Source organism: Phodopus roborovskii, unplaced genomic scaffold (genome assembly GCF_943737965.1).
Source record: "Phodopus roborovskii unplaced genomic scaffold, PHOROB, whole genome shotgun sequence".
Lineage (NCBI taxonomy): Eukaryota > Metazoa > Chordata > Mammalia > Rodentia > Cricetidae > Phodopus > Phodopus roborovskii.
Window position 1 is genome coordinate 48,003,096 of NW_026126407.1, and position 137,180 is coordinate 48,140,275.

General features: G+C 50.0%; 9 protein-coding genes across 15 annotated transcripts; 5 read left to right on the plus strand and 4 right to left on the minus strand.

Annotated features, from left to right (window-relative positions):
- Positions 1 to 6,409: 6,409 nt before the first annotated feature.
- On the plus strand, positions 6,410 to 8,565 carry Metrn (meteorin, glial cell differentiation regulator). Its single transcript, XM_051181085.1, has 4 exons — positions 6,410 to 6,610; positions 6,834 to 7,234; positions 8,045 to 8,104; positions 8,186 to 8,565. The coding sequence occupies exons 1-4, from the start codon at positions 6,513 to 6,515 to the stop codon at positions 8,500 to 8,502; spliced, it is 876 nt and encodes a 291-aa protein (XP_051037042.1). The 5' UTR covers positions 6,410 to 6,512; the 3' UTR covers positions 8,503 to 8,565.
- A 2,381-nt stretch (positions 8,566 to 10,946) lies between these two features.
- Positions 10,947 to 12,801, plus strand: Antkmt (adenine nucleotide translocase lysine methyltransferase). 2 transcript variants are annotated; one of them, XM_051181088.1, is made up of 5 exons: positions 10,948 to 11,267; positions 11,654 to 11,758; positions 11,841 to 11,981; positions 12,336 to 12,386; positions 12,534 to 12,801. In XM_051181088.1, exons 1-5 carry the CDS (start codon positions 11,106 to 11,108, stop codon positions 12,762 to 12,764), a joined length of 690 nt encoding a protein of 229 aa, XP_051037045.1. In that variant the 5' UTR covers positions 10,948 to 11,105; the 3' UTR covers positions 12,765 to 12,801. The 2 variants fall into 2 exon arrangements, with proteins under 2 accessions (XP_051037047.1, XP_051037045.1); XM_051181090.1 differs by lacking the exon at positions 12,336 to 12,386 and having other exon boundaries at positions 10,947 to 11,267.
- On the minus strand, positions 12,797 to 16,415 carry Ccdc78 (coiled-coil domain containing 78). 2 transcript variants are annotated; one of them, XM_051181086.1, is made up of 13 exons: positions 16,264 to 16,415; positions 15,938 to 16,054; positions 15,769 to 15,855; positions 15,445 to 15,561; positions 15,073 to 15,161; positions 14,882 to 14,960; positions 14,666 to 14,791; positions 14,230 to 14,405; positions 14,022 to 14,103; positions 13,791 to 13,870; positions 13,285 to 13,351; positions 13,116 to 13,216; positions 12,797 to 13,022 (listed from the first exon to the last, which is right to left on the minus strand). In XM_051181086.1, the coding sequence occupies exons 1-13, from the start codon at positions 16,321 to 16,323 to the stop codon at positions 12,911 to 12,913; spliced, it is 1,293 nt and encodes a 430-aa protein (XP_051037043.1). In that variant the 5' UTR covers positions 16,324 to 16,415; the 3' UTR covers positions 12,797 to 12,910. The 2 variants fall into 2 exon arrangements, with proteins under 2 accessions (XP_051037043.1, XP_051037044.1); XM_051181087.1 differs by lacking the exons at positions 14,882 to 14,960; positions 15,073 to 15,161.
- Positions 16,416 to 17,111: 696 nt separating this feature from the next.
- On the plus strand, positions 17,112 to 19,829 carry Haghl (hydroxyacylglutathione hydrolase like). Of its 2 annotated transcripts, XM_051181093.1 has the most exons (8): positions 17,112 to 17,543; positions 17,827 to 17,891; positions 17,972 to 18,089; positions 18,174 to 18,282; positions 18,365 to 18,468; positions 18,662 to 18,763; positions 18,994 to 19,073; positions 19,400 to 19,829. In XM_051181093.1, exons 1-8 carry the CDS (start codon positions 17,439 to 17,441, stop codon positions 19,566 to 19,568), a joined length of 852 nt encoding a protein of 283 aa, XP_051037050.1. In that variant the 5' UTR covers positions 17,112 to 17,438; the 3' UTR covers positions 19,569 to 19,829. The 2 variants fall into 2 exon arrangements, with proteins under 2 accessions (XP_051037050.1, XP_051037049.1); XM_051181092.1 differs by having other exon boundaries at positions 17,972 to 18,282.
- A 25-nt stretch (positions 19,830 to 19,854) lies between these two features.
- On the minus strand, positions 19,855 to 29,178 carry Ciao3 (cytosolic iron-sulfur assembly component 3). Its single transcript, XM_051181091.1, has 11 exons — positions 29,020 to 29,178; positions 27,814 to 27,909; positions 26,329 to 26,472; positions 25,933 to 26,065; positions 23,859 to 23,993; positions 23,372 to 23,490; positions 22,501 to 22,630; positions 21,966 to 22,038; positions 21,555 to 21,692; positions 21,066 to 21,223; positions 19,855 to 20,891 (listed from the first exon to the last, which is right to left on the minus strand). Exons 1-11 carry the CDS (start codon positions 29,083 to 29,085, stop codon positions 20,653 to 20,655), a joined length of 1,431 nt encoding a protein of 476 aa, XP_051037048.1. The 5' UTR covers positions 29,086 to 29,178; the 3' UTR covers positions 19,855 to 20,652.
- A 23,160-nt stretch (positions 29,179 to 52,338) lies between these two features.
- Msln (mesothelin) lies at positions 52,339 to 57,681 on the plus strand. The gene is made up of 16 exons (XM_051181094.1): positions 52,339 to 52,477; positions 52,830 to 52,873; positions 53,223 to 53,275; positions 53,600 to 53,720; positions 54,278 to 54,363; positions 54,542 to 54,671; positions 54,764 to 54,957; positions 55,137 to 55,227; positions 55,302 to 55,401; positions 55,659 to 55,837; positions 55,936 to 56,091; positions 56,173 to 56,315; positions 56,395 to 56,522; positions 56,816 to 56,910; positions 57,264 to 57,450; positions 57,522 to 57,681. Exons 1-16 carry the CDS (start codon positions 52,390 to 52,392, stop codon positions 57,608 to 57,610), a joined length of 1,884 nt encoding a protein of 627 aa, XP_051037051.1. The 5' UTR covers positions 52,339 to 52,389; the 3' UTR covers positions 57,611 to 57,681.
- Positions 57,682 to 58,244: 563 nt separating this feature from the next.
- Positions 58,245 to 68,965, minus strand: LOC127218746 (mesothelin-like protein). The gene is made up of 15 exons (XM_051179732.1): positions 68,920 to 68,965; positions 67,971 to 68,091; positions 66,876 to 66,996; positions 63,492 to 63,577; positions 63,214 to 63,340; positions 62,946 to 63,136; positions 62,499 to 62,589; positions 62,163 to 62,304; positions 61,663 to 61,850; positions 61,436 to 61,591; positions 61,234 to 61,361; positions 60,109 to 60,239; positions 59,866 to 59,960; positions 59,278 to 59,527; positions 58,245 to 58,687 (listed from the first exon to the last, which is right to left on the minus strand). The coding sequence occupies exons 1-15, from the start codon at positions 68,963 to 68,965 to the stop codon at positions 58,488 to 58,490; spliced, it is 2,073 nt and encodes a 690-aa protein (XP_051035689.1). The 3' UTR covers positions 58,245 to 58,487.
- Positions 68,966 to 73,918: 4,953 nt separating this feature from the next.
- Rpusd1 (RNA pseudouridine synthase domain containing 1) lies at positions 73,919 to 77,462 on the minus strand. 2 transcript variants are annotated; one of them, XM_051181095.1, is made up of 6 exons: positions 77,323 to 77,462; positions 76,745 to 76,933; positions 76,490 to 76,613; positions 76,247 to 76,349; positions 76,003 to 76,104; positions 73,919 to 75,004 (listed from the first exon to the last, which is right to left on the minus strand). In XM_051181095.1, exons 2-6 carry the CDS (start codon positions 76,924 to 76,926, stop codon positions 74,595 to 74,597), a joined length of 921 nt encoding a protein of 306 aa, XP_051037052.1. In that variant the 5' UTR covers positions 76,927 to 76,933; positions 77,323 to 77,462; the 3' UTR covers positions 73,919 to 74,594. The 2 variants fall into 2 exon arrangements, with proteins under 2 accessions (XP_051037052.1, XP_051037053.1); XM_051181096.1 differs by having other exon boundaries at positions 76,745 to 76,955; positions 77,323 to 77,444.
- Positions 77,463 to 77,583: 121 nt separating this feature from the next.
- Positions 77,584 to 85,972, plus strand: Chtf18 (chromosome transmission fidelity factor 18). 3 transcript variants are annotated; one of them, XM_051181098.1, is made up of 22 exons: positions 77,584 to 77,918; positions 78,050 to 78,232; positions 78,317 to 78,464; positions 78,614 to 78,782; positions 79,175 to 79,267; positions 79,357 to 79,409; positions 79,532 to 79,670; positions 80,284 to 80,493; positions 80,917 to 81,014; positions 81,236 to 81,359; positions 81,452 to 81,600; positions 81,702 to 81,795; positions 82,100 to 82,198; positions 82,271 to 82,401; positions 82,785 to 82,932; positions 83,737 to 83,961; positions 84,044 to 84,193; positions 84,291 to 84,421; positions 85,011 to 85,155; positions 85,241 to 85,372; positions 85,594 to 85,651; positions 85,733 to 85,972. In XM_051181098.1, exons 1-22 carry the CDS (start codon positions 77,828 to 77,830, stop codon positions 85,867 to 85,869), a joined length of 2,907 nt encoding a protein of 968 aa, XP_051037055.1. In that variant the 5' UTR covers positions 77,584 to 77,827; the 3' UTR covers positions 85,870 to 85,972. The 3 variants fall into 3 exon arrangements, with proteins under 3 accessions (XP_051037055.1, XP_051037056.1, XP_051037057.1); XM_051181099.1 differs by having other exon boundaries at positions 78,050 to 78,133; XM_051181100.1 differs by lacking the exon at positions 77,584 to 77,918 and having other exon boundaries at positions 78,094 to 78,204.
- The last annotated feature ends 51,208 nt before the right edge of the window (positions 85,973 to 137,180 follow it).

Consider the following 137,180-nt stretch of genomic DNA (forward strand, 5'->3'; position numbering starts at 1 on the left):
ACCTTTCACCTGGAGCACTCTTAGTGGGAGCACTCATTACCTGGAACACTTCTCACTTGGAGCACCCCTCTCTGGAGACATCCCTCTTTTAAAACTACTCCCATCATCATCACCCTTACCTTGATGTCAGAGCACAGAGGCCTGTCTCCTGCCCAGGACACTGGGGTCCAACTCTATAGGAACGGGGATTCTGCAGACCTGGGGCTGCTGGCACATTTGGCTTAGAGAGCTGAGGGAGCATCAGGGAACCACTCCCTGAGCCTAGAGTGATGACTGCACATGTTTCCCAAATCTTATCACAGGAGCTCCTCAGGCATGTCCTTGTGAAGCTCTAGTGTGGAGAGGGAGACACATGGCTGGGTCTCATTCTTCCCCAAACTCCTTCTGGGAAATGTGACTGGGTTCTAAGAAAGAGTGCCCTGAATACTTCAGTACTTTATTGGTGGTGAGCAACCCCCTCAAGGACAGAGTGAGTCATATTGGGTGTAGATAGGTACTTTGTGGCCCTGAGCCTCTCTACCCTCTTTTCCTACCTCTCCCTCCTTTACTTACTGTGTCTTTCTTTTTCCATTCTCCTTCCTTTCCCCACCGATATCTCCTGTTTCTCCACCCTGTCCCTGCCCAGAGCCAGAGGCTCAAGAACACTGAGGAGAAGCAGGTGGGGCAGCTGTCACCTAACTGTCCAGATGACAAGGTAAGGGCACCAAGGTTCCCTGGTGGCCTCTGCTCTGGCCTGGCCCGCCCCCTGTCAAGGCTGAGGATGACTCAGGGCCCAGCTGTCACCTCAGCAGCATGAGTCGTCGCCTAGTGATGGCGGTCTCCCAGCAACAGTCGTCTCCTAGCAATGGGATATTTTCCCCTGGCCCTGGCTGGAGCCAGTGGCTATTTATAGCTCAGCTTCAAATCAATCAGCAGCTGCATTTTGAACTCCTCAGGAGATGCAAGGTGCTGCAGGGTGGGCTTCTCAGCAAATGAAAACAAAACAAAACACAGAGATAGAAACCTTAATGCCGACCCCTTGAAGTGCTGGGCTGAAGATGGGTGCCCCAGCTCCCCATGAGAATGCTTGGGAGCTGGCAGCTATGATTATGTCCTGGATGAGGTCTCTGTGTTCAAGGGGCTGATGGGCAAATCACCCTGAAGCTGCTAATGTCCAGCTGGGTATGATGACTAAAGTCAGTGATCACAGTGTGTGCCACTGGTGCACTTTACTGGGTTCCCTGATATCCCCTGCCCATCAGTTGTAGGAACTGTCTCCCATGTTCACACCCAGCAGCCCCACCCATGCTCAGTCCTGGCTGTAATGGTCCTGGTGCCACAGGTCTAGCTAGGGACAAAGAAGGGTCTCTGGTCAGCTACATTAGTGCCCATCTGGCTTCAAGTGAAATTTGAGATCTGTGAAGAGGGGGGTGGTCTTGGGCAGGCAGGAGACTTGTCCCCTTTTTTAGTTTTTCTCACAAGATCAGGAAGTAACCTAAATTCACCCACTGCCAGTAAGTCTAGGGAACTGGCCCTGCCATTTTTTCCGTTTATATTTTGTGGTTGTGTTTGTTCAAAGCTCTATGGTCCTGGGACCATCGTGTCAACTCTCCTACATGTATCTCTTCCCCCAAATTGCCTTGTTAGATGGCCTGCTAATTGTGAGTCAGCTCCTATTTGCTGTCAACTCTCCTGCTGCATGCTGGGGCTATCTATCCTCCGCTCTCAGGGCCCGGCACACTATGGGTATGGCATCAATGTCCTAAATCTGCAAAGGCCAGTGTTACAGGGGACAGCCATGACTGGAGGTGGGCAGCCTGAGCAGTAACACTGGAAATAACACCCGAGGCTTCCCTTGGCTGCTACCCACTGCATCCTATGAAGTGCAGTACAACGCCCTGGGGAAGCCAGGGCAGGAAACAGGTGTCAGGATGGTTTCCAGCTTGAACAACCCCTGTGATGGCTAATTTTGGTTGTCAACACACTTGGGAAGAGAGAAACTCAATTGAGGAATTTCTTCCATCAGATTGGCCTGTGGGCATGTCTTTGAGGCATTTCCCTACCCCAGAGCACCTCTCTCTCTCTCTCTCCCTCTCTCTCTCTCTGTCTATCTATGTCATATTATGTATGTAACAATAATAATAAAAGAAAAAGAGGCTTGTTTTTTTTCTTAAGACAGGGTTTCTTGCTGGAGATATGGATCAGAGATATAGAGCACTGGCTGCTCTTCCAGAGGTCCTGAGTTCAATTCCCTGGGAACCACATGGTGGTTATTATAGCATCTATAATGAGATCTGATGTCCTTCCTCCTCTAGCCCACAGGGAGAACACTGTATATACAATAAACAAACAAAAAAATAAATAAATCTTTAAAAAAAGATGGGGTTTCTCTGTGTAGCCTTGGTTGTCCTGGAACTCATTCTGTAGATCAGGTTGGCCGCAGACTCAGAGATTAGCCTGAATTGGCATTTTCTTATCTCTTTTTTAAAATAGGATTTATTTATTTATTATGTTTACAACATTCTGCCTCCATGAATTCCTGCATGCCAGAAGAGGGCACCAAATTTCATTATAGATGGCTGTGAGCCACCATGTGGTTGCTGGGAATTGAACTCAAGACCTTTGAAAGAGCAGTCAGTGCTCTTAACCCCAGATTGGCATTTTCTTAATTGCTAGTTGATGTAGGAGGACTCAGCTATAGGAGGGGCTATTCTTGGGTAGGTGGACAAGCCAGAGAGAGCAGGCCAATAAGCGGCATTCCTCAATGGTCTCTACTTCAGTTTCTACTCTGGTTTCTTTCAATAATGGACCGTGATATGGAAGTATAAGCCAAATAAACTTTGTACTCCCAAAATTTGTTTTGATCAGTATTTTACCATGACAACAGAAAGTAACTAGAAAACCCTCTTTGAGTCAAAGGTCTTGAGATGCTGTGGCTGTTGGCTAAAGCCAGGCAAACTATCAGTTTGGAGCAATCATTGTGATCTCTAGCTTTCTAGAGGAGGCCACAAGCTTCCACGCACCATTTCACAACTTCTTGAAGTATACCTATGTTTTATTTGAGTGCCTTTTGTGGTTTTTGTTTTGACTTGTGTGGGATTAATGACCCATTCCTTAAGGTAAGGGCACTAAATTTTGAGACACCCAAGGAAACCTCCAACCAGAACATAAATAGTTAAGAGTTACCTGAGTTTTGGGGTGTCCTCATTTATCCATTTGCTTCTTTTCCTCTGGGTTTCTATCTATAAACACCTGTACCAGGTATGCTGGATCCTGAGGCTACTCATGACTCTCTGGGACCTATGCCCACGGGCAGCAGAGTTCTGACAGCTAATGATGTTCAAATGTCCTTTCCCTGACAGTTGTGGAAGAGGCATCTGTTCTGCTCTTCTCCCAGGGTGATAGAATCATTGTTATGCTGTTTAAAGATGAAGATGGGGATGGAGAAGTCTGCTATAAAGATTCAGGTCAGATGAGAACTTTTTTCAGACCAGGTTACCCCTTGGAGTCCCTCTATTGCTAGGACTGAAGCCATTTCTTCTGGAGAAGGCTAGGGTAGGGAGTCAACTCCTTGAAACTGGCCCACTCATGCCCCATATCACCATTAGAGGGCGCCTGCAGACTACTGTCTGCCTCAGAGGCCTGGGCTGAGGAGACTGCCAAAGAATAACCAAAGTGCCCTGCAACTTCTTAGGCGGGGACAGCTGTGGTTGACCCCTGGATATCCAGGGTTGACCCAGGTGTTCTATGTCCTTCTGTGAAATAACTTGGCATCTGCTATGATTTCGTCATGTTGTGTGATGTCTTTTAATTGAAAATATTTTATTTATGATTTATTTTTTAAACTTTTAAATGTGTGTGTGTGTGTGTGTGTGTGTGTGTGTGTGTGTATTCATGTGTTCATGCATGTGAGTGTATGTGCCTGTGGAGATAAATTTGTCTAATCTCCTGAAGCTGGAGTTACATGCTGTTGTAGTCCTCTTGATGTGGATTCTGGGAACACATGTTCAGGTCCTCTGCAAGTGAAATATTGTGTTCTTAACTGCCAAGTCATCTCTCCAGCCCATTTTATTTTATTATTATTTGTTTGCTTGCTTTCATGAGACAGAGTTTCTCTGTACCTTTGCAACCTGTCCTGGAACTCTCTTTGTAGGTAAGGCTGTCTTCAAACTAACAGAGATCCATCTGCCTCTGCCTCCCAAGTGCTGGGATTAAAGGTGTGTGCCACCCCCCCCAGCTTATTTGTTGTTTATTGAGACAATGTTTTTATGTAGTACTGGCTGTCTTGGAGCTCTCTAAGTAGACCAGGCTGGCCCCGAACTCATAGAGATTCTCCTGAGGTAAGCAGATCTCTGTTAGTTGGAGGCCAGCCTAGTCTACACACTGAGTTCCAGGATAGCCAGGGCTCTTACAGAAACCCTATCTGTAATAAATAAGTAATAAATAGCTAGGCATGGTGACGTATGCTTTTAATTCCAGTACTCAGGAGGCAGAAGTAGGCGGATCTCTGCAGTTCAAGGTCAGCCTGGTCTACGAAAGAGTTCCAGAACAGTTGGGGCTGTTACACAGAGTAAGCCATTTACATAAAAGTCTTGCAAGGTAGGGATTTAAAAAAAAAAGTTGAATTCAGGGGCTGGAGAAAGGGCTCAGAGGTTACAAGCATTGTCTGCTCTTCCAGATGTCCTGAATTCCATTTCTAGCAACCACATGGTATTTCATAACCATCTGTAATAAGATCTCATGCCCTCTTCTGGCCTGCAGGCATAGTACAGGCAGAACACTGTATACATAATAAGTAAATCTTTTTAAAAAGTATTTGATTTCCTTACCGTAACCATACTTTTATAGTATTAGATAGAAAAGATTCATATTTAATTTTTCTTACAGTGAGACACACCACACTTTATCAAGAAGGCTGTGGTCATTTTAACAAATTTTGACTATTACAATACCTTGTTTTGAACTCTTTGTTTAGGGAAAGAAGCCAGTTGAACCTCCTATTGGTCTGAGAGGGCCTTGGATTCCAGGACAGGGTCATCAGTGTTTCCAAGTTCTTCTTCTGTAAGCTGGCAGCAGGACTAACTGCTCTTGCCAGTGACATCACTGGATCTCATTTGTTCCTGAGTCCAGGTCCAGGCCAAATGAAGGGTTTCAAAAGGAACCAGGAGGACAATGGATACAGAAGTAGAGTCGTGGGGTTGGAGATGCTCAGGGACTTCCTAAAGCCTCCCTCTGACTTCAGTCTCCTTTACCCTTCCTTCAGGTCAAAAAAGCTCTTTTTCAGGGTTTCAAATTGACTCTAGCATGCTTGTTTGTTTCCATTGTGAGGGGGCTTGGTTTTTCGAGACAGGATTTCTCTGTGTAGCTTTGGAGCCTGTCCTGGAACTTGCTTTGTAGACCAGACTGGCCTGGAACTCATAGAGATTCACCTGCCTCTGCCTCCCAAGTGCTGGGATTAAAGGACTGTGCCATCACCACCCTGCTTGTTTTTTTCTTTTAAGAGGGTCTCATGTAGTCCAGACTGGCCTTGAACTCACTCTGTAGCCAAGGATGACCTTGAACATCTGCTCTCCTTTCTCTACCTCCTAAGTGCTGGGATTATAGGCATAACCCATTACAATCAGTTCAACATTATTTAGAAGATCAAACCCAGAGCTTCATGCCTGAGTGGTAGGCACTGAATAACCTAGCCACATTCCCCATACCCCCTGGGCTATCTTTGAAATTCTGTTTTAGTTGATCTTGTAGGACTTGCACTGTGGCATCGGCAAGTACTTTGTGGCTTTGTTTCCAGTCTGTGGATCCGCAGGCAGGTATCCATAGTGTCTCGTTTTTCATATTCATTTAACACTCACAAAGTGTGCAGGTGGGTTTGAAAAAGCATAGTGCAGAAAGAGATCCACTCTGCCCATGCTGCTCCTTGCATAGCTAGCCAGTGCACTTCTTCCCCAAATCCAAGGCTTGGTTTAGCATCATGACCCTAGGCTTATCAGGACCCTCTGTATCCTCCCTTATGGGACGCAGGGACACAGGGGTTCTAATCCCTCTTCTGTAGAGTACCAGCAACAGGGTACCAGAGTTCAGATGTTGGCTGCAGACTCCACTCCCTCTCTCAGGAAGCGACAGTCCTACTGCCTACTGAGGTCCATTGATTGAAGGCCAAGTAAAGTGAGCAGCCTTCCAGATTCCGAAAGTGGACAGAGATCCCCCACCCATCCACCAAAGGTTCCAGGGTACTGGAGATCGCCAGATGGGGAGACAAGAACGCTACATACTCCCTGGACCGCGCTCCCGCCTTCAACCCGCCCCGCCCCCAAAAGGGCGCTGCAATTGGTGGAAAGTTCTGGGGCTTGTGGCGATTGGTCCGAGAGCAAAGGCCCCGCCCCCATAGTATCGGAGCTCAGAGAGAGCTGTGCCGGGGGGCCGCCGGTTGTGGGGGACGCGCCGGGCCGGGCGGCCGCGCCGCGGGCTGCTACCGCTGCGGCCCGGACCTCCCGGGGCAGCAGCCCGAGGCCCCGGCGCGTCCCCGAGCCATGTCGGTAGCCGCGCTTCTCTGCGCGCTGTGCTGTGGCCTCTTGGCCACTTCTGCTCGTGCCGGCTACTCCAAGGACCGCTGCAGCTGGAGGGGCAGGTACGGTCCCTAGGAGGGACTATGGGGAGGGCTTTTTTTTTTTTTTTTTTTTTTTTTTTAATTTTGTGTTGGGGGTCCTCCCTCCCACTGGAAACTGAGGAAGCACAGACCTCAGTGTCCTGTTCCACAGAGTGGACGCAGGTGTTGGTAGCTCCGGGAAAGGGGGGTGAACCGGCTAGGGGAACAAGGGCCACCCGTCTGAGACCCACCGTCCTGTCCCCAGCGGCTTGACCCAGGAGCCCGGCAGCGTGGGGCAGCTGACCCTGGATTGTACTGAGGGCGCTATCGAGTGGCTATATCCAGCCGGGGCGCTTCGCCTGACCCTGGGCAGCCCCGATCCGGGCACGCAGCCCAGTATCGTCTGTCTGCGCCCCGCGCGGCCCTTCGCTGGTGCCCAGGTCTTCGCTGAACGGATGGGCGGCAACCTGGAGTTGCTACTGGCCGAGGGCCCAGACTTGGCTGGGGGCCGCTGCATACGATGGGGTCCCCGCGAGCGCCGGGCCCTTTTCCTGCAGGCCACACCACATCGCGACATCAGCCGCAGAGTTGCTACCTTCCGTTTTGAGCTGCACGAGGACCAGCGTGCAGAAATACCTCCCCAGGCCCAAGGTCTTGGTGTAGATGGTGAGTGACTAGACTGGCTGAGGAGGAGGTTGGTGTCAGGAAGTGGCTCTCTAACCAGGCCTAAACACCCCATTGCACAGAGGGTCCATCCATAGCTTGCCAGAGACCACTCTGTTGGAGGAGAGTGGCTTCCAGGTCATAGAGAGTGGGTTGGGAGTGCTCCTTCCTTTCCCTCTTCAGGGTTTTAGGGAAAGATCAGGAGGGCGCAAAAGCAGGAGAGGCCAGCCTTGTGCCTCTGGTTTTGAAGGGTTGGGGGAAGGGGTGGGTTGGGGCAGAATCAAAGCCTATGGCCAAAGCTGTCCAGGGCTCCCTGGCCCGGTGGTGACCTCCCTCCCCTCCCCCAGCCCAGCCAACAAAAGTCCAGTGTGCCTCTTCGTCACCATGGAGACGCCTGCCCTGCCTCCCTGCAGGGCACCAGGCCCAGTGCTTTGCTCTTCTGGAACTTGCAGCCTGACCCTGCAGGGGCTGGCTCTCTGACTGTTCTGCCCTAGCTGGGGACCCCAGAACCAGAGTCCACCAGAATGTCCTACCACCCTAGCTGGGCCTGTGAGGCAGCTCTGAGAGGTCTCAGAATGTTCTTCAGCGTTGGTGTGAGTTTATGAGCTGGTGTGCAAGAATGTGTATGAGGCAGTGAGGTATCCATCAGTAGGTATGTGCCAAGAGATGCACCATGGCTGCTAGTGTCTTCAAATTGTATGATTGCTGGGAGAAGGGTTTAACCACACCTCTGGGACCCTTTCCTGCTGGGAGGGGCCGTGGGCTTGTGCTGAGAGAGCACAGGCTTGGCTGATGATCTGCCTTGCATGCTAGGTGCCTGCAGGCCCTGTAGTGATGCTGAGCTCCTTCTGGCTGCATGTACCAGTGACTTTGGTGAGTATTCTGTCGTGGGAGAGTTTAGGGTCTGCCCTGCATTCCCACATGCCCACTACTGGTCATCATGTCTCTTTGCAGTGATCCATGGGACCATCCATGGGGTCGCCCACAACATGGAGCTGCAAGAATCAGTCATCACTGTGGTGGCCACCCGTGTCATCCGCCAGACACTGCCACTGTTCCATGAAGAGGGCTCAGAGGGCCAGGGCCAGGCCTCCATTCGTACCCCATTGCGCTGTGGTGTGCGCCCTGGCCCGGGCTCCTTCCTTTTCATGGGATGGAGCCGATTTGGTGAAGCCTGGCTGGGCTGTGCTCCCCGCTTCCAAGAGTTCAGCCGTGTCTATACAGCTGCCCTAACAGCCCACCTCAACCCATGTGAGGTGGCACTGGACTGAGAGCCCTGGGAGCAAGCCCCCGCCGGACCTTCTCCTGGGAGTGGGATACTGGGGAGGGGTGGTAGGAGGGTGGGTGGGAAGGGTGTGGCTCAGACTGCACGCTGGTACCCACAGTGAGGTGATAGGATACTAAATTTCCTGGATCACACCCAGCTCTGCCCTGCCTCACTCTTTTCCTGCTGCACTCCTAACCCTTCTTAGCCTGCCCGCCTGCCCCGCTGACCCAGCTGACTGGTGAGCCCCTATCTTCCTCTAACTCCAGGAGCGCTGAAACTCTCAAGACTTGGGCTGATTGAGGTCCTTTAGGTGGCCTGGGGGGCAAGCGGATGGACACCACTTCCAACTCTGAACTAGGTCTATTGGGGGTGTGCTGTAGCCTGGCAGTGTGCCATTCCCTTCCATACAGTCATCCTTGGCCTGGTCCCGCCCTTGGGGAAGAATGGGCCCCTCTGTCCGGAGGCCCCTGCGACGTGCTGAGCATCCAGACATGGCAAAGCGCCTGCAGGGTGTGGGGTCTCCACTGCAGGATCCTGCTTGTTCGTTTCCGGCGGGAGAAGTGCACAATGAGGTCTCTAAGGACTGTTTCCCGCCACTGGCCCTATTGTTGCCATCCCTGCCTTCCTCCTGGGCCTCTTTATTTCATAAAGGGCTAGTGAGACCCTGGACAGACAAAGCCAGTGGCCTGAAAGCCCATAAGTGAGGTGTGCACTAGTTTCTCAGGCCCCAACCTAGCACATTCCTGCCACTTCTCCCTCATGGCTTCTGAGAAACGGCTTCAGCTCCAGTGCTGGGTGGAGTGGGAGTGGAGTTCCAGAAATGGCTTTCTATCCTTGCATGCCCTCCCTTTAAGGCTTTCTTTCATCCACGATCATCCCAGTGGACTATTCATTCCTTGGTAAGAAGCAGGCGGGAGCGGGACATGGCTGGGCAGGGACCAGACATATGGTTCTTGGCTGCAGACTTTGCCAATGAAGGTACCACACCCTACATAGGCCCTGGATGGCTACCTCAGAATGTTTATAGGCAGATAGTTTAAATAACACCTGAGCATATTCTGGGGTTGGGCAAAGAGCATGCTTCTTTCACTCAGACTGTCTGTTGATGGAGTGGGAGGAGAGATGAGGGTCAGAGGTCACTCCTGAAGAGCAGGCAACACCATTTTCTTCCACCATCTATCTGCTTCTGAGCTGGCTCCATGCTACTTATTCTCATTTCCCAGAATTCCATGAAGTGTTAATAGGGGAAGACCGGGCCAATGGCCTCATGTTTGCTCTAGGGAAAGCGATGAAGGCCCCAAAGTGGAAGCAAAGCAGCAAAGGGTCTGAGCAGGCGGGCTGAAACTGCAGGAACTAGCCTGAGAAAACCTGTGTGGAGACCTCCAAGTAGTGCTTTGTGTGGGTGCCAGTGTCAGGAAAAGTTGCCAGGGCTTTCTGGGTGCTCTAGGCCTTCAAATACTGTCAGGAGCAGCAGATAAGAATAGCTGTGCCCAAGCAACCCTGTCTAGAATTCTGCGTGGGAGGGCCCTGTTACAGTTCTCCTGGTGACCAGATTCTGAGCTAGGTGCAGCAGAGCCTCTCTCCACAGAATACACATATTCCTGCTGCCTCAGGACACCCCTCCTTCAGACTGTTTTGGAGGGACACATTCTGCACCTGGGAGACAGGGTTGTGGTCTTGGGCATGCTTTATTTGGGAGTCATTACCATCTCTGCTAGAGATAGCTGAGGAAGATCAGGCCAGGACTGTGCAGACAAGGAGGACCTGACGTTCACTGCCATTTAGCTTTAATGTGCATGGTCAGGATCCAGCAGATTGACTCAAGGCTTTATCTGTTTTCATGCTGGGCCTTAGTAGGAGTCACTCAACCCTTTATTTTTGAAGGAAGGAGACCTTCCGGGCTCCCTAGCTGTCTTTCACCCCAAGCTGGGCCAGCTGCCAGCACCCAGCCACTCACATCCGGCCCCCTCCCTCCCCACTCACTAGAGAGCCAACATCTGTCTGTATCTGCCCGCCCTTCTCCTTCGACCCCAGAACACGCTCTATTTCCCTTCTAATTGTCGTCGCTGTCGGAGGGACTAGAAGGACGTCCTCCGTGGGTTGCGTCTGGGTGTTTGGTAGGCTTCAGGAAGTCTTGGTCAGCAGTATCCACATGAGGATGACTTCCAGTTATAGTGGCCCCTGTTTTAACCCGGGTCTGCGGGACAGGAGCAGTGTGGCCTTAGGGAGACCTAGAGCTGAGATTCCATATAGTTGTCTGCAGGATGGACCCAGAAACTGGCCTCTGCAGATCTTAGACCAAAGACCTACAAGGGGCAAACCCTGTAAGGCTGGCCTAAAGCCTGTGTCATTGGGATCCAATACGGAACCCACGGGAGGGGCCGAGGCCGACTGGGAGGAGAAAAATGAGTGACGGACTGGCCCCACGGGCCCGTTCCACTTCCGGCATCTCATCGCCACCTCTCCTAGACTGTCGCTGCCACGGCTGGGGTAGGCGCTGGGCAGAGAGAGTACGGCTCAGGCTGGCGGTACCCGGAAGGGCAGTCGCCTCCAGTTCCCGGCTGGGGATCTTGAAAAGGACGGCTCTGAACTGCGAGTCTCTCAACCATGGATCATGACGACCCGGCCGAGGCGTTGACTGCTCTGCGCGAGAGGCGGCCAGGCTTACTGGAGATATTGCAAGCGGCGGCAGGCTCGGGGTTGGCTGCCTACACCGTGTGGGCACTGCTTCTGCAACCCGGCTTCCGCCGCGTGCCTCTGAGGCTGCAGGTGCGACGTGGGGCCTTAGAAGGAGCAGGACCAAAATTGGTTCTAGACGCAGATCAGTGGGTGGGATCAAGGTTACAGCAGGTAGGCTCGTAAAGATGGGCGGGACCAATTACAGGTGCAGGATCTAATCAGGGGACCAGATGTACGGAGAGGTGAAACAAATACGTTGCAGGGGCTAGGTCTACTGTCATGACCAAGGGAATATAAATGAAGCTAGGATTGAATTACTGAAGGGGTGCGGGCAGTGGTGTGTGTGGAGGGTGGGTGGGGCTGCCACTGGGTGTGGCAGATATCTAAGGAAGGAAAGCTAGTAGGCACACAACAGCCTCCAACTGGTGCTTTGGTCTGTGGGACTCTAGCCTGAGCCCACCAAATTCTTTATTCAGGTGCCCTACGTTGGCGCGAGTGCCCAGCAGGTTGAGCACGTGCTGTCGTTGCTGCGAGGCCGCCCTGGAAAAATGGTGGATCTAGGCTCTGGTGATGGCAGGATCGTAAGGCCTGTGTGTCTATTCGTTGTCCCTCCCACGGTGACCCCTACCCTACATCCAGGTCCCACACTCTTGGCTTTCATAGGTGCTGGCGGCCCACCAATGTGGTCTCCGTCCAGCTGTGGGTTATGAGCTGAACCCGTGGCTTGTGGGACTTGCACGGCTGCATGCCTGGAGGGCTGGTTGTTCCGGGAGTGTCTGCTACCATCGAAAGGATCTCTGGAAGGTAACCCATCAAACTTCATTTTCTTTCTCTTTCTTTAACTTTTTTTTTGGGGGGGGCGAGACTTGGTCTCTAGTCACTGTGTAGCCTAATAACGTTGAACTACTGCCTCTACCTCATGAGTGCTAGGATTACAGGCATGTGCCATCAGACCTAGTTTATGCAGAACTGAAGATCAAACCCAGGACTTTGTGTATGCTAGGCAAGCACTCTACTGACTGAATCCCACCTCCAGCTCCTGATAACTTTATCTCCCAGGTTTCATGCTGTGAGTGCTACCTCACTGATACCTGGGTGGGCTGGAAGCTAGAACTCAGTGACCCTGTGGCTTCCAGCCTTTATCTTTGTTTCCCACAGGTGAGCCTCAGAGACTGTCACAATGTGTCTGTGTTCCTGGCCCCCAGTGTGGTAGGTCTTGAGTCTGCTGTCCTGCTGGGAGGTCAGGGCCACACTCTTGGCTGTTCTGAGGCCAGGAATAGGTTCTGGGCCTAGCTGGATGGGGCAGCTTTTTCTTACCTGCTGCTGTGCCCTCCTCCCTTGTGTTCTTTCCTACAGCTCCCACTGCTGGAGGGCAAGCTGCAAGAAGAGCTACCTGCAGGGGCCCGTGTGGTGTCTGGACGTTTCCCCCTTCCCACCTGGCAGCCTGTAGCTGTGCTGGGTGAGGGCCTGGACAGAGTCTGGGCCTATGATATCCATGGTACTGGTCCAGCTGTGTCTTCTTGTGGGGTGCCCATCAAGGCCATCCCAGAGTCCACCTCTACCTCCATTCCCAGGACTCTTGTTTGACTGGCTGAGTGATATAATAAAGACTCTGTGGGTTCAATTCTGATTCTTGTTTATTCCAGGAATTGCTCCATGGGATGGGGTGTGCAGTGGGTTCCATGTTGGCTATGAAGAGGTTTGGTGTGTGCTGTCTCTGGGAGATAAGCTAGCTAATGACTCCGGGTCCTTGGGCGCCGGGGCCTAGTAGAAGCCGTAGTTTCTATTCCCTGTGGATCTCCTGTATTCACCAACTTCCTCAGTCTCTGGATTTCCTGCTTGTATCTGATTGGGATGATCAGAAAAATACCTGTCTGGCCATGGGTTCTTTCCCTTCTACCTAGATTAGAGCCCTGGGATTAGATTCCTTGGGCCTACCTGCCCAAGTGCTGATCCACATACTCTTGTAGCTCAGAGAGCTGCTGCTCTGCCATGGTGGCCCGGACCATCAGCTGTGCTCGCTCTCGTTCTAGTTCTGCCTGGTGGGGGTATGGGCCATGAGCCAGGGCAGTATGTAGGGAGGCCCCCCCCATTCCTTGTCCACTACCTGGGTGTCCTGGGAGAAGTCCTGTAGCTTCTGCTGGATTTGGGCCCAGGATGCAGTATCCAGGGCCCTGTGAGGGGAGGAGGGCAGGAGGGACAATGTCTAAGGCAGACATAATATCTGCTGTGTGATTTTAGGACAGCGTAGCACTGCCTGGGGCCCTCTGGCCCGCTCAGTGACCCCTGGTCTACTAGGTGTCTTCTTCCCCAATCCCTTGGAGGTGCTGCCTCAAGAGCCTGCCTGCTATACAGCAGGTGTAGAGGCCCAAAGCTGGGGCTGGCCACACCACCAGACTGTCAGCTCCCACCAAATCCAAGTTTCACCTATCAGATGCTTAACAAAGCAGCCATCCATTTTTTCCTATGGTTACCAGTGTCCCCCATACAAACTGAAATAGAGCAGGGATAGGAGAACTCCAGCCAATAGCAAGGGATGCCAGAATAAAAGAAAGCTGTGCAGCTTTCTGCCTGACTCCTAGCCTTCCCCTACATAAACAAGAGGGCACTTACAGAGGCTGTGACTGGCCCTCCTTGGAAGTGTCACCAGGTGCCTTTTCTGGGTACAGTAGCAGTGTCCTATGTTGGCCATACTGTAAAAGGACATAGTGGGTTCCCTTGATTGAATGAGGCCAACCGCTCAACGGCTCGGAACTTGGGATGAGGCTTAGGGTGAGTGCTAGGGCTCTGGGTTTCAAGGCAGTTTCAGGCAGCAGGGATGAGGCACTTGGACCCCAGAATTACCTCATCCTCCCTTCGGTGGCTGAGTTCGGTGGCCCACTGCATGGGTAATGGTTCCAGGTTGATGGCTGTTGCAAAAGTAGCCCTGGGAATAGTACCATGTGCCCTGTTGGTTTCTATTTGTGCCTAGGACTGTTCCTGCAGCATGCTAAGCCACAGTGCAGGTCATGTGCCACCCCAACCCAGGTGCCTAGGTCAGGGTGGAGCCCACCTGCATGTGGTTAGCAGCAACTCCTGCCTCCGGCTCAGATCGGCCAGGCGCTTGCGGTAGGTCCGGGCAGCTTGGGCCAATTGTTGCTCTCTGCTTCGGTGTGTGGTCCGAATGTCCTGCAAAGCAGCCTCCAGGAATGCTTGAAGGGCTGCTTGATCTGTGCTATTAGCAGTCTCCTGGAGGAGGTGGGATAGGATAGAGCTAGGGTTGGGGCTGGCTTTGGACTAGGTTAGGCAGCCAAGCTGGAGGAGCTAGGCTTGAGTTGGGCAGGGTAGCACCGATTGAGCCCAACCTCACCTCCTACCCCAGCAGGTTGTGCAGCAGACCTGGAGCCACAAAGTTTCCCCATAACTGTCTAGCATGCCCAGGCCAGACTTGCACCCCTCAAGACTCAGAGGCCACGTCTGACCACCACAGAACCTAACATAGTGCTCACCACTGTCTCTTTGGCATAACGCTGCAGCCGGACAGCATACTCCTCATTCAACTTCTTCAGCTGCAACTGCAGCTGAGCATTTTCAGCTTCTGCATTCTGGAGCTGTCCCTGACAGGTAGACAGCACCTGGGAGTGCACGAGGAGGAGCTCTTGTTCTGTTTGTAGCCCTACCCCCTTTGCTAGATCTTGAGGCTCCCAGGGTGGCTAAGCCCTCACCATGGCTTGGGCAGCCAGTCGCTGACCAGCTACCCTGGCTTCCTCTTGGGCTCCCTGCAACTGCCGGCCTAGGACTGCCCTGTGAACACAGTACAGGTTTAACTAGGCCAGGGTTAGGTACTCCCTCATCCCCTGAAGAAGGATCTTTCTGGGCACTGGGCTCTGCTGGTTCTAGGTGAGGTGAAACTCACACTTGAGTCTCCAGTGCCTGCTGCCTGACTCTGTGATGCTCCAGGACCCATTTCAGATCTTCCTGAAGCTTCTGCTGGCCTCCCAGTGGCTGCAGGGTGAGCAAAAGCTGGCTAAGTGAGAGACACTCTGGAATTCCCGCAGCCCTGTGCTAGGTGGCTGTGCACTCACAATGCTCATACTCACAGCCTTAGAGTCTGTCTTGCTTGAGCTGCACCTTCATGGTCAGAAGGGAAGCAAGGGGAGGGGAGGGGAGGGAGTAGGCGACACCCATTTCACTGCCCCTGTGGAGGTGCCCAGCCTGGCTCTCTAAGTGCTCATGGTAACCTGGCGTCTATGGCAGGTGACATTCAGGCTTGGGCTTCTCCACTAACCTCTTGTGGTGGCACCTGGTGGTGCCCTGGATTGGCTGCAGGTTGGACTCTATGTCCCCGGCAGTCACCATTTCCATGCAGCTCTAGGTCTAGCACCCGACTTTCCAGTCGAAGAACCTGTGGACATCAAGGGTGAGCATGGCTGTCTGCTGGACCGCCTGAAGCAAGTAGCACATATATAGGGGCCAGGAAAAAGCCTTCAGACACAAAGTACATGCTTACTCCAAGGCACATGAACCCCTTAATGGCACTTGTTCTGGGTATGCACTCTGCTCCTGAATGCACTCAGGCAGGCTGACACACGTAACTTGCTTGGCTACTCACTTCCCTCTTCAACTCAAAGACCTCAGCTTCATGCTGTTCACGAAGGCGATGGGTTGCAATCTGAAGATCAACTAGCTCCTTGGAAATCTGTGGGTAACCAGGGTGAGAGATGCTGCCAATGGCTTCATTAGCTCTCCGCTCCTACTGCAACCCACAGCCCCTCATCCACCTGCAACTGCTGCTTCTCATTCAGTACTGGATCTGTTTTATACTCTGTCTCCAAGCTGGTAGCCCAGGCTGGGTGTCCAGAAACTCTTGGCAGCCAGTCCTCAGCCCCTGGAACAACCTAGGAAGGCACCACCACCACCCCACATTTAGGTGGATCTCCAGCCTGGCCTCTGGACCCCACTCTTATAGAGACACTCCAGTCCTCTTGAACAAGGTCGGCTCCTTCTCTGGGCAGGAACAGACACAGGATCCAGGGACTTCATCCCTTCTGATCTATGAAGGAAAGGAAGGACCCCAAGACAACATCAATGTCCTAGAAAGACTCACGTTCTCTGTGACTTGAAGTGGGGCCCCTGGCCTGGGGCCTGGGGCTGCCACATACTCCATAGGGGAGAGGAACTCTAGCCCAGGACTTGTCTGATGGAGGCTTGCTTCCTGACTGTTGCTGTGAGTGTTGCCAGTGTTGCCAAGGCATCTGTTGATCTTAGAAACTACCTATCCTGCCTACAAGGAAGGGCAATGCTGTTCAGTGCTTACAAAGAGAGGAGAGTGCTTCACTCCTTCCACATTCCATTCCTTCATGGGCCCCATCTGGGAAATACAGACAGGCACCCCGTTTATTTCAGACTAGCTGGATCCAGGAGTCCATGACAACGCCAAACCTGTACTTGTAGTTGTGGGCACTATTTTTCTTTATATGGGATGTCCTATGCTGCGCCCCACCCCCACCCGTAGGGATTTGTAACTCTAAACTCTTTTATATCTTCCTGTGTCAGCCAAACTCACAGCAGCAGGTGAACAAGCGGGACAAACCCCACCGCCCTCTATCTGAGATAAGAGGGCATCATCAGGTGTAGTGGGCAGTGAACCTCGATGGCAAGCTCAGTCTGAGCACCAGGAAGGTTAACTTGAGGAGGTGCCAGTGCCTGATCCTGAGTTGGAGCATGCTCACTCCGCCACACTGCGCCCTATCCGTGCGTGCGTGTATTCCCTTTTGCGCAGGCGCAATTCCTGCGGTTTCGTGTCCCGTTTCAGCAACACTCAGGATCGCGCCTGGGGAGTGGGGGAGCGTTGTGGGCAGCGTCTACACTCTGTCAGGGACACTACACTGGCGGCTCATGTGTGAATGAGGAGGACAGCAAGGAACGAGGTTAATCCAGGCCTTGGGGACTCTAGCTGAGAGAGGAGGGGCCTGTGGAGGAAGGCGGGGCCCACTGGAATCATGGGGCGGGGCTAGAAGAAAGCCGCAATGCTGTGTAGCTTTTGAGGGAAGGTGAAGCAGGGACAAGGGGCGGGGTCTAAAGTGGGCAGGGTCTGGTCCCTGAGTCTTGCTTGGATTTTGGAACTGAAGCGGTCCACTGAGAAGCTCCCGGGCAGCAGACTAACTTTGTACCCCCAGTGTGTGTGTGTGGCTGACCTGCCTCGTGCAGCTCAGGAGAAGAGATTCACTAGACTGGGGTACCTCTTTTAGAGAAGGTGCGTACTGGCTGAGGTCTGCAACTATGAAGGTCAAAGTCATCCCGGTACTTGAAGACAACTACATGTACCTGATCATTGAAGAGCATACACGGGAGGCAGTGGCTGTGGACGTGTCTGTGCCCAAGAGGGTGAGGACGGACAAAAGATGTCATCAAGGGACTCCCTACCTCTCTGGCTGGAGCAGACCCGAACTTCTATATTTTTACTGCATTTGATGTATTATCTTTGGGTTCCCCTGAAGTTATAGCTACCTTTGGTGTTCATGGTGCCTTAGTACTTGTAATTATCTGTCTGATGTCTCACCTAACCCTTGTTGCCCTGAGTTCTGAGCCTACCTGGAGAACTAAGCTCTGAACCTAGTGCTCCAGTATGGGATGGGTGGCCCACAGCACTACAACTCTTTCCTTTCAGTTGCTGGAGATTGCAGGCCGGGAGGGGGTGTCTCTGACCACGGTGCTGACCACCCATCACCACTGGTAAGGAGGGTGTGCACCAAGGCCTAAGGCAGACTCCTCCACTAGCACCCTGGCTTGACCAGGCTCCTGCACTTCCACAGGGACCACACACGTGGAAATGCAGAGCTGGTGCACCTGCGGCCGGGACTGGCAGTCATGGGAGCTGATGAGCGCATCTCCGCAATAACTCGCAGACTGGCACATGGGGAGGAGCTTCGGGTGAGCATGTACCCAGAGGAGTGGGGAGGGTCCTGGCCTGGGCCTGCCCACCAGCCCTCACAGATCCAATGCCTCACATCGCAGTTTGGGGCCATCCACGTGCGATGCCTCTTGACGCCGGGCCACACCACTGGCCACATGAGCTACTTCCTGTGGGAGGATGAATGCCTGGACCCACCAGCCCTCTTCTCTGGTACCTTGCAATCTGGACTCATCCACTTATGCAATTCTACTGTGCCCTCCCTACCCCCTTTCTGACCCTCTTTCCTCTCTAGGGGATGCTCTGACAGTGGCAGGCTGTGGCTGGCATCTGGAGGACACTGCCCAGCAAATGTACCAGAGCTTGGCCAAGATCCTGGGTACCCTGCCACCTCAGACGGTGAGAGAACCTTCTGTGGGGTCCACATGGTTGGTACTGGACTTCTTGCTGGTACAACCTGTGCTTCTGTACCTGTCCTCCTTTGGTAAAAGTGGTGTGGACCAGGGTGGGTTGGATGCTAGGTTAGGGATGAGGGCCTGCCCCTTCCTTGGCCTGGGGCAATGTGTGTTCACTGAGTTCCCTCTTCTTGCAGAAGGTGTTCTGTGGTCATGAGCATACACTGAGCAATCTTGAGTTTGCGCAGAAAGTGGATCCCTGCAACAACCATGTGCAAGCTAAGCTGTCCTGGGCCCAGGTACATCCATTTCTGGCTCCGCAGCAGGGGTGGGGGCAAAAGCAGCCTTCCTTAAGTTTGGAGGAAGTGCAGCAAGGGAGTCAGTCACTGGGGAGCCAGAGTGAAGCTTCTGCTGGCTACAGCTGGCTAGGCCAGGTTTTGCCCTGCTGCAGACTTTCTGTCACCTACCTTAACCTCCTTGTGGCTGTCTGTGGAGCCCAGTTGTGATCAGGGGCCTGTGTTTTTTGCAGAAGAGGGATGATGATGATGTACCTACTGTGCCTTCTACACTGGGCGAGGAGTTCTTGTACAACCCTTTCTTGAGGGTGACGTAAGTATGGCTGTGTCCTGGGCCTTCCTGTGGTGGGGCCTGAGCCATACCAGTGGGTGGGGCAGCCTCAAGAGGCTGTGTGCACTGCCAGCTGGAGTCTCCCCATGGAGCAGTCTCAGGATTAGCCTGGCATCCTTGGGGCCTCTTTGGCAGTCATTTGGGTAGTTAGGAGGGTATCTAGGGACTATTTATTGAGCTGAATGTCCCTGGCACCAGAGAAGGGCATTTGTTAAGGGCCCTCCTCCTTCCATCCACTGCCCCGATGGGCCCCACCCCCATGGGCAGCTGGCCAGCCCCACAATTCCCCAGCATACTCTTCCCTGTAGAGAGGATGCGGTTCGTGAGTTCACAGGCCAGGTGGCACCTGCCCAGGCCCTGGAGGTACTCTGCAGGGAGCGAGCGCGCTTCCAGCTTGCTTTGGAGCCATCGCAGCCCCAGGTCGGGGCACTCCTGGCCTTGCAGTGGGGGCTTCTGAGTACACCCCAGAAAAAATGAGCCACGTGAGGAGCCTGCTTATTTCTACAACCCTTCTCCTGACTGGAACTGACTTCAGTTCAGTTCCAGCCTGAACTTCAGGCTTACTGGAACCCTGGCCTCCAGAACATTCTTCTGAGGCCCTGCCACCCTGCTTGGAAGAACCAGCAAATGGTGCTCTCCTTGTCTCTGCTGCTCGTGGTGCCTCACAAGCAGAATCTCCGAAGAAGCTCTTGTGGGTTCTGAGACATACATGTCCTGGGGACTGAGAAGGTCGAATAAAACGTGCCAGACACACAGCAGCTGCTTCCAGAGGTGCAGACCTGTTTATTAGTGATGAGGCTGGGTGAGAGACAAGCTTGGTGACATTCAGCTATGGACTTCTCACAGCCACACAGGCTCGGTGCTGACAGACTGCCCAGACAGCAAGGCCCTAGCAAGCAGCCAGTTTTTAGAGGATCAGGTGCCTCACTAGGTTCAGTTTTGATAACTGCCCTATACATTGTAGCTTCAGGGGTTAGCCACAGAAATGAAACTGCTCATACTCAGGCTACTACACCCAGAGGGCTGGGCAGGGAAGATGCCCATGGCCCTAGACCAGTAGAAGAGATTCTGGAACCTTGTGCCAGGCCTTAGTGGCACATACCTTTAATCCCAGCACTCGGGAGGCAGAGGCAGGGGGATCTCTGAGTTGGAGTCCAGCCTGGTCTATAGAGCTAGTTCCAGAACAGGCTCCAAAGCAATACAGAGAAACCCTGTCTCAAAAAAACAAAACAAAACAATACAAAAAAAGATTCTAGAACCTCACTGGACCTTTAGCCTCCTTGGCTACCTAGATCCTGCCTGCACTTCCACCCTGCAGAGCTCAGTGTGGAATCTGGAGGTGCACAGGCCACAGGCAACATTACCAACCAGAGGCACTGCCAAAGACCCATGTGCAGCTAGTGCCCACTTTAGCACAGAATCCAATACACCCTTGTAGCTATCCTTGGATTTTGAAGGTCTTTGGTGTGTTCTCTGTGTGGGCTCTGTTGCTGATACACACATGGTCTTCCTAGGAGTTGTGGTGCTGGCCCCCGGGGCTCTCACGGACTCTCAAGGCCTCCTACCACCTGATGCTGAGGCCTGAGTTGGTCTTCTCCACGGCGTGGTATTGTGTATGTAGTAGTCGGCTGGCCTGCTCAGAGCCCTCACCTTGCAGCCAATGCTGGTACAGCTCCTGGACCCCAGGTGCATCTTCGGGTGCCTCACTCCTTACCATGCTGTATAGTCTTTCCACTTGCTGGAGGAGCTCCCTGCCTTGCACATCTGGAGCCTTGAGCTGGCCCCCTCCATTCAAGCAGCCTGTAGCAGAGCACAGGGCATGGTGGTGGGAAGTCAGGGTTTAGCCCTCTGAACCCCGGTATGGGGTATGTGTGGAGAGGGGACATGTGTCGTGTTGTCCCCGCCCCCCCTCCCGTCTAACCCCTAACACTTTCCACTGTTGGCAGGCTGCTGTACTATGCTAGGAGGAACTACCTGAAGGGCAGGCCATGACTTCCACATAATGGTAGGGACAGCGGCCTCGCTTCAGCTTCTGCACAAGGTTCTGGATGTTGCGGAAACCATAGGCCACAGCAAAGCGCAACAGCACCTGGCCTTCCCTCTCCAATGTCACCTCCTGGAAGTCCTTGTTCCTGAAAGTGTAGGAGTAGGCTTGTGAAACTCCACATTGCCATGCAAACCTGCCCCTGCCCAGGTGCAGAAGCATTCTGGGGTTCAGCACACTATCATCCGCTCTGTCCTTTTCTGATTGCAGGCAGGGGAGGGGGTGATGGGGGGGCACTGCTTGCATCCACAGGCCTAGGTTACCCTAACCCTAACCCTGCTAGTCCTTGTATATATTGCCCTGCTAAGACTGAGGAGAGTACTCTGACCTGTTTGCTCATGCTTCATGCTCGTAAGAGGAGACCCAAGGGCTCCAGGGGTCTTTCCACCCAAGTTCCCGTCAGTGCCTGCTCCACTAACCTCATGGGTTGGTAGGTAACTTCAGCCACATGGATTCCAAAGAGCTCTTGGGCTGCGTGCCGGAACACATGCTCCAGGTAGCCTCCTGAGCCTCCACCCCGATGGCTGGTGGGCTCCTCAGCAGACACACTACTGGTTCTGGGAGAGGGGTGGGTCAGTGCAGCCGAGGTCTCTTGTAGTCAGACCTTAAGAACTGTTCTTATGATGGCCCTGGGAAGCTCAGATGGCTTCTAGAGCAGGCTCTGCTTTGACACTGTAACTCAGCCACTCTTGGGCCCCAGCCAGGCTGTGGGGAGGTCTGAAGTCAGCCAGAAGGCAGCCTGGGTAGAAAGGAGGGGACAAGACACTGCCCCACCCCACAGGCAGCATCTGATCCCAAATAAAGGTTCTCAGTCCACACCACCAACTCACAATCGATCCAGGGGCATAGGCTCCAGCTCCAAGAGTGAGATTCCTTCTTCCTCCAGCAGCCTAAAGACTTCTCCTACAGAGGACACAGCACATGCTCTACTTGGTTTCAGAATGCTGAGCTGTGTCCCCAGAGGAACACTCACTCCCATTCATGGTGGGATGGTTGAGTCCAGCCAGCCTCTGCAGACCCACTGGAAGGCATTCCTGCCTGGAGCATTGTAAAGGCAGGACCACTCTGCCAGTCCAGGGGCAGGCTGTTTAGCCTTCCAGACAGTTTATTTCCGTGATTCTTAAGTAGCACAGGCTACTCTACTCAGAAGTGGGATGAAAATATAAGCCACAGGGACTAGACTTGAGACCTTGTCTGCCTTCAAGACTCATTTTTAAATCAGCAAGAATACAACACTGGGGCTCCATCGGTCACAGGACCCCGGGAGGCACTGTGGGAAGGCCCGGCTGCCTGCTGGGCTCTAGTGCTTCGCTCTAGGAGAGCCCTGCAGACAGTAGAGGGTAGAGTTATGCATGGTGCCTGCACCTGTTGTAAGGACACAGTCCACGTCACGGGTCTGGTACTTGTGGTTGAAGAAATCAGGTCTGGACGCTTCCAGCTTTTTGTCGTAGCAGGGCATCACTGTCACATGGTAGATCTTGTCTGGAGTCAGATGCTACAGAGAGAGTATAGAAAGCTCCAGTTCTATCTAAGCAAGCTCAGAAGTGGCCTCACTAAAATGTGAGGTAGAGTGACTGCCAGGCATGACTCGAGCAGCTACTCACACCCCCTGGCCATCATAGGACCACGGTCACACATTACCTCTCCTGTTTCTGTCCCTAACAGCCAGTGGCAGCAGAGGAGGTGAGCTCTCACTGCCTTTGAAAGAAAGAACAGGTCACAGTGGGAAAAGCACACTCAAGGGAAGTGTGGCCATGCACATGTAGAGGGAATGCAAATGATTGATGCCAGTGCTTGTGGTTTCAGGTACAATGGAAGGCAGCTCCCTTCCTCATCCTCCATCAGGTTGGGTCCAGTGGGTCACTGGGAATGACCTCAGGTGAGATCTGAATTGTTCACCCAGCAGCCCGTGGACTGTGCTTCTAGCTCTTGGTCTCCTGCTAACTAAATGTGGAGTGTAACCACCTCCAGATGTGAGAAGTGCCTTTATATCAGAACTGGGCCCCCTGGTACCTGACAACAGCCCAGGTAGTAACAGGCTAGCTGGGCAAGAATGATACTGGTGCCAAGCTTACTTCACTGGCAGCTGCCATTAGGTTCCAGTCACCCAGACACCTCCAGAAGGTGACATGGTCACAGGCAAGGGATCAGTGGCCAGCCAGTGGGCCATCTCTTACTCCTGTGTCACAGCTAACCACTCCTCATTATGTTGTCTGGGGATGCTCAGTCCTCTTACCTGTTGCTGGGCAAAGAAGTCTTTGACCAGGGAGCCCATAACCTGCTGTGGGGACCGGACTGTGCTGATGTAGGGGAGGATGAAACTGCCATGTGTCTTCTCAGCATAGCAGATCCAGCCTGAGCCAAAGAGAACGAAGAGATCTGGGGTGTGCATAGGGCAGGCCTGGGGGCAGTTCACAAACAGCTGTTCTCCTCTTGGCAGTGACATGACATTCTGGAGGTGGGCCGAGTCATACAAGAGATTACTGTGGCATTAAAACACTCCTCTTGTCATCACTGTCACAAGGAAGGCTGGCATCTAGGTGATCTCCAATGGGAACTGGTGACTACAGGTGATGTCTTAGACCTTATGCACCTCCTAGGTACATTTCTATCCTTCTTTCAAGATACGCCCCCACCCCCGTCATTCCCATGTTTCTTGTCAAGACGTCAGGATACCATCAAATCCTAACTTCAATTAAACAGCTATTCAGCCACGGACATACCTGGGCAGGCAGAAGCCAGCATGGGCAAAGCCTCTCCGGAGTTGCCTTGCCCTCGGAATCGCTGCACAAACTCTTTCTGGCTTTCCAAAAGGCTGAAGTTCCTTGCGAAGGCAGTATCGAAGACAAAGTGTACCCCTAGAAGGTGAAGGAAGGTGAGCATGTGCCTTACCCTTACCATGGCAAAAACCAGCATCTGAACATCTCTGCCCTGAGTAGAGCAGCACTATGGACCATGGGCCAAGAGCAAGGCTCTGCCCTAGTGGTACCACAGCATGCTGTTTCTATGGGGACTCTAGGAATCTCTGTTTTACCAGGTACAGCACCTGCTCTGTAGATGCCCGAGAGCTGTCCAGTGGCCCCACCATTAACCCCCTATAGTGAATTCCTAAAGAATGTACTCTCCTTGGCACCATCCTAAATGTGTTTAAGTCTTTCGTGCCAGTAGGGTTTGGCCCCTGGATGCTTTGACCTCCTCCAGTCCAACCTGTGGCGCAGATAGAGATCTCTGCCTTATTCAATGGCCTCCTCCTGATGGTTGCATCTTGGGGCCACACTGCTGTACCCCTGCATGGACTCTGCAGATGTGGCTTCTCAGCTACAGCAAACTGTTGTAGACTTCAGTCTGCCTGCCCTCAGCCAGGAGTGCTCCTGCAGGACTGCAGTGGAAGACTGTGCTCCTGGCTCTTCAGTCCTCCCTAGGACTGGGAACTGTCCTGAGGCGATGTGGGACTGAGTGTTCTTCTCGTCTTAGAACTACCTGCCCTCATGCTGGCTTTTCTTAGGACCCTGGGGACTGAGGATGGCTCCTACCATCATAGCAAGGGACAGGCCTCATGATACACATGTGTCACACAAGAGCCTGCCTATTAGTAGGTGTCTCCTGCGAGACTCCTGGTCATGCTGGACAGTAAGTTGCCAGGTCATCTAACAGACAGGAGCAGAATTCTGTGGAGGTGGAACGAGTGTCCATGCCCAGTCCCTCCACTTCCCCATGATGGGCTGTTGCTCACTCTGGTACTGGGACCCCAACTTAGCAGGGAGCTTTCAAAACACCCATACCCCAACTCCTGGCACAGAGGTCAGCCAAAGCTAACCCAAGGCAGAACACAACAGATATGACAATATGCCTGAAAAACGTAACTAGAGCCAGTGAGATGGTTCAGCAAGGAGAGGTCCTTGCTGTCAAGTCTGACGACCTGAGCTCAATGCCTGCTGCCCAGGCAGTAGAAGGAGAGAACCAAGTGCTGAAAATGGTCCTGTGTCCCACACACATTCACGCACCCAAAATAAATATGCAAATAACATGCAAAAATAGTGGGGCTGGAGAGATGGTTCAGTGGTTAAGAACACTAGCTGATCCTCCAGAGGTCCTGAGTTCAATTCCCAGCACCCACATGGTGGCTCACAACCATCTGTAATGAGGGCTGGTGCCCTCTTCTGGCCTGCAGGGGCACATGCAGACAGAACACTGTGTACCTAATAAATGAATCTTTAAAAAAACCCCAACAACAACAAAAAACAAAAACAAAACAACAACAACAAAACCAAATAGTAACTGGAGCTGGGTACAGTAGCACATATATGTAATCCAAGTACTATGGAAGCTGAGGCAGGAGGATTGTATGTTTGAGGTCAGCCTGAACTACATAGTGAAGTCAGGGCAAGCCAGGGCTACAAAGTGAGACCCTGTCTCAAAAACTAAACACCAAAAACCTAAACCAAAGCCCCCGAACCAAAGATGGCATGTGCATGTAATCCCAGCACTTGGTAGGGGACCAGGTCCAGATTAGTGTCATCTGAGACCTAGTTTCCAACAACCAAACACTAACAACAGAACCCAAAAGACTCAACTATAAACACTGAGGGAATGGTGAATAGTCAATGAAGGTACAAGTCAGAACTCAGGTGGCTTCTCTCTTAAGGTCCTGATCTCAACCATCTGATCAAAACTTCAAGCTCAAGTCAAAATAGGAAGAGTGCCCCTATGTTCAGTTCACTGTGAGTGACATGTGCTTTGGGGGTGGGAAGAGTCCTGATACCAGCCACCCTCCCTCACCCAAGGTTCTGCACCTACCTATTTTTTTGAAGAAGGAAGTTAATTTCCTGGCAGTGTCTGAGGAATCCAGCTGAAACCTGGCAGCCAGTGATGCTCTGGACTGGGGCGAGATGGAAATGACCACCAGCTGCTGCTGACCGGGTGCTGCTACCTGAAATGCAAAAGTCTCTGGCTGTGCAGGCTTTGTATAGAAGGCTGGAGGTCAGCCTCTGTCTTCAGATGCCATCAGTCACATGGCAGTCGGCCATGTTGACACTAAGCACCCAACCCAAAGCCCCAGACCTAACACTTAGTGTCAGAGAACACAGGGAAGAAGCCTAAAGATGCAGGAGTCACTGGAAGTCAGATGGGCGGACCAGGTTAGTTTCCCCTGAGGAAGTATGCTGTAGGCTACCGGGGATCCCCACTGCTTACCTTATTAGCATCTAGAACCTTCTTCAGCTCCTCATGACTCTGCTGGGTGATGAGAACAGTCTCTGCTGAAGTGACACAGCCACTGCATGCCAGGCAGTCATTCAGGGAGACCTTGGCCTTCTCCAGCTTCTGGGTTCTTCCATCCTGCAGGGGAGCAGAGTCTGGGGCAGAGGGTCTTGTGGGAGATGGGCAGGGCATCCATTCCATGTAGCTTTGTTTGTTTGTTGTTTGGTTTTTAGAGACAGGGTTTTTCTGTCTCTGGTTGTCCCGGAACCCACTCTATACATCAGACTGGCCTCCAAATCACAGAGATCCACTTGCCTCTGCCTCCTGAGTGCTGGGAATAAAGGACCACCTGGGTCCAAGTAGCCTTTTGACTTCCACGCACACCAGCAACAGCCAGCATGAGAGCCAACTGGGGGTTTATTTGCTACCCACTCTTCATTTTTATTTACTTTTCTTTCTTCATGACAGGAGACTGAACCCCTGAATCCCTTAACCCTCCTACAGATGCAGGAACGGTCTGAACTAGGGCCAGGTGAGCTACAGGGGTCAAAACTGACTGAACGATTAAGGCTAGAGGGTTAGAAGTCCTTTGAACTGCTTTACTCCACACCAAGAGACCCAAGGCCCACAGGCCTGGGCTGCAGCAGCACCATGACGATGAAGCCACTATGGTGATGGGCACCCTCCTCTGTCCCTCCATCCATGGGATCCCTCGCTGAGAACCAGAACCTCCTGGTGTACTGGAGGAAGACAGCTGGCCTTCTCTGTCATTGCTTGATCCTGCTGCTCTTCACTGTTCACGGGATCTGCACACCCATTCCCTGAACCTAAGCAAGGTCCCGCCCCTACTCAGTGTTCCACGGCTGGGCATCACTTTTCAGTACAGTGGTGCATGGGATCTTTATTATGTTTACAGTGTTCTGTCTGCATGTGTGCCTGCAGGCCAGAAGAGGGCACCAGATCTCATTACAGAAGGTTGTGAGCCACCATGTGGTTGCTGAGAATTGAACTCAGGATATCTGGAAGAGCAGCCAGTGCTCTTAACAACTGAGCCATCTCTCTTGATACATGGGATTTTGAAGTCACGCCTTAGAATACAAAGAGCATCTTAGGATTCATTTTCACTTAAAGAAGATGGAGGGGTTTGAGGGTTCAAAACCAGGAAATCTTATGCTATTAGAAGTAGGGGCAAAGGTGGTGGGAAGGATCCCCCATCTCTGGAAAAGGGCCCCATGCAGAACAGGACAGGCTGGCTGCTCAACCTGGGCACCCCCACTCACCTTCCCAACTCCCCAGTCAGTGACCGTGACAGTGAGAAGGGACTGGTGAGATGCAGGGAGTTTCGGGGGGGGGGGGGACGCATCTGTGACTGGATGAGGCAGAGGATGCGTGTTTTAGATCTGCACCCCAGCACCCATCCCCACTTGCCACCAACCACCAGCCCCTAGTGGGGATGAGGGGAGACCTCTGGCTTCTTACTGGGTTCACTTGGAGATAACTCCCATCGTCTTCGATGTGGATCTTGGCTATGCCACTTCCTGGCTTCTTATCCACCTTCATAGGCTTGATACAATTCTACACCAGGAAGAGACCCCAAAACAGGCTCTATTAGGGGAAGGTAACTGGAGAATGCTGGGCCTCAGGGATAGCTGGCTGCTGGCAACGGGGTGAAGCACACCACCAGGGCCTGTTCTACCATGCTGAGCTCTGGTTGCCACTCTTTTCCGTACAAGATGAGGATGTCACCAAGGCCACTCACTCTCTGTGTCCAGATCAGCATGAAGACTGGTGCTAACAACATGCAAGTTAATGTCTGCTGAAACCCCGACAAGCCCGTCCTTCCTAAGTGCAGACAACAGCACAGCACCAGAGGCCACGTGTCAAGAAGCCATGGCCAGACTAGAATGCTTTCCTTGGGAACTCTGGAGGTCACCTCTAAACCCACTGCCACAGATGGAATGTCATGTCTCTCCCCTGCCCCTTAACATCTCCTGTTATTGCCTCCAGAACCTTGGTGGCTTCTAGGAGATGGCCTTCCAGATGTTCAGTCCCAGGCAAGATGCCCCAGTTCATCCTGCCTGACTGGCAGCTCAACCTCTCTTCTATGGATCATGGGATCTGGCTACAGAACTACTAGCTCTGGGGACAAAGGAAAATCCAGGCAAGGGCACCCGCTGTTGTTTTTAGGTGTGGCTGTCTGGAGTCCCTTGTATCTTCCTCAAGGTAAGGTCAAGAACATTAGCTATCATTGTGGCCCAAGTGGACATCTCACCCGTCCCTTCAACATGGCCCCTCCATTGAGATGAACAAACTGGCTCTGAGGGGCGGGATGGGATGTCTCACAAATGTGTGGAGGCTGTGCAGCCCCAATCATGTCTCTGCATCACCAGTTGGGTGACACTAATAGGAACCCCCAGTTTTTGTAACATTAAGCCTTCATGTCACCCCTAAATACTCCCATAGCTTCTGGAAATCCCTCCTGGACATCCTGGGGTCAGTAGCTAGCTGCCCAGCCCTCCCTGGCCTCAGTTGTCTGTGTTGGTAAGAATGGAACCAGACTGATTGAGGCCCTGGGCCCTGGGTCGGGTCCTGTGCTCAGGAAAAAACACCGTTGGCAGAGGTTTCCCGCTGCACACAGCCAGGCCCGGCCCCTCTTCCTGCGCGACTTGCCCTTGGCCGGCCCACCTGAGACGGCCCGATGAAGTCATCCAAGTCGGTCAGCTGTAGAACCCCACTGAAGGGCGACGCCATGACAGCCTCACTGCCGCTGAGCGTCGCACGGAGATGTCGCAAAATGGCACCAAATGATAGGACTGTTCCGCCACTCTGCCGGAAAACGCAAATTCCGGCGCATGCTCATTTCTCCCCACGGGCAAGCTTTGGAAAGAGCGAGTGCCCTCTGCTGGTCGTCTTGAGCGCTCAAAGTACAAAGTTGCACCGCGCTCAGTTTTCCGTGCCTCCCTTGGGTTGTGGTGGTGTGTGGGGGTTGTGTAGACAAAGAAAGCAAAGATTGAAACTCTAGAGTCAGAATGTCCCCCGCATCACGTAGGGGTGGAGATCGGGGTTTCACGTAGCAAGGACCCAGATACAGTCAGTGCCTGCATCAGGAGAACATGTTATTTGCAGTAGAACACAAAATTAACTTTGGTTCACTGGAATGCTTTGGAACGGGCTTACCTAAAATGATCGACACGTGCTGTTGTGGAGAGAACATTAACAGAAGCAGGTTTTTGGACAGGACCAGGGCCAGAGAATAGTTTCTGTTGGGGGGCGGGGGCGTAGTTCTAACGTTGGAAAGAGAGTGATGTAACCTCTCCTTGTCCTCAAACCTTTAAAAACAGTGGAGGGATGACAAAAAATGAGCATTATCCAAGGCCCACAGCATATATACATAGGAATAGTCTGGGACATTACAAAGATCGAGTCCTGACATTCATCTTAAGGTTGATGACCCTGAAGACATTACAGTCAGTGGATGTGGATGAAGCTAGTTACAAAAGACCACATGTGTGACATCAGTCAGCAGAGTATCCAGAACAGGCAAGCCCACAGACTGAAAGCCGACCTCAGGTGTTGGGGAGAAAGGGTCTGACCAGGGTGGTGAAAGCCTTTAGAAACTGATGCTACACATTGTGGTGTCTTTTTTGTTTTTGTTTTTTTTTTTTTTTTTTTTTTTTTTTTTTTGTGACAGGATTTCTCTGTATAAAAGTCCTGGCTATCCTAGATGGAACCCACTCAAATTCACAAAAATCCATCTGCTTCTGCCTCTACCTTCCAAGTGCTGAGGCTAAAGCATGTGATACCACACCTGGCCTTGTGGTATCATTAATACCACCAGAATGACTATTAGAATGGTTACGATCAGGCTGAGGAGATGACAGTTGATAAAGTGCTTGCTGTGCAGACATGAGGAACAGTGTCATGTGCCTGCAATCCCAGCACTGAGAAGGTAGAAATGGGAACTCCTGGTGTTTGCTGGCCAGCCAGTAAGTAAAGGCTCTTGCTAGAAAGTCTGATAACCTGGGTTCAATCCCCAGGAGCCCTAAGGTGGAAACAGAACCAGCACTGACCACCACAGGCACAACATAGCATGAATATACCCATAACATACATGTACATACACAAATAAATGCAATTTTACAAAAGAAAACAGAAACCAATGTATTAGAGCCAATTAAATCCTACACTTTTGGCTTTGTTTCCTCCCCCAAACAGAGACTGTCACTGAGTAGTCCAGCCTGGCTTCAAACTCTTGATCCTCCTACTTAGCTTTCTGAACACTGTGGTTATAGGTGAATGCCACCACTCATAGTGAATTGTAACATTTAATTGGGGGCAATAGTGCAGCATGTGAGTTCCTATCTTAATAAGGCTATTAAAGACAGGGTAGAGCTATAGCCAGGTATAGTGACTTATGCCTATAATCCTGTCACTTAGGAACTGGAGACAGGAGGATTGCTTCAAGTTTTAAAAAATTATTTATGAGACAGGAGGTGGTGGCACACACCGTTAATCTCTGAGTCCAAAGCCAGCCTGGTCTACAGATTGATTTCCAGGACAGCCAGAGCTAAACAGAGAGACCCTGTCTTGAAAAACAAATAAAACAAAATCTTTATTTACGGGGCAAGAGAGATGGATGAACTGGGCTGGGTTCTCATCACCCACATGGCAGCTCACAACTATCTGTAACTCCAGTTCTTGGGGGGAGTCAATGGCCTCTTCTGACCTTTGTGTACACTAGGTATACACATGGTTCACATACATACATAAAGGCAAAATAGTCATGGACATAAAATAAAAATAAATGAATCTTAGAAAAAGTATCACTGTAAGCATGCTAACATATGTGTGTGTGCGTGTGCGTGCGTGGGCACGCATGTGTGCCCATGCCTGTGTGCGGACAGGTGTTTGCCATTATGAAGAATGTGAGCGTGTGGATGTCAAAGAGCAACTTTGTAACATTGCTTCTCTTCTTCCCACTTCAAGTGGCTTCCAGGAATTGAACTGTAGTTGTCAAACTGACAACCTGCTGAGCCATCTTGCCAGCCCAATTGCCACAAGTTTGAGGTCAGCTTGTGTGATGTAGTTAGTGTACACAGGCTAGCTAGGACACACTTTAAGACCCTTAAGCAAATAAACAAACAACGAAATGGTGGAAATTGAAGACTCAGTGACCCCAGCTTCTGGAGTGACCTTGAATCCAGGACATTCAGTCTCAAGCCATATGTCTGACACCTACAAGAGACCGACAGAGTAAGCTGAGGAGTTTTGTTTTATTTCAGTATCTCAGGACAAGAACTCAGCTTCCTGCATGTTGGACAAGTGATCTTATCAAGCTTCGGGGCTAGTTTCTGGTTCATAAAATAGGACTACAGTTTCTGATTCTCTCTCTCTCTCTCTCTCTCTCTCTCTCTCTCTCTCTCTCTCTCTCACACACACACACACACACACACACGGAGAGGTTATTCTTCTGTTGGGGACATGTCATCCCCTCAGACGTCTTTCGTTAACTCATTTCCCTGTGGGCACTAGCTCTGTGCAGATGTCAGGCCTCTGGGTCCCCAAGCTCCTATTTTGCAAATTGTTTCATCATCACCATTAGATGGTATTTACCATGTGCTTCCCCTGTGCAGGTCCCTAAGCTAGACTCTGGGAACTGTAAGGTTTACAGACGTCAGGGAGGGGAAAGGAGGACACAAGGGCCAGCCAGGAACACTGGAAGAAACCAGCTGGGCCTCAGCTGCTGTGACACTGTGCTCCAGTGTGGCGTTCCTTTTCTTGGACATCCCTGGCTGCCCTGGGTACTCTTTAGTCCACAGGTACCAACTTGCCACCAGTTGGGGGAGCAGCCCCTTCCTGCTGCCCATGTGGTTTGCACTGAGGCCTGCCCATAGCCCTGTCTCTTCCCGTGACTGTGCCAGTTTCACCATTTGTGAGGACATGCCATGTGCTAGTACCCCAAGGCTGTTGGGACAGATGGCCACAACTGGGTGCTTAGTAATGGAAATTTATTTTCAGCTCTACGGGTGAAAAGTTTGACATTCCAGGCTCTGCAGTGCTTCATACCCTCCTCAGACAACGGGGTCGATATTTTCCTGCCTCACCCTCTTCCAGGGGTTCCAGATGGTCTGAGACTGTGAGCACACAGTTCCAGGCTTTTTTTTTCACATGATCACTTCTACATGTCTCTGAACTTCTCTTGTTACTAGACTTAGGGTCCAACTCAATCAAAGATCAGCTCGAGACCTTTGATGTCACCATACCTCGTGGGAACAGAGGGGTGGACCAGTTAGTTTTCCTCAACTTGACACGAACCAGAGTTACTTGGAAGAGAGCTCCCCATTGAAGGGTTGCCTCCATCAGATTGGCCTGTGGGTATATCTGTGGGTTATTTTCTTTATTAATGATTGATGTGGGAGGGCCCAGCCAACTGTGGGCAGTTCCACTCCTGGGCAGTTGGTCCCTGGTTGTATAAAAAATTAGGCAGCCTTGGAAAGAGAGCCAGTCAGCAGGGTTCTTCCGTAGTCCCTGCTCCAGTTTTCACCTCCAGGCTTCTGCTTTGTGCCTCTTATTCTGACTCCCTAGGCGATGGATTCTAACTTGTAAGATGTAATAACCCCTTTCTCCCAAGTTGCTTTTGGTCATGGTGGTTTTTTGCTTGTTTGGTTTGGTGTATTTGGTTTCTTTGTGAACAGCCTTAGCTGTCCTGGAATCAGCTCTGTAGATCAGGCTGGCCTCAAACTCACAGCACCCTCCTGAGAGCTAGGGTTAAAGGTGTACACTACCATTGCCTGGCAGGTCATGGTGTTTTATCATAGCTACATAAAAGCTAGCTAGTACCAATGGGAAGGGAGAGAGAGCCTAGAGCTGGCCAGTGTCAGTGTGATTGGCTCTGTAATGTGAGTATAAAAGGATCCTGAAGTGGGGGGGCGGGGCTGGCTGACACACCCACAGGTAATCTTAGCACTCTGGTGGCTGAGAAAGATTTAGTCTCAAAAAGGGGGGGGGTTAGATAATAGCTCAGTTGACAGCGCTTGTCCACCTGGCACAAAATCTGGGTTCAGTCCCTAGTGCTGCCTAAACCAGACGTGGTGGTGTGCAGCTGTCACCTTAGCACTTGGGAGGTGGAAGCAGGGAGGTTAGAAGTTCAAGGATATGCTCAGCTACACAGCACAGTTGAGGCCAGGCAGGACTATAGAGACCCTGCCTCAAAATAAGTAAGTAAATGAAGGGAATGTGGGCAGGACGCTGCCGGGAAGGAGGCAGGAAGAATGGGTGGAGGGAGGAATGTCTGATTTCAGCTTTCGCATGCTGTGTTTGAAGATACTTTGCTTAAAAAAAAAAAAAAAAAAAAATCAGAAGGGAGAAGTGGGGTCCCGCTCTTCGAGCGGCACTTGCCTGTGGTCTCCCAAGCCCAAATGATACAAGTGCTGCTGCCACCCTGAGGCCTGCAGGCGTGGGAGGAGGCCAATGCCCAGGGAGCCTCTAGATTCTCCCTCCCACCTGTCACAAGTGCCGTCCAGCTAACGAGTTCAGGTCCCGAGAGCCGCTAGACAAGCTGGGGGGAGGGGCGGACAGACAACCCACCTGTGTCAAATGCTGGACTGGAGGCTTCCTGCACCTGGTCAGACCAGTCCAAGTTCAGGGCAGGTGGCGTGGCCTCGACAGTCCTGTGCCCGGGTACCCTCACCTGCTCACCCTCCACATGCTCTGTGAGCTGGCACTCACTATTTTGGTTCATTAGTGTGTGTGGTTGATATAGTCTTGAATATGCTTTTAAGTCCATGTGTAAAGGCCTGGCTCCATGGTGTAAGAGGCATCTTTAGGGACTGTTGTCCAGTCTGTAGGGGTTGGGTATGTGGTTTCTCTTGAGAGCCCCTGTTGCTGCTTCCCAGATGTTATGAGGTGCATGGCCACCATGTGATCACACACACAGTAGGCCTGAAGGTAATAGAGCTAAATGATGGTGGACTGAAATCTTCAATACTCAACATTTTTCTTTCTTTCCTTCCTTTCTTCCTCCCTCCTTCCCTCCTTCCCTCCTTCCCTCCTTCCCTCCTTCCCTCCTTCCCTCCTTCCCTCCTTCCCTCCTTCCCTCCTTCCCTCCTTCCCTCCTTCCCTCCTTCCCTCCTTCCCTCCCTCCCTCCCTCCCTCCCTCCCTCCTTCCCTCCTTCCCTCCTTCCCTCCTTCCCTCCCTCCTTCCCTCCTTCCCTCCTTCCCTCTCTCCCTTCCTCCCTTCTTTTCTTTGAGACAAGATTTTGTATAGCTCAGCTTCAAACTTGCTGTAGCTGAGGCTAGCCTTGAACTTGTGACACTACTACCTTTACCTCTGAGTACTGAGATTACAGACACCCAGTTTATACAGTCCTAGGGACTGAACGAGGGGTTCCATGCATCTAACAGCCTTTCTTTTTCTCTACCTCTTAAGTGTATGTGTGTGTGTGAGAGGGCGGGGGGAGAGTCCTTGGAGGCCAGAAGATGGACTTTGATACTCTGGAGCTGGAGTACAGACAGTTACAGTTGTGAACAGCCTGATGTGGGTGCTGGGAACTGAACTCAGATCCTCTGGAAGAGCAGCCCACTCCTTTAACCACTGAGCCATCTCTTTAGTCCATCTCTCTTTTTTCTTTTCCTCTTTGTCTTCTCCTCCTCCTCCCTCTTCCTCTTCTTCATGACTATTTCAGGATTTTGTTACAATGACAAAACTGATTGTTACAGTGGCCAGCTGAGAACTCCTTACCATTCATTAAGTTGTGGGTGAATCAGCCTAGGTCCCTGATGGTTATGGGGTCACCACTCTTGTGTGGGTGGATGTAAGGCCAACTTGTTTCATCCTATCCCTTCCTTATGACTTGAAGTGTAGGAACTTCCCCATGGGAAAGGCCCCACTGGGGTGCTGGGCTATTTGCAAAGGGTGGGCTCCCCATCACAAGTGGCATCTCTCTCAATATAGAGATACAGTAGCCATTTGTAGGAAGATTTTGCAGTGGTGCTGGTGACATTGAGCCTGGACCCCCATTGGCTTGTATTAAACATTGAAACACTACCTACCTCATTAAAGCCCAGTGTGAAGTAAGACTCAAGATAGAGGCTGAACCGACCAGTTTTATTTGTTGAAGGCAACTACTGTTGGGCAATGAGCACATCATTAGTGGCATAATCAACACATGGTTTTGTCCTTCTGGGGCCACTACATCTTGTCAACAGGTGAGATCCCAGCAACAGGCCCAGGGGGAGCCTGCACAGGCAACAATTAGTAGCTAATGAGAGGCCTGAGTGGCTGTTCAACCAGAGAAGTGGTCTGAATGGAACACTACTTGGGCTGTCACTGTGGTTTGTGTACCCTGACCCCAAGCCTCCTTCCAGTGGCGGTGTCTGGTTAGGGACAATGGTAGCTGGGGCCAATGGATTATTCATGCATAAACTTCTTTTTGTTACTTTTACATTTATTTTTTTCTATTTAAAAATGTCTGTTTATGCTGGGTGTTGGTGGCACACTTAATCCCAGCACTCGGGAGGCACCACTCTGTGAGTTTGAGCCCAGCCTGGTCTACAGAGCAAGTTCCAGGACAGGCTACACAACAATACAGAGAAAAAAAAAGTCTGTTTACTTGTTTTCTTATTATTTATTTATTTTTACACGTGAGCAAAGATGTGGATGTCAGAAGCTGATTTTTGGGAGTTGGTTCTCTCTCCATCATGTTGAGTTCCAAGGATTAAACTCAGGCCATTGGGCAGAGCACTGAGCATCTCACTGGCTCATATTATTTATTTTAACCAAGTATTTTCTTTATTTTATTCTATCTTTTTGATTGAAAATAGATTTTTTTCATACACTATATTCTGATTATGGTTTCCTCTCTCCCTCCTCTTCCCAGTTCCTCTCCAACTTCCCTCCAGTTTGGATCCTTTCTGTCTCTCATTAGAGAACAGTCATCTAGCTGGGTGGTGGTGGCCCACACCTTTAATCCCAGCACCAGAAGGCAGAGGCAGGCAAATCTCTGTGAGTTCAAGGCCAGCCTGGTCTATAAGAGCGAGCTTGAAGACAGGCAGGACTACACAAAAAAACCCAGTTTCACAAAACAAAAACAAAAACACACTCACATGCCCCCCAATAAAACAAAAACAAAGGAATCAGAATAAACCACAAACAAACAAAAAAGAGTCAAAGAAAAAGCACAAGAAACACATATAGACACATGCATTTGTACACACAGAAATTCCATAAAAACACAAATTCAGAAGCTATAATATATATGCAAAGGACCTTAAGGTAAGAAAAATAAAAGCCCAATTTAACACTATGAGACAAAGAACCTCCAAAGATGAGGTTGGGTTTTTGTGTCTGCCATCTACTGCTGGACATAGGGCCTACTCTTAAGGGTGGCTTGTTTCCCAGTGAGATTCCCTTGGAGAAAACTAATTTTTTTATTTGAAAGTGGCAATCAATTGGAGCTAGCTTCTGAGTTAGGGATGGGGTCCACTTCTTTCAGCTCTAAAAGCCACCTGGTGCAGATCTGTGGGAGCTCTGTGACTTTAAAAATGACCTTCACTCATTTATTTATTTTGTGTGTGTGTGTGTGTGTGTGTGTGTGTGTGTGTGTGTAACACCGGCATGCCACAGTACATGCAGAGACTTCAGAGGACTAGGTATGGGAGTCTGATCTCACCCTTCACAATTCAGATCCTGGAGACTAAACTCATTTTATAAACTTGGCAGCAAGCCTTAACCTGCCAAACCATTTCATTGGCTCTTATTTAGTAAATGGTTAGTGTGTGTGTGTGTGTGCGCGTGTGCGCATGCACGCGTGTTCCCATGTGGCAGACAGAGCGTAACTTGTACTCTCTCCTTCTCTTGTGTGACTTCCAGAGTTAAACTCATGATGTCAGGCTTGACTATCTCACTGGTTCACTGTTTTGTTTTTGAGACAGGACCTCATGCAGCCCAGGTTGTCCTAGAACTCTGTAGCCCAAGCTGACCTTGGACTCATGGCAATCTTCCTGTCTCAGCTTCCTGAGTGCTGGGGTTACAGGCACATACCACTACATCCAGGCCTCCTGGGGTTCTTAAGCAGGGCTCACATTAGGTCCACATCTTGAGCAGGGCACAGGAGCGCATGAATGGTGCCTTTCCTGCATGATGCTCTATATGATGCTGTGGGACCGGATGAGGTAGCTGGGGGTGTGTGCAGCTCATCCATCCTACTGCAAAACTTCTGGGAAAGAGTGCTTGGGCTCCTCTTATCATCATGTCTTCTACTCATTCTAAGAAGGCATTGTGGGGCACTGGGAGGGGTACAGGAGCACCTCAGTTACTTATAGAATATGATGCATCACAGACCTGTGGAGAGTTGCCATGACCTTTCCTTCAGACAATGTACAGAAGGCAGGAGGCCCTGTGAAGGTTTCAGTCACCCTGCCAGCCCCACCTACTACCATGTGGCTCATCCTGCTTCCTCTGTCCCTGAGGGGATGTGGCCTAATACCTGAGCACTGTTGAGAGTATGTAGCAGTAGGCTTTGAGGGCACAAGCAGGTCACAGGAGGGCTCCATACTGTCCCCTCACCTGCCTAATCACATCTGGACACCCTGTGATCTTGCCTGGATTGTTACTAGGTAGCATGAGCCCTTCATTCACCACTTAACTCTCAAGGTTCTCCTTGCTGGGGCTCAAGGTCTCAATCATCTGAACTTCAGTGTTATCAGGGCAGGATGGGAAAGTGGAGGGAGGGGGTAATGGGAGCCCCACTCTTCTCGTTAATTAAGACAGCCCACCTTGGTCCACATCGCTACTCTTGGGCCCTGAGAGTATTGAAGAGGCAAGACAATGGAAGTCATATTCAGTATATAATAACCAGATGGGAAGAATTCCCTGCAACCACCAAAGTCAACATAGCAATTCATCCTTGAAAGAAGGGTTGGCCACCATGGGGCTGGCACTGTTCCAGGAACTCCTCAGTAGAAAAGAAGACTCCTGAGTGTTTCTCAGCCCAGAGACCACCTGACCACTATAGGCCAGTAGGACATTCCTGTCATTTTTTGGGGGGACGATATTGAGATACCAAATCAGAAATCCAAGCTCAGAATATGTTCTGCTGCTACACGCCTGTTGCTGTCTGAAGTCTCCCATGAGCCTCTGTAGGATCTTCAGATTAGCTCAGATGCATCCAAACCAGCAAAGCAGAGGCGTCGACTTGTCTACATCCTCAGATGGACATAGAAATTGCCTGTTGAGGAAGAGGTCTGACCATGTGAAAAACCAAAGAGCAAAATAAATGACCTCAAACTCAAACTCAAACTCCGTGCCTGTGGGCAGAGCTTATGGATCCCCAACCAGAGGGTAAAAGTCAACAATACCCCACTGTGAGCAGGAGCTGGGAAGCTGCATCGTGTGCCCCTTCTATGCGTCAAAACATCCCACCATTCTTTGCACTTGTATGTGCAATTATTATTATCTTTTGGTTTTTAGAGACAGGGTTTCTTTGTGTGACCTTGGCTGTCTTGGAATTTACTCTGTAGACCAGGCTAGCCTTGAACTCACAGAGATCTGCCTGCCTCTGCCTTCTGATTAAAGGCCCGTGTCACATCCCCCCCCCTAACCCCCCCTGCTGCATATATGCAGATTTTTATGTGAAGTTCTGTGTCTAGCAAGGCAAAGCCCTGGCATTAAATCCACCAGCTGCTGAGTCTTCTGAGAAGTGCTACCTGGTGCCTTTGGCTCTGTGGCAGCTCTTGCTCTGGTCCTGTCACACACTGGGCTTTTAACCCATTCAGATGGTAAGAACATCTTTCTCCTATTTGGCAGTTCCCACCATTGTCAATTTGTCCATCAGAATAACCACACTGGTGAGATTTCAACACATTTCTGCTGGGGGATTTCTGTTCTTTCTCCATTCCTACTCTCCTTTTAATTCCCGAGCTTTATCATACACACCTTACAGTCCCACACCTGCACTGTGCTAAGGTTTGAACCTGGAACTTTGCACATCCTAGGCATGAGTTCTCCCAATAAGACACCTGCTTTCAATGCAGTTTTGTTTTGCTTATAATGTGAGCCAATGCCTTGCTTTATTTTTCTTTTCATAGTTCATCAGATTCTACAATACCATTTGCCCAATAAGACTAACTATCCCTCCACAGCTTTGAAGAGCCCCCTTTCTCCTAGATGCTATTTCCACATGATCTCTCTCTCTCTCTCTCTCTCTCTCTCTCTCTCTCTCTCTCTCTCTCTCTCTCTCTGTGTGTGTGTGTGTGTGTGTGTGTGTGTGGTGTGTAATGTTTATAGTCCCATCATCTGTTGCTGACTTAGCCACTATGGCTTTGCCTTTTAATATCTGGTAGCTTGTGTCTTCTTTTTAGAACATGAATATTGTTTATTTATTTAGTGTGTGTGTGTGTGTGTATGTGTGTGTGTGTGCACTAGTGTAATTGCACATGCCAGGGGAGGCCAGAGATGGTGTTGGATCTCTGGCAGAATTTCAGTTGGTGCTAGGAACTGAACTCAGGTCCTCTGGAAGAGCAGTAAATGCTCTTAACCAACAAGCTCCAGGCATGCTTTTTATTGTGGTAAAAAAATATATTTAGCATAAAACCAACTGTTTTGAGCATTTTTTGGTGTACTGTTTGGTTGTCTTAAGTACTTTCATTATGTCACATGACCATCCCATCATCCATTTCCAGAAAATTGTCATTATTCCACACAGAAACTCTGGACCCAAGAAACAACACACATCATTGTTCTCCAGCCTCTAGTGACTTCTGTTTTTGTTGTCTCTGGATTTTCCATTTTATTTAACTAGGATCAGGTGATATTTGTGCTTCTGTGACTGTGACTTTCTCTGAGCACAATGTTTCTAAAGCCATCTATACTGTAACAGGTATAAGAATGTCTGTGGTCCTCAGGGCTCAATAATGGCCTTTTGTATGCTGCAGTTTGTTTACCGGTAGTGATGGGCACTCACATTGTTTCCAGATTCATTGAGATGTAATTCATATGCTGCACAATTCACTCTTTCAGAGTGCTCAATTCAGTGTCAGTAATTATGTTGATACTTTCAAATAAGCATATCTCTCTGTCATCTATATTTAGCTGTTTTTCATTTGCTTGCTTGGGACAGGGAGTCACTGTGTAGCGCTGCTAGCTTGAACATCACTATGTAACTCAGACTGTGCTTAAACTCACAAAGATTCTCCTGCCTCTACCTCCAAAGTACCGGGATTAAAGGGTGCACCACCACACTCAGCTACCTTCTCCCTCTTCTTGAGGTTGCACCTTACACCACTAATATCAGACTATCCTTTTCCCTTTTGAGATAGGATCTCATGTAGCCCAGGCTGGTATTGAACTTGCTATGTAGTTTAGGCTAGCCTTGAACTGATCCTCTTGTCCCTACCTCCCATTTTTAGATTACAGGTGTACACCACCATGATCAACTATTTTTAAAACTCTTATTACTTTATTTCTTGTGTGTGGGTGGGGTGAGTGGGTGTTGGGGGCATAGATGGAGTATGTGTGGAGGTCAGAGGACAGCTTTTAGGAGTAGGTTCTCTCCTTCCACCAAGTGATTAAGGGGTTAATCTCAGGTTGTCAGATGCAGTGGCAAGTGCCTTAACCACCCAGTTATCTCAATGGCCCTAATTTTTTGTTGTTGTTTTGTTTTTTGAGACAGGGTTTCTCTGTGTAGCCCTAGCTATCCTGAAACTCCCTCTGTAGACCAGGCTGGTGTTGACCTCAGAGATCCACTTGCCTCTGCCTTCCAAGTGCTGGGATTAAAGGCATGCACCTCCACTTACCCAGCCTAATTTTTTATTAAAAATATTTTTTAAAGCCAGGTGTGGTGGTGTACATCTTTAACTGAGAGGCAGAGGCAACTGGATCTCTATGAGTTCAAGGCTATAGCAAGTTTCAGGCCACAGCTAAAATAAATAAATAAATAACCTATTTCCTCCAGTCTTATTAATGTAATTGGCATATAAATGATTGTATATATTTGAGGTATACAGCATGAGTTTTGTTTATTTATTTATTAGATTTTAAGGCAGGGTCTCTTGAAATAATCTTGGCTGTCCTGGAACTCACTCTGTAGGCCAGGCTGACCTCAAATTCACAGAAGGTGTGTGTTGAAATACCTGGCCACAATATTCATTTACATATTTACCATTGAATAATATTTTTGTCTATCTATCTATCCATCTATCTATCATCTATCTATCTAATCTATTTTCGTTTTTTTTTTTTTTTTATACTGGGCCTCTTAGTGTAGCCCTGGATGTCCTAGAAATCCCTTTGAACCCCAGACTGGCCTCAACTCAGAGATTCACCTGTTTCTGCTTCCTGAGTGTTGGGATTAAAAGCATGTGTCACCACATCTGGCTTGAACAATTTATATATTTTTTTCTAGACCGGGTTCCTTTGTGTAGCTTTGGAACCTGTCCTGGAACTCACTGTGTAGACCAGGCTGGCCTTGAACTCAAAGAGCTCTGCCTGCTTCTGCCTCCCAAGTGCTAGGATTAAAGATGTGTGCCACCATTGCCTGACTCTCCATAAATATTTTTAACATATATATTTTAATGGAGGTCTATCTGGCTGGGGAGATGGCTCAATGGGTAGAGCACTTGGTATGCAAGTATGGGGACCTGAGTTCATGTGACAGCCAGATGCAATAATGTGACTGTGTAATCCCAGTTCTCCTATATTAGGGTAGGAGGTGAAGAAAGGAGAAAGTTTTTTGGGCCAACTGGTCTGGCTTACGAAGCTGCAAACAACAAAGACACCCTTTCAAACAAGGTGGAAGGCAGAGACCAATACCTGAGGTTGTTTTCTGGTGTTCACACCTGGGCACACACATCAGATACAAGATAAAGATAAACTAAGGAATGCATAGTACGTGCAGGCATTTATGGGGCTGGTGTAGCATTTCAAGCCCAGTCTATGGTGTGCATGGGTCTATCACCTCAGACACTGATCATTGTGTCGAGAGCAGTTACAGGCTTCTCTGGCTGTTTTGAAATGTATAGTTACCTGTTGTCAATCATAGTTACTGCCATAGACTCTTCCAAGTCATCCCTCCTGCCGCCATCCCCTTTCTCCCCACTTCCTAGTCATACTGCTTTAGCTATAGAAAACAACTTGTATTTGTTGAGATGAAATCTAATCTCCCTCTTCTCCTTCCTCCTTCCCTCCCCCAGACATGGGCCTGAAACTCCAGGACTCAAGTAATCTCAAGTAATCTTCCTGTCTCAGTCTCCCAAGTAGCTGGGATTATAATAAGTACACAGTATCAACTTACATCAAACAACTTAAAAATATTTAGGTTGTTATTTTTAACTATGTGTATGTGTTTGTGTGTGGGTATTTACACATGAGTTCAGGTTCTTGATGAGGCCATAGACACCGGATCCCCTGTAGTTGGAGTTACCGTGGTTGTGAGCCCTCTGATGTGGGTGCTAGGAGCCAAATTTGCGTCCTCTAGAAGAGCAGAATGGCTCTTAGCTACTGAGCCACCTCTCTAGCTTTCTAAAACCTTTCTTCTTCCTCTTCCTTCTCCTCTTCTTCTCTGTTGTTGTTATTTTGTTATGTTTTTTGAGACAGGGTTTCAGTGTAGCCCTTCGTAGCCTTAGAACTTTCTCTGTAGACTAAACTGTCCTCAGACTCAGAGATCTATTGGCTTCTGCCTCCTAAGTGCTGCCTGCTCCTCTAACAACTTTCATGGTTATTTGCTTATTTTTATGTGATTCTGGGGATAGAACTCTGGGCCTCACTCATGCTAGGTAAATGCTCTACCACTGAGCCTCATGCCTAATCCAAGCCAGATTTAATGGCATATAATTTATATGGAGGAAAACTCACTACTCTCACTTCAGTGAGGATGGTCTCATTGTCGTCATGCAGTGAGAAATGTCACATTTCCTATGTAACTTTTTTTTGAGACACTGTATCCCAGGCTGGCTTAGAACTCAGCAATCTATTACTCCAGCATCCTAAATGCTGAGGTTACAGGCCAGCATCATAACTTCCTGTGGTAACTTCTCTGATCTTTGGATTACTAAATTGGGATTTTTCTAGCTGGTTCTAGCTAATCCTGTTGTAGTCAGAGAATACTCTCTATAATTTCTTTTCTTTTTCTTCCTTTCCTTCCTTTCTTCCTTCCTTCCTTCCTCCCCCCATATTTCTTTCTTTCTTATCTTTTGAGACAGGGGTTCTCTTTGCAGCCCTAGCTGTCCTGGACTTTATGGACCAGGCTGGCCTTGAACTCAGAGATCCAAGTGCTGGGATTAAAGGTGTATGCCACCACTACTGGGCCACACCCAATTTCAATCCTTTTAAAGTGGAGACTTATGTAGAGTTCCCCATGTGGTCTGTGTTGGTGAGTCCAAGTATGTGTGCTGTGCTCAGAGCAGTGTGCTTTGCCTTAGTCAACTGTGGCCTTCTGCGCCTGTTGGGAAAGGTCATCCCATGTTTTTATTTGAGACAAGGTCTCCTTAGGTAGCCCAGGCTGGCCTCAGACTCCCAATCCTCCTGCCTCTGCTTCCTGAGTCCAGAGATTACAGGAGCAGACTTCTACACCCAACCTTCTTTTATCTTTAAGCCCCTGTCCCTATATTTGAACTCTTATTGACAGTGCATAATTAAGCTTCACCCCTTCCTTCCCCCATATTCCTGCCAGTTAATGTGTGGGTTAAAATATTTTTCTTTTGGTATTTTTTGAGACTATTTTTTATGTGGCCTCCAACTTGTGATCTTTCTGCTTCAGCTTGTTTTTTGTTTTTTAGCTTTTGGTAATGAGGACCCAACCCATGTGCTTGAACATGCTAAGCACACCTTTTACCACTGAACAGCATCCCCAGTCTCAAAATGTGCATGAGTGTTTTGCCTGTAAGTATGTTTGATGCACATTGTGTATGCCTGTGTGTAAGCAGGGTGCAGGGTGTAAGCAGGGTGTGTAAGCAGGGTGTGTAAGCAGGGTGCAGAAAAGAGTGTTGGGTTCCCTAGAACTGGGGATATGGATATGGGCAGCTGTAAGTGGTCACATGCATGCTTGGATCTGAACCCAGGTCCTTTGCAAGAACAGCAAGCACTGTTAAGCTCTGTGCTAGCTCTTCAGTCCCTCGCCCTGCCCTATGTCTTTACACTTTTAAAAAGTTAAAAAACCAAAGAGGGGAAAGGGTGGTAGTGCTGCATGCCTTTAATTCCAGCACTGGGGAGGCAGAGGCAGGCTGGTCTCCGTGAGTTCAAGGCCAGCCTGATCTACAGAGCTAGTTCCAGGACAGTCTCCAGAGCAATACAGAGAAACCCTATCTTGAAAAACAAAACAAAACAAAAATCCTCCCAAAACAAAAGACAAAAAAACCAAAGAGGATAAAATTGGTGATGCATGAAAACTGTCCCTGAAAACAGTTTAATTGGCACACACTTGAGTTACTGATAAGGTTTCATGACACTGCTCCCACAGCCTGAAATGGAGCTGAAGGGGTGGGCTCCCTGTTTTGCTTGGCTGCCTAATATCCCCCTGGGGATCACAGCAGCTGCAGAAACACAGAATGCTGAGGACACATGTTCTCCATTGTGACATCTATGTTCTTTTATTACTGGGGCTCATCCTGTGTGAAGTGGACTGGCAATGTCGGTCAGAAGTGAATGCTTGCCCAGCATTCAGCAGGCACAACGGTTCTACACACACACACACACACACACACACACACACACACACACACACAATCAGATGGCAAAGTACTGTGTTTAGGGAGTAATGACACCACAGCTGCTATCATCACAGGAAATGTTCCCACTCCACCGGAAAGCTAGTCAGAAAAATTAGAAGATTTAAAAATAGAACATATTACCATAGCAGAATGTCTCCACAGAAATAAAAAGAAAAAGAAAAAAAAATGAGGCTACAACCCAATGACATCCACTTGTAAATCAAGCAAGAAAAGTTAGATTGCAACATTTGAGGAGGTAAATGGTGAAGAAATACTTGTGTTTATGAATATTTGCATAAGAGCAGCTGTTCTGAGAGAGAAGGATATTGGGACCAACCTCAATAGTTCATTGTAGGAAGCTAGGAAGGGGAAGGTTCTCTCTCATAAGTATGTGGCCCTGATTTTGATCCCCAAAATCCATGTCATTCCAGCACCAGGGAGGCAGAGACAGCCAGCTGAAACAGTGAACTCCAGGTCAATGAAAAAAACATGTCCCCAAACAAAACAACAAAACCAAAAACAAAAAAAGTGCAGTAGGCAAGATGTCTCAGCAGGTAAAGCAGCAGGCTCACCAAGCCTGGTGACCTGAATACAATCCCTGGGAATTTATGGAAGGAGGAGGAAGCTATCACACAGTTGTCCTCTCTCACACATGTGCTGCAGACCACACACACACACACACACACACACACACACACACACACACACACACACACACACACAGGATTATAAAATAAGCAAGTCAGGTGTAGAGTCCAGTCCATGACATGATCCCAGAGACTGATGTGAGGGTCACAAGTTCAAGGCCAGGGTGGGGGCTACATAGTAAGTTACTGTTTCCAGAAACAAATAGATACAAAGTAAACTGAAGCATGAGATTTTGAAGTTATTTATTTATTTATTTATTTATTTATTTATTTATTTATTTATTTTGGCTCATAGGAATCTACAGAATCCACAGTCACCGACCATGCAGCCTATTTACTGAAGGAATCATTGTCTCTAGGCTGTGTTGGAAGGGGGTGAGTGGGAAAGATCCTCTTTGCCAAGACTGATGAATGATCCCACAGACAAGAACATTCCCAGGGCTGTAAAGTGGAACCTAAGTGGTGTCTGCCGTGTTTGAGCTGATGTTGGAAAAAGTGTGTGGGAAAAGACTGAGGGGGACTGCTCTATACCCAGCTGGGAGTTGGGAAGTGTATACAGGTGCTCCTTTGTTTCTCACTGTATTATTTTTCAACACTTTCCCTATGGGAAGTGCCTCTGAATTACTGTAGTCAACTGTGCATTTCACCTTCACCAGTTCCGAGACCTTTTATCAGAAGTAGATACTAAATAACAGCCTGACTTGCCCTCCCAGGGTGGGCCAGGTGTGCTATGTATGGTTCTGCCACCAAGAGCAGGGGACTCCCCGGAACAGGAAAAACCTTCTCAGCTGTGTTATTCAACACTGAGTGGCCTTGGGTCTGGGCAGCTTCAAAATCAATGTTTCTTTTCTTTCAGGCTGGCGTTAAACTCAATGACAATTCTGCCTTCCTGCTTCCTGGTGCTGGGATTTCAAGTGTGCGTCACCACACCCAGCTTATAATGTTCCTTAATGAATTCAACATAAAAATTACAAGGGAAAGCTGTCCTTTCATGAGAAACATGTACTAATTGTGGGAATTCCTTCTCTAGGGAGATGTAAAAAAAAATATTTACTCCTTCCTGATAGGGCCTGAAGGGACTCTGGCCAGCCTGTGGCAAACATGGCTCTGGCAGACCTGGCCCTTCTCCCCATTCCCTCTGCCTTGCTAAAAACCATTAGATTATGCTTCTAAAGCTGCCACCATCGTCTATTCCCTTATTTGGCCACTTCCTCCTCCTGAGGCTGACTACCAAGGTCCAGCTATCAAACTATTTGATGTCTTGCAATCAAAAGCCCTCTTTGGCTCACCTGATTAACATACCCAATTAAAATACATACCTCATACTAGCATGGGGTTTCCCCTTGTACCTTTATAAACCGCTGTTTGCCTATGTGCCATATCTGTCTCCTCTCTATCTAGAGGCAGTCCAGAGGGTAATACCTCTTTCCCCTTCCCTTTGTTCCCTTTTCCTTCTCCTTGTCTCCTGTCTTTGTCTATTTCCTGCCCTCTAATTCCTTGTATCCCTCTGGAGTAAATAAATCTCCTTTGAGTCGAGAACTTGGCCTTGAGGGTCCCAATCACAAACCAAAATACCATTCCACCATAGTTTACACTACAAGAACCATGAACCATTAGTTTATTAGACTCTCTTTCTCTCTCCCTTCTTCCTTCCTTCCTTCCTCTCTCTCTCTCTCTCTTTCTCTTTCTTTCTTTCTTTCTTTCTTTCTTTCTTTCTTTCAAGACAGAGTTTCTATGTGTAGCCCAAGCAGTCCTGGAACTCACTTTGTAGACCAGGCTGGCCTCTAATTCTCAGAGATCCACCTGCCTCTGCCTCCCAAGTGCTGGGATTAAAGGTATGCACTACCACCCAGCTTTTTATTAGGCTTTCTTTCTTTTATTTTCTTTTTCTTTTTTTCCGAGACAGGGTTTCTCTGTATTGCTTTGGTGCTTGTCCTGGAACTAGCTCTGTAGACCATGATGGCCTCGAACTCACAGAGATCTGCCTGCCTCTGCCTCCTGAGGTCTGGGATTAAAGGCATGTGCCACCAATGCCCAGCTTATTAGGCTTTCTTAAAGAGTATGGATGAGAGGTTAGGGAAGGAGTGTGGGTGGTTCTAGAGCAGATACACTGGAGGGTCTTCACCCAGCATAGGTGACAGTGCCCTCATGGCCATAGTGATGGAGTTGGGGTGTGTGTGTGTGTGTCCCCATTAATCCATATTATTCTGAGGCCAAATGCAGTTGGAATAGTATTGCATATAAGTGGAGGAGCAGCTGGATACTCAGGTGAGGCTTCAATGACACTTCTCACACTCTCCTTCTATGAGGGATGTCAACAGAGCATCGGCCCAATTATGATTGCTATTTGCAAGCAGGCACAGCTAATTTGATGATGATGGCAGATGTTTGTTACCTAGAGGTGCTCTACAACATAATGGAAGCATGTAGCATGGAAGTGTGTGCTTTGGAAACATGTACTGTGGAAGCATATGATGAGGTCATCATCATTTCTGCCACCAGCACTGTTGGAATTACAAAGGACATGCTTCATGTCCATCCTATGTGGTCAAGGTTAAAACAAGTAGTGTCTTCTATTCCCATGCACGCTTGTGGCAGACATTTCATTTACGTTCCTCAAAGCAAACACAAAAAAGGGTGTTTTCACATTGCAAAGCTCATTCACCAACATGAACCTGGAAGAGTGATGAAGTGTGTAAACTCCCATCACAGACAGCAAGAACTAATGGGACATCTGTAACACATTTTGATGACAAGAAACAATAACTATATTACTATTACATTTATCTATTTAGTGTGCATATGTGTGCCAGCATGTGCATGTAATCTTCTGGAATCAGGGTCTGTTTTCCTCCATGTGATTCTGGGGATTGAACTCGTCATTGGGCTTGGTAACCGATGCCCTTACCCAAGGACTTCTCTTTGATTTAAGAAACAGCAATGTTGACATCAGGGAACACTTGTAATCCCAGTACTTGGGAGGCATAAGCAGGTGAATCTCTGGGAGTATGAGGCCAGCTTGGTCTACAGAGTGAGTGCCAGGCCAGCCAGGGCTACACAGACTCTGTCTCAAAAAAACAAGTGTTAGGAAAGTGGCTCAGCAGGTAAAGGTTTGATGCCTGGCAAGCTTAGCTTGACCCTGGGTCCCACACGATCGGAGGAGAGGACTGACTCTCAAATATGACTGTAATTTTAGAAAAACAAAAACAATAAAACAACCAATATAATTACTATATTTTGAATTTTACCAGTAAAAAGTGTGGGCCTTGTTTCCCACCGTGTGACACACGTTCGGCATTTTTTGGTTGTTACATTTCTGTTGGTTTTGTAAGCTGATCTTCCCCCCTGGCAGCCTTGTTGAATTCTGGGCAGATTAGGGTTGGGGCCAAATGCGCTGTAGAATATAAAACCACTTCTGGAAAAAGGTCAGAGGTGGGAGCTGTGTAAACTCAGTTCTGCAAACAGAAGGGTTTTGTAGGTAGGTTTTTGTTTTTGTGTGTGTGCTGGGGGACCGAGGGCCTCCTGCGAGCACACTGAACCAATGGGCCACAGTGGAGTTCTTTGTGTAGGTATTAAAAGCAGGGGCAGACTCCATGCTGGGAACTGGCAGTTGCTAATTATTGGAAGGGTTGGAGGAGAAGTTAGGTCTTCTAGTTTTAAGGTCACTCCACTAAGTGGGGACTGAAGGCTAAGGACACTGTGACATGCATGGTGGCTTTGCCTCCGGATGCCCGTCAGGTGGGCTGAGTCCAGTCATCTCTGCCCCATGGATCTAGCTGGTCTGACTCCGCATTGGGTTTGTGTTTCAAAGCCCCTCACCTGCCTACTGCTTGGCCACTGTGATGTCCAAGGCATGGCTTGAATCTGGGAGAATCTGAAAGGAGCTATGATCTGGCTGTATTCAGCTCCCTGCTCCTAGAGGTGAATATGCTGGGACGTCATACTCTGTCTTGCCCTATAGCTCTGGCATGTGCCTTCTCTCGGTGTCACCTCCCCTCCCCCTGAAAATGGGACAGTAAGAAGAAAGCCCAAATCTGGCTCTCCCCCGAAGGTGGAGGCTGAGAAGAACCCTCCTTCCCCCTGTGATTCAGGCCTGGCCCAAGGCTGCCTGTAGCTCTGTACAGGATTCGCACCCACACATTCCCAGAGCATGAGAAGCCTCACTCCCAGATGCCTGTGCCAGGACAGCCAGGGTGCACAATCTGTCAACACCCACTTCCTAGATGAGGAAACTGAGTCAGAAGAGACCAGTTTGTTAGTGTTACCCATGGGTAGGGCCAGCCACTGGGGACCCTAGGAACTTGGGGGCTCTGGTGGGCACTGGGAGTCCATGCTCAGGGCAAACTAAGCTATAGGGAGAGATAAGGACTCAGCCGTCTCCCTCCTGGTCAGCTGCCGTTCCCTCTTGCTGGACACAGACCATTGGCATTTGCCAGGAATGTAGACTGGCCCACACCCTGTTGCCCCAGTACACCACACCACACTCTGCCTGACTCCATTCCAGTCCTTGGAGATCTTGACAAGGGGCCGCTTTCCCTATCCTCCCCCACCCCTTACCAGTATGAATAGTATGAACAAGTCTCCTGTGAGAGACTCCCAGTCCATTTCCTAGTAGGCAGCCTGCTGCTGGTTACCTGGGATGGGAACTCCAGTTCAGCAGGGGGGGCTCGCATTACAAGATGATAGGGACTTTCCTGGGAACCATATTTCTTAGAACCAACCTCAGTGTCCAGACCCTTAAGGGGCTCACAATGGTGTTAAAGTTATCACACTGAGGGGGAGCCTGTGCTAACTCAGAAGTCAGGAGTTACATGTATCCAAAGTGCATTGTGGGTAGAGTGAACATTCAACTGCATCAGTGCCTGTGGCGCCTCTGGTCCAGCTGACCATGGGTCAGGACAGGAGCGTCCCAGGTTCTATGACCTCTCAGAAGAGGAGCCAGACAATCTCATCCACCATGGGTGTCCTTCCCTGCTGCACAAAGGGGAGTGGCAAGGACTCACTTCCCTTCCTGTCCTCTCCAGCTGGCCGCAGGACATCTCTGTGCTTTAGGAAGAGCCAAACAACCCTGTGTTGAAGACCCATCCCTGGTTTTTGGTCCCACCCATCCTCACCCAAGTCTGACCTTTACAAGGAATGTGGTCTGACTTCATTTCCTATCATTCAGGGCCAGACCTATGCTGGGCTTGAGGGAGGTTGTGCAGGGGGCTGTGGAAATAGCTGGCCAGGTGGTCCTATGACCCCTCACCTGCCCCATCCTGGAGGGAGGATGGCCAATGCCTTGCCGTAGACTCAGCCACTCACCTTATGCTCCATTCTGAGGAGCTTTTGATCTGCTTAAAGCCACCCCCGGGGGAATAAGGGGTGATATTACCTAGCAACAAGGGAAAGCCAAGGTCAGCCTTTTACATGGCTAGGTCCCATCTTAAAGTTCTGGACAGGACCTGAGCAAGGCTGGCATACAGTTGATAATGCTCAGTAGGTGTGTGGGGGGGGATAAAAGAGCAATGGATGCTGATTGATGCTGGTGAGGGGTGGGATGCAACTAAATGACTCTCCTGCGTTGCCCCATCACTGAGATCCCATAACACAATGCCAATGGAACCATTGTGGGTATTTCTGTTTTGCACTGAGGTGCCTTTGGCCCGGGTTGAATGGGCACCACCTATGCAGGATCTTGGATTCTATGTGACTGTAGGATAGTGGCTCCCATCTGCACCTCTTAGGATGTGGGTGTGAAAGATGCAGATTCCAGGGCCCACAGCTGCCTGCAGAGGCCAGGCTCTTAAGGAGCCCCTGCTAGGGATGATAGACAGGTCCTGACTCACATAGGGCTGGGCTGCGAGCTGCATAGTTTTCTGGGATGAGGCGAGACACTGAAGCACTCTTGCCAGGGCTTAACCATCCTACACATCGTCTTCTGGTCCACAGCCTGTTCTACCTGCTCTGGGACTTCTTAGCTGTGGGGTCTGAGGCTCCTCAGATATTCTCTGCTGCTGGGCTGGCCAGGCAACTTAAACATGGGAGCATGAGGCAAAGATAGCTTTAATACAGCCCTGTACATGCCCAGGAAGACACTTCTCCACAGGGCTCTGAACCCCACTCCAGAGGAGACACATGGATCCTCAGGTGCCCACTTATCCACTTGCTGTCCTAACCTTAACAGCACTTGAAGTGTTTAGAGAAGCCATGAAACCCCAAGGGACTGATATGGAAGAGATATTCCCTTCCCCTACAGCACGTCTGCCTGATGGGGACTCGCATTTGTACAAATCACAGGTACCTTCAGCCTCATGCCCCAGGGAGAAGGGTGGCTCAACATAACCCCCAGCCTGAGCCACTCAGTCACCCTAGTACAAATGGGGGACACCAGTGACATTCTGAGCAGGAGACAGCCCTATCTCCTGGTACTGTTCTTCCCTGCTGTGTCAGGACAGAGGATGGCTAAGCTGTCCACTGGGTCTCACAGCCAAGGTGCCTAGCTGACTCAGACCCAGTGCCCCTCCCTATAGGAGGGCTGGTTCTCCTAGGGGCGGGTCTGGCAAGCGGTCTGTGTGGAGGCTCTGCCTAGTGGACACTACTACAGGTGCCCACAGACGCTGGAAAGGTGATTTCCCAGGGCCCAGAGGCTCCTCATTGTCCCTAAACAGTGTGGGCTGAAGGTTGGGGCAGTTGGGAACCTCAGAGCCATTGTTATCCACAGACCATGGCCTTGCCAACAGTTCGACCCTTGCTGGGGTCTTGTGGGAGCCCCATCTGCTGTAGAAGCCTTCTACTGCTTCTTCTTAGTCTTGGTGAGTATGGGGTGAGCTGATCACCAGAGAGAGGTAAGAGTGCCCAGACCTTCATGGGTAGGGACCCTGGCAGAGGCTCTACCTGCCCTATGCTTTCTCCTTGGCCCCTTGCTAGGTGGCCTGAGCTCCAGGAGGGTTAGGGACTGAGAACAATGAAAGGCCTGGAAAGTGGTGTCACACTCCTAGCGGGGAAGACCCCTGGGCCTGGGGAGTGCAGGCTATATGACATAATGGGGAACAGGGGCCTTAACTCTCTCTTTCTATCCCCAATGGGGTGTGCAGAGGCCTGGGACCAGGAAGCAGCCCAGTTCTGCCCCGGCCCCTCCTCTAGTTTTGTTCCCTCTGCCCACAGGGTGGATGCCAGTTTTGCAGGTCCAGGCTATAAAGACGGGCCAGGTGAGATCCTCTGGAGGACACAGAAGGATTTTATAATGTGGGGGCTGTGGGCTTTGTTTTCTCTATTCTACATATGGATACATACATCTCTGAGATCTCTGAGTGCCAGTTTTCAAAGATGATTGTTGGTCAAAGTGTTGCTGAGCCTAGAGAGTAGCAGAATCTTGGCTGTAGCTCGGCCCTGAAAGGAGCGGAGTTGGGAAACAATGAGGCCCTTGGGAGCTAAGTCACAGGCCCCAGAAGTAGCCAGACTCGGGAAGTACCTGGACCTTGAAAGAGTTGAGACCAAGTTGACAGGAAAGAAGTACTGGTGTGCTTGGGGAAATGTCAGCCAGGCCTTGTCCCATAGAAGGCTGCAGTCCCCTGTGCTGAATTGACCGGTACCCCCCCTGACTTCACCAGGTAGGTTTAGCAGCTTTTGGGGTGGGGTGGGGCTCAGGATGCCTTGTGGGCTGAATAAGCAGGTGCCAAGTTCCCAAATTTTCATTCTTCACTGTCCTTTGCGTTTTGTCTTATCTCTCTACCCACCTCCCTCCCTCCCTGGCTGGCTCAGGGCTGGGGGAAGGATTGTGCTCCAGGGCACAAGCACTGTCCCCTCCAGGCTGCTACTAGTCCCAGGGAGGGGAGGGCTCCAAGAACCCCAGGGTCCTGAAGGGAGGGGCCTCTGGGCAGGGAAGCACTTCAGAAGGAACAGTGTTGGGTGCAGACTCCCAGCCCTGTCCACAGTCTCCCAGCAGGCCTCTTTCGTGACCTCAATTGTGAAGAAGTGTCTGGTCTGAACATGGCACATGCTCAGGCATTGGCTGAGGCTGTGAAAAAAAAGAACATCACACTCCGAGTGAATCAGGTCAGTCCCCTGTATGGTCTTTGGGTGGAATGGGGGAGACACCCATGGCTGGAAACTTGGTGACTAGTTTTTACAATACTGCTGCTCCCTTCATCCCGACCCAGGATCTCGTCCTGGCTGGTGACTCCCCTCAGAACCCCTCTTGCCACCTAAGCTGACCACTATGTGTGTGTCTGTACTGGGGCTTGGCTCTCTGGGTGTGTGAATGCCTTCCCTCCCGGCCTGCTACCGTTCCTCAAGTCTGAGATGGCCTTGCTGTCTCTCTCTTGGGGAGACCTTGCCTCATATTTCAAGACTCTGTCCTCAAAACATGGTCAATGGTGGCATGGTCAGGACAGGGAGAGAGAGGCCAGCCTGATGAGCCTCTATGGATTCAAGACCAAGGCGAGCCTGTTCCTGGCTCTTGGTGCAGTGGGATGTGCATGCCACAGGCTGTGTGAACAGAGTCAGGGTACAGCATGTGGCCTGTAGGGTGGAATAGAACTGGGGTGCCCCAGGCCATCCTTGAGGGCTGTGGCCCAGAACATTCTGAGCTGTATGTCCTGGTCTCCTGGCAGCTGCGCTGTCTGGCCCGTCGCCTTCCTAAGTACCTCACCAATGAGGAATTGGACGCCCTCCCACTGGACCTGCTGCTCTTCCTCAAGTAGGTCTCACCTCTCATCCCCCTCAGCCCCTGCCTTGCCCTGGGCAGTGACTGGGTGGCTTTGCCAGGAAGGCACACAATGGAGTGTGTGTGTGTGTGCATGCACATATGCATGTGTGCATGAGCACGCATACACACACACACACACAGAGTAACCCATATACCCCCCTCTCCATAGCCCAGCCATGTTTCAAGGGCAAGATACCTGTGTCCACTTCTTCTCCCTCATCTCTAAAGCCAATGTAGATATCCTCCCACAGAGGTCTCTGGAGCGCCAGAGGCTGCTGCCTAGAGCTCTGGAATGCCAGGTATGGAATGGTGCCATTTACTAGAGGTAGAGACAAAGCACAGAGTGGGCCTGGTCATTTCCCTAAGGTTCTGAAGCTGGCTGTACGTGCAGGGAGTGCGTAACTTTCAAGTGAGTGAGGCAGATGCGAAGGCTCTCGGAGGCCTGGTCTGTGACCTGCCTGGAAAATTTGTGGTCACATCTTCGGAAGTTCTCCTCCCCTGGCTGGCAGGCTGCCGAGGACCCCTGAACAAGGGCCAGGAAGAGGCAGTCAAAGAGGCCCTGAGGAGTGGAAGATCCCCATATGGGTGAGTAGGAATGGCTTAGCACATGGGCAGATATATGTGAGGATATCCATAGCCAGAATGGGTTTCCTAGGGCCATGTATCCCCTGCTGCACTCCTTGTCTGACCCAGTTTCTGGCTCCCTCGATCTCTGTCTGGGGCCACATTCTGGGTCCCTGAGCTGGGCCTCTGTTTCTGGACAGCCCCCCATCGAGGTGGTCAGTCTCCACCCTGGATGCTCTGAAGGGCCTGCTGGTAGTGTTGGATGAGTCCATTGCCCATGACATCCCCAAGGTAAGGTTCCAATACCTGGCCTGTCATTGAAGCTGCTGGACTTTGAGGCTCAACCTATTATGCTCTACTCTCAGGATGTCAGAGCTGAATGGCTGCAACACATCTCCCGGGGCCCCTCCTGGCTGGGGGTTAAGCTGACTGCCATGCTCCCAAGGTTCCGGCGGGACACAGAGAGTGAGTCCAGAGCCATGTCTATTTGGTAGCAATCTGAGACAGGATACTAGGGATAAGGGTCTATCTAGCATTGTAGAGTTTCATTTGCTCCTACCAGTGGCCCTTCCAGGCTCTTCAGCTTGGTCAGTTGTAACGTCACAGAATAGAATAGCACCATTTTGTCAGTGGGTAAACTGAGGTCAATGTGTTGTGGTAGGTGAGGGGGGAGGGAGAGTTGAGAGGAGCATACTGCCTCTGACTCTCATCTGCCCCTCCAGAGAAAACCTGCCCTCCAGGGCGAGAGCCCCAAAATGTGGATGAAAACCTCATCTTCTACCAGAATTGGGAGCTAGAGGCCTGTGTAGATGGTGCCATGCTGGCTGCCCAGATGGACCTTGTGAATGAGATTCCCTTCACTTATGAGCAGCTCAACATCTTCAAGCATAAACTGGACAAGGTCACTCATAATGGGCTTCTATCTGTCTGCTCTGCCCAGGACTCTTTTTCCAATGGTCCCAGGAGTTGCTCTGGCCCTCATGGTTCTTTCTTCCATAGACCTACCCACAAGGCTATCCTGAGTCCCTGATCCAGCAGCTGGGTCACTTCTTCCGATACATAAGCCTAGAGGACATCCACCGGTGGAATGTGACCTCACCAGAGACAGTGAAAACTCTTCTCAAAGTCACCAAAGGACAAAAGATGGATGCTCAGGTAACATCTACCCCGACATGTGGCTGGACAAGGGGATGCACCTTTCCCTGCCCTAAGGCGCCTTAGTGACTTCATCCACAGGTGATTGCCCTGATTGCCTGCTACCTTCGGGGAGGAGGCCATCTGGATCAGGACATAGTAAAAGCCTTGGATGACATCCCTCTAACTTATCTATGTGACTTCAGACCTCAGGACCTGTACTCTATATCCTCCAGTTTTATGTGGTGAGCTCTGGTTTGCTCTTCAGGGCTGAATGGATATTCAGAGCTTCCTAATCACTGCCATACCCCACAATGTCCCCAGGCTGGTTAAGCCCCAAGACCTGAACAAGTGCAGCCAGAGGCATCTGGATATCCTCTATCAAAAGGCCTGCTTGGCCTTTCAGAACGTGAGCAGGCAGGAATACTTGGAGAAAATCGGACCATTCTTGGGTGAGTCAAGGCACACACCGGTAGGTACAATAGGGCACTGTAGACCCCCCAGTTATATGCCAAGTCCTATCCTTTCCCTGCCCTATCCAGGGCTTCCTAGGCATATGTGGGATCTGGCATTGATGACTCTGGATCTCCCATCCCTTCTGACCTCAGTGGTTCAGACTGTTGTTGAACATGGAAGGGTCTGGGCATTAGGAAGAGGACAATCCCTGAGAAGCTGAGTATGCTATAGCCAAGGGTAGGGCTATATTGTGCTGGGAATTTTCAAACTGGGGCCCTGACACCTGCAGGTGGGGCCTCTGTGGAGGACCTGAGGGCCCTCAGCCAGCAGAACCTGAGCATGGACTTAGCCACTTTCAAGAAGCTGCAGGTGGATGCTCTGGTGGTAAGTGGGGGTGGGAATTCACGAAGGAGGGGCCTGAGAGAGGTATTATAGGAGGTGGCCAGGGTCCTGAGAAGGGCTTGTGTGTGGAGTCCTTATGTGGGACAGAGGGCCTTTTGTGGGGTACAGCCTCATGAGGAAGGCCTGGGGTAAAACAGAGGGACAAGACACAGGACTTCAGGAGAAGGGGTTGAGCCTCAGGAGGGAGGAGTTTGGACAGGTCCTGCTGGAAGAGGCGTGGCAGCCTCTCAAGGGGCCCCTTGTATACAGGAGTTGAGGTATTGTGGGCTGTTGTTTACCTACAGTGGGCCCTCTGGGGCCTAGAGACCCTGATGGTTACCCCCATGCTCTGACAGGGGCTGACTGTGGCTGAGGTACAGAAACTTCTAGGGCCACACATTGTGGATCTGAAGACCGAGGAGGATAAAAGCCCTGTCCGGGACTGGCTCTTCCGGCAGAGGCAGGAAGATCTGGACAGGCTGGGTTTGGGACTTCAGGGTGGCATCCCCAATGGCTACCTGGTCCTAGACCTTAATGTCCGAGGTGAGCTGGGTTGCCCAGGGGCAGAGGTAGGGGATGGAGTTAGGAGCCTGAGCTGCCTTCTCTCCTTACAGAGGCCTTCTCCAGTGGAGTCCCACTTCTTGGACCAGGATTTGTAATTGCATGGATTCCCGCTCTTCTCTCAGCTTTAATACTGAGCTGAGACCATCACCCCTAAGGCTCCTGGCACCAGCTCTACTGTGGAGCCTCATCTTAACCAGGAGCAGGCCTCAAGGGTTATTGCCAAAGTTTGAGGGCTCTTGAACTCAATAAACAGTGGCATGTGCCCCCTTGAGATGTCCTGTAGTGTTCCCAAGACCAGTTAAGAGAGTGACTTTGAAGTTTCTTGTGATCACAGAAATCACATAAATACAGCTCCCTGTGTTCATCCCTCCTACTCTTTTAGAAAGAAGGATGGGGGCTAGAGAGTTGGCTTAGCAGTTAAGAGCACTGGCTGCTCTTCCAGAGGACCCAGGTTCAATTCCCAGCACCCACATAGCAGCTCACGACTGTCTGTAGCTCCAGTTGCAGGGATCCAATGCCCTCACACAGACAAACATGCAGGCAAAACATATTTAGAAAGTAAAATAAGTATTTAAAAAAAAAATGAAAAAGAAAAAGCAGGATGAAAATTGGGCCTGTAGGTAGATGGTGTGTTTAAGGTCTTCCTGATGGGATTGCTGCCATCGACCTAGTGGAAGTCCTGAGACCCCAGCTGAGGATGTGGGAGGCTACCACAGTCTGGCTCTGCCAAGAGGATTCTATTTCCAACAAGGTCCTAGTATAGACAAGGGCTGTACGGTAGCCTTGTACTTTATTCAGATCCACGAGTGAGGGCAGTGACATTGAAGTGACACCAAGTCCTACTTGTCTTGGAATAGGCCACAAGATCTGGATCCTGTCTCTTCCTACCAACCTGTTCTTGTAGCTGGGTAGGACCTATCTCCTATGGGCCCAGGTCCTCAGAGCTGAGGTGTGTACAAGCCAGTCTCCTAGGATGGGGAACACAGCAGGTCCCCTGGGTGGGTGTCTTGTTCCATTTAGCAGCTCTGTTGCTCCTGTATCTGATGTTCAGGGGTCTGACTGCTTTGGGTCAACACCGTTGGCAGTGTCCAGGGTCCTAGTGCCCTGTGAGCAGTGCCTATTGGTCCTGAAGGTGCCTGACCCAGTAGCAGCCACAAGAGGCTGGAAGGCAGAGCCACAGCGAGTGATAGGCACCCCAGAAGAACTGGAGGGCTTCCTGCTGGGGGAACAAGGAAGGGGTCCATAAATCCTGATTAGAAGATACCCCTGGAGTCCCTTCTGTCACCCTTACCTTTGTGGTGGTGAGAGCCATGAGAGTCAGTGAGGATCCCATCCATGGCTGCTCTTCTGGTTCCTTTTGGTGGTTTGTTTTTTGGGGGGCATTTGTTTTGTTTCGTAGTATTGGGGATTGAACCTGGGTCCTTGTACATGGCTAGGCAAGTTCTTTCCAATAAGCTACATCCCCATCTCTTCTCACCCCCATACACACACACACACACACACACACACACACACACACACACACACACCTCCAAGTTTCCCACGCTAGCCATAAACTTTGTAGCTCAGGCGGGTCTTGAACTTGCAGTTCTCCTCCTGTCTTAGCCTCCTGAGTAGCTGGAATTACAACCTTGGGCCAGCAGGCTTGGTCCTCAATTAATGGGTTTTGGAAGGAGGCAATTGTATCACTATAGATAATTCATTAGGCAATGACCTGTGGCATATGGCAGGTCCGCCAGGAGGCAAATGAAAAGCATGGACAGCTAGGGGTCTGCTAAGGATGGGAACAAGGGGTGTGGACCATACCTGAGGCAGGAGCAATGCCATCATTCCCCGGAAGATTCAAGGTATCGATCAAATTGGATGGTGGGTAGACAGTGTTAGGGGGCTTGTTGGTCACATAGGACAGGGTGGGGCTGGTGTCCAGGCCCATTTCAGACAGGTCTGACATGTTGTGGCTGTGCATCCACAGGATAACATTTGGATGGTTACGGGCCTTCTGCAGGTCCCCCACATTCTGGCCCAACAGATTTCTCACATTGTCCACACTCATGTTCTGTAAGTGAAACCAGGGGTTTGGGGGGAGATGTGAGGATCCATGGGGCTGCCTTCCCCAGTCAAGGACCCAGCAAACTGCTCCCAGGACTAAGCAGGATGAGGACTGTGAGGCACAGAGGTCACATGTCACCTGTACTCCTCAGGCTTTGGAACATATGGGTCTGAGACCTGGGGTTCCCAGTTTGGCCAACCCCACCCCACGGAGACAGACTCTGAGCCAGGCAGTGTGGTATATGTCAGTAAGCATTCAAGACACTGAGGCAGGAGGATTGTGAGTTCCAGGCTAGCCTGGGCTACATCTCAACAAAACAAAACAGAGGTAGCTCCCGGGCCCACCTTCAACGTCAAGGGGTTGAGGTTGGTGAACGTATCAATGTCCATGGAGATGTTGGCCTGTGCCAGGTATTGAAGTTCCTCCAAGGGGGCACCACCTAGAGAGCAGTGGTAAGAGATAAAGAGCCAGAGGGCTTATTGTGGGATGGGGTGGGGTGGGGTGGGGTGATGACACAGGACAAAGGTAGGTGTGTATTAAGAAGAGGCTGAAGACTTAGAGGAGAGGAGGCACAATTTGGAGCTCACCGAGGTAGGGGCGTATTAAGTAGTAGTATTCTCCTACAGTACTGGTGTTCCTAAAGACCTCACGAGCCTTGGCGAAGAGCACATCCTTCCGACTTTGAGGGCAGGGAGAGATGTCTGGAGCTCCGGCCAGCCTGGGAGTAGGATGAGCAGATGAAAAGGCTGAAAACCCCTTGACCTGGACCATTGAGTGTAACCTCTGCCCTTTGAAACACAGATTTCTTCTTGTCCCTTGTACTGGGTCAGAATATAACCCCCCAAATTTAAACCCACCTGGTACCTCAGAAAGTGTCTTTATTTGGAAATAAGAAACTCTTGGCAGATGAAATCAGAGTAGAAGATGAAGTCCCACTGGGTTAGGTTGGCCTAACTTCCTTGTGTTCTTACGACAAGCAGAGCTTTTGGATACAGACACACAGGTAAGAGCTAGAAAGGCCTTCCTGTGAGGTTCCGAGGGGCCTGGCCCTGCGGACACTCTGACTTTGTACTTCTGGCCTCTATAAGTCCTAGAGAACATATTTCTCATTTTAAGTCACTTGGTTTGTGATACTTCCTTTCCTTCATTTTATATATATTTTTAATCATTTTTATATTATTCATGTGTGTGGGCACCACAGTTTATGTATGGAGGTCAGAGGACAGCTTGAAGAAGTCAGTACTGGCCTTCACCGTGTGGGACCCAGGGATTGAACTTGGGTTCTGAGACTTGGCAGCAAGCATCTTCACCCTCTGAACCATCTTTCTTACTCTCTTTGCCTATGTGTGTTCCTGTGTGTGTGTACATGTGTGCAGGCCAGAGGTTGACTTCAGGTGTCTCCCTCAGTAGCAATTATTTTGGGGAACATTGGCCTGGGGTTCATCATTTCAGCTAGACTGGTCAGCTAGATTGCTGGCATCACAGGTGTGGCTGTTAGCTTCAGATTGTTATGCTGTGTGCTGGAAATATGAATCCAGTCCCTGTGCTTGTACTGAAGCACTTTACTAGCTGTCTCCCTTGCTGTTTGTGACATTTTCTTATGGTGGTCCAATATGCCTCTGATAGCCTGGCTTGGACCATTCCACCACCTCTCCTCAACCTCAGTTTACCCTATGCCTCTTGCTGGGAAGGTGATTGACTGGGAGGCTCACCGGAACTCTGAGGGCTGGATGATCTGGATCTGCTTGAGGCTCATCCAGCAGAGACGGGAACCCCCGATGGCCACCAGGAGAGCACCAGTAACCTTGCCGTTATGGTCCAAGTACTTCTGAAGAACTGCCTACAGGCAGGCCCAGGGTCAGTGGGTCTGGGCGAACCAGACCTGCTAGCTTCAGCCCCATTGCCAGCCCTCACCTCTGTCTGGTTCTCCAGAGCTGCATCTGAGGCCAGCAGGACCATCACTGTGTCTCCAGATGTGATGTTCCACTGGCCTATTTCATCGAGGGAGTAGAGGTAGACCAGCGAGGTGATGAGGTGCAGCTGGTCCTCAGGGATGCCGTGTGGGTAGATCTGAGGCAGGTGGGCAGTTTAAGTTGTAGCTGAGCACTCCAGCCTCCACCCCATAATGGCCATCCACACACCTGAGCAAGCTTGGCTTTGACAACACGCTGGCACTCTGCAGGCAGGGGGTGTTGTAGTAAGGGGTCCAGGTTGGCCCTGAGCACACGTGTACCCAGGCAGGACTCCAGCTGGGTGCAGTCATAGTGCACCAGGAAGAGGTCATCATGCAGGGTAGCTGCTGTGATGTTGCCACGGACACAGGTGCTCCCTGCAGGGGGGTGCTGATGAGCAGGCTGGCAGGTGAAGCCCCGAACTGACAACTTGCTGACTTTTATCTTAGGCCCTGGCCTCCACTTTTTTCTTGTCTGTTTGCTTTTGGGGGACAGAATCTTGCTATGTATCACAAGCTGGCCTCAAACTTAAAATCCTCCTGCCTCGGCACCTTAAGTGCCACTATGCCCAGCCCCCTCTACTTATTGTAACCAGACCGTGACTTGCTCCTCATCCTTGATCTCTAGCCAAGAGCTTGGCCCAGACTGAGGGAGGCACAGTGTCCCTAGTACACCCTGGTCACACTGACCTGTGCGCCTCTTGAGCCTTGAGGACACTGAATTGGCCTTGGACTCCAGGAAGTTGGTGATGAAGCGCATGGCATCATGTCTGCTCAGCCGGGCTGCCCGGTAAGCAGCCACCACACTGCGGAAGAAGTCCAAGCCCACAGCCTGGCAGGGGTAAGTGTGTCCATTCCCAGTCATAGGAAGGGCCACCTAGCCCCTCCTTCTGCCCCACAGGCCATATGTGCTGTGATAGGAGCACCCAGGGCCACCACTCAAGGCTCAGAGTGGCTGTGTGGCACTCATGGTCCTGGATGGACTGGTGGTGCCCACAGCCAGTCCCACTCCAGGTATCTTCCTACCTCCTGCACCTTCTCCCACAGGTGGGGGCTGATGTAGGTGGCCAGAGGTCCTAGGGCCTGCAGTCCCTCCAAGTTCCAGGAGTCAGGGGGCCTGGTGCATGGGAAAGGGTGCTGTGTCGGAGTCTAACACGCCACCCCATCCCCTAAGCAGGCTGGAAGAATATTTACAGGCCCTTAACTCCTGGCCAGTGCCCACAGTCTTAGGGATTTGTCCTGCTGTGAACCCCAGATGGTGGGAACATCCTTAACCCTGTGCCTCCATGCCTCAACCTGCAATGTCAGAGTAGGGTAAGGGCTGGGGTCAGAATTCAAATAGCAAGACTGTAGGAAGGCATTACTACCATCCTGGGTTCAAAGCTCAAGCTTCTTCCCATCTTATCTCAGGGAAGGAACCCCTCTAGCCTCCCTGGTCCCCCCTTACCCTGATCCCTGGAACCCCCTACCCACCCAATTTGTGTCTTCCCACTGGCCAGCAGGGTGTTGAGGGCAGTAGTCTGCATGACAGTTAGCCTTGGGCACCGAAGCAGGTTCTTCAGCACATGGGGGTCCGAAGTCAGGATTTGGGGTGCCTCCATATCACATGCCAGCACCCCGAGAAGCCCCAGGTCTGAGGCACTGAGCTGTAAGTGGGGTCTCCCCTGCAAGAACAGTAAGTCAGTGCTAAACAGATGATCTGGCCTCACTGCCCAATCCTGTCCTCACCTAAGGCACCTACCAGACAGGACAACGCTGTGTGCTGTAGGGCAACTCTCTGGTTGGGCAAGTTGGCCAGCAGTTCTGTGTCCCCTTGGGCAGCATGGTGAATGAAGGCCCGGCAGTTGGCTTCGCTCACCTGGCTCAGACTAAGGACAAATGGAGGGATGTCAGGGTGGCTGGACTGGGCCTCCCACTAGCCTCCCTAGTGTCTCCAGGTTGGTCCAAGACCAGAGGAGGGAGCCCAGCCACAGCTGGCAGGCACCTAAATGATGAGAAGGCCACAGCAGGGACACTCACTTGTAGAAAAGTAGGAGGTTGGGTGGGTGGAACTTGAAGTCATCCTGAAGGCCTTGCCGTGCAGCGAGGTTGGCCAAGCAGCTAAGCTGAGCAGGGGACAGAGGTTGGACAGTAGGTCACCGTCTGTTCAGTGTGGACTGGCCCTGGTGGGACACTGCTCAGCCCTTACCCCCCTCAGCAGAAGACACACTTTAAGAAGGAATTGGAGATACGTGTGAGGAAAGAACCTGCAGTAGCTTACAGATGAGAAGGCAGATAGAAAAACAAGGTCTGAGACAGTCCTGAGAGAGACAAATGAACGGACTGCAGCTAAAAGCCAGACATGAACGGGGCATGGTGGTGCATGCTTTTAATCCCAGCACTCTGGATGTAGAGGCAGGTGGATCTCTGTGAGTTGGAAGCCAGCCTAGTAGTCTACAGAGTGAGCTCCAGGAAACTCAGAACTATATAGAGACCTGTTTCAAAAAAAAAAAAAAATCCACAGATGTTCAAATTAGATCTGCAGTCAGTCAACCTTGTAGAGGTTACAATGCTCATCCAAGACAATGGCCCCACGGATATTAAAAAGTAGGTCAGCTTCGCCTAGGGAGTGTCGATTCCCTTCGTTCCTTCCTTCGTTCCTTTTTCCTCTCTCTCTCTCCCTCCCCTTACCTTCCCTTCCCTCCTTCATTGGGTTTCACTGTGTAGCCTGTCTGACTGTGAACTCAAGACACTCTTGCATACTAAGAGGATAGGCATACAAAATCATGCCTGTTCTGATGACCTGTTTCCATGTCCCCGTGTGGGTGTTGACAGATTCTGCCTTTCAGGGTTGTTACATCTAAGTTGTTGCACCTGTGTGCACAGATAGACATTTCTTTGCAATCCCTTTATTTTCAAGGGGTGTGCAACAAATGGCCCTTGCTGGTTTCCATATTGGTAACCAGTGTCTCTTCCCTCTCCATTAGCCAGGCTAGGGGCTCTTCATCTTTCCACAGGAGCAGCTTGTGGCATTGATGATTTCCTTCTGCTTTCATTTATTTTTACCTCCTGCTTTCATCTCTCTGTCTCTTCTTTTACATTTCTATTTCTCGCCTTCCCCTGGTTTCCCAATAGGGAACTGCACCACTGAGTTCAGATATTTTCTTTTAACATTTTTTAAATTATTTATTTATTGTGGTGATAGCAGGGTTACATACATGCTATGGCAAGCATTTGGTAGTCAGAGGACAACTTGCAGGAGACAGTTCTCTTTCTATCATCTGGGTTCTGGGATCAAACTCAGGTTGTTAGGCCCAGTGGCAAATCCCTTCACCAGCTAAGCCATCTTGCAGGACCCACATCGGTCTCTTTTCTAACACACACGTTTAAAGCCGTAGTCAGCCATTGTTCTCACTGTACCCCACAGGTTTTGATTAATTTTCTTTTTTCTAGACAGGGTCTCACTCTGTAGCTCAGGCTCCAAACCTCTTACGTCAGTCTCTGGGGTTACAGCATAGTAGGCTCTATTTTTATTTAGCTCAAAACTTCTTTTTCCCAATTGTCTTGATGCCAGATGTGGTAGTCACACCTGTAATTCAAGCACTTGGAAGGTGGAGACAGGAAGATCAAGAGTTAAAGTTCAGGGCTTTGGGCTGGCAAGCTGGGTGATCAGCAGTACTTGCTGCTCTTGCAGAGAACTTGAGTTTGGTTCACAACCAGCACTCACAAGGTGGCTAACAACTGTCAGTAACTCCAGTTCCAGGTGATCCAAGCCCTTTTCTGATTCCCTCAAGTACTGCACACATATACCAATGTATGTGCTGGCAAAACACCCATATATATTATACTTTAAAAACTCTTTAAAAGAAAAAGAGCTAAAGTCACCCTTGGCTACACTGTGAATTCAAAACCAGGCTGGAATACATGAGACTCCTCAACCGCAGAAAAATATCTTGAGAGTTCTTTGGCACAAGTATTATTTAAAAGTGTGTTATTCCTGGGCTGATGAGATGGTTCAGCAGTTAAGAGCACTGGATGCTCTTCCAGGCGACCTGGGTTCAATTCCCAGCACACACATGATGGCTTACAACCACCCATAACTTCAGTTCTGGGGCATCTGACACTCTCTTCTGACCTCTTTGGGCCCCAGGCACATATATGGCGGCAAAACAGCCATACACACAAAATAAATATTTTTTTTTTAAAAGAGCCTGTTGTTCCGTTTCCATTTGTGAGTTTTCCATATACTTTTCTGCAACTAATCTCTTGTTCAAGTTTGTTGTCTTCTGAGATCAGATACTGGATGCTGTCTACATTGTAAGGTTGGGGAAGGTGTATCTTAGAGGCAGTGATGCATCTGTCTTGGTAAGATACGTTCTGTTGTTTTGGGATAAGATTGTCCACACATATCAGCTCCACGAACCCTGATTGCGATGCTGAATAAACTCTTCGTGGTTTTTATTCCAGCTGCCGCATCTGTCCTGGCCTGACAGGTGGCAGACATCGCGGGACATCACAACAGAGTCTCCTGTTATTTGTCCATTCTATAAGTTTGTGTCATGTGTATATGTACACTTTGAAGTGCACATATGTTAAGGGTTATATTTTAAAAACATAGAGGAGCTTTCTACACAGTTCAGACTAACCTCAAATTAGTCCCCCTGCCAAAGCCCCTTAAGTGCTGAGGTTAAAGGCCCATGCCACTGTGCCTAGTTCTTTCTTTCTGTTAACATGGACAGGTGATGTTAGTCAGATGTAGGGCTATGTGGGTTCAGCAGACTCCTGCAGCCCCAGTTGGGAGAGTGGCAAATGGACTGTAAGATCCTCCCTCATGAGCCCTGGGCTGGACCACCTCAAGGAGGCACCATGTCCTAGATGAGCATAGGGAGGGATCTGAGGCAGGGTACAATCCCGTGACCATTTCAAGTCAAGTTAGAAGCACCCTGTAGACAGATTTGCTGAAACATGCTAGGGCTACTCAATGTGAGTACTCATGCAGATCACCCTATAGCGGAAGCAAGGCTTCTTGTCACAGTGGGGCCACAAAAAGTCACATCCTGGGGCTGGAGAGATAGCTCAGCTGTTAAGACCACTGGCTGACTGTTCTTCCAAAGGACCCAAGTTCAATTCCCAGCACCCACACGACAGCTCACAACTGTCTGTAACTCCAGTTCCAGGGGACCTGTCACCTTCACACCAATGTACATAAGATAAATTTAAAGAAATTATTTAGAAACAGCAACAAAAAAAGTCGCATTCTAAGTGGTTTTGAGGTTGGCAAGATGACTTGGAGACAGCCCTCTGCTTCAGGGCAGCTGTGTGCCAATGTTAAGTCCTTGCAGAGATGCCCCCCACCTGTGTACTCCCCAATGTCGGGTAACCTGCAACACCTATGCAACACCTATGCAACACCTATGCTCTTACCTGCCAGGCTTTGAGAGGGGTCCTCTGCGAAGCCAGGCTTCTGAGTAAAGTGGAGAGCTCTTCCCGGGGCAGCTGGCTGGCTGGCAAGCACCGAAAGTTCTGCAAGAGGGAGGTGTTGTTCCTGTATAGGAGGAGGGGGCCATGCTGAGCACAAAGAGGAAGACCCAGGAAGGAAGGCTTTGGCTACTACAAGGGAGATTTGATCACTGAGGAAGTAGAGGCAGGCAGTGCCTGTTACGGGTAATATTCTTCCTTCCTCCCTCTCTCCCTCCCTCCCTCCCTTCCTCTTTCCCTCCCTCCCTCCCTTCCATCCATCCTAGAAGACCTTGCTAGGGCCAAGCTATCAGCTGGATGGGACTTTACTATGGGTCCTGCCATCACTTCTGGGGCTTGGGTTCAGCTGACTTTGAACTCAGGCTTGGACCAGTCCTGATAGCTGCTGAAGGGTATGGGGCCACATGCTGGGTGTTCATGGGTGCGACTATCTTCTGAACTTTTCTCAAGGTGTGACATAAAATCCACCTATCGGGTGGGAAGGCGTCTCTGATACTAACCCAGGCTTGGCTAGATCCACTTGGGATCCTGATCCTACCTGACCAGTCATCACATTAACTGACTGGCCCATTGATTATCATCATTCCAAGAAACAGGGGAGCATCTAAGCCCAGGCCTGAGCACCCAGGAAATGACTAAGCTAAAATGATTTGGGGTATAGCAATGGCCTTGAAGGCCCTGGGCCTGGCACAAACAGTAAGGGATGATAGCCTAGAGCTCCAAGGGGGAGGCCTGGGGGGACACTGGCTGAGGTTGCAAATCTTTGATGGTTGCGGCTTCTTGTGAGTATGTCCACACATTTGGAAACGGACAGGGACTTGATGGCATATAATGACACTGGATCCTGGAAGCAGGCCAGCAAGTGACACTGAAGTTAGGCTAGGCCCCCCTAGGTCAGAGCTGGCCAACAGTGGCCCTGGCTGGGCCTGATACGTAGACTCTGGACATAGTCCCTCCCCTGGGACCACCAACAGAGGATTCAGGATCACTTCTCCATACCCTGTCATAGAAAACAATTTGCTGGACTTGGGTTTTGCTCACCTGATCCATGTGTTGGCTTCACTGGCAGTCGGTTCTCCCTCAGGGAAGCCCTTCATCTGAGGACCAGAGCAGTGGGCAGTGAGGACCAGAAGAAGGATGAGACCCGGACTCACCAGAGCACCTGCAACAGAGTGGCAGTGAGGGCATGAGTAGGGGCTCCCTGTGACCGCCTCAGCCACAGCACCTCCTAAAACAAGGACCTGGAGGAGGCTTGTAGAGCCATACCAGTTTCTGTGTACCCAGTCTGGACTTACATGTGGTATGTGTCTTCTGGAGTCCACAAGTGTGCACACACTTTCTGGCAAGTGCATGTGTGCATGTGCCTCCCTGATTGTTGCTCTGTGTACTCATAATCTGAACACTGAGACCCCAAAACTCAGAGACAGGGAATTGGCTCCATATTCTCCCAAGCCCCTTGTTCCTGTAATGGAATGTGAAAGGGTCTCCAGGCCTAGGAGGAGGGGGTTTGTTTCCAGGGATGCTTCTCTCATGGCTCAAAGCAGACACTTAGCAAAATCCCTTCTGAAGCAGCAGCAGGGCCAATGAAAGATGGTTATACTCTGATGTCCTTTGTGATTCATCACCTCCCTGCCTCCTTGGAGCCTGGCCTGGCTTATGCTGGGAATACCAAAGAGGACTTGGTCTATACCCTGCTGTATAGACCAGTGGTGGCTCCTTCTGGTCACAGTCCTGCCTTGTCTCTACTAGGACCCCCAAGCCTGTGTTGGTGGGACCGTACTTCCAATGCACCTTTGTACCACACTAGCTGGCCTGTGTACAGGGGACCTCACTCTCCTCCCTTCCTTCCCCTGCAGCAGGTCCACGAGTTTGACTTCATGTGGACAGGGTGGCTTAGAGCATGAAGAATCCCCACCTCTGACACACTGTGATCAATCCACAGTCACCCAAGGGGCCAGGGCATCCCCTCTGTGTGGAAGTGTTTTCTCACCCAGTCTGGAGCCCAAGGCTGATGACTGTCGGACAGTTCTGATCATCCTGGCTGGAGTGTCTCAGGGCAGGGAAGCCCAGAGGCTGTGGGTTGTAGGTCCAGGTCTAGCTGGAAATGGCTCAGCTTAGTTTCATGGAAGACAGAGGGAGAGAGGAAGAGAGAAAGAAAAAGAGGAAGCCAGCATCAACATCTTGCAGGGTGCCCGACTCTGTCTGGGGAGGAAAACAACCCTACAAACAAGCCTCACAACGACAGGGAGTGGCAGGGGAGGGGAACTAGTGAGCCTGGCCTTTCTTATCACAGGTCGGGCCCCAGGGACCCTCGTGTGCATTGTTTCTAATTAGCAGATCTCACAAACAGCAAATCTCCCAGGCAGTGGGGGAGAGGTGCCCCCACACCCTGTGACCCAAACCTCAGGCATCAGCAGTCTCTGAGATCCCAGTTCTAGAAGACAAGAAAGGGCCCAGCCAGAGCTGTTGGACTGCTCTGTGCTACTGACTCCCGCTCCCCGCTGCATATATGATGTAAGTATGTATGATGACTTTTGGGCCCCTATGACCTGATTCTCTGTGGTCCGAGAGGCACACAGGAAGGTCACTGCCCTATTTAGGGGCTAAAACAGGCTCAGATACCTAGCAGCTTGCAACACTGTGGCCTGGTTGGTGTCTTCTGTCCTAGCAGTTCTTACCTGAGCAGGAAGTATTATCTGGTAGGAGAGGTGATGTCCAGGGCTCAGGGAGGAGACTACTCCTGATCACACAGCCACAGGATAGAGTAGACCAAGCATTCCAGATACTAGTGATCCAGGCTCAGGTTCTATCAATCCTTGCAGCTGAGCCCCAGGAGGCAGGGCATACGTGGGTAAAACTACCAAGGTTTCTGCTCATCTGCAAGCTTGGCCCAGTAGGCAGCATGGGACTTCACTGCCTAGTCAATCCACTCTGGCAGTGACATCTGCAAGGCAGGCCTGTGGGGAGGAGACTAGACTGTGCCAGGTGATGCTTGTATTAACCCCTCGGGCCCCAGGCATAGCAAGCACCTGCTCTTCAGCCCCAGGAGGAACTCAAGCTGAGCTTGGGTTGAGCTCAGGGTTGGCAGGCACCCAGCACACACCCTCCCCTTGAGGCCTCCAGCCTTACTCAGGGTGTAAAGGGGCGGGTAGCCTGAATTCATGTGTGTTGGTGTCTCTGTGCACATAGGTGTTTCTCATTCTGCACATTCTGTGCATCCCCAGAACTTCCATATGCAAGCTGTTCCCCACACAGGACATTAGGCACACAGACAGGTATGGTGGCTGGGCAGTCCATCCCATGGGTGCTAAAGCACAGTGCCATGTAGACACATGTGAGCCGTGGGACAGAGTGAGCATGCGGAGAGGCATACATTCTACACCTATTCCAGCCCGTGGATCTACTCAGGGCTTGCTGCCAAAACCTCAAAGACACAATCATTATCAGCTCCAGGGCCAAGATGATGGCAAGTCTCAGAAGTGGCTAGGTAAGAGGGAAGTCTGCAAGGGAGATTTCCCAGCCTACCTGCTGGGAAGCTGCCTCTGGGTTGGTCCTGACTGGCTCCTGGCACTGACTATGGCCCACTTGAAGCTCTGACTTTGGAAGGGACTGTGGAGGGCAGAAAGACTCTAGGACCCTGAGGCCCTGAAGTGGGTCTGCACTCAAAATACTAGGTGACCAGCAAGCCAGCTTTGCAGCCCCATGTGAGGCTGGCAGCTGTAGTAACAGCAGACCATAGCCCCTCAGGAGTCGCAGAAGACCTTCCAGGTGGGACCCCTAATGGTTTGGAGTTCAGGTGGCTCAGCTGGTTCAGAGGGATGGATCAAGATGGTCTCACAGGGCTCCTGGGCTTTCATCTGGACCAGTGTAGCTGACACAGTGGTTTCCAGCAGCTACCTTTGGTGTTTGTGAGGGGCCTCTTCTTCTGGAGGGGCAAGATTCTGGGGACAAGTTCAGGAGAGGATCTCAAGCACAGAGCACAGGCCTACCCCAAGCCCCAACATTAACCCGAGGTCAAGGACTGACTGCCAATGGCACTCTGACCCAAGTGCTGCCCTGCGAACAGGTTTTGGTTAAGAAGTTCTTTTTACATTTGTATTTGTTACCCTGGTATTGAATCTAGGGCCTTGAGTATGCTAGGCAAGTACTCTACCACTGAATTACATGCATGCTTTGGCTTAAGAAGCTGCTCTGGACACCGAGACACCTGCTACGAAAAGGTGTCATGTGGTGGAGGTCCCCACCTACCTCCAGGTAGGCTGGAGGAGACTTCCCACAATTCCAGCTTAGGCAGAGGCTGCCCCACTGTGGGCTTGGCCTCTAGGGCAGTCCTAGACCCAAGATAGACAAATGATCACGTGAAAGAATCATCACTGGTGGAGTCACAGTCTATCCCCTGCTCTTCTTTATGGATCACCGAACCCTCCCACAGCCTTGGGAGAGTTCAACCCCTTGTTTTCCAGATGAGAAAAACGGGGGCCCAGAGAGGCTGAGTGAATAGGGCACATAGCAAGTGCTGTTGCTAGAGTGCCCTGGGGCAAGGCCTTCGACACTCTGATCACCCTTTGCTTGACCTGCTTGGAGTGCTGGCCGGGTTGGCCTTGTCTTAGGAGGCCTCCTCTTCCAGGAAGCCTTGTCTAATGCTCTACCCTCTGAACCCTGCCCACCCCATAGCCGCAGGATGAGGGCAAATGTGCAAACGTGGGTATCCCATTAGGATCTGGAGCCTCAGCTGGGGAGGTGGTATCCCACCGGGGATGGGAGCAGGTGCTGAACCACATGGGTAGGTACAGAGGGTACTGGGACACCATAAGGGTTGGTTTGGATTTTCTAGGCATAGTTGTGGTGTGTTTTCTGGAGCAGGGCCTTGCCCAGGGCTTCTGCTCTGCCTTCCTTCCAACTTGTTCTGTCTGCCTATCTGTGCATCTTCCCTACTATCCCATTCCTTGCTCCATGACCTCAACTTGTGCCAGGCCACTGTGACAGTTCAGAGACCTCACCCACCCTAATACTGGTCACTGGGGTCCTCTCCTGATGGCAACCCATGGCTGGCATCCTGGTAGCCACTTGGCACTAAGCTGAAGTCTGGTAGAGTCTGTGACATAGGGGTCGTTCTTTTGCTTCCACTGGTTTGTCCTTTGGGAGGTGGGCTGGGTCACGGAAGTTGCAGAGGTCCATTGCCTGTCTGGGGACTCATCAGCAGCCCTGTGCCCTGGAGGGGTCAGTCAATGCTTTGCTTCCTGCTCCAGACACCAGCCACGAAGGATTTGCTTCTTTTTCTTTATAATCTCCCTCTTTCCCTCTGTGTGTATGTGTGTGTGTAGGCGAGTGTGCGTTTGTGTGTGCATGTGTATGTATATGTATATGGGTGTGTGTGTGTTTGTGTGTGTGTGAGAGTGCACATGTGTGGAGATCAGAAGACTACCTCATCAGGGTTAGTTATCGCCTTGTCTCTTCTACCTTGTTTGAGATGGTCCCTTGCGGTCCACGGTCGTGTTCATGGCATGCTGGCCCATAAGCTTCTGAGGGGTCTCCAGTCTCCACCTCCCATGTCACTGCAGAAACTTGGGACTGTGAGCCACCACGTCTGGCTTTATGTGGGTTCTGGGGATTAGAACTCAGGTCTTCACACTTATGCAACAAGCATGCTACCCACTGAGCCATCTCTTCAGTCCCTCTAAAAGTGGCTTTTTAAAACCATCTCTTGTATCAGACTGGCCTCCAACTTGTTCTGTCACCAAGGATGTCCTTGAGCTTGGGATCTTCTCGCTTCCAAGTCTGGGTATTATAGGTGTGCACCACCACACAAAGGCCTTTTTGGTCTGCTTGTTTGAATGTACTGCTGGGGTTAGAACCCAGGGATCCATGAATGCTAAGCCAAGCTACATTCCCAGCCTTATTTCCTCTTTAAAATGGGAAAACTTGCCTTTGGTGGCTTATAGAAGCTGGCCTGGACTCTCAGAGACAATAGCACTTTCCTGTACGAACACAGCCTCCTTACTCAGGCATTGCCTTGAGGTCTCTGGCATGTGCCTGTCAATGCTGAACTTCCTGAGGGAGGCCTTTTGGGAAGTCTTGGTCTATCCATGCCTGAGGTCTGGTAAGGAAGGCCCCCTGAGAACTGTAAAAGTATGAGGTTGGCCACATCACAAGCTGAGGAACTCATGCCTTAGGGTACAGGGGCAGACACACTGGGACAAAACTCAGCAGTGCCCCTGTGTGGTGACAACAGGCATGACAGCTATTGAACTAATAGCTGTTAGGGAAGTGAGCTGCCGTGCCAGGGTCTGCAGAAACATCCTCTAGATCACCACTATGACTAGGCCGGTGCTGTGTGAGAGACATCCAGAGGCTAAGGAGACAGGAAAAGACCTGTATTTCCCCATAGAAAGACAGAGAAGCATATGAGTGGACATTGAGGGCTCAATAGGGGTGGGCATAGCCTCCCAATCTTCTTTTACAGATTGGAAAACTGACACAGGGAGCAGAAGCAACTAGCTCAGGGCCTCATGGCCCTGCCTTTCATGTAGTCTTTACCAAGATCTGGTGGGCAGTGGTTTCTGGTCTGGCCCATCATGGCAGCTGTCCAGGAGACATATTGCAGTGGGGACTGAGCAGGATCCAGGTGACCTCAGAGGGATTCTGGCTTTGTGATGTCCCTCCCATGAGCACTGGGACTCTGGGCACCTAGGCTGTAGACCAACATGAACAGTGGCTGTTCTGGGGACCCTGGTTGAAAGCACTATATATAGTAATGCTTCTAACTCAGAGGGGCCTTCTGGGGACTGGATATATGACCCAATTTTGGTCCCTATTAAGAACCCCCGAGCCCTAATTTCATGTTTCTTATTGCCTATGGGGCGAGGAAGGGCATCAGACATGACCTTAGGTCTACAGTGGTCCTGCTAAGCAGCCATGGGATAGAGATCTGCCAGATTCAGCAAGGAAGGGTCAAGGGTGCCCCATATCAGATATATTTGTGGTCACTCTTAGGATTGATCACTGAACATTTATTCTGAATCCTAGACCCTAGCTGCAGCTAGGGTGTTATGACCATGTTGTGGGGATGGGTAGGTGAAGCTCAGAAAGCTTCCAGCAAAGGACCCAAAGGCTGACACTGACAGTCTATGGCTATGTGGAAGCCAGGGAGATGGTGACATGGCAGAAAGCTCCAGCCAGGAGCCCACAGAAGAGGAGCAGCATCCACATCAAGCTTGGAGAGATGGGTATGCAAGGAGGATGCCGCTGTTGATACCCCAACACAGTCCCACACATTGGGGCCAAATGCTGGATGCAGGCAGATGAGGTGAGGCTCTGGCAGAGTTCGGCAAAGGCAAAGGCACACGACAGTGGCAGGCAGCAAGAGGCAGGTGGGGGCTGCAGGTAACTGAGTCCAGCTAGGCTAATGTCAGGATGGCCCTTCTCAGGCACCATGGGGTCCAGAAGGATCCTGGCTCTTCCCCTCCTGGCTAAAGGCTTGGGCAAGCTTGGGGTGAAGCTTAGGGGGCAGAAAGCTATTCCATGAGGAAAGAACTTAGCTTTCCCTGGAAGAATACTGAGCAAAAGACTTGCCTACTGGACATCTGTCCCACAGCCCAAGTGCCCTGTCCTGTAGCAATCACAGCTTGAGTCTAGCAGCTCTCAAACCCTAAAGCCCAGAGTCCCTCAGTTGTCTGGCTCTAGTGTCCACTCTGATAGCCACTGCAGGCATGATGCTCGTTGTGCCTCAGTCTCAGGAGGGGGCCGACCTGGCCTGGGCAGGGGTGTGGAAGGGCTGCAGGGCCTCTGCCCTCCATCCACAGGGTTGGGGTCAGGATCAGTCTGTAGGGCATGGATGAGCTGTTCAAGGGGTTGAACGCAGGTATGGGGACTCCAGCAGGCATCAAGAGCAGGCAGGAAGGGGTCAGGTGTGCAGGCCTCCACGCACTCAGCTTGTGTGGGGATGCGCAGGTAGAAGGCATGCAGCATCATGCGGAAAGGTTGGTCCTCCTGGTCCTCAGCCTGTCCATAAGTCAGGTCACCCACGATAGGGTGGCCAAGGGCACTGCAGTGTACACGAAGCTGGTGCGTCCGGCCTGTGGGGTCAGGGGATGGGAGGTCAAGCGGGGATGAACCATTCTTTGTCATGTCCCTACCTTGCTCTTACAGTATCCAGTAAGTTCTCTGGGGTGGCTTTAGAGCAACACGGCAGCCTCTTGCATTTCTGTTTTGTTTTGCAGTGCTGGGGTTTGAACCCAGGTCCTTGTTCATGCTAGGCAAGCATTCTACAGCTACACTATACCCCCAACTCTCTTTTCTTTCTCCCCTTAAATTGTTCTTCGATTTATTTATTTATTATGTACACAGTGTTCTGCCTGCATGTAGTATGTATGCCTGCCTGCCAGAAGAGGGAACCAGATCTTGTTATAGATGATTGTGAGCCACCATGTGGGTTCTGGGAACAGAACTCAGGACCTCTGGAAGAGCAGCCAGTCCTCTTAACCTCTAAGCCATCTTTCCATAAATCTTTTTTAAAGTACATTTTAATTGTGTGTGCATTCCTATATGTGCTTGCATGATGCTAGTGTACAAATGAAGTCAGAAGACAGTTTCTCTCCTTCTACCATGTTGGTCTGTGGATCAAACTCAGATTGTCAGGCTTCTTCACCCACTGAGCCATCTTATTGACCCCTTTTCTCTTTTTTCTTGAGATCAGGACTTATGTAGCCCTGGCTGGCTTTGAACTCCATATGTAGCCAAGGATGGGTATGAAGTCTGATCTCTCTGCCTCTATCTCCAGAGTGCTGGAATTACATGTATATGCCACCCCATCTTCTTTTTTAAAGAGAGATTCTCTTACCAGGTGGTGATGGTGCACACCTTCTTTTTGTTTTGTTTTTCAAGCTTTGGAGTAGCTTTGTGTAGCTTTGGAGCCTGACCTGGCACTTGCTCTGTAGACCAGGCTGGCCTGGTCACTGAGATCCACCTGCCTCTGCCTTCTGAGTGTTGGGGTTAAAGGATTGTGCCACTACTGCCCGGCTCAAGGTCCTTTCTTATATGACCAGACTCCTGTCCTCCCCTGTCTTGGACATACCTGTGAGTGGTTTTAGCAGCACTTTGGACACAGGGTCTCCAGCATACAGTCCATGTTCCAGGACCAACAGCTCTGTGAGACTTGGCTTAGGGTTCTCACAACCTGTATGCAAAGGCAAATATGGGGGTCAGCTGGGCCACCCCTAGAGCTTGAGCCAGCTCCAATCCACATTTGCCCAGCTGTTCCCATCCATGCAGGGTTCAGGCTGGTCTCATGCCCATTGTCCCTATCCCAACCACTACACCTTGTGTGCCCTCGATGCACATGGTGTGGGTCCGCCCCTCTGTACTGTTCTTGCCAATGGCATAGTTGATTGTCACCTGGCTTTCCTGGACATGGCCCCGGACCTGCCAAGCAAGGACATCACATATAGCTTACAGGGCAACACTGACACCTCTGACATGGAGCTTGGGTTAGAGGGATCTGCTGGAGTAGGCTAGAAGCCTTGAGTCCCCACACTGTATTTTAGGAACTGGCCAGGACTTACCAGTGCAAGGTAGGCTTTGGTGACTCGCCGTTCCTTGAAGCATTTATAAGCGCTGCCTGCAGCTGCTTTATTTAGGGCCACACACAGCGCTCCACTGGTGGAGAAGTCCAATTGGTGGCAGAACCTGGGAAGGGGTAGAGGGGCAGCAGTGGCTGGACCCTGTTGTGTTCTGGCTAGCACCATTGTGGCAGAGTCCAGTGTCCCAGAAACCTTTGGAATGATGCTGTGGTGGGGCTCTCTATGTTGGCTCTGTACCTGAACCCATAGCAGGTGCCAGGGTCAGCCAGTTCTGGGAAGCGGTGACATAGTTGCTTCTGTAGGGTTAGGGTCTCCCGCCAGGTCTTGCTATCAATGCGTAGATCCCAATGCTTGTTCACCACCAGGAAGTCGCTGCTCTGGTACACGATGGACAGATTTTCCATGCTGCCAGGCTCCATGGTGGGGCTGCACGCAGGTGGGAGTGAACCTGGAGTGGGGGGGTGCCTGACCTGCACTCAAGCACTGTGCACACTTACTGCGTACCGGCACCTGCTTGGAACCCTTCATGCCTTCCATAAGGAGTCAAGGCCGGGTGTTGAGAGTCTTGCCAAGGTCAGGAGGTTCTGGTTGCCCTGGACTCAGGTTGAGGGAGCTCTCCCTGACCCGGATTTGGAATTAACAGCCTGGTTGTCCAGTTCATCCCTACACACTAGGTTATGGACTTTCCCTGAGTAGGCAAGGAAGAGGACAGGGGCTGCTGCGTCCTGATTGGCCCTGGACCACCCAGAACTGCAGGCGCTCCTTAATTTGCCTCCCACCAGCCTGTGACCACAAGCGGACCCTTTAGGACTTACCTGCAAAAGGATCAAGGGGCCAGAATGTCACTTCTCAGCCCTGCATCCAAACAGACGTCCCTACAAAACGAACCAGGTCTTGGCCTGGCTGGCATGCTGCTCCGCCTTCACCCGCTAATGGATGACCATACTGACCAATGGTATTCTTCACCTGGAGCTCCGCCCACCGAAGGCTAGTGAGGCCCCTCCCGGACAATCTGCGCACGCATCTTCATAGCCCCACCTCCTATTTCCCCGCCTCCCGGGGAATACAGATGATTGTACAGGCCAATAAAAAGTATTCTTGGTCCTCTGCTTCCACCACTGAATTTATTATTTCTCTTCTCCCGCCCTTTGCGTGAGAAGACCCGCCCTGCCCCTTGGCCAATAGTGGGCGCTTCTGGAAACGCCTGCTGCTGATTGGCGGTACTGGAGGTTCGTGGGGAGTGGCGCGCAGTAGCAGTGGCGCGGGAAGTTCTGAGGGTGAGTTTGCTGTGCGAGCAGTGGTCTGGCAACACTGGAGGTCATGGAAGACTTCGAGGAGCATCTGTACGGTGTGGAGGATGACTTCCACAATCAGTTCGCGGACGAGCTTGAAGTGCTGGCGGAGCTGGAAGGTAGGTGCGGGTCCTGGGTCTCGGCCAGGTCGTGGCTGCATCCTCCTGCCGACATGAAGAGCTGCGTGGATGGGATAGGCAGTGGCTGGGAGTACGCTTCTGTGTGCGGCTGCTGTGAATCTCTATCTCAGCAGGGACACAGGACCCGGCGCCCTTTGGGAACCTCCAGACTCCAGCGAGACGTCCCCCATTGACGTTTGAAGAGGCCATTGCTGGTGGGGACACTGCCCCGCGTCCCTGCCCTGTGGGGTCTCCAAAAAATGACTGCCGCAATACCAGAAAGAATGTTCGTAGGGACCAGCCTGAACCCTCCAGTATGTCCAGTTGGCATTGGGGTAGGGGATGTTGAGGACCAGCTTTCTCCTCTTTGCCTCCTCTTCCTGCCTCTGTCTCTGCAGGCCCCATGATCAAACGACCCAGGCTGGAGGTGGTGAAGAGGCTGAACTTTGAGCCAGATATGGAGGAGCTCCTGTATCCCGATTCCCCTCCAGGGGACATCACCCCCCCACCGAGTCCTGAGGTCTTCCCTGGGATGTTGGACCCTGGGTGTGTTGCTTGCGGGAATGTAATTTCTACCTTGGACAGCTGCTTGTCTCCGGATGAGGCGCTGGGAGTGGAAGCCTATGGGAGGAGAGAGGGGTGAGTGTGGGTCCAGGCTCCCCATTGAGGTGACTGGAAATGCCTGTCCCTCTTAGGCCCTCGGACACTAGTGCTGACAAAGGCACCACGCAGGCTTTGCCAAGTCCCCGCAACCCTGTCCTGAGACGTCCCCCTGTCTTAGAGGAGTACATCAATGTGACGTCCACAGGTGGAGAGCGAGCCTTTTTGGTGCTCCGGGCTGACCTCACAGGCACTGGGCTGCAGGTATGTGACTACAGCATGGGGTTAGCCATAGCATTGGTTCCTTTATGTTGCCAATGGGCTTTTAGCAGGTTCTGATGCCAGTTTCACCCGTGTGAATTGCTGGAATTGGCATGCCCAGGTAGTCCGATGTTGGGGACATCAGTGTTTCTTTGGGGGGGGGTGGCCTTAGAGTGCCAGCCTGTACCTCAGCTGCTGGCTTTCTGCTCTTCTGTTTTCCTCTCCCACCCTACAGCTGACCTCCCTTGGATCAGGCCTATCGGAGTGTGGCCTGTCTTCTCTGAATAGTTGTGGTTTTGTCTCTCTCTCTCTCTGTCAACTTTTTTGGGCAAGGGCATTGCGGGTGCTCCCGTGACCTGGGAGAGTTACAGAGATGACAAATCTGTCTTGCCCAGAGCCCTCCTTTGGATGTCCAGTGGCGAGGCCGAGGCCAGCTGGACCTGCTGGGTGTCCCCTTCACTTCCTTGAAGGAGCAGGTTGACAACATGGTGAGTTTAGTGGAGTGTGGGGAGGTATGTATGTTGAATCCAGGTGCTGGTTGGACTTGTCCTGATGCCAGCCTATCCTGTTTGTATAGCGACGGCAGCAACTGCTTGAGGAGGCCCAAGAGCTCTCAGACACTCTACACAGGTGATTTGTGTACTTCCTACCCCGGGCATCCCTGTTTGTTCTTGGACTGATCTTCTGGCATGTGTGGTGGACATGGGTCACTGTGACCTCTGTGTAGTGAATCAGGACTTGATTCTCTGTAGCCTCAGGTCTGAAAGGACGGAGGCTCTTCCAGAGGGGCCCCCTGAGGAAGAGCCAGCCCCGGGCCAGGACACTACTCAGCACTACCTCTGGGTGGATGAGTTTGCACCCCAGCACTACACAGAGCTGCTCAGCGATGATGTGAGCTTTCTTGTTCTCACTTACGTGTGACTAGCTTGCCCTGTCAGCATGAGGAAAAGGGTTAGATCCAGTTCATATCTGTGGTCCTGGGCCACTGGGTGCTAAGGGTGATATGGGGACTGAATGGTAAATGGGGAAACTGAGTCAGCACAAAAGTGGCTTACTGCTAGTTGATTGTGACCTGCTGTAGGCTTTGTTACAGGTCTGAATGTCCTAGCTCCATGGTTCTCAACCTTCCTAATGCTGTGACACCACAATGTTGTGGTGACCTCCCAACCATAAAATTATTTTCATTGCTACTTCATAACTATAATTTTGCTACTGTTATAAATCATAATGTAAATATGTGTTTTCTGGTAGTCTTGGGGCCACTCAACCCCCAAGTGGGTCATGATCCACAGGTTGAGAACTGCTGCCTAGCCTGTCCTTTTGCTCACCCTCAGCAATTGGTAGTGGGTTGTCCTGAGTGAGCATGGGGTCCCAGAAGTTGGGACAGGGCTAAGAGATGGAGGCCTTAGTGAACCTGGGTCTTCCCTTTGAGCCTCACTGTTCCTGTCTGTGTTGAAAATGTGATCTTGGCAGGGGCCTTTCCCTTAGGCTTTCTTTTTAACAGTTCACTAACCGCTGCCTCCTCAAGTGGCTGAAGCTATGGGATCTTGTGGTGTTTGGCCATGAGAGGCCTGCCCGGAAGGCCAGGCCCAGTATAGAGCCAACCCGGGTTGGGAAGGAGGCCACAGCCCCTGGCAAGTGGAAAAGCCATGAGCAGGTGCTGGAGGAGATGCTAGAAGCTGAGTTGGACCCGAGCCGGAGGCCCCGGCAGAAGGTAAACCCCACCCGGACCTGTGTCAACATAGCTGAGCTTGGGGCTTTGCCCTCTGGGTAGCCAGTGCTATTGAAGATGTCCATGAGGCACCTTTAAGTACAATAACATCAGGTTTGGCATCAAGTGCCAATGTTGAGAATTTTAAGTTGAATCCATTCTCCTAAAGTCAGCACTCCTTGAAGGCTCCGTGCCTCACGAACAGGGTGATGGACAGTGGGTAAGGGGCATGGGCCCACTGGGTGGGTCTTGGCGTTCCTGTCAAGTCCCACATAATTTGCTTCCTCGGGGTTTTCTTACTATGAGTTCTCTTTGATGGCTGGAGTGGGGGGAGCAGTGATCAACCTTGTTGATAGCCCCTGGCAGTTAGCCATGAGGTCCCTGGAGGCTAAGGGATCAGCATTCTATCCTCTGATTTGACTGTAGGTGGCACTGCTGTGTGGCCCTCCAGGACTAGGCAAGACCACACTGGCACATGTCGTTGCACGGCATGCAGGATATTGTGTGGTTGAGATGAATGCCAGGTGAGTTGAGAAGACCCATGTCTGGGGTTCTGTGAGATTGAGCCTGGGGTGCAGCTCTAAATCCCTGGCTGGTGGGTAGAGTTAGGGCCTTGGATGTGTAGCCTGGGGTTGGTACATGTCCTTCAGGGCTTGCTGAGCTTGGTGGTAGCTACATCCACTGGAGCCTTATAGCATCCTGCTGGGATGCTGACCGCTATCTGTAACTCTGCTTGCTGTTCCAGTGATGATCGTAGTCCTGAGGCCTTCCGAACACGCATTGAAGCAGCTACACAAATGGAGTCCGTGCTGGGTGCGGGTGGGAGGCCCAACTGCCTGGTTATTGATGAAATCGATGGGGCCCCCACGGTAGGCCTCACTACTGCTAATGTGGGTGGATAGGAAGCAGGTTGGGTACACTAGGGCTCTGGCTCACTGACATCTTTTGTGCCTCCCTGAAGGCAGCCATCAATGTTCTCTTGAGCATCCTGAATCGCAAGGGTCCACAGGAGGCTGAGCAAGGAGGCACAGCTGCACCTGCAGGGGGTCGGCACCGCAGGGCTGAGGGGGGCCTCCTAACAAGGCCCATTATCTGCATCTGCAATGACCAGTGAGTGCAGTAGAGGGACTGGGCCTTCCTGGGCAGAAGGGTCCCCCGATTTAGCCCCTGTGCCTGTCCCTGGTGTGGCAACAGTAGGTCCTGTCCTACAGGTTTACACCTTCCCTGAGACAGCTGAAACAGCAGGCCTTTCTGCTCCATGTTCCACCAACTCTGCCCTCCAGGCTGGTACAGCGACTACAGGAGGTCAGCAGGGCAGGGACGAGGACAGCTTCTGGTGCAAGATGCAGCCTCTATCCTGACCTGCCTTCCCATGTTCCTTCCCCCTGAGCACCCTGGTCTTCTCACATTGGCTGTGGTATTGAGCTGTCAGGGTGTAATATAGGTCTATGGTAGGAACTGCACTGCACTCTCTGCTTGCCCCAGCACAGGACTGTTCACAGTGTCCAGGGAACCAGGTTGTGGCCACAGGGTTGGCTCTGAGGATGTGCTAGACTGGGCATGGGTCCTCTCAGCAGTGGTAGACACTATAGTGCTCACCCCGTCTTAGATCTCTCTGCAACATGGCATGCGGTCTGACCCAGGTGCACTAGCTGCCCTCTGTGAGAAGACTGACAACGACATCCGTGCCTGCATCAACACCCTACAGGTGGGACTATGGCTCAGGTGAGGCTGGGTAGGCTGAGGTGGCTGCTGCTTACTTCTTTCTCCCTTTGTCCAGTTTCTGTATGGGAGGGGCCAGCGGGACCTGAGTGTGAGGGATGTGCAGACCACCCGTGTTGGCCTGAAGGACCAGCGCAAAGGGCTATTCTCTGTGTGGCAAGAGGTTTTCCAGTTGCCCAGGGCTCAGAGGTAGGTAATTTAGCTGGTATAAATGGTCCAGCCTTGTTCTGGATGCTCCTGGTGCCGAGAGCTGAGACACTACCTGGTGCTGCCAGGCCTCCAGGACAGCTGTTTAGTTTCACTTGTGTTTTTTGGGTAGGAACCTGACCAGGGTTGGAGCCCAGTTAGTGTCTCAAGGGGAGTAGCCCAGAGGTTGACCTTCCCTGACCTTCCTTTAGTCAGTCATAGTCATTTGTTCCTAGATGACTGTTTAGAGATTCTTGTTTCCTCAGAGTGATATAAAACAGGCCAGCCAAGGCATCACTCTGGATATACAGGATGTAGCTAGGATGCTGGTGGCATCTTTGTTTTCAACTGGGCTTGGCATCAGCTTCGGCACTCTCTACTTGCAGGCGACTTGTGGGCCAGGACCTGATCCTACCAACCCATGCTCTCCTCCTTAATGATGGGGACAAGAGCTCCTTGACCCTGGCCTCTCAGCGCTTCTACCATATCCTACGTGTGACTACCTCTGCAGGCGAGCATGAGAAGGTTGTCCAGGTACCTGTGCTCACCCCAGCTCCTTGATCCTAGTACTAACAAAAGATGCCCTGGGTTGGTTCCAAAGTGTGGGTAGATGGGTATCAGGCATCCAAGGGGATGGTAGGATTAAGTACAGGAGCCACAAGGAAGGACCCTCAGACCCAGGAGGGGAACAATAAATTTGGAGGTAACAGAAGACAGCTTAGGCATCTAAGGATACGTTTTGATTGGGCTGGTGACTAGGAGCCATTTGGGGATCTCTGTGCGGCACATGTTGGGTCTGGGGCTCAAAGACATTAAGTTCTAAATGGAGGGTTGCACATGGGTAGAAAGCAGGTAGGGAGAGGTTTGGACTTGAGCAAATGACATAACCTCCACTATCCCCCAGAGGCCTGGCTTAAGCTGCTTTCAACTCTAAGCAGCTTTGGATTAGCAGTTGGGAATCCACCGACAATCTGGAAATCTGCAGTTTTGAGGGGCTATGTGGTGTGGCCAGTGGGCACTAGACTTACATGGACCAAGCTGGGGCTGCTGTGCCCTGGATTCTGAGGATATACTTTCTGCCACATCAGGGCATGGGGGCTAGACCATGTGGACCCCTGGAAGCAAGTGGGTGGGCTGTCCCATCCCCCTTGTCTCAGGGTCTTCATTAGACAAGTAGATCCTTCCCCAGATGGGCAGCTGATCCTACACCTTGGACATCACAGAGCAGGAGCTAGAGAAAGGATCCTGAGGCCGGAGCTCATGCTGTGGGGAGATGAGGGTCAGAGGCTCTGGGTCTACCTGCTCCACAGGGGGTCACGGCCTGCTCATTACTCTTAGGGCCTATTTGACAACTTTTTATGCCTTCGCCTTCGCGACTCCAGCCTCGGCACCGTGTGCTGTGCCCTTGACTGGCTGGCCTTTGATGACCTGCTGGAGCAGGCTGCCCACCATGGGCAGAGTTTCCAGCTGCTGCGCTACCTGCCCTTCCTGCCTGCGGCCTTCCACGTGCTCTTTGCCTCCAGCCACGTGCCACGTATCACTTTCCCCAGCAGCCAGCAGGAGGTGTGTCATCTGCTACATTTGTACTTAGGGTGTGGCCCTGGGGGGTTCTGCTCACCTGGCCCTAGCTCACTTTCTGTCCTAGGCCCAGACCCGGATGAGCCAGACAAAGAACCACATCCAGACATTGGTGTCAGGTATGGCACCATCCACCCGTAGCAGGGCCACACCTCAGGCCCTTGTTCTAGATACCCTCTGCCTGCTCCTGGATGTCCTCGCACCCAAGCTGCGCCCTGTAAGTGTCAGAGTTGGAGGAAAGGATGGGGTTTGTGGCTGGTGTGGCTCCTGGCATTGCTCAGTTGCCCTGTCTGTGCCCACCCGCTTGACCCTAGGTGAGCACACAGCTGTACAGTGCCCGTGAAAAGCAGCAGTTGTCCAGCCTTGTGGGTACCATGCTTGCCTACAGTCTCACCTATCACCAGGAGCGCACACCTGATGGGCAGTACTTCTACAGGCTGGAGCCGTGAGTGCCCCTTTCCCTAGGCTGGGGGGGGGGGACCTGGGGATCTGCAATGTGGGTGCCAAAGCCAGTGTGGTCTTGGTGAGGTGTCCAAGGGGTTGTTGGTTGTAGTTTATGTTTGGCACAGATGTGGCTGGCACTATGCCCCACCCCAGGTCAGACACTGTTCTGATGTCCAAATTTCAGTATAGGGTTCATTAACCTCTGTCCATCCAAAAGTGGACAGTCTTCTATGTCTTTGTATCTGCTGCTCCTCGGGCTCCAGAGGGCTAGAGTGACTTGAGGCACAGCAGCAGCAAGCCAGAGAGCCTGCAATTCCCATGAGGCCCCCAGTGTCCCTGCCTGTTCTTACATCCCCCCTAAAGCACTGTGCATGTTATTTGTCATCCCACTTGTATTTGGGGGAACTGAGTCTGCTGTTGTGTTAGGATGTAGTGTCAGGAGCTTAGTGTATGGGTTGGTGTAACAGGCGACCTTGGTCCTACTGACTCCACACCCTAGCTCTTGAACTTGGTTTGTGGGGCTGATGCAATACGGGGACCCTGGTGCTGCTGACTGGTACCCTGGTACCTTGCCTCACCCACCTGGTCAGGAATGTGGAGGAGGTCTGCCGCTTCCCTGAGCTGCCTGCCCGAAAGCCCCTCACCTACCAGGCTAAGCAGCTTATTGCCCGGGAGATTGAAATGGAGAAGATGCGGCGGGCAGAGGCTTTGGCCTGGGCTGGAGGTGGCCCCCAGGTAAGCTTTCCCCTTGGTGCTGAGATAGCACATACTATTAGTGGTTTGTCCTTGACCAGCCAGCTCTTACCATACTTCCTTTCAGGTGGACCAGGGTCCCTCGGGGCCTGCAAGTCTGAAGACAGACAGTGGGGATAAAGTGGTGAGGCAACCTGCTCCACGTAACCACGAGCAGCGACTAGAACACATCATGAAGAAAGCAGTCGTGCAGGAGCAGGTATGGGGGGTAGAGCTGGGGCAAAATGATGACTGGAGGGTGGGGCTTGCTCCAGGTCTCAAGGACCTACCTGTTGCTCCCAGAAAGTGGGCAGTGGGTTAGGAGAAATACTCCCAGTCGCAGGTCTAGCTCTGAGGCATTGAAGTCTCCTCTCCCATGGGAACGGCTTGGGTGTGCCCTCTTGCCCACATACCAATCTGGTGGTCCCTCTTCTCTGCTAGCCTGAGAGGGACTTCTTTGGACGTGTGGTCATCAGGAGAGTGGCAGTCCCAAGCAGAGGTGCGTATGGGTTACAGAAGAAGGGGTGGGGTGGGGACATGGGCTGGGGTCTGCTGAGATGCAACCCTTTGGTCCCTGCAGAAGCTGAGGCCCCAGAGAAGGACACAGACGAGTGGCGCATGGGTGTGGCAGTGGGCAGGAGTGAGGTTTGGTTCCGGTTCAACGAGGGTGTTTCCAATGCTGTGCGACGCAGCCTGTACATCAGGGACCTGCTGTAGCCCCCATTGTCCTAGGACATCAGATCACAGTGACTCCCACAGGGAATGTACAAAAGCAAAGACACCTGGAGAAGTCTATTTATAAAGTCACACCTTACACAGAGTGTGGGTCAGGCTCATAAGATGGTACACTTGGCCTTCTCCACCCAAGGGTTGTTCTTCATCAGGTCAGGGTTCAGGAAGGGGTCCTTGGGGATCCCATCCTCGATCCACTTGAGAAGCCTGTGAGTGGGGAGTTTCAGTGAATGTCGGTCATTCCCATGGCACCTGCCCACTGGGGTGTGAGGCCCTGGTTAACCCAAGGGGCAGTGGCAGGACAGGTTAATGACACACATCACAGGGCACTCACTCTGGGATCGTCTTGGAGGACATCTCCCTCTTGAAGGCCAGTTGGTACTTGAGGCTCTCCACCTCCTTCTTCATCTGGGGCACATCCCACTCCTCCATAGCGTCGGGGGCGTCGGAGGTAGCCAGCCTGAGGCTGGTGGGCAAGAGAAACAAAAGAGCTGGGTCTGCAGCCCTACCCCCTGCCCCAGGACAGGAAATCCCACCTGCCCCTGGAGACTACTGCCCATTGGACAATACCACCCACTGGCTCTTTCTGAGATCTGCAGTGATGTTGGCGAACAGGGCCTGGACAGAGCCACAGGGATCTCCTAACGAGGCCCCTGGGCCTTCTCTACCCAGTGGGGTTGATTAGCTGTAGAGCAAACTTTCCGTTCTTGGCAGGGCAAATGAGCCCAACAAGGCCCAGCCCTGGATTTGTAGGGCAGCCTCATCCCTGCCTAGGGAGACTGCAAGATAGACTCCTGAGTATGCAGAGCAGCCCCCTCCTCATCCTCGTTCTGGTCCCACTTCTAACTCAGACCCTGAGTGGGGTGTAAGGGTTGGGTGAGGGCCCTGAGAGGCTGGGTACCTGTTTTGCATGGATAAAGAGGCCAAGTTAATCGCGAGGCTGGGAGGATTTGGCTGCAATTTGCATATAGGGTGGGGTATGTGCAGAAGGTCTGGGGATACAGGCCCTTCTGCAAGCTCAGGACTTGGGAGGTGGGTATCCTGAGACCACTGTTTGCAGACAGCAGTCACTGGCCTGACTGGGGGGGAACTGTCGTTTGGGGCACAGCAATGGGCCTCTCTTTAACTCTCCCTATCCGAGTGCACTCCAGAAGACCAAGTCCCTGATTTTCCCTCCAATCACAGCTTCCTCGACCTTGAGAGGGGTCTGGCACCGTGTGCCGGGCACTTCCGGGCAAAACCTCTATCCTGGGATACTGCAGCTGAACCGGCCTTGGGGGAATCTAGGACCTGACGATGGGGCTGTCTCTAGAGTTGCCCATCCTAAAGGGGTCCTGGGAGGGCACGCAAGGATTGGGTGAGAGGTTGTATAGACCAGTATCTCCCGGGTGTATGCGGCCGCCTGCAGAGTACCTTTCCCAGAGACCCCAACTTACAGTGCCCCACCCTGCCAGGTTCTCCCGTGCCACACGTGGGCGGCCGACCAGCTGCGGGTCCTCCACAAATAGGAGCACCTGGGCTGGGGGCATGGCCCTACCTGCGCTGCTGCCGCCGCCGGAGCCCGGCTGCCGGTGCACTCTGAGACGCCCCCGGCCAGGCGCACGGCGGCGCACACGGGCACTGCGGGCGGCGCGCACGGCGCAGGACAGACGCGCTCCCGCCGCGCAGTGATCGCTCCTGCGCCGCTGGACTCGGTCTGTCGGCCGCCCCGCCCCTGAGGCCCGGAGACAGTTGCCCTGGACCCAGGAGTTAGGATTAGGCTAGGGGGACCCACCTGGTCAAACCCTAGAGCCCCGGAGTCTGTTTTCCCCTTAGTGTGAGGGTTCTGTTCATTGGACTTACTTTTGAAGGAGACAGCAAAAGCAGAGATGTCAGGGGCCGAGGGATGTGTGGATTGTGGCTGGGCTGTCCGGAGCCAGGGAAGCCCAGGCAGGTGCCCCGCCCACTCTTGCCACCTGGGGCCTTGGCACCGCCTTCACAGGGCTGGGCTGACCCCAAGAGCTCCCTGGGCTGCTCTTACAGCCTCTCCAGATCTCCACTGGGGTGGGACGAGCAGCAGTCCAGGCTTTCTTGGGTCAGATAGGACTGCTGGCTGCCCACTTGGCTGGGTTTTTGGGCTGTCCAGTGATTCTGGGACCAGGGCCCTAAAGGGAAAAACATGCCCCATCCAAGAGGCTTCTCTGGTCAGGGCCCTCCTATGTTACCAGTCAGCTGGGAAGAGCAGGAAGAGGAAGAAAAACACTTTCCCACCGTGTTCTTTGCGGCCCACTGGATGCAGGTGACCTTCAGTGTTGTTCTCTTATAGTAGGCTAGGAAATGTTCTGCAGAATCCCAGGATAAGAACCTCTCCTGGCAGGGGCTGGGGCCTCCATAGCATGGCTACCTTCTTGGTACCTTCCCCCCATTCTCAGGCAATGATCTCAAAAACAGTTACCCTTTAATCTGCTCAGAACTGGGTGCAAGTGACCCTCCACACTTGAAGCCCCCATGCCATGTTCTACCATGGGTACTGCAGAACCTTATACTTTGGGAGAGAGGGAGGCCAGTTTCTCAGCTGATGCTGGATGGCCTTTGGGACCCCTGGGGAGGAAGAGTAGTTCCTTAGTCACAGGACCTTGGGCTCCACACCCATCAGCCAGCTCCCTCTTCCTTGGGATTGTAGTGGGGCTGCAGTAAGCTAGCCCTGCCTTCAACTTCACTCCCTCCAGCTCACTTCCCAGAGTCTCTTGTCATCATTACACTTTACAAGCTCTTGGGGCAGCTATACCCTGGGGACCTTCATATGACGAATGCTGCAGGCTGCAACCTGGGCAGGGGGCCCCAGGCAGCAACAGCAGCTCCCGAGGGAGGGGTGGGCCAGGCTGGAGCACTGGAAAGGCAAGCCTGTCCTAGGAGGCAGGGCCAGGACATTGCCAAGTACTCTGGTCCCTGTCCCTTGGACTCCCAGGACCATTAGTCATCCAGCAGGCTTTCCTGGTGTGATCAGTAAAGTGGGGTAACCGTGCTTCCCTGGCCCCTGTTGAGCATCAACATGTGATTGGATCAGGAAGTGTCTCTGGAACTGGGACACGCTAGGGAGCAGAGATTACTTATCATGGATTTTGGGGGTGGGGAGCTTAAAGCTAGTGGTACCAGGCCTCAGAGCAGATGGCCACTCTTCCTGGTAGAGTGGAGCGTGATCCTATCTCCTGGGACCTGAGCATGTCCTCCCTCCCAGGCCTTTGTGTGCCCCGTAACTGGGTGACACCCTAACACTTGGGCTCTGCGGGTGTCTCCTTGTGGCATGAGAGAGTCTGGGAGAGCTACCATAGAGCACAGTGGCAATAGGGAGAAATGTGGCTAGCCACTCCAGAGGCTGCAGGACAAGGTGACTTCCAGAAGACTCCAGGGTCCCTGCATTCACTAGGGTGAGATAATGTTTCTGACTGGGCTCCAATGGGACAATCTGAATCCTCAGGTGAGTCCCAGGTCTTGGGGGAGTTCCTGTTGCTGAGGACAGTAGGCAATGGGCCCAACCTGCTTTAGTGTCTTCTAACCCAGCCCTAAGGCTCTGAACTCTGGCTTTATGCAATTAAATGAACTCAGGGAAGTTAGCTAGGGGATGATCAAGGTAGGAAAGTGAGTCCTGGAGCAACTACAGGTCCTAGAGGTAGTCAGGTCTTGGACCCAGATTGAGAGGCCTCAAGATAACATCTGTTAGCCAGGTGTGGTGGGCCCTTTAATCCAAGCACTTGGGAGACAGGAGCAGGAGGATCTCTGTGAGTTCTAGGCCAGCCTGTTCTACAGAGTGAGTTCCAGGTCATATAGTGAGACCCTATCTCAAAAACAACAAAAACCCACCGTAAAAAAAACAAAGGCTGGAAAGATGGCTCAGAGGTTAAGAGCATTGACTGCTCTTCCGGAGGTCCTGAATTCAATTCCCAGCAATCACATGGTGACTCACAACCATCTATAGTGAGACCTGATGCCCTCTTCTGGCCTGCAGACAAACATGCAGACAGAACATTATACATGATGAATAAATAATTTTTTTTAAAAAAAGGAAAATATAAAACAACATACCATCTCTTCTAAACATGTGAGTCCCTGTCTGGGCTAAAACAGGGATCCTATGGCTCCTTAGTTTCCACCCTCCTTCCCAAGCTGGACTTGAAACTTTCTAAATGTCCATCCCAGTTCTTTCAAGCAGGAGGCAGCCTGGAGGGGTCCTGATGCTAGGCCACAGTAATGACATGCTACAAAAGGTTTGTGAAAGATGCTGGGTGTTGTGGCACATAGCTTTACTCCCAGTAATTGGGAAGCAGGAGGATCGCCTAGTTTGAGGGCATCATGGTCTAGATAGTAAGTTCCAGGGCTCCATAGTGAAACTGTCTCAAAAGAAAAACAAAACCAGCTCTCCCCTCAAAACAGTTTGATGGGAGGAGGACTTTCAGGAAAGAATATGGTGTCCTCCTGCTAATCCATGAGTGTGAGCAGCCATCCCCTGGGCTCCTTTATGAAATGAGGGCATTAACTGGGCCGTTGGGTGAGCGCACACAGGGTTCCTTCCACTGGCCTAGAAATGGCCTCCCCAGGCTAGAGAGCTCCTAATAGGGAGCAGAGATAGCTAATAGGCCACCTTGTCCTGGCCCAGCCAAATCTGGAGCCCATTGTGATGACTCTGATGTAGCCACGGCTGAGCTGATTGCTTAATCCTTAAATCTCCAGGGATGATGGTGGTGGTGAATAAACTGGACAGGGAAGCATTTCAGAAGCTCCAAGCAGAGGACAGTCTCTAACTCCAGTGAAATGTTTCTGAACCCGATACGCCTCTCCGCTGATGCAGCAACCCAAATCAGACCAAATCAAACTGAATTAGAAAAAGCCCATGTTTAAAGGATGTAACACTCCCAGATGGCCTTCCAGCCCCCCAGAGAGGAGACGGGAAATAGAGACTAGAAAACCAGGAGTCTGGTTTCTGGGGGGGGGGGAGGCAGTTTAAGTACCCTGTGGGAGTGGTCTTGATCATCTCTGGAGGAGGGGTCATATCTGCTGGACTTTCTGAGATGCAGCAGTGTTTGGAGAGAGATAGGGGAGAAGGGGGCTTGGGTGGAACCTCTACCATGACATTCCAGACTCTTTGGGTATATGGATGCCAGCAGTTGGGGCAAAGCTTTTACCCTAACACCCAGCTGGTTGGCTCTTTCAGAAACAAAAGTACAAAGGAGAAAGAACTCAAGTTGGTCATGTTCCATCCACTGAGAAGGCTGGGCATGTGACTTGTGACCCTGCAGATCATCAGTATCCATGAAGATTCTTTCCTGGGGAACATGGTGACAGAAGCTGAGCCAGAACCAGGCCCTTTGACCTGTAAATTCTCATCCCTGCAGGCCACAGAAGCCAACCTAGGGATCGGGAAGATGCTGTTTCATTTTAAACAGCTCTTAACAGACTAAACCGCTTTTTATAGCATCTTAGAAAGTGTAGAGGTGGGTTTCAAAAATATCTAGACAGCTACAAGAGGCAATGGTATGTTGTGGAGATGGCTCAGTGATTAAAACTCTCCCCTAGCGTGAGGGTGGGGGTTTGGATCCCCTTTTCCCACATAAATGCCAGGTGGGTGTAGTAGCTGTTCAGTAATTCCAGTACACATATGGTAGAGATAAAGTATGGTGGTTTGAATAAGAAAGGCCCTCATAGACTCATATTTGCATGCTTGGTCTCCAGTTCATGAACTGTTTGGAAAGGATGAGGAGGTGTGGTCTTGGGGGAGGTGTGTCACTGGAGGTGGGCTTTGAGGTCTCTAAAACCCACTCCAGGCCCAGTGTGTCTCTCTCTGTCTCTGTGTCTGTCTGCCTGTCAGCCTGCCTGCTGTCTGTGGATTAGGATGTAAAACTCTCAGCTACTGTCCCAGTACCCCTGGTTAGCAACTCTCTTTTGTAAGAGCTTTCTTGGTCATAGTGTCTCTTCATAGCAATAGAACAGTAACTAAAACATAGAGGATCCCTTGAGCAAGATTGTCAACCAGGCTAGTTGTGTTGGTGAACTCTGCATTCAACTGAGAGACCCTGCCTCAACGAACTATTGGAGAGCCAGAGGAGACACACACATGCACCTACATACCCACATCCCCAACATATATACCAGGGTATACACACCACATACACAGACACACAAGAGAAAAAGGGAGTAATGTTATTCCAAGGAAGACACCCCTGGAGGCTGCTAACAGTAGCTTAAGGACACAGACTCTACACCCCATCTGGGGAAGCATACCTCTTAACTGGGTTGGCTGAAGTCTTGGACACCATGGTAATTATGGTGAACTGAGACTCCTGCTTCAGAGAAAGGCCTGCTGAAGACATGGGAGTCTCTATGCTAACAACTCTGCAAGTTGGGCATGGTGGTGCCTGTGTTCATTTTGGCATTTGGGAGGCCAAGGCTTGATCACTTGAAGTTCAAGGGTAGCATAAGCTATATTGTGAGGAGAGAGAGAGAGGGAGAGAGTGGGAGAGAGAGAGAGGGAGAGAGAGGGAGAGGATTCTACCTAATGTGGGAGCGGGAGTAGGCACTGGGAGGATGGATCTCTCTGACTCTGTGGTTCCTGACCAAAGACTAGGGTTACTATCCCCAGAAAAGCAACAACGGCCACTCTGTATGCTTGCTCTTTGTGGAGCCAGGCAGCAGGTTATATCAGGGCACTGGTCCCAAACCTCACACCAAGGGAAATGGCAGACAGGAGCATCAACCAAGTCAAGCTTCCCAGATGGGCCGTGTTGTTCAGCTGAAAGCAGAGCAGTTTCAGGAGTATGGAGGATGGTTTTGTGTTTTGTACCTCTCCTGACATCCAGCCACTGATGCTGGGTGGGGTCCATGCGCATGGTCTCTCTCTGAAGATAAGGATAGTGTCTAGCAGCTATGATGTGGCCTGGGCAGCATGGTCCACCCTGTGGTGAGGGTGGATGGGTGAGACCTACTGTACCTGCTCTGCCCAGGAAATCCTTGTTCTACCTGGACTGTTTGTAGAGAAGCCTGTGGAGTTGCTCCAGGATAGAGAGAACACCTGCAGTACTTACCCGCATGATAGCACTCATCTGTAACCGTGGGCCTCACCTGCTGCCATGAGAGGAGTGTTGTGTGGCCACACCCTGACCCAGAAATCTGGAGCCCAGCCTGGGAATTATAGGGCCTCTTCCCTGCTGTAATGTTAAGGTCCACTTCTTTTGTGACCAGCAGTATTCTCAGGACAAAGTATGTGCTCATCCATCTTCTGTGGCTTCTGGAAGTCCACCCTACTCCACTGGGAGGGTGGCCCTGCAGTCACCATCATGTGTCCCTCTAGCCCTGGGTCTGTGCCTGAACCAGGGATGAGGCTCAAGAGGTGCCTCTCATAGCTGGCAGCTGGTGAGCATGTGAAGACGGTCCTGGCCCCAGATCCTCTTCCAGAGGCCAGAGTGTCTTCAGGAGTGGCAGTGACCTCTGTGCTTGCCACCTGACTTGTTTACTTTTTAACCTTGAGCTCTCTGATGCTCCTTCACAGGGACTGTCTTGTACCTGGAGCCAGATCTGGCCAGTGACTACTCAGAAACAGTCAAATACTAACCCGAGAACCTGCCCCTGTCTGTAGCCTCTCTTCATGCTTGCCTTCTCTCATGGACACTTGGTAGCTGATGTATCACGGGAGCTTCCTTTCCTATCTCATGTGCAGACATAACTTGTCTGCTAGGTAAAAGCTTCAGTATGGAAACATGGCCAGGGGAGGGGACTTGACCAACCATGCCATGTGGCCATGGCTGAGTCTAGGGACAGGTGTGTAATCATTTCTAATTTTTCAAATGAAATTTTGTGGTTCATAGATAGTGTCAAAAGATAAAATGTGTGGGATGCAAGCACATCCTGTGTGTGGTGTCCCCATGATTGAAACGAGTGCCAAAGACTCTCCCATTTGTATGAGTTTTTGGGCTCTCCCCAGTCACACCAATGCACTGCTATTCCTGCAAATTGCCTGACCTGCTATACTACTTGTCGGCTCATGCCAGTCACTTCCAAAACTACTCAGAGCTGACAGGTGGGTAGTCAGCCCAGGAGAAAGGACCCCAGGGTATCATGTGTACAAAGAACTAACCACAGGTGACTCTGCTGACATCCTGTCTAAGTGACCTTAGACTGAGTGGGCTGAGGCAACTTATTTGCTGAACCTTTGGGGTCTTGTCTGTTCAGGTGGCCCTCTGTGTGCTTTAGGCCCTTCCTGCAGAGGCCTGATTGATAAAGGCTCCGATGAAGTACTGGTCCTCATGGAGATAGACATGTCACTAAGAGCACAGCTGTCAGGGGCTGTCAGCCACCAGGACAGACAAAGGCCCTAAGGTGTTGACTTGCAGGCCATCTGCCCATTACTGGTCCATGCTTTCTAGTCTGTAGTCAGCTCTGACACTGGCCACTTAAGCCAACAGAGAAATCATCATTTTCTGCCCTGTAGGGTACTAATTCTGGGCTCCTAAAAGTGGTCATCAGTCTGTGGTCACTCAGGATATCTTCAGGCCAAAAGGTGGACAGACAGCTCTGAGGACTGGTTTCCATCTTGTGTGTCTAGGACAAATGTTCCCTGGCCAGTCAGCCTTGAGCTGGACACCCATCCAGAAGGCCTCAAACTTGAGAAGGCCCCAGACCTGCTGAGCTTGGAGCCTATGGAGGAGTCACCTGGGTTTCCTTGTGTTCAGGATTTGGTGTCCTGACCCCACTCAAGGATCCCTAGGCCTCCTTGCTATGATGAGCTGAGGGCCATTGCTCATTTCAGCAACGGATATGGCTTTGATTGTCCAGTTTTGAAACTGGAACAAGACAGGTGAAATGAGGGCAATGCCTTAAAGAACTCATGAACATCAGTGGGGAAGACAAGTTGCCATGGAGGGCCTCCTTGACTCATGATCTGCTCAAGACTTCTCTGTGGCTCAGCCATTGGTCTCAGGGCAGCCCCAAACAATGACACAACACACAGGAAAGTAAACTACTGAGGTTGGGAGACCATCTTTGTGAGAACTTACGAGGGATCCTTTGCTGTGTAGCTCATTCCTGTGGACGGCTCCTCCCTGCACAAGAACAAATGGGGTGATAAATGGTGTGATTCTAACAAGCAGAAATGTAATCGCTCCTATACAAAGGTTTCAGCATCCTTCTCAAGGCAAATGTAAAGTCTAGAAAAGTTGCTCTGCTCAGACTCCCAGAGGTCCAGCCACCCACACCTCAGCCAATATCTGAGCACCCCAGAGTTGTTTCAGTCCTCCTTGTCCTGACTGGGTGGGTACTGTCTATTCAGGAAGGCTCCCTTATCAAGGGCCATGATGCTGGGCCTATGTCAGAGGGGTACTTCCACTGTACCCTAGGAGATGCAATGGCCTCTGGCTCATTTTGCTTGGGGTGTTCACTCTATACTGAACCCTGAGACTCAGGCAGCCTTACGCACCATGCAAATCCCTGCACTGCACATCTGGGCCAGTGAATATAATCTCCAGAGAAGATAAAAGCACTCTCAACAGTCTGAGCTACAGATAAGAGCAGCAAATGGAGCATAGGCAATGTGCAGGTTGGTGACACCTTGCAGGTCCAGCTTAGCGTTCCTAGAGGAGGATGCCATGCCCACTGGCTGGACCTGGGGTGGGGAAACCTTTCACCACCCATCTGAGAATGCACCCTTGGGCCCTGGCACCAGCACAGGTTTAGCTTTGCAGTCCTAGTTCTCTGGAAGGCCAGGAATCCAGTGGGACCACAGAGCCAGAGCAGGCCAAACCATGCCTCACAAGTTAGAAGAGAAGTTGATAGTTGATGGAAAAATAAGGAAAATGATGCTGATTGCTCCTAGCATTTCTGGATAAATGGACAAAGAGTGAGGTCTGTGATAAAATTAACCAATTTTAGCATCTCAGAATATGCTGAAGGACAACGATGAGCTCAGTGAAAAAATATTAATCAGTTCAGATGCATATGAACAACTTAAAGGTTTCTAAGAATCTTTTCTCCAGTAGTCATGGAGCCCAAGCTTTGGAAAATCAAACAGAATCCCTCATTATAAGGTTAGCAGAATTACAGCTAAATTTCAAGTCCCAGCCCAGGGGGTGTCAGTGGTCAAAGTAAGGGATTAATTGGTCAAGAGTGAGATCGGGTAACTTGGGATGGGGATGTGCGGGAGGACTTTGAGCCCTCGGGTTCTCAGGGGTTTGTCTCCCCTGAGGCAGTATTCTCCTCACCTCAGCAGAAGATGTACACCCACCCAACACTCAGAAATATGGCCTATTCTGCCTTTGACTGAGGAAATTAATCCTTCACTGTCTGCTAAACCAGCAGTGACTTAGTCTGAAGGAAATGACAGATAGCACAGTACTGATGTCCCCCATGGCCAGCCAAAAGTTGCCTCTAGACCTATAATGAGACCTAAGGCTAAGAAGGCTCTAGAGGGGAGGTAGAGAGTGTAGTCCATGAGGTACATGATACTACTAAAGAGCTTAATGAGTCTGCTAATTCATATAAGCAGAAATCTGGGGAATGTGTGTGGGAATGGATTTTAAGGGTATGGGATAATGGCGGAAGGAACATAAGACTGGATCAGGCTGAGTTTACTGATATGGACCCACTGAGTGGAGATTCCAGGTTTAATATGGATGCTCACACAGTTTAAATAAATGTGTCAAAAATTTTTTTTGAATGTTTGGCTGAAGCATTTGTCAAAAGATGGCCTACTGAAAAGGAGTTGGAGATGCCTATTATCCCTCGACTTAGTGTTGATGAAGGCATTTTAAGGCTCAGGGAAACTGCAATGCTAGAGTGGGTTTACTGGCTGGTTTTGTGTCATGTCAACTTGTCACAAGCTAGAGTCATCAGAGAGGAAGGAGACTCAGTTGAGGAAATGCCTCCATGAGATCCAGCTAACTATAAGACTTTTTCTCAATTAGTGATTGATGGGGGAGGGCCCAGCCCATGGTGGGTGGTGCCATCCCCGAGCTGGTGGTCCTGGGTTCTATAAGAAAGCAGGCTGAGCAAGCCAGGGGAAGCCAGCAAGAGTGCTTAGTACTCTATGGCTTCTTCATCAGCTCCTGCCTCCAGATTCCTATCCTAACCTCCTTTTGGTGATGAATAACAATGGGGAAGTGTAAGCCTAATAAACCCTTTCCTCTCCAACTTGCATTCTGTTCCTGGTGTTTCATTGTAGCAGTAGGAACTCTAACTAAGACAGACAGTGGCTGTGCTGTATAAAACCGAACCCTCCACCAGTGCCTGCCATGAATCCTGTAAGATGCAAAACAGTGACGGGCACCAGCACATTTGAAGAGCCTTGCTGTTGCCTTTTCCTTGCGCCACACTTTAGGGCTAGAGATGCTGCTGCTCAGTTGGATGAATTCAATGCAGTGGGTTTAATTGGGTCCCAAGGTAGCAGGGGCCACGTGGCAGCACCGAATCACCAAAGGCCAGGTGAGTGTAGTTATCACAATGGGCAGCATAGACAAAGGAATGTCCACACTGGCCTGACCTGTAATCGTCAGCATAGGCTGGCAATTATTATTTATTTATCTAGACATGTTTTCTAGACATGGTTTCTCTATGTAGCTCTCTATGTGGCTATCCTAAAACTCACTCTGTAGACCAGGCTGGCCTTGAACTCAGAGATCTGCCTGCCACTGCCTCTCATGTGTCGGGATTAAAGGTATCACCACCACTGCCAAGTTACAAAGTAGATTTTCACTTTTTTAATGTTTAATTTTTGGTTTTTTGAGACAGGGTTTCTCTGTGTAACAGCTCTAGCTGTCCTGGAACTTGCTCTGTAGACCAGGCTGTCCTTGAAATCACAAAGATCCACCTGCCTCTGCCTCCTAAGTGCTGGGATTAAAGATGTGAGTCACCACCATCAGGCTCTACAAAGTGACTTTTATGGTGGCATAAATCCTCCTGTTTCCAGGCATGAGATAGGTAAGAAGCCAACTGCATTTTTGTTTGATCTGTATAAGCAGAAAAATTCTCAAATGAAAGGTTACATTAGATTGTGGCAAAAGGGAATTTAGGCCTGTGAAACAATTTCCAGAATTGAGCCAGTTTGCAGACCCAAAGAACCCTGGGAATGGAGGGACTGCCAGGTTCCCCTGAGGCAGGACCTTGATAAAATACCCAAGAGTTTTACTGTTAGCCTTTCTCCAGTCCTTCCCCCAGAGGGACCTGCAGCCTTTCACAAGGGTAACTGTACACTGAGGAAACAATCAAACTTCCGGGGTCTGTTGGATACTGGTTCTGAATACACACTGATTCCAAGAGATCCCAAGAAACATTATGTCCTGTCAGTTAAAGGAGGGGCCTCTGGATGTCAGGTGGTTAATGGAGTTTTGATTGAAGTCTGACTCACAGTAGGTCCATTGGGTCCTGGAATGCATCCTGTGGTTATTTCCCCAGATTCAGAATGTATAATTGGGACAGATATACTTAGAAGTTGGCAGAATTCTCCCATTGGTCACCTGCCCTGTGGAGTGAGGGCTGTTATGGTTGGAAAGGCTAGACAGAAGCCTTCAGAGTAGCCTGTCAGGGAAAACAGTGAATCAAAAACAGTATCATATCCCTGGAGGGAATTCTTGGACTCTCCATTGGTAGACAGCCATTGTTGCTCTACCTGAACCACAGTCTAATTCTAATAAATCACACACACACACACACACACACACACACACACACACACACACTATACACACTCTCATACACATATTCACACACTCACATACACTCACACTTCATACACACACACACACTCATACACATGCCCACTCTGTCACACACATTCACATACACACACTCACATACACTCATACACATACTCATACAACTCACACAGACACACACACACACACACACACACACACACACACATTCACACACACGGTAATGTGTATTCATAATCCTAGTGCTGGGGAGTAGGAGGCAGGTGAATCCCTGGAGTTTATTGGCCAATCAGACTAGGGAAGCTCAGGTCCTAGGCTGTCTCAAAAACCAAAGCTGATGGCTCCTGAGGAGCAACACCCTAGTTGATCCCTAGCCTCTGTCCATATGTACTCACACACACATGTACATCCTAATACACATACCTGTGCATGTATACCACCACAGCTCTGAATGGGATTTTTATGTTCAGAAATTGTATCTCAGAGAGAGAGTAATCTCAGAGATGAAAGCAGAATGTGCTGACTCCTCCTAGAACCTAAATCAAGCCTTGGTGGGCCGTGGGAGTTTGGGGCAGGCACACTGACGTCCTGTAAAGAAGGTGGTGAGGAATGCTTGGTAGTTCTTAATCCCGTGATTAAGCACCACATGGTACTCAGAGTCTGTGCCTCTGGGGTTTGCCAAGAAAGCTGTGTCTGAGGATGTCTGTAGGTGCCAAGGTCTGGGTCCATCCTCTGATGGATGCTGTGATGGGGAGAGTCAAGAAGAAATGACGTGAGGAGGCAGGGCTACATGGGGCATTCAGCCTCAGGTACTGGCAACAAGTCTGTGTGATGGCTAGTTTTTTTGTTTTGTTTTAAATACTTTATTTTATATGTATGAGTATTTTGCTTACATGTATGTATGCTCATTGCATGTGCACCTGGTGCCCATGGAAACCAGAAGAGGACACTGGATTCCTCTGCAGCTGAAGAATTATTGATATCTGTAAGCTGTTATGTGCATTCTTGGGCCTGAATCTTGGTCTTGTTCAAGAACAGCAAGTCCTCTTAACCACTGGGCCATCTCTCTAACCCCAGCCCTTTATAACAAATAGCATCAAGATATCTAGGTAAAAGAATGCAATTAAATTATATACCTTATAGCATAAAAATTTTCAAAATGGATCATTGGTCTAAACATAGCAGTGAAAATTGTGTAATAATTATTGGAAACATTGGAGTAAATATGACTGTGGCTCGGAAACAATCTTCAATGTCACACCAAGACATAGTAACAAAAGAAAAAGTACAGACTTTATAAAAAATGTATAATTATGGTCCAAAAGGTATCAGCTTCACATAAAAATACAAATTAATAACTCAATCCCAGTATACTTGTATAATAGTGTTTAGCAATAGAAAAGAATAATATAATGGATATATGACTCAGTTGGAATGAACCCTGAAATTATTGTGTTAACCTAAATAAACCACAAATAAAAGGCTACATATTATATGATCCATTCATATGAAACATACAGAAGGAGCAGACACATAGAGACAGAAAGCAGTTTAAGATTTCCAGGGTCCCTAGGAAAGGAGAATTACAATGTAAATACATAGTAAGTATAGGGTTTAATTTGGGGTGTCAAAAGGTTGGTTGGATGATGGTTGGATAATAGTAATAGTTACCTAACACTAAATATACTAAAGTCATTGAATTTCTTACCTTTAAAATTTTTATTTTAGTTTTATTTATTTACTTTTTATAAATTTTATTTAAATTAGAAACAATCTTATTTGACATATCAATCCCAGTTCCCTCTCCCTCCTGTTCTCCCATGCCTCCCACCAACCCCCCATCCCATCCCCCATTCACACCCCAGGGAGGGTGAGGCATTCATGAGGGATCATCAAGTCTGTCAACTCATTTGGGGCAGAGCCTAGGCCCTCCCCCATGTATCTAGGCTAGGAGAGTAGCCCTCCATAGATAATGGGCTCCCGAAGTCCATTTGTACTAGGGACAAGTACTGGTTCCACTGCCAGAGCCCCATAGGCTGCCCAAGCCCCCCTTCTGACGCCACATTCAGGGGGCCTGGTTCCATCCTATGCTGGTTTCCCAGCTGTCAGACTGGGGTCCTTGAGCTCCCACTTGCTCAGGTCAGCTGTTTCTGTGGGTTTCTCCAGCCTGGTCTTGACCCCTTTGTTCATCACTCCTCCCTTTTTACAACTGGATTCCAGGAGTTTGGCTCATTGCTTAGCTGTGGATCTCTGCTTCTGCTTCCATCAGCTACTGGATGCAGGCTCTAAGATGGCATTTAAGGTAGTCAATATTCTCATTACAAGGGAAGAGCAATTAAGGTAGCCTCTCCACTATTGCTTAGCTTCTTAGTTGGGGTCATCGTTGTGGATCTCTGGACATTTCCCTAGTGTCAGATTTCTCTTTAAACCTATAATGGCTCCCTCTATTAAGATATCTCTTTTCTTGTTCTCTATTCATCCCCTGACTCAATTTTCCTGATCCCTCATGTTCTCCTCCCCTCCCTTCTCTTCTCCCCTTCTCTTTTTCCTACCTTCCCCAGGCTCCCAATTTGCTTAGGAGATCTTGTCCCTTTCCACTTCTCTGGGGGACCATGTATGTCTCTCTTAGGGTCTTCCTTGTTTCCTAGCTTCTCTGGAGGTGTAGATTGTAGGCTGGTAGGCTACTAATCCTTTGCTCTATGTCTAATATCCATATATGAGTGAGTTCATAGCATGTTTGTTTTTCTGTGACTCAAGATGGTTACTTCTAGTTCCATCCATTTGCCTGCAAATTTCAAGATTTCATTGTTTTTGAAGCAGTCATCAAAAGTCTCTCAACTAAAAAAAGCCCAAGGCCAGATGGCTTCAGTGCTGGCTAGTTTTATGTCAGCTTGACACAAGCTTGACTCATCAGAGAGGAGGGAGTCCCAATTGAGAAGATGCCTCCCTAAGATTATCATGTAGGCAAACCTGCAAGGCATTTTCTTTTTTCTTGAGACAGGGTTTCTCTGTGTAGCTTTGCAGCCTGCCCTGGAACTAGCTCTTGCAGACCAGGCTGTTCTTGAACTCACAGAGATCCACCTGCTTCTGCCTCTGGAGTACTGGGATTAAAGGAGTGTGCCACCACTGCTCAGCTAAGGCATTTTCTTAATTAGTGTGTGAAATCCCAGCCCACTGTGGGTTTTGCACCCTGGCCTGGTGATCCTGGGTTCTGTAAGAAACACGCTGAGAAAGCCATGAGGAGCAAGCCAGTAAGTAGCATCCTCCATGACCCCTGCATCAGCTTCTGCCTCCTCCAGGTTCCTGCCCTGATTTCCTTCCAGGGTGAACCATGATATGGAAAATGTAAGAAAAGTAAACTCTCCTCCCCAAGCTATATTTGGTTATGGTGTTCAATCACAGTAATAGAAACCCTAACTAAGACAGCCTGCCAGTCTCTATCTCCAGCATCCATGTCTCCAGATTGGAGCCTTTGTGGGTGTATTGTCACTGACAAAATAAAAACAGCAATTTGAAAGGAGAACATATTTGTTTGGGTGCATACTTTCAGAGGTTTCAATCTGGTCATTTGCATCGCTGTTGTGATGAGGCAGAGCACCAAGGTGGGGAGCACACGGTGAAGCAAGCTGCTCGCCTCGCGATGGCCAGGAAGCAGTGTGGGTAAGATTGCATTCCCCAGAATGAGGGTTACTCTTCAAAGTTGCACCTCAAGTGACCCACGTCCTCTGCCAAGGCCCCACCCCCTACTTCCCAGCATCTCCCAGAATGCCACCAAATTACGAATCCTTGAATGCATCAAGTGTCAGAGTCCTCATGACTCAGTTGCTTCCCCAAAAGCTGTACCTCTGGATATTGCCCTGGGGACTATATGTTCAATAGCTGAGCCTTTGGATTGGGAAGGGGAGGGGTAACCACATATCCAAACTCTACCAGTGCAGTATAAACATCTCAGATCTCTTGCAGATCGAGCCATACCTTGAGGTTGGTCTGAGATAGAGATAATCTTCAAATTCTGTACCTGAGATCCCTATACACTTGGCCCAGAACAGGCACAGAAAAGACAAATCAGATGTATCCTGCTGACTTTGGAGGCAGAGGCTACATGTGAGGACAGCCCACAGACCCACACAAGGGGATTTCTGGCCTAGGAGAACCATCAAAGCAACATGGAACATCATACTTTAAAGACCCAAGGAAGTTTGCTTCTGACATACAAGAATAGGTACATACTGGCAAAGAAAGACCATCTTTTATTTCCATTTCATCCTAGGGTAGAGCATGGCAGATGAGGGAATGGGGCAATGGAGGAGCGGACCACTCGGAAGAGATGCCCAGATTTGGTGCAGGGGCAAATGTAGGAGAGGGGAGAGGAAGCATGAGGCGCTAATGCAAGATGGGAAGAGATGGGAGAAAAAGCTGGAAAACTGCAGAGACCAAACATGTCAATCACCTCTCCCAAGCCCTGAACCTGTCAAAGATGAAGAGCAAGTATCAGAGAGACACACAGTTCAGAGAGTGCCCCAAACAAGAATATACACACAGAACAGAGACACCCACAATTTTACCACCAAGAGTGGCAGTGGCTTTTACATGGGTAGTTTTGGCCCCAAGATGCACTGTGAACCCTAAAGATCCTGCCTCACAGGACTGCTTTAGGCATCTGATGGTGGAGGCAAGGAGGCCACTCAGCACCCCGTGGCATAGAAGGGGAAACCACAAGGGGAAGACAAGTTCCATATGAGCAGTGCTTAGTGGATCAGCTTGGTGTTGGAATTTAATGGGTCACCCAGGCTCTGTGTTCTGTTGTGTTCACCAATACCACTAGATGGCACCTCAGACCCATTGGATCAATGTTTCCAGTTCCAGAAGGATCTGGAGGCCCTATAGTGTGGGCCTGGGCCTCACTCAAAGTCTGGTCTCAAGACCCTGTCACAATCCTGAGTTTGTGAATGTTTGACACATAAATAATTTTGATGAGTATTCAATCAATTATAAATTGAAAGGAGAATGTTTTTAAAAATGTCTACTTTCTTGGAAATAGCAATTGCAAACCCTTGCATGCTCTACCAAAAACAGTGATATTTACTTACTTAAAGGATTCCCACATTTATATGGTTTGTATAAAACTTCTCTTTGCTTCTCCTCTGAAGTCATGCAGCTTCTGGAACATTCTATCAACACTCTAAGGGACAGAGGTACTTTGTGGATCCCTGAAAAGTCTCTGGGACAGCATGATTGTAGCCACTCCTGACACCTGGGAAAGAATTCATAGCTGGCAGCAGCAAGGCCTTGTATCACATCCCTAGCACCAAAAAGTTAATTGTCTATGTGCCTTGTGTCTCTCTCCCTGTGTTGTCCCCTCCCCTCCTCCCTATCCACCCCCCACCCCCCACCCCCCCACCTCCCCACCCCGTGCCAAGGATGAGCTCAAGGCCTTGCTCATGCTGTGCATGCCTACGGCTCCAGCCTCAGATCCCTCCCCTTAGTCTTCCTCCTCCTTCTCAACAGCATTTGGTCTACAGAAAAACTGGGTTAGCCCTTCAGGCTCAACGCTGCTCTTCTGTTTCTCTCTGGAGTGAGCGGATCTGGACCCTGAGCATCTTGATGACCCACATGGGTCCCACCCAGGATACCACCTAACTGTCAGCTCACAAATTCTGCAGGGCTTCTCCTGAGGAGGACCCTGTGGACTTTGTCAGGCTCCTCTCAGGCTTCAGGGACCCCTACCCTATTCAGAACTGGGAGGATCTTTGCTGCCTTGGTTCCAGAGGGGAGGGGGACAGGAGGAAGAGCAGAGCAGCCCCAGTTGGGCTAGCAGCAGGAGTAGGGCTGAGGGAGAAGGAGGAGTGTGGAGCTCCCAGGGGAGTGGAGCAACAGGATCCACACCACACAGACGGGTCCCCTTTGCTCTGAGTGGGGCAGGAGGCCAGGTGTGACTCCTCCTCTGACTATCCCAAGGTTAGCAAAGACTCAGTCAGGTGTGTGTGCAAGTGTGCTCAGCTTTGAGCTCCATGGAAGAGAATCCAGTGACCAGTCCCCTCCACACCTGTTCCTCATTCCTTGTTCCATGTGTCAGGCCAGCTGTCAGCTGTCAGGTCTGCCTAAATCTGCTGCACTAGGTTGGGGCACAGGGAAACAAGACCCCTAGAGTCCTGGGCTGTCCAGCACATTAAGTCCTGGGGATAGATTCCTCATTTGACCTATATGACCTACTGGTTGGCCTGGCATCCTTCATTCTTTCTTTTCTTACTTTAAAAAATTTTTAATTAAAAACGTGTGTGTGTGTGTGTGTGTGTGTGTGTGTGTGTGTAATTGTGAACCATTGGTATGGGTGCCAGGAATCAAACTCAGGTCCTCTGCAAGAACTTTTATTTGTTTGTTTTACTTTTGTTTTTTGAGACAGGTCTTCTCTGTGTAGCTTTAGCTGTCCTGGAACTCATTATGTAGACCAGGCTGGCCTCACGTTCAGAGATTCACCTGCCTCTGCTCAAAAGAGCTATGAGTAAAGGCATGCACCACCACTACCCAGCTAAGTACTAACCAGTCCTGAGCCTACTTAGCTTCCTAGATCAGGCTGGTTCAGAATGGTATGGCTTTAGACTTCGGCAAGAGCTTTCAGCCACTGAGCTGTATCTACAGCCTTATTATTTATTTACTCTCAAGTGAAATTTTACTGAGCTCATTATTTGATTATTTGACATTGTGAGGAATAACACAAGAGGATCCACTGCCCACTACCCAGTGTCTCTCAAAGGGAAATTCAACAGAATTGGACCCAAGTTATTTTTGTGGCATGGGCCACTCTTTTGTGTCTATGTTAGATACCTGCAGTGTGGACAGTTGTCACATGTCAGTCTCATTTAGATCACAGTCAGGTCCTGGAGCTTCAGCTTGTATCTTTGTAATTCCTTTATTAAAAAATCAGAGAAGTTTCTGGGTATGGTGATATGCATCTGAGTCTAGAGCTTGAGAAACTGAGGCCGGAGGATCCTGAGTCTGAGACTACCCTGGACTTCATACCAAGACCCTACCTAAAAACAACAAAAAACAAACAAAAACCAGGGCCACCACCTACAAATTAACACACACATGCATGTACACACAATAAATAAATAAATGTGATAAAACCGAAACAAAACCGGAAACCAATGAGACAGTTCAGTGTGTGAGCATTTGCTGTCAAGTCTAATGACCTAAGTCTGATCCCCAGGACACCTGATAGAAGGGGAGAACTGACTTTCAAAAGTTGTGCTCTGTGCCGTGCCGTTAATCCCAGCACTAGGGAAGCAGAGGCAGGTGGTTCTCTGTGAGTTCGAGGCCAGCCTGGTTTACAAAGTGAGTTCCAGGACAGCTAGGGCTACACAGAGAAACCCTGTCTTGAAACTCCTCCACCCTCAAAAAAAGTTGTGGTCTAAAAAAAAGTGTGCTACACACACACATGTGCACACCCCTCCACACATGCACAATAAAAAACAAACAAACAAACAAAGCAGGATGTATAGGTCTGTAACACCAGCACTTGAGAGGTGGCAGCAGAAGGGTCAGGAGTTCAAGATTATCTGTTGTGGAATGTTACATTTGTTTATACTGAGGGTGTCACTGTAGCTATGTGAAGGTGTGTTATATTTGTTTCTGCCGCCTTTGTTTAACTATGTGAAGATATGTTGCTGCTTCATCTTGGCTGCCTAAGGCACCTGATTCATCTAATAAAAAACTAATAGCCAATAGCTAGGCAGGAGAGCGATAGGCATGGCTGGTGGGCAGAGAGAATAAATAGAACAAGACATCTAGGCTCAAAAAGAATGGGAGGAAGAAGAGAGGAGTACGTGTTGAAAAAGAAAGGGAGACACCTGAGGCCAGCCAGGCACTGCCAGCCAGACACCAAAGAGGAAAGTGAGACATGCAGAAGGAAAGGAAGAAGGTGAAAAGCCCCGAAGCAAAAGGTAGGTAAAGAGAAACATGCTAATTTAGTTAAAAAGAGCCAGAAGAGTCTAAGCTAGGCTGAGCATTCAAAACTAATGTCTCCATGTCATGAGTGGGTAGCTGCCAAAAAGACAGCCTGGTTCAGTCATTCTTGCCTATATAGCAAGTTAGAGGGTAGCCTAGACTGCTTGAGATCCTCTCTCTCTCTCTCAAAAAAAGAAAAAAAAAAAAGGTTTCCCCTTATTTGAAGGAATATTATTGATTGGATATATTCTGTATTTTTCCTTATTTTTTATTTTCTTTGGTAATAAAGCTATGCTGGCTTCCAGAGTTTCACAGAGCAGGTTTCTTCTCCAGGCATCTTGGTTGAGTGAGGAGGAGAGGTTTGGAGTCCCTGGGAGAGTGAACCAACAGGAGTGGTACAGTGAGCTTCTGGCCATCTCATGAACTATGTCCCTTTGCTCTGAGTGGCACAGAAGTCTAGGTGGCTGCTCAACACTGGGTGGCCTCACACTCTTCCTGTGACTGACCCAAGAGAGCAGAGACCCAGCTGCTGTATGTGTGCGCACGCCCGCGTGTACACACACACACACACACACACACACACACACACGCACGTCTGTGCCCTCAGCTTTTTGCCCCAATGTGTTCTCAGTGCCATGATACAGTGCCTATGCCTGCTGTAGACTCTGTACTCCATCCCAGCACCACAAAGGAAGAACAAAATAAAATGTAATTCCCAGGCTCTCTTTTGGAATGCGGAGAGGCCTAACGCTTTGTGGGCTACCTGTCCTAAGGGTGAAAGCTTACCACTCTGCCATCATCACTGGAGTACCACTCTGCCCCCATCACTGGAGTACCACTCTGCCCCCCATCACTGGAGTACCACTCTGCCCCAATCACTGGAGTACCACTCTGCCCCCATCACTGGAGTACCACTCTGTCCCCATCACTGGAGTACCACTCTTCCCCCCATCACTAAAGTACCACTCTGCCCCCATCACTGGAGTACCACTCTTCCCCCCATCACTGGAGTACCTCTCTCTCCCCCCCCCCATCACTGGAGTACCAATCTGCCCCATCACTGGAGTATCACTCTGCCCCCATCACTGGACCACTCTTCCCCTCATCACTGGAGTATCACTCTGCCCCCATCACTGGAGTACCACTCTGCCCCCATCACTGGAGTACCACTCTGCCCCCATCACTGGAATACCACTCTCTTCCCCCATCACTGGAGTACCACTCTTCCCCCATCACTGGAGTACCACTCTGCCCCCATCACTGGACCACTCTTCCCCCCATCACTGGAGTACCACTCTGCCCCCATCACTGGAGTACCACTCTCTTCCCCCCATCACTGGAGTACCACTTTGCCCCCATCACTGGAGTACCACTCTGCCCCCATCACTGGAGTACCACTCTGCCCCCATCACTGGAATACCACTCTCTTCCCCCATCACTGGAGTACCACTCTTCCCCCCATCACTGGAGTACAACTCTGTCCCCATCACTGGAGTACCACTCTGCCCCCCATCACTGGAGTACCTCTCTCTCCCCCCCCCATCACTGGAGTATCACTCTGCCCCCATCACTGGACCACTCTTCCCCCCATCACTGGAGTACCACTCTTCCCCCCATCACTGGAGTACCACTCTGCTCCCATCACTGGAGTACCACTCTGCCCCCCATCACTGGAGTACCACTCTCTTCCCCCCATCACTGGAGTACCACTCTCTTCCCCCCATCACTGGACCACTCTTCCCCCATCACTGGAGTACCACTCTGCCCCCATCACTGGAGTACCACTCTGCCCCCATCACTGGAGTACCACTCTGCCCCCATCACTGGACCACTCTCCCCCCATCACTGGAGTACCACTCTGCCCCCATCACTGGAGTACCACTCTGCCCCCATCACTGGAGTACCACTCTGTCCCCATCACTGGAGTACCACTCTGCCCCCATCACTGGACCACTCTTCCCCCATCACTGGAGTACCACTCTGCCCCCATCACTGGAGTACCACTCTTCCCCCATCACTGGAGTACCACTCTGCCCCCATCACTGGAGTACCACTCTTCCCCCCATCACTGGAGTACCACTCTGCCCACATCACTGGAGTACCACTCTCTTCCCCCATCACTGGAGTACCACTCTCTTCCCCCCATCACTGGAGTACCACTCTTCTCCCCATCACTGGAGTACCACTCTCTTCCCCCCATCACTGGAGTACCACTCTCTTCCCCCCATCACTGGAGTACCACTCTCTTCCCCCCATCACTGGACCACTCTTCCCCCATCACTGGAGTACCACTCTGCCCCCATCACTGGAGTACCACTCTGCCCCCATCACTGGAGTACCACTCTGCCCCCATCACTGGACCACTCTTCCCCCCATCACTGGACCACTCTTCCCCCCATCACTGGACCACTCTTCCCCCCATCACTGGAGTACCACTCTGCCCCCATCACTGGAGTACCACTCTGCCCCCATCACTGGAGTACCACTCTTCCCCCCATCACTGGAGTACCACTCTGCCCCCATCACTGGAGTACCACTCTTCCCCCCATCACTGGAGTACCACTCTTCCCCCCATCACTGGAGTACCACTCTTCCCCCCATCACTGGAGTACCACTCTGCCCCCATCACTGGAGTACCACTCTGCCCCCATCACTGGAGTACCACTCTGTTCCCTCTCCCCCATCACTGCTATTGTTTGACTCAGCAGTGTTTCTTGGCATTACTGAAAATTTGGATTTTTCACACTGTTTTGTTGTTTGGGGATCATATCTGACACTCCCAGTGTCAATTCCTAGGGTTCCACCACAGTGATCCCTAACTTTTTGAGCACCAAGTTCTATTGTTTCCCACATCTTTTGGGTCTGAAATGACCAGTCCTCTGTTCTCACAGGCCCATAATATCTGTCTGTCTTCATCATCTTCTAGATTATGATTTCCAGGTTTGCTGTCCACCATGATTCAGGAATAAGGTAGAACCCCCCCCTTCTGCCTTCTGTCTTGTTGGTCCCTGCATCATCTGCTTGTAATCCCCTGGGTTGTAATCAGAGTGAACAAGGCTTGTGATACATGCCCTTCTTAGACTCAGCTTCCAGTGGTCAGGTTGGACTGTGCCTATGCTCTCAGCAGGGGATACCTGCCTTTGGCTACTGAAAGTCTATCCTGGCTTTGGATATAAGTTGTGGCTGCATCTTTTGGGCTAGACGTCCACTGCTGGCCACAGTATCTGGTAAAAGTCAAGGGTCAGAGGTCAGGGGTCAAGACAAGATGTGTTTGGTTCATGGCCTTGGGAGCTTTGTTGGTACCCAGTGAGCTGGGACCCCATCTTAGGGAAAAAGATCTCTATTTTGGCAAGGGGTCCCCTGGACTTTATGGCTGGGCTCTGTCAAGGGTTTAAGTTTCTTCCTGGCCTCAGCCCCTGATGGTCCCCTAACCCATCCAGGGGCACCCTTTATGGGACCTGCCTTGCAATCTGTGGGACCATCAGACTTCCCTGGGCCTTTCTGTAGGACATTACAAAGGACAGGAGGAGGTTCCCCAGGAGCTTTCTTAGACTCAAGGCCTTCTTCCTTTGCTTTGCCCATCAGGGCTCCATCCAGGTAAGGCTTGGAGGACCCTGATTCTGTTGTTAAAATTCAAAGTCACCTGGAAAGACAGAGCGGGATATGGCTGGATAGAGTGGCTTCTGAGGAATACAAGGGTGTAGATGCATAGAAATGTGTGGCAGGGATCAGGATTGGATCAGGAGGGGACAAAGGCAGGACTGGAGGACAGGAGTCCCCTGCCTCTTCCCCATTTGGCCCCTACCCCATTCACTGTGAGATGTGGAGGAGGGAGGCTATGTCCTCCCTAGGAAATTCACTTTTGGTTTCATACTCCATTGATAGGTCCTTAGAGTGCTGTGGGGCCTACTGGCATTTAACAGACATTGTTAAGGATCTCTGATCTCCTGTCTCTTAGCTGCAGGCTGATGGACAGACTTATGCTCCTCTAGTGAGGCCTGTATAGCCTGGCAGGATGTGGCCATGCATTTCTACTTCATTTGGCAAGGGTCTCTCTCAGCCCTTCTTTTCTGTGGACTCCCAGCTTCCTGCAGACCCCCAGCCTGTCTGCACTCCTCCCCCGACTCCTACCTGAAGCTTCCTCTAGCATCTAAAGCAGGAAAGAAATGACTCTGCTCCCCAGAGAATTGAACTTTCATGCTAGTCTCTTGAAAACCAAACCAAATGTTATACTGGGCTGTCTGGATCCCATCAGCTATGGATGAACAGACAGACCCTCTTGTGGACACAGGCTACCTCACTGCCCTAAAGAATCAGGAGAGAAAAGCAAGGTGTCTGCTGATTGTGTGCTATGACCTTTCCCTGTACCAGGGCTGGTAAGTTTTAGGTCTGTCTTGAAAGAGCCAGACAGCCTTAGGTCATATACTCGTCTTTGTTTTGTTTTAAAGATTTATTTATTATCTATGCTGTATTTTGCCTGTATTATGCCTGCACACCAGAAGAGGGCACCAGATCTCATTGTAGATGGTTGTGAACCACCGCATAGTTGCTGGGATTTGAACTCAAGACCTCTGGAAGAGCAGCCAATGCTCTTCACTGCTGGGCCATCTCTCCAGCCCCAGGTCATATACTTGTACCATCACTTCCCAGCTCTGGGGCTTGCCATTCTTGTACCACCAGGTCCTTGCTTGTGAACTGGGGCTCTAACTTCTCAGTGTGTAAAGAGTAAGTGAATCAGCACAGGGAAAAAGCAGGTGTCAATCACAAATGATTGATTGTAGTGACAATGAGAATGGAGACTACAGTAGTGGTGGTGGTGTAGCTGATGACGATGGTGAGTGAACAATGATGGCGATGGCAATTGTGATGATGATGGTGATGATAGTGGTGAGGGCTGTGGTGAGGGTGGTGATGATGAGGTCAATAAAGATGATGGTGATGATAATGACAAGGATCAGGATAAACAAACAGGGCGAATAGATGTTTATTCAGGAAGAAATAACTTACAGCCTAGACAGATGAACACCAGCAAGTTCCACTGGATGCTCTCCTCTCTCCAGCAAGAGAACGTTCTGGGCTCCTCCTCAGACCTAATTCCACAGGTCACTTCCGCCCCTGGCTCCACCCCCAACGGGCGTGGTCAGTACCACAGAAGGAGACAAAGAAAATATCCCACTACAGGGTGGTGGTGACAGTTAATGTTCACTGCCAACCTGACTGGATGGAGTCACCAGGAGACACATCCCCGAGAGTGCCTATGAGCATGTTTTCAGAGGAGATAACTGAATAGGGAAGATCTACCCTGGCCGTGAGCATCACAATCTCCCAGACTGTGTCCTACATTGAATACAAAGAGAAAAAGGAAGAAGCCAGTTGAGCACCCACATTTGTCTCTGCTGTCTTCCTGCTCTGCCCAGATGTGAGGGAGTTACCTCACTCCCCTGCTGCCACCCTTCTCTATCATGACAGATTATATCCATTCAAACCATGACCCCAAATAAACCTGTCATGAAAAGCCAAATTAAAAAGGGGGGCGCTGGGCATGGTCATATACACTTGTACACTTGTTGAAATGCCACCTGCTGCATGAGACTCTTGAGGGTTGATCTGTGAGCCCTTCCTCGGGGATTCTGGGCACCAGGTACCACCCTCAGCTCATCTGGGTCTCATTTCTCTGACCATTTCCTGAGAAGATCAAGGAGCTCTAGGAGAATTAAAACCTGCCACCATGCCACACAGCTTCTCTTTGGCAGGCAGAGCTGGAGTGAGCTTTGCAGGCAGCACAGCATCCATCATTCTGGTAGTCTCCACGGAATGCTACATTTCAGGGACCCTCCACGTGTTCCATTAGAACACGTGTGTTCCATTAGGTGTTCTCACCGGGAGAGGATGATGGGTAGATCAGGGCACTGGAAGGAAGCCAGATACAGTCAGATGCCTTTGTCCTAACTTAAGTCCAGCAGGACTTTTCATCATGAGGTGCAGGGTGTGTTTGTGTCTTCAGCAAAGCATAGAAGCCTGTAAAATATTTTGCTTCATGAAAGAAATGAATTGGTTTCCCATTGGCTCTTTTTCTCTCCTCCCCACTGCCTGGTGTGTCTGACCTGATGCCACATCTGGAGAAATAGAACTAAGGCCAAGCATGGTGGCTCACATCTGTAATTTCAGCACTGAAGAGGCTGAGACAGGAAGATGCTCATATATGTTAAGGCCAGCATGGGCTATGGAACACCCATTTTGCCTCAATATCAATGGTAAAACTCTTGCTGTGTAAACATGAGGACTGGAGTTAGGTGCCAAAAATCTTCATAAAAATGACTTTAGGCCCAGTGGTGGTGGTGTATGCCTTTAGTTCTAGTAGAGGCAGGTTGATCTCTGTGAGTTCTAGGCCAGCCTAGTCTGCAGAGTGAGTTCCAGGACAGCAGGGCTACACAGAAAAACCCTGTCTCAAAAAACCTAATATATATATATATATATACATACATACATACATACATACATACATACATACATAATTTTTAAAGTGTACACTTTTAACCCCAGTGCTGGGGAAGTGGGGAAGGGCTCACTGGTTAACCAGTCTAATATAATTGGTGAGCTACAGACTAATGAGAGACCCTGTCTCAAAGGAGATGGATAGTGTTCATGGGGATAACATCTGAGGTTGTCCTCTTCCCCACATGAGTGCTCCCTGTCTTAGTTAGGGATTCTATTGCTGTGAAGAGACACCATAACCACAGCAACTCTTATAAAGGAAAACATTTAATTGAGGTGGCGACTTACAGTTTCAGTGTTCAGTTCATTAGCACCATGGTGGGACATGGTGGCGTGCAGGCAGACATGGTGCTGGAGAAGTAGTTGAGAGTCCTACGTATTGTAGGCAACAGGAAGTGGTCTGAGTGTCACGCTGAGGGAACTGAGCAAAAGAGACCTTAAAGTCCCATAGTGACATACTTCTCCTAACAAGGCCACACCTACTTCAACCTCCTAATAGTGCCATTCTCCCTGGGGGCCCTTTTCTTTCAAACTGCCCCCTTACAACAGCAATAACAACTAAAATTAAGAATCCGTCTCAAGCTTACCAGCCCTAAGCATATCCTGTCCATTCTATGATGCTGCGAGATGGATGAGGATTCAGAGCACACACAGCTTCCAACCACATCCATGAGACAGGACAGACAGCAGTTGCATCCCAAAAGTTGGTGGCTCAGAAGCAATGTGTCCTGTGAAGGCCCTGGTTACTACACACAGGTGTGGTTGGTGTTGTTCATGTGTATATTGATTAACTATACCTTCCAGGGCCAGTTCACTGTACAAGGCTTTCTTCTCTTGATTCAGAAGGCTGACAGCACATTTCTACAGGTCCATGTCCATGTGCTCCTGGGTACAGCGAGAGGCCTTCACAGCAGGTGCTGGAGGAACCTGGCTAAAGAGGATCTGGCTCCTGCCTTTCATTTCCCCTTGAGTCCGGTTTTCTATGTGGTTCTAGTCTTGGTACTGCAGAACTGCAAAGCAACCTGTAGTTGGTCTTAATAAAAGCCCAGAGTTAGTTATTAGAGAAGCAGAGCAGTCAGCCACTAGAGCTTTTACCTCTACAAAATCCTCAAACCAAAAAGAGACCAAGCTTCTGTCTCTTCTCAACTTACATTCCTCTCTCCACCCAGCATATCACTTCTGTCTGTCTGTACAGACCTCCAGATCTCTATGGTTAACTAGTGGCTAGCTCTGCCCTCTGATCTTCAGACAAGCTTTATTTGTTAGAGTACAAACAAGATATTGCCATAGCATCCCTTCAGAAAACTGCTCTTCTGGGCGGAGTGGGTGAAATAACTTGGTGCCTGAGCCTTGCTCCCAGGATGCACATAGTGGAAGGAGAGAACTAGCTCCCAAAAGTTGTCATCTGACCTCCACAAGCATGCCTTGAATGTGTAAATACAGACAGACAGATAAACAGAGAAGCTCAAGAACAATTCGATTGGCGGTAAGAGCCCTCACCCCCTGAGCAGACCAGCTTTAGATTTCAGTAGTTGGTCATAGGAGGAGACAGAGAAGAGAAACAAAAATACAGGGTAGGCAAATAGCAGGAAGGGGCCTGAGAGAGAGAGAGAGAGAGATAGAGAGAGAGAGAGAGAGAGAGAGAGAGAGAGAGAGAGAGAGAGAAGCCCAAAGCATTAGCAAAAGTAGACTTAGATTCTGGCCTGCATCTGAAAGAGACAGAAAAAATAATAAAGTTGCATCTTTCTGGTTTAGGACTCAGAAAGGCTGGCAGACCCACCCAGAACTCAGGGGTGCTTAGTCTATATGGGCTGCACTGTGAGTGCGAGGTGGGGGCCAGAATTCTGGGAAAGAAAGGGACAGTGTCTCATTAAAGGGAACATTACTCCATTTCTTTATCATGGCTTGGGATGGGCCCACCTTCCTAGGGCAGTCCCTTGGTCAGGCAATTGATCCAGCCCAGTTGGAATGTCAGGTCATTACCCAGGCCAGAGACCTCATTCTTTGGGCCAAAAGTTTTTTCTTCTCTGCCTTCCTTCCTTCTTTCCTTCCTTCCTTTCTTTTTTCTTTGTTTTTTGAGACAGGATTTCTCTGTATAATAGCAGCTGCCCTGGAACTCTCTCTGTAGACCAGGCTAGCCTCAAACTCACAGAGATCCACCTCTGCCTCCTGAGTGTTGGAATTAAAGGCATGCACCATCACTATCTGGCTTCTTCCTTCCTTCCTTCCTTCCTTCCTTCCTTCCTTCCTTCCTTCCTTCGTTTTTTTGAGACAGGGTTTCTCTGTATAAGAGCAGCTGCCCTGGAACTCTCTCTGTAGCCCAGGTCACGGACTCCACCTGGCTCTGCCTCCTGAGTGCTAGGATGAAAGGCCTTACTGCTACTCCAACAACAGTTTACCATACATCAGGGTGGGTTTGGCTTCTATTGGCCAGGAATAAGTGTTTAGTGGGCAGTTGTCCCCACAGGGCTGATGGGATGGGCCCTTAGTGATGGAGACCATCCCAAGGTGAGTGAGTTGTCTTTGGACTATGACAAGTGGAATCCAAGGCTGAAGGCCTGACCTGTGACCATCAGTTGGGGTAGGGGGATGAGGAGAGGAAAAGGAAGAAAACAGGGGAGAGGGGTGAGGGGAGAGGGGAGAGGAGAGAAACAGATTCTTGGAGGCCAGTGACACACAGGGCTCCGTGTTGATCATCAGGACAGGCTCTGTTGTTGGATGCCTTCAGTTTTCAGATTGTGGGTCTGCATATTGCCTCTTGGTGATCAAAGAGGCCAGCTGAGAACAGTAGGGTAGACACGGCTGGCATCTGGTGCTTCTGCTCAGCAACTGATTGCTGATTTGCCCCAATTATTGGGATTGGACCTAGGACCTCGTGCATGCAGGACAAGTGCTCTGCCATTGAAATATACCTCCAGCAGCCATCCCTGGAATGTGATTCTCAGTGTCTACAGAGCAAGGGACACCTATGTCACTTAGAGCAGGGGGTGCCTACATCATTTGCCGAGTGGTAGTATCAAGATGCTGAACGGCAGGGAATGAACCAACTGGGGCAGGAGTTGGGAACAGGAGTGGGATGTACACTGAGGGCGTGTCTTCCCTTGCTTGTCACTAAAGAGGCTAACTGAGATGTCTGTAGGGACTTTGCTCCTCTACAGGCTGGAGGAGAGCACACTGCCCATCCAAGCGTCTCCCTGTGCAGCCCCTAGGCATGCAGGCACAGATCAGTAAGGATGAGAGGGAACTCAGGGAGAGTGTTGTGGCATACCCCTGTTGGGTGTATCCTTGGCTTCTTAAACAGTACTATGTGTCCTGTGGGAGGGTGATTCCCATCAAATGGCGGGGTGGGAGAGCTCCAGAACATGAGAAATCAAAGGCTTTGCTCAGCACAGTCTGGGATGAGAGGATGTGAGGGCTGCGTGGATTTGGATGAAAGAAAATGCAGCAAAGTGCAGGCGACCCAGGTTGGAGGATGCTGCACCAGCAAGGCCTTCATCCTGTCTTTGATCTCAGCAGGCTGTGTCTCAGAAAAGACCAAGAGACTTCCTGACTGCTCTGCAGAACAGTCACTGGCTGCTGCTGCTTTATAGAGGTGAAACTCCAGTATTCATTGTTGTGAGTGTGTAGACATATGTGTGTGTATATGCATGTGAGTGTGAGTGTGTGTATATGTGTGTATGTATATGAGTGTGTGTGCATATTTGAGTGCATGCATGTGTGTACATGTGTGAATGTGCATGCATGTGAGTGTGTGTATGCATGCGTACATTGGTGTGCATGCATGTGAGTGTGTGCATGTGTGTGAATGTGCAAGCATGAGAGTAGGTATGCATGTATGAGTGCATTGTGTGAGTGTGTGCATATGTGTGTGTGCATGTGTATGTGCATGAAGGCCAGAGAACAATGTCAGGGGTTTTCTTTGTTTTTGAGACAGGGTCTCTCCTGGGCTTGGAACTTGCCAGGCAAACTAGGCTGGCAAGCCCTAGGAGACCCTTCAGCCTCTACCTTACAGGCTTACAATTTCTCACCATTACAGTAGTTTTTGTTTGTATTGTTTTTTATGTGGATTCTGGGGATCAACGCAGGTCCTCATGCTTACATAGCAAGCACTCCACTGGGCCATCTCCTCAATCCATGTATTCACTGTGTCAAAGTAAAAAATGTCATGGCATTTGGTGCATTGACCACTGCACAGCCCCTGCCTCTGTTTAGTTCCAGAACATCATCATCAATCCAATGGAAGCTCTCAGGTTCAGAGTTTTATGTGGACTCATGAGTATGTCTTGCTTGGCACAGGCTTAGAGACACAGTTGCTGGGCTACATGGCAATTCTACAATGTGTTTGTTTTTTAGTACTTTTAGTAGTCTCTCTTCTCTAGAGCCTGGTGATCTGCTGCTTGTCAGGGGATATGGCTCAGCAGAAAGGCACCTGCCTGCATGTGCAAGGACCTGGCTTCCATACCTAGCACAGCAAAAAAAAAAAAAAAAAAAGTCCTATGGGCAGTGTCTGAGCCCATGGTGAGGATCTTGGGGACAGGTCTTTCTGTAAGACTGCTGGTTATGCAAGATGTCAGGAGGTTGATACTGAAGCATCTCCAAAAAGCGACATCAAGGTCAGTGTTTGTAACAAGAGCCCATGAGCCCCATCGTCTTTTCTCATCCCTGTAGGCATCTGGAAGCCTGTTTGTGAGCTGGGGCTGTAGTCTTTACTCACAGCCACCCTGCCTTCTCACATTCCTGGGACCATCTGCTGTCAGGAATATCCCCCTGGGGAGGCAGTTTTGAGCAGGGATGGAAGGCTCCATTCTTTTCTCAGTTCCAGACAACACAGAGCAGCCACAGTGGTCCACAGGCTGCCCCAAGAGCTCCAGGATCTCCAAGATCTGCCTCAGCATCTCCACCAAGGGCAGCAGGGTGGACGCCAGGGCTCTCCCACAGTAGGAGCTAACACATTGTGGGCTAGGTAACACAGGACAACTGTTTAGGCTTTGACATACCTGAGTGATCGGCTGCTATCACAAAAGACTACATACAGACAGAAGAAGTAGTTCCTCAGTTCCAGGGGTCAGGCAGGGTCAGGGCACAGGCAGGGCCTACTCCACCCAATGGGTGCTCCCTGCCACGCCCTCCACGCCACGCCCTCCACGCCACGCCCTCCACGCCACGCCCTCCACGCCACGCCCCTCCACGCCCCTCCACGCCACTCCACGCCACGCCACTCCACACCACTGCATGCTACGCCATGCCATGCTCTTCCTTTGTTCTAGCCTCATTTCCATTGCTGTGGTAAGATACCCTGACCAAAAGCTACCGTAAGGAGGAAGGCTTTCTGTGGCTCAGAGTGGCAGGTTAGAGCCATCATTGCATGGAAGTGGAGGAGGAACTACAGTGTCACAGTCAAGAGGGGAGACAGTGGATGTACCCATGCCGCCTATTTGCTCTGATCCCTGTCTAGGGGACAGTACCACCCCATACAGCGGGGGTCATCCCACTTCAATCAACTGTCCAGACAATTAGATCTCGATCAGTGGTTTTCAACACGTGGGTCTCGACCCCTTTGGAGGTCGCATATCATATATCCCGCACATCAGGTGTTTACATTATGATTCTTAGCAGTAGCAAAACTACAGTTATGAAGTAGCAATGAAATAATTTTACGGTTGGGGGTTACCACAACATGAGCAACTGTATTAAAGGGTCATAGCATTAGGAACATTGGGAACCACAACCACAATTGAAACTTTCTCTTTTTTTTTTTTTTTTTTTTTTTTTTTAAAGATAAGGTTTTTCTGTTTTCCTGGCTGTCCTGAAACTCACTCAAAGAGATCCACCTGCCTCTGCCTCCTGAGTGCTGAGATTAAAGGCGTGTGCCACTTCTGCCCAGCTTGAAGCTTTCTTCTCAGGTGATTCGAGGCTGTGTCAATTTGACAGTTAAAGCTAGCCAGTATATCCATCTGGCCATAGCACTCCATCCTGCACTGCCTAGCCCACGGTACCCCCACCAGCACCAGACCTCACATCACACCCTTCATTGGACAGCTCGTGGTGGCTCTCTCCTGCCTCTGCCTCCTGTGGCAAATCCAGGTATCCCCTGCTTTATGCCTGCATCCCTGGCTCTGTCAATCATAGCATCTTCCTTGGTGTCTGCCTCTCTCCCCTATCTCTTATTTGGACAAGATCCTCTTATTTTGGTTGCTTTTTTCTGTTGTTGCTTTTGAGATAGGGTCTCACTTTATAGTGAGACCTGGGCCTTGAAATCACTGCAGTCTTCCTGTCTCAATCTCTTGAGTTCCATATATTGTAGGCATTTCTGACCTATTTACTTTTGTGTTTTGTTCTGGGTCTTTTGAGATAAGGTCTCATTATGTGGGCTTGGCTAGCCTTGAAACTCATCGAGATCCATCTGCCTCTGGCTCCCCAGTGCTGGGAGTAAAGTCGCATGCCATGGCACCCATCTTCATTTGTTTTTAGACAGAGTTTCAGGTAACCGAGGCTGGCATTGAACTCTTGATCCTCTTGCCTCTACCTCCCCAGTTCTGAGCTCAGAAATTTGAGCCACCATGCCCAGCTAGGGTATGAGTTTGGGGAGCTGTTCAACTTCTCTACCAACTGCAGCCTCAGTGACAGTCTATGCTAGGAGCAGGAGACTCAGGATTCTACTTACCACAAGCACAGAGCTAGCAGCACTGTTCATTGTCCCCTTCCTACTGGGCCTGTGCAGCCTGGTACCCCAGAACCCTGGGAGGCTCAGCCTGGCTGTGGGTCTGCCAGCTCAGCACCTCTGCAGTGGGGCAGGAAGCCCCCCCCCCCCAGGGAAACCGCAGGCTTTATTTTTATTCAATTCCAGCCGTTCTGTGGTTTTTGGAGATGGCCTTTAAGATTTGTGTTTTGATTTTTATCTCAAAGAGGATGCTGAAAAGCATGGATCTGGCTCCAGTAAAAACATGCATAAAGAAGAGAGGAATTGAATTTGGGTCACGCTCAGCAGTGAGTGGCCTGGCTGACTGGTCTCTGGGGAGGAGCCTCAGAGTGCCCCAGGGAGTAAGACCTTTGACTTCTGCATGGAAAGCCCAGGCCCAGCATTTCTGACAGTAGATATGGACAGCTCTTGTTTTCTACTATGTGGTGTGGCTATGTAGGTTGGCAGCTTGTTCCCTAGGTCCCAGTCAAGCCACCTTCCAGGTCTCCTCAGATGTGAGCCTCAGGTGGGTGAGTTAGTCATGGCTGGAGATCAGGGCTGATCCATGTGCATCATGTGTTTCTGAGCATCCTGTTCAGTGCTCCACAGGCCACCTGCAGGAGGAAGGGCGTGTCATGACAGTGTTGTGGGCTCCATCCTGTGCCATGTACAGATGAATGTCTGGGAAGGGTGGACCAGTTTTCCCTGGAGAAATGTTGCAGCTAAGGCTGTGCCCTTGCTAATGACCTTGTGTACCCCTTCTAGTACATATAATACCTTTGGTGACCACCCACAACTCAATTTCTTTTTATTTTTCCAGACAGGGTTTCTCTGTCCTGAAACTTGCTTTGTAGATCAGGTTGGCCTCAAACTCAAAGACATCCACCTTCCTCTGCTCCAGAGTGCTGAGATTAGAGGTGTGTGCCACCATGTCTCGGCTCCTACTCAGTTTCTTGTCTTCTGACAATAAACTAATTGTTGTACTTAGAGTAAAACAGCATTGATCATGGTCGATTTCCTGAAGACACACCTCAGAGAGTAAGCTTTTGCTGAGGAAGAGAAGAGAAGAGGAGGGAGGGAGGGGGAGAAGGGAAGAGAGAGAGAGAGAGAGAGAGAGAGAGAGAGAGAGAGAGAGAGAGAGAGACTTCTTAGAGGAAAAGTAGCATAATTAACCTTCGTTTTGCTTCACCTGGTATCTAGGCTAAGTTCTTATGTTAAATGCTAGGTGTTAATGTCAGATACTAGATGCTGATACTGGAAGCTGCTGCTGCTGCTGGATGCTGGTTCTAGATACTGATGCTGGGACCTAATGCAGATGCTGGAAGCTGGTATTGGATGCTGGTACTAGATGCTGATGCTGGGAGCTGATGCTAATGCTGGATGCTAATTCTGGGAATTGATGCTAATGCTAATGCTAGATGCTGATGCCTGATATTGCATGCTCAAGCTCAGGGGCTCACAACTTTGGTGAGTGTATCTTGCTCTCCATCAACTGGGCTCTGGAACAGAATGTTCCCAAAAGGAGAAGGAAGGGTCAGGGCTGTGTTATTGCCCCCACTTTGCTCTGTGAACAGTGGGAATATGGCCACACTGGAAACCTGGCTTCATCCAATACAATCTGAGCTTGTGGCCCAGTTTCCTTATCTGGAAACTGGGGCACTAAAATTGTCAACCTCCTTGGAATAAATTTTTCCATGTAAAGGCAGAAGTGATGGCTGCCATGTGGTGGGCATTGAAAGCTGGAGTGTGTGTGAGTGTGTAGATGCATGTAGATGGACATGTATACCTGTGTGCATGTATGCTACAGCATGGAAGTTCTGGGATTTATGGTAGCAGGTGATACCCTGTGGCTGCTTATCACTTGCTTCTACACCTGCCATTTACAGGCATGGTCCCAAGACTACTTACTCATCTGCTCCCTGCTGAGTACCCTGGTGAGTGTGAGCTGTCTCCTGGCTGTTTAGACAACTCTTCTGGGTGTTTCTGTCCAGCAATGCTGTTTGTACCAAGTGGATTGCTGTACCAGCATGTAGATACTGCTCAAGACACCATAGGTCATTTGAGCTACTGCCAGCATGGTGATCTGCGGAGTCTATGGTTGGTGAGGCTTCAACCCAGCTTTCAGCTCACCCTGATGTACTTTGCACGCAGATGTGCAATGGACTGGGTCCTTTCCTTTGGAGGAGTTTCCTGTCTGTCTGTCTCTTCCGCATCCTCTGGGCTCTGTGTTTTGCAGCTCCTTTCTTCTCTTTCCTTTCTGGAGGCCTCCTGTGCATCATCATTAGCATTTGAAAGAGTCTTATTTGCATTTAACAGGCAGAGGTGGCTTCAAGATTGGATCTGGGGAGAGAGCACAGCTCTGCTCCACATGCTGTGGACAGAAGGAGGTGACTGTGCCTGGCCTCCAGCAAACAGGTCTTAGGATTTGGACAGGCTTGGCTCACAGACCATGGTTTCTTCTAACGAGTACCCTCCTAGGACTTAGGCTCTGTCTTTCTTTTTTTAGGGTTTCCCTACTAGAGTACTGTGAACTAGAGGTTTAAAACAGCAGTCTGGTAGCATACACCTGTCATCCCAGCTGCTTGGGAGGCTGGGGCAGGCTAGCCTGGTGTCCCGAGATGAACATGTTTGTGTCTTTCTATGATGGCAGAATTTATTGAACAGCAATAAGTTCACAGGGCTCAGCAGCTTCAATGACAGCATTTTGTCATATAAACTCACTGACTGAGATAATCCAGTTCAGGAGAATGCAGGTTCTTTAATTCTAATCTTAATTACTAGCATTAACATTCACATCACACAGCCTAGGGTAAATATATCTATGTACGTATGTATATATGTGTGTATACACATATATGTGGCTTACGGGAGAATTAGAGGCTGCAGCAGAATTAAAAAGGTTGCAGAAGTGACCTGAGAGAAGGTTCCTACCCATGAGGTAGTGGACAAGACCAGTGCTGTGAGGGCGTTGCTACTGGAGCTGTTGGAATCAGGGTTGGAGAGTGAAGCTGTAGAGTCTGGCTGTGAGCTGAAAGCCATACCAAGTACAGAAGCACAAACAGATGATGGCAGGCAGGCAGGGAGCAGCAGGGGACCAGCTGAGCCAAAGCTCCAGGGATAGTAGGCCAGTCCTCCGCTTGTCATTCTCTGAGGAACACACCAGGTATCAGATTACAGGTCGGCATGGGGCCATACCATCTCAGTATTAGGGTGTCCATTACTTTTGGGGATCCTGACACAGGAGTTACAATCTTTTCTTCATCTGGTGTGTCTAATAAGTTCTTGGGTTTCTGCGATATGATGTTTAATATACCCACATATCCCTACAGTCTCAATTCATCTTGATAAACCTAAAGGGTGGCCTCTTTTCTGTTCCCAAATAAGTCACTTATCAGTCTGGGTGGCGGTGCCTGACAGGAGGTGCGGCCCACCCAGGGTCCACGCAGGGTCCACCCAGGGGTGGCAATTACCTTTCTCCCTCAAGATGGAGTAAAGGGCTCAAGAGATGGCTCAATGGGTAGAAGCACTTGCCACCGAGCCTGAAGATCTGAGTTCAATCCCCAGGCCCTACATGATGGAAGGAAAGAACAAACCCCTGCAAGTCCTCTGCCCTCCACAAGCCTGCTGTAGAACATGTGTGCTTAAACACGTTCACACACGAATAAACAAACATAATAATTGTGTCATACATAATGAACTTTTTAATTGAGTAAAAAAAAAAAAAAAAATCAAAAACCCGCTTGTAAAATGGAGTCTTCCAAGAAAAAAGGCACAGCCTGCAAAACCACTGCTTTATAACTTAGAGGAGGGCATAGCCTGATCGTAATACCTGGGCTACAGAGTGAGTTCAAGTCCAGTCTGGGCAACCTATGGGATTCTACCTCAAAATAAAAGGTAGAGAGAGGGCTAGGGTTGCCTCCTGATGGTAGAGTGTTTTTCTAACATGCAGGAGGTCCTGGGTTCAATTACCAGTGCTACAACAAAACAACAAAACCCAGATAAATGCTCTCTTAGTTCTAGAGGCCTTAGTTTGCAGGCCAAGCTCGCAAGGTCAGACTCCCCTCTGAGCCCCACAAAGGGAACCCTGCCATCCTCAGTAGTGTCTGGAGCTGTCAGGGCCCTGGGGACATGTTCCTAGACTCGAGTTTCTGGTCAACAGATGCCAGTTCACCTTTTCAGCTTTTAACTTAAAAACTAAATCACGTTTATTTATTGATTGTGTATGTTTATGTGTGTGCCAGAGCTTGTGTGTGAGGTCAGAGGATGGTGTGCAGGAGTTCCTTCTCTCATTGTACCGTATGGGCCCCAAGATTTGAACTCAGGTCATCAAACTTGACAGCAAGTGCCTTTGCCCTCTGAGTTATCTCTCCAGCCCAGTTTTTAATTTTTTTTTTAAACAGGATCTCTCTATTGTGTAGCCCTGGCTGTACTGAAACTCCTTATATAGACCAAGCTGGCTTTGAATTCACAGAGATCCACCTGCCTCTGTCTCTAGAGTGCTGAGATTAAAGTCATGTGCCACCATGCCTGGCTTTCCCAGCCCAGTTGTTAATGTTTTCTGTTGTGATAATCTGACTTAGACATTACAGAAATAGTAGGATGATTTCCAATGTTGGGTCATGAAGCAAATGTAGGTATACCAGCAGGATGTTTCATCTGCCCCAGAGATATGGCCATAGCCTGACACCTTCCAGGGTTCCGGCACCTTTGAGAGTGGGCATCCTCCCAGAACCATATGACCTGCACAAGGACACAGGTCTGTACATTGACCTGCTTTGTTCCTCAGACCCCATCATGTGACACCTTCCATACTCTTCTTCCTTGATGAATTGTAATTGTCTAGGGTTCAGATCTCTGTATAATCATGACACTGCTTGTGCCAATGATATTAAAGTCAATCTCACATCCTTAGCTGTGTCCTTCAACTTAGAGGGACCGTGCACTAGACAGTGTGGACATGAGAAGTACATGAACAGCTTCACTCCAGGGAGGTCCAGGCACGACCTGCAACCTGCAGCCTGAACATGCTAACTGCTTCACTTGAAGATTTTTATTTTTTACATGCATGAATGCATACAGGTATATATGTAGTGTACATATGTATAGGTAACACGTGTGTGCTTGTGCATGTGCACATGTATACATATGGGTGTGGAAGTCCTAAGTTAACACTGGGTGTTCTCTTCAATCACTCTATTGAGGCAGTTCTCCCCAGTCAGCTTGCCCTGGGAACCCCCATCTCTGCAACCATCTGTCAGCGTTTATGTGGCTTCTGGGGATCCAAACTCCAGCCCTTATCCCTCCAAGCACCTTTCAAGTGTTTTGGTTCTCCCCAGAACCTCTGTAACTGTCTGGGACGATTCCTCCTGTTTATGCTGAGCGGCCATGGGCATCTGCCTTGTTCTTGGTCATAGGGAAAGCAGGCTAAGAGCCTGCTTGGAGCCAGAAGTCTTCAAACTGGGACATTGTTCTTTTACGTAGCTGTTTGTGTAGACTCTGTCCACTGAGTCTGAAACTCCCAAAAGTCTGAAAACACCCCGGAAGCATTTTTCATTCTGTTTTTCAGTTTGGAGACACTCAAATGGCACTGGATTTTACTCAGTCAATGAAATGATGAGCCTCGAAAATTCCCTTCCCCCTCTGTGTGTGTGTGATTAGAAATAGGGCTGGAATCCAGGTGTGGTGACACATACCTGTAATCACAGTACTTGAGAGTTGGAGGCATTTTGTGGATTCTGATTACCATCCAGGTGGGAGGACAGGAGATCAAAGCCTGTCCAGGATACATGAAACCTTATCTCAAAACACCTGCACAGAAAACGAACCAGGACCAGGGAAGTGACTTAGTGGTAAAAGCTTTGCCTGGCATATGTGAAGCCCTGGGTCTCATTCCTGGCATCACTCCTCCAAATTCCTGTCTTCCTTACAGTTTATATGTACAAAGACTTAATTTTACTTGCATGTCTATATGTAGTGAGCCTTTCTCTCTCCTGCCAGCCAGCTCCCAAATCACAACATAGAGACTCCTTATTAATGATGAAAGCTTGTCCTTAGCTTAGGCTTGTTTCTAAGTAGCTATTATAACTTAAATTAACCCATTTCTATTAATCTATGTGCTGTCACACGACTCGAGGCTTTTTATCTCTCTTCCCGCCCATCATTTTCCTCTGCATCTGGCTGGTGATTCCACACTTCTTCCCTGAGGCCTCTTGGTCCCCATAAGTCCAGCCTAGACTCTTCCTGCCTCTATTGGCCATTCTGCTCTTTATTAAAACCAATTGCAGTAATACATCTTCACACAGTGTAAAGGAATATTCTGTACCATTTCCCCCTTTTTGTATAAATAAAAAGGAAAGGTTTTAATTCTAATAAAACTAAAAACAATAAGAACAATCATCAGGTAAAAATTACATTTACAATGTCCGGTCCATTTGTATTTGGCATAATTGGAGAAAATACTCTATTATCTATCTTATCTTGATGAATTTAAAATTTTATACCTAAACCATTTTCTATCATAACGTGTACTACCATCTTAAAATTATCTTTTTGGACCTCGAAACATTTGTTTAGATAAACAACTTAATCTTTTATGTCTTTCAATCTTACATATTTTATACCTTTTTTGTGCTTCATTTTTGAATTTGGTAACAAAGAAAACTGTAACTTTAACTGTCTCATCTTCAACTCCATCAGAGATCCAGGAAGGATAAAAAATATTACCTGAGTAAATAGGAAGTGCAGTGCAAATCACTTCTAAAACTACACAAATGATAGAAATAGCTGGCTGCATGGGCAGTTACCAAACATTCTTCTGTAATGTAGAGCATCCATCTCCAGCCTACAGGCCTAGAATATCTGACAGACATTTCTGTGAAGCAGGTATTTTTGAAGAACTGTCCCACCCTGTCTTGACAAAGTTTGGCAGTCATTTCCTTTTGTGCCCTAATTGCTTGCTGTTGGGAAAAGCTTGGAAAGTAGTACAGGCAAAGACTGTTTCTTGTCCAAATGGCTAGGTTTTGCCACAAAGAAAGCAAATTCTATTTGGAGGTTCTTCAGTTCCCATCCTCCTTTTTTGAAGTAGATTGGTGCTGCCAGTAGCAGATGTGTCTCACTGTCATGAAAAGTCTTATGAAAACATTTTAAATTCCATATTCTGTAGGTCTTAGAAGTGTTTGGAGATCATCTATATATCTAAAAGTTTGATTGTTTTAGATGTCTATTAACCTGTATTTATTATTCTAAATAGCTTTCAAGGACTAAAACTTTACATTATGAGCTGTAAGGCACAATACCTTAAACAAGAATAGAAACACATATACAGCATGAAAAAATAACTTAAATGTGTATCAATATATAAAAATCCATATCAATGTAAAATATTTGAGACAGTAGTTATTCAAAAATAGACTCAGCAATCTACCTTTTTATCTCATCATTTCTATACTATATTCCCTCCCTTTTCCCTTCAGAAAGGTATCCCTGAATCCAATTTCCCTTGTTCAACTTTTTTCCTGACCATAACCAGTAACAACTTGTAACCTATTGTCTTAAATGATGACAAACATTCATAACTCATGGAATGACCAAAAACTATCCACCCCACCTCTTGAGAATGTAGGTGTAGTGTTCTCTAGACTGCTTCCTGTTGTTTGAAGGCATTGGAATCTTTAGGGGACCCTGAGAAAATTGGGATAATGGTCAAATCCTGGGAGAGCTAGCTGTATCATTTGTTGTCCAGTCGCTGTATAATGGGAAAGTGCAAGGCTTATCTAAAGTCCTCGCTAGAATAGTCTGTGAAGCTGGACCATCTCAGCCAGTAGCCTTGAAGTTGTTATGGCTGTAGAACTCTGAGAAAATTGCATCAGAGGAACTCTGAGAGGCTGGATCACTTGGGCCACCTGTTTTCATCAGTGTCTAGCTCCCTTGCTCTGAAAACAAATAACTTTTCAAAGGTAACATACATATCTGTATTAACACAGACATGGATTTGTGTTATATACAAGCCAGCCAAAGATTTTTGTTTATGTTTAAAAAGTTAAATATATGTCACCTGTCTTGTTTCATGTCTACAGCCAGGATTTTTTTAAGGTTTCCCCTGACCATACCTGATTCTCCTTAGCCTTGAAAGTATCCACAACAAAAGCACAACCTCTTTTCCAATGCAACACATTTTTTTGAATTTCATTTTAAAATTAGGTCATTCCCAAAGTATCTACACTGGTTTAACACAGCAGTCCCTCTTACAATATCATGTCTCTCAACAGCTGTCATTCATTCATCAGAAATAAAAAAAATTAAAGTCAACAAGACACCATATAGGATCTAGACTGTGTATTTTCCATCTTTATGTGACTTATCCTTTTTATATTATTTTATTTTCTCTTTAAAGACTTTATCTTATTACTTATAAACTATTAATTTTTTCTGTGACTGTCTATATCCATTTTTATATATACACACACACTGTAACCTGGTTAGAGTTTTTGTTTGTTTTTTGCATCTGGGTCTGTCTTTACTGAACAGCTTCAGTGTTCTATGACTGTGTGAGAGAAATCTTAAACTGCTGTGTCAGGTGCTGTATAGCTCAGCTTGGTGCATGGTGCTGGCAGTTGGTGCTGGTGGGTGGCTCCAGCCAACAGGCTCCGTATGCCATTGAGCATCAGCCCTCCTGAGAGTCTGCAAGACTAGGAACCTACACCCAGCTCCTTGTCCAGAACTTTTCTTGGCTTTCTCAGGCCCTATGTTTGGATATGCGATCCCTCACGTTGGATGCCAAATGTAGGGAGCCTTTCTCTCTGTCCCATCAGCCAGCTCCCAAATCATGACACAGAGACTTCTTACTAATTATGAAAGCTTGGCCTTAGTTCAGGCTTGTTTCTTACTAGCTCTTATAACTTAAATGAACCCATTCTATTAATATATGTGCTATCACATGACCCATGGCTTTTACTTCTTCCCCTGCCTGTCTTGCTTCCTCTGTGTCCAGCTGGGAACTCTGCCTTTCTTCTTCCCCAAGACCTCTCTGTTCCCAAAAGTCCCACCTAACCTCTTCCTGCCTACCTATTGGCCATTCAGCTCTTTATTAAACCAGTCACAGTGACACATCATCACACAGTGTAATCTACATATGTCTGTGTATATACTATGTACATGCAGTGCCCTTGGAGGCCAGATGAGGGCATCAGATTTCCTGGAGCTGGATTGTAAGCTGTTGTGAATTATCTGATGCTGGAAACTGAATTTTGGTCCTCTGCAAAAGCAACAAGTGCTCTTTACTGCCAGGCCATTTCTCCAGCCCCTCAGTTTATATTTTTGTCAGGAATGGCTATTATATTCTGCCAAAGGTTTTTTTCTTCATCTAGGGAGATTGCTAAGATTTTTCTTCTTGAGTATATCAATATAGTAGATGTTGTTAGTACATTTTATTAGGATTTTTTGGTATAAAATCTACTCATGGGATGTATGTGAGGTGTTATATTCTATTGGTTAGCATTTGTTTAGCACCGTTGCTTCAGTACCCATGTGGTACATTTTGGGGGGGTTGTTCGAGAAAGGGTCACATGTACCCCAGGTTGCTTAAAATTCACCTCCTTGTCTCTTGATGGTATTATAGGTGTGTTTTCCCATACTTGGGCTTCTAAGCTTTGTAAGCTAGAAATTGCTTTCATTCATAAAAATAAAACTCAACACTAAGGATTTTTCTGTAATTAGTGATTTAAGTGAATTTTCTAGATTCTAATATTGTGTTATTGTTATATTTTAGAAATTCTCCAGTTTAAGTTGTATTTCTGCATCTATCCAAGTTTTATTTATTTATTTAAAATAATTATTATTTTTGCAGATATATAGTAATTGTATAGAATGGTAATTTCGGGTGCTGGGGATATGGCTGTGTTGATATAATGCTTGCCTAATGTTCCAGTTATTTTTCTGTTGCTGAGAGAAAAAACCCTGACCAAAATCAGTGAAGATAAGTAAAGGGTTTACTCAGCTTACATTTCCAGGTTGTAGTCCAGAAATCAAGATGGGAACTCAAAGCAGGCCTGCTGGCTATTTCACACCAAATAATTCACTTCACAGTCAAAGAACTGAGCAGGAATCATAAAGGATGCTGCTCGCCTGTTGGCTGGCATGCAGGCTCATGCTCAGATTTTTATTCAGTTCAGGACTATCTGCCTAGGGAGTGGTGCTGCCTACAGTGAGCTGCACCCTCTAAATAGGACAGTCACATTCCTGGACTCCAGGCTAATCTGATCTAGCCAAGTCCTCAACTGAGATTCATTCTCAGACAGTTAAAGCTAGCCACCATATCTGGGTTTAATTCCACCACTCAGGAGGCAGATCTCTGAGTTCAAGGTCATCTTGGTCTACAGATTGAGTTGCAGGACAGCCAAGGCTACACAGAGAAACTGGGCCTTGAAAAATCAAAACAACAACAAAACTAACCATCACACTTAGCATGCATGAAGACTTGGCTTCCCCAGTCCTCCATTAAACTAGTAGGAGGCAGAGAAGAAGAAAGCTAACTCAAAAGGGCACAAGTCTTTTGAAATCCCAAAGCCTGCCTCCACCTTTGGAATGGTCACACCAGGACCCCCATCCATTCATCTGTGTGTGACAGAGCACCCCTGGGAGCTATCTTTCCATTCATCCATTCATGTGTGACAGTGTAGATATATTATTTATGATTTATTAAAGTATGCCTGAGGATTCAGAAAGCAAAGTCAGCCTCAAGCTATAGAGGTCAGGCAGTAGTGATAATACACACCTTTAATCCCAACAGCCATAGAACTAGGCACTGTTGGTACATACCTTTAATCCTAGGACTCAAGATTAAGAGGTAGGTGGATCTCTGTGAGTCTAAAGCCACCCAGATCTACACAAAATTGATCAAATCCTAAAAAGAAACAGCTCACACAAAGATGATTTTAGCACCTGGGTCACTCACATTTAAACCCAGAACTAGAGGGCTATAAAAGATAGTATCAGGGTCTTTAGTAGTCAATAGCAATTCCAGCAACATTGAGGATAGGAAGACATTGAAGTCTCAGGATTCTCCAGCCACGCTAAGGAGAGGTTACAGTCTGAGGTTTGGTGGAAACAGGATTGCCTTTCAGTCTGAAGTAGAGTAAGAGCTAGTGACCAGCTGCTGTGCTTTTCTGGTCTCCAGCTTGAAGTCTGCATCCCAATATCAGTCTCTGGGTCTTTTTATTTATCGTGTTACATGATAGAGCACCCCTGTGAGCTGTCTGTCTATCCATTCATCTAGACTATAAACTGTTGTCTGCAAGTAGTGAACTGATCATAGGTGGTGCAGGCCCAGGATAATGGACTGGCCTCTCCTGCTTAGCCCTGGTCTGTAGAGAGCAGAGGGATGGCCACTGGCTCCCAGGCTGCCTTTGCTTGTCTATCTCAGTCACCTAAATGAGGGCAGGGCAGCCTGGAGCTCTAATGCTGAGCAGTCCAAGGGTGCGCAATCCCTGCTTCCATCCAGTCCTAGGTCACTCCTCCCTCCAGGCAGCTGCTGGTCTGCTTTTCGCCTGAGGATTTTCCTTTGCTTGGTATGTCATGTGAGCAGTCTCATGGTTTGTGGTCTTCTGCATCTGGCCTCTGTCACTGCATATGATGTCTTGTGGGTCCACTGAGCTGTGGGAGCTGTGACAGCTTCATTCTTCTAGACTGAATAATATTCCAGTCTAGGTCTGGGTCGGTGGTACACTGTACCTGCAATCCTAGCAGGAAGGCTGAAGCAGGAGGCTGTTGAGTCCCAGGCCAGCCTCAACTACATAGTCCACTATAGGGCAGACACAGTTTGGGTATTCATGTACACCCAGGTGATTTCCATATTTGGGCTACTGTGGACAGTCATGTGCACATGCTGGGGCCACTCTGTATCTTTTGGGTATACATAGGACATGGGAATGCTGAGTTTGAGGTGATTTGAGTGTTTTATTGTAGGGTGTTTGGTGCCATGAGGGGCACTTGGAGCTGTAAACAGACGGAATCCTCTGAGCTGCATCTTATGGTGGCTTCAGCCTCTGTCCACCCTGAGGCTACTGACTTCTCATCTGGGGACAGAGGGTCCTGAGTAACTTCCCATCCATGTCTACCCTGGTGAAGGCTGTTCCCTGGGACTGCAAGATCTAATTTCCTCCAGTGCTGTCAATGAATCTGTCCCCTGTGGGAGACGAAGGCCCAGCTGTTACAGGCTTGTAAAAAACTGATGGTAGAGGAGACAGCTTGGCAATGCTGGTCACATCAGTGTCAGGTGCCGGCACAGTCACAAGCCATCCTTTGTGTGTGACTCTAGGCCCTCGGCTCCAAGTTGGCACCGTTGCTCTAAGTTGGCACTTCCTGCCACCTTCCCAGGAGCAGCCCCTCTGTGCTGTCACAGCAGTAGGCTCCATGTGCAGATGGCCTGGACCCTGGGTAGGACTCGTGCTAACAGAGCTTGTGCAGTTCAGAGTATCCAGACAGGAAGGTGAGCCCTGACCACGGCTGAGGGGAAGGCCAGAGGTGGCTGGAGATAGAACTGTGCCGTGATCCCCATTTGGACAGGACAGTTGTCATAAATAGCCATATCTTTGGTGGCTCCAAATAGCAGGTGTTTGCTTCCCAGATCTGAAGATTGGAGGTCTGGGATCATGAGGGTTGGTGCTCTACACTCACCTGGAGGGTACGGGGCGGGATCTTTCTACCTCGCACAACTGTGAGGAAGCTTCGGCTGTCTTTGGCTTGTGGCTGCCTCACCCCATCCTCTGCTGCTGTCCTCACACAGTCCCTGTTCCCCTCTTCTGAGCATTCTGACTGGAAGTGGGGCTACCCCACCCTAAGAGGCCTCCTCTTAGCCTTCTCAACTCAACTGAAGTGCAAAAGCCCGTTTCTCAGAGGGCCATGCGTGGGTCCTGGGTCAGGAGGTACACAGACATTTTTAAGTCCTTTTTTATTCCTACTCTGTGGGGTATCCTGCTGTTTAAGCCTGTGGGAAGCTTGGGCCTCTTCTTTGTTTGGATTTTATGTTGTCCACGACAGAAAAGGGGCATTCTTTCTCCTGCCCAACTTGTACCCAGACTGTCCCAGGAAGGGAGAGGAGGTTCTGGCCCCTACAGCCCTTGTTGATTCTCTGTCAGAGGAGGGGTGTGAGAATCAGTGTAGCCCCTGGGTGAGTCCATAGCCTCTTTCCCCATGGCCAGGTCTCACCTCCCAGGCACATGAGTGCTACGCTCTGCACGACTCTCTGCCACCTGTCACCAGGGTACTTCCTAAGCGTGAGGGCGGGGTTCCCATTGTGGCAGCAAGGGAAGGGATGGGGCCACTGCCTCACACAGTTCACACTGGGCACTGTCTGCAGGTCTTTGGGCCCTTCTGCCCTGTACAAGATAGCTGGGTCTCAAGGGGCCTTGTGAGCACCCTGCCATCTAGGTCTAGGTGGACACTGTAGCCTGCGCCACCCGCAGACATGCCTCTGGTTTGGCCACCAGTCAGGAAAGTAGACTGACGTTGCAGGCCCTGTCTTTGTCATGTCGCACCAGAGTCCTGAACACATGTAGTTGCAGAGCTATGGTGACAGGGCCTGCTGATGCCTTACTGTCCTGTCAGGCACAGGGGCGTTTCTGTCACCAAGAGTTTAACTCTTTCCGGGATGGCATCCCCTACTGCAGAAGGGGCAACCCGGTGTCCCTGGACCCTGATGGCTATGCCAGCTTCTTCCATGTCAGGCTGCTTCTACCCGCCTGGGGATGAACATATTTCAGACCTTGCTCCCATGAGTCATGTTGGGGAGAAGCCAGAGCTCTCAGGCAACAAGAAGGTGGACCCTGTGGGCACAGGGGTGCCAGAATCCTCTCTTGGTGGAGGTAGGTGCCATCGTCCGTGTGGATGACATGTCTCCTGCAGCTCTGTCTCGCTGGCTCTTAGGAGGTGGCAGGACAGGACCAAGGCTGACAAGGGAAGGGCAGAACCCCTCTGCAGCCCTAGGGAGCCGAGGCTATGATCAGTAGCTGCTTCCTGGAGGCCCTCCAGGATTGGCTTCCTGTGAATCCTTTCCTCCTAGCCCAACATCCCAGCTCTCAGGAAAGACAGAGCTACAAATCACACTCACCAGGGGAAGCCCATGAACTGTACATCCCAGCACAGGTGACTACCCAGTGGGCGGGGGCGGGGTCTCACTAGGGCTTGTGTGAGGAACAAATAGGTTCACTGATGTGGCGTGTGTGAAGTGGGACAGGGTTGGGTGCTGGTGCCTTAAACATGGGGCTGGGGTCCTAGAGCTGGGCAGTGTCCTTTGAGGTCTATTGAGCATTGGGCATCCCTGTGGGCAGCATAACTGAGGGACTAGCTGGACCCCGCAAGGGTGACAAGACACCCTTGAAAACTGCTGCATGATCTTTGGAAACGGCTCTTCTGACCTTACAAGGCAAAGGGCCTTCCTCCCCATGTCGTGTGGCTGCTGGATGCCCATGTTTCTACTGGAGAAGAAAGTTCTCTTGCTGTGGCACTGTCATCTAGCATCTTAGATTTGGCAGCTTTTTCTATAGAGGACCCTGGGCAAGTCTAGAATGGCTAAGGTAGGAAACAGCCTGGAGAGAATTCTTTGTATAGACATTGGATATGGCCATGGCTATGGTGTGGCTATCTTTGTGGGGTAATGAATAGCCACAAGGTAGAGAACTTGGGCCTGAGAACCTCTCCTGTGTCCAGGATGTCTTGCCAGTCAGTAGGATACACACACAACTGCACGCTTTCATGCGTCTGGTGCATGCTTGTGTGGGTTCAGAAGTGCTAGGTGAGAGCCTGTTCTAGTCAGGGTTGCCAGAGAGATGAAACACCATGTCCAAAGCCTCTTGGGGGAGGAAAAGCTTTATTCAGCTTATACTTCCACATCACTGTTTGTCATGAAGGAAGTCAGGACAGGAGCTCAGGAAGGTCAGGATCCTGGAGGCAGGAGCTGATGCAGAGGCCATGGAGCAGGCTGCTTACTGGCTTGGGCCCTCCCACATCCACCACTAATTGCCTTCAGCCCAGTCTTGTGGAGGCATTTTCTCAATTTAGGCTCCCTCCTCGGATGACTCTAGCTTGTAACGAGTTGACACAAAAGTAACCAATAGAGTGTCTGTGCTCTGGCTCCAAGGAAATGGGATGTGTGTCATCAGCATATGGTGTCCCTGGTGTCCCATCCTGCTCCCTGCCTCGTCCCCTTCATTAACCTCTCCCTGGTTGCTGTCCTGTCTTCCTCCTGGGAAGGGGCCCATGCCATCCGCCCATTATTCCGTTTCCTCCTGCATCTTGAAGGTGGATAGGGGGTGTTCCACTTCACCCTCCTTCTGGGGCAGGCGAGGTCTGGGAGAGGCTGGCCAGACTTGAGGCTGAGAGTCTCATCCTAGCTGTCTGCTCTCTTGCTGGCTGGGAGGGTGCCTCTGAAGCCACTCTGGGGCACAACCAGGATCCCACTCTGGCTGGCCATATTCATCTCCCAGGGCTGTGACAAGGGACTACACACCGGGACTTCAAATGGTAACTTATTCTTCCACAGTCTGGAGACCAAAGGTCTACGCCAAAGTGTGGGCCATGCTCTCTCCAGGGACTCAAGGCTCTGGCACAGTCCCCCTGGCTTACTGTTCTGCGTCTTCTTGACCTGAGCAGGGAGTGGGAGCTGTGTGTGTGTGTGTGTGTGTGTGTGTGTGTGTGTGTATGTGGGGGGGTGTAGCCACTTGATAGGGCCCTGGCCCACTGGGGAAGGAATTGGGCTTCCCCTCCCCCATAGGGACAGCTGGCCCCTTAAAGATGAATCCTCATCATTGAGATGCAAATGTTGCTCACCACAGAAGGCCCAGCTGCAGGGCTGGCACCAGTGCCCCTGGCAGCCCAGGTGCTAGAGGCAGAGCCAGGAGGGATTCACGACCTCCCCACTAAGGACAGCTACCTCACTGAGCCTCTGGCCCTGCTGAGCTGGTGCCAGATTTCTTGGCTTTCATATGGGCCAGGTAGACACCCTGGCACCCTGCTCAAAGATGTGAGTTGGCACCAGCATGGACTTCAGCAAACTTCAGCCCAGAATAGAGCGAGAGGGCTGCACCATGCAGGGAATGACGTGGGGAGGGGTCAGGCACATGGGACTCCAGGTCAGGTATGGCGGACACTGTTCCACAGCCACCTCATTCCTGCCTCCAGTTCTCCAAGGACCCCAGATAAGAACATTTCCAAAGAGCAGAAAGGGAAGGTGGGGAAGGAAGGTACAGTCATCAAGAGCAACAGTAGCTTGGGCCACCATGGATGCCATAGGACAATTTTCCTCCCAGTTCTTATATGTTCTCATTGGAAAACAAACATCCACCTTGATGTTCGTTATTTCATGATGAATGAAGATTTAACACCAAATGTCTATAAATTTCTCTCTCTCTTTATCTGCCTCCCAAGTGCTGGTATTAAAGGTGTGAGCCACCATGTTGATCAACGTTCTTACAGTGAATTGAAATGAAATACATGAAAACGGTTGGCTAAACAGTGGGCACTGTTTCCATAAAGCAGCCATGTGGGAGAGGACCCTGCAGCCTCTGTCTCCTCCTGTGGCCCCATAGGATAGCTGTGCCTACTTAGGCTCAGCCTAAGGGATATGAAGTAATGTGTTTTTCTCTTTTCTGGATGGTGGTGGCAGAGGACTGAACCCAGGATCTTGTGCATAGCAGGCGAGTGCTTTACCACTGATCCACAGCCTCAGACCTTTTAATTTTTTTTTTAAAGACTTGCTAAAATTGTTCAGGCAGTCTCCCTGATTTAGTGTCCCAGGTAGCAGGGGTTACAGCACTGAATCACCATCCTGTCCTTGGTAGTGGCCTGTTTCTTTCTTTGCCCTAGACCACAGTGGCCATGGATCCCATGTTCCTGTTCCATGGGACCCATAAGACTGTATCATGGTCCTATGACAGTTTCAAAGAACCAGCCTGGTCTTTCACTGGTCTGATCGCTGATGTCAACCCTGAGAAGTTCCTGTTAGAAAGGTCAGTGTCCCTTTCCCTTAAGTGTCACCAGGTCAGGGTGCCTTCTCTGGAGTCTGCATCATCTTCCTGGGTTTTAGCATATCTCTCTCTCTCTCTCTCTCTCTCTCTCTCTCTCTCTCTCTCTCTCTCTCTCTCTCTCTCTCTCTCTCTCTCTCCTTAGTGCAGTATCCCCACCCCTTTCTTTTGTTCTGAAGGAGCCTTTGGCTAAAGCATCTCCAAGTGGTTGTAGTGAGGGGCTTTGCAGTGTGCTAGATCACTGTAGGGAAGGTACAAGGAGACAATGTTTAGGTCAGGAAACATGTGGTACCATAGGCAGATGCAGGTTCTGCTATGACCCACACCTGTTTGTTTGTTTTGTTTGTTTCTTGAAACCTGTCAGAAAGGATCTCATGTGTGGTCATGACTGCCTCTGGCTTCATAACCTCTCTGTCCTGCCATTCATCACTATGGAGATGGTGATGAGCTTCCATATGGGAGCTGGGAACTGAATCTGGGTCCTCATAA

Bases quoted from the DNA above. Each gene is read 5' to 3' on its own strand.
- Antkmt (XM_051181088.1), top strand. From the start codon at position 11,106: ATGGATCATGACGACCCGGCCGAGGCGTTGACTGCTCTGCGCGAGAGG. The intron at 11,982-12,335 runs GTAACCCATCAA...TGTTTCCCACAG, and splicing joins ATCGAAAGGATCTCTGGAAG to GTGAGCCTCAGAGACTGTCA. The intron at 12,387-12,533 runs GTAGGTCTTGAG...TCTTTCCTACAG, and splicing joins TGTTCCTGGCCCCCAGTGTG to CTCCCACTGCTGGAGGGCAA.
- Haghl (XM_051181092.1), top strand. From the start codon at position 17,439: ATGAAGGTCAAAGTCATCCCGGTACTTGAAGACAACTACATGTACCTG. The intron at 18,469-18,661 runs GTGAGAGAACCT...CTCTTCTTGCAG, and splicing joins GTACCCTGCCACCTCAGACG to AAGGTGTTCTGTGGTCATGA. The intron at 18,764-18,993 runs GTACATCCATTT...TGTTTTTTGCAG, and splicing joins CTAAGCTGTCCTGGGCCCAG to AAGAGGGATGATGATGATGT.
- Rpusd1 (XM_051181095.1), bottom strand. From the start codon at position 76,926: ATGGAGCCTGGCAGCATGGAAAATCTGTCCATCGTGTACCAGAGCAGC. The intron at 76,350-76,489 runs GTAAGTCCTGGC...CTTGCTTGGCAG, and splicing joins CCAAAGCCTACCTTGCACTG to GTCCGGGGCCATGTCCAGGA. The intron at 75,005-76,002 runs GTATGTCCAAGA...CTGACCCCACAG, and splicing joins GCTGCTAAAACCACTCACAG to GCCGGACGCACCAGCTTCGT.
- Chtf18 (XM_051181098.1), top strand. From the start codon at position 77,828: ATGGAAGACTTCGAGGAGCATCTGTACGGTGTGGAGGATGACTTCCAC. The intron at 78,465-78,613 runs GTGTGTTGCTTG...TGTCCCTCTTAG, and splicing joins CCTGGGATGTTGGACCCTGG to GCCCTCGGACACTAGTGCTG. The intron at 85,652-85,732 runs GTGCGTATGGGT...TGGTCCCTGCAG, and splicing joins AGTGGCAGTCCCAAGCAGAG to AAGCTGAGGCCCCAGAGAAG.
- Ccdc78 (XM_051181086.1), bottom strand. From the start codon at position 16,323: ATGGAGTATGTGGCAGCCCCAGGCCCCAGGCCAGGGGCCCCACTTCAA. The intron at 15,162-15,444 runs GTTAGTGGAGAA...CTCACCCTGCAG, and splicing joins ACCAGGTGCCACCACAAGAG to CCACTGGGAGGCCAGCAGAA. The intron at 14,406-14,665 runs GTGAGCACTATG...CACCTCCTCCAG, and splicing joins GTTATGCCAAAGAGACAGTG to GAGACTGCTAATAGCACAGA.
- LOC127218746 (XM_051179732.1), bottom strand. From the start codon at position 68,965: ATGATCAGAACTGTCCGACAGTCATCAGCCTTGGGCTCCAGACTGG. The intron at 61,851-62,162 runs GTCAGTGTGACC...ACCCCCCTGCAG, and splicing joins AAGGCTCAAGAGGCGCACAG to GGAGCACCTGTGTCCGTGGC. The intron at 61,592-61,662 runs GTGTGTGGATGG...CACCTGCCTCAG, and splicing joins TCAAAGCCAAGCTTGCTCAG to ATCTACCCACACGGCATCCC.
- Metrn (XM_051181085.1), top strand. From the start codon at position 6,513: ATGTCGGTAGCCGCGCTTCTCTGCGCGCTGTGCTGTGGCCTCTTGGCC. The intron at 7,235-8,044 runs GTGAGTGACTAG...CTTGCATGCTAG, and splicing joins CCAAGGTCTTGGTGTAGATG to GTGCCTGCAGGCCCTGTAGT. The intron at 8,105-8,185 runs GTGAGTATTCTG...GTCTCTTTGCAG, and splicing joins TGCATGTACCAGTGACTTTG to TGATCCATGGGACCATCCAT.
- Ciao3 (XM_051181091.1), bottom strand. From the start codon at position 29,085: ATGGCGTCGCCCTTCAGTGGGGTTCTACAGCTGACCGACTTGGATGAC. The intron at 23,491-23,858 runs GTATGTCCGTGG...TCTTTGGCTCAG, and splicing joins GCTGGCTTCTGCCTGCCCAG to GCTGGATCTGCTATGCTGAG. The intron at 21,224-21,554 runs GTTAGTGGAGCA...CTACACTTTCAG, and splicing joins GTTACCTACCAACCCATGAG to GAACAAGGACTTCCAGGAGG.
- Msln (XM_051181094.1), top strand. From the start codon at position 52,390: ATGGCCTTGCCAACAGTTCGACCCTTGCTGGGGTCTTGTGGGAGCCCC. The intron at 52,478-52,829 runs GTGAGTATGGGG...CTCTGCCCACAG, and splicing joins ACTGCTTCTTCTTAGTCTTG to GGTGGATGCCAGTTTTGCAG. The intron at 55,838-55,935 runs GTCACTCATAAT...TTTCTTCCATAG, and splicing joins TCAAGCATAAACTGGACAAG to ACCTACCCACAAGGCTATCC.